The 122,340-nt window shown below is 43.9% G+C and overlaps 3 protein-coding genes across 5 annotated transcripts; all 3 read left to right on the top strand.

Annotated features, from left to right (window-relative positions):
* The first annotated feature begins 44,912 nt into the window (after positions 1 to 44,912).
* Positions 44,913 to 70,686, top strand: CHMP7 (charged multivesicular body protein 7). 2 transcript variants are annotated; one of them, XM_058194620.1, is made up of 10 exons: positions 44,913 to 45,310; positions 48,184 to 48,358; positions 54,954 to 55,139; positions 58,668 to 58,801; positions 59,381 to 59,429; positions 60,270 to 60,389; positions 62,680 to 62,778; positions 64,274 to 64,334; positions 66,362 to 66,538; positions 68,557 to 70,686. In XM_058194620.1, the coding sequence occupies exons 1-10, from the start codon at positions 45,021 to 45,023 to the stop codon at positions 68,619 to 68,621; spliced, it is 1,356 nt and encodes a 451-aa protein (XP_058050603.1). In that variant the 5' UTR covers positions 44,913 to 45,020; the 3' UTR covers positions 68,622 to 70,686. The 2 variants fall into 2 exon arrangements, with proteins under 2 accessions (XP_058050603.1, XP_058050602.1); XM_058194619.1 differs by having other exon boundaries at positions 66,359 to 66,538.
* Positions 70,687 to 85,060: 14,374 nt separating this feature from the next.
* Positions 85,061 to 86,680, top strand: LOC131203915 (D(1) dopamine receptor-like). The gene has a single exon (XM_058194642.1). The coding sequence runs from the start codon at positions 85,217 to 85,219 to the stop codon at positions 86,678 to 86,680; it is 1,464 nt and encodes a 487-aa protein (XP_058050625.1). The 5' UTR covers positions 85,061 to 85,216.
* A 13,001-nt stretch (positions 86,681 to 99,681) lies between these two features.
* Positions 99,682 to 122,086, top strand: R3HCC1 (R3H domain and coiled-coil containing 1). 2 transcript variants are annotated; one of them, XM_058194347.1, is made up of 8 exons: positions 99,682 to 99,797; positions 102,216 to 102,345; positions 103,883 to 104,020; positions 106,513 to 107,842; positions 112,310 to 112,482; positions 116,526 to 116,596; positions 118,741 to 118,836; positions 121,451 to 122,086. In XM_058194347.1, the coding sequence occupies exons 1-8, from the start codon at positions 99,698 to 99,700 to the stop codon at positions 121,597 to 121,599; spliced, it is 2,187 nt and encodes a 728-aa protein (XP_058050330.1). In that variant the 5' UTR covers positions 99,682 to 99,697; the 3' UTR covers positions 121,600 to 122,086. The 2 variants fall into 2 exon arrangements, with proteins under 2 accessions (XP_058050330.1, XP_058050331.1); XM_058194348.1 differs by lacking the exon at positions 99,682 to 99,797 and adding an exon at positions 99,827 to 99,969.
* Positions 122,087 to 122,340: the final 254 nt, after the last annotated feature.

The raw sequence follows: 122,340 nt of genomic DNA, 5'->3' as shown, positions 1-122,340 counted from the left end.
AACATTTGGGTTACTGTGTCATATCTTGAATGACACACGTACAAAGGAAAAAAAATGTTTAGCGGTTACTGCAATATGTCAATAAAGCAATTGATTTTTATTCGGTCGCAGATCATCAAACCAAACAAAAGTCACAAGATGACTATAAATTAAAATATTATTATTATTATTATTAAAAAAATATTATAAATAGGGGAGTGCATAAAAATTCTACAATATTTAAGAAAAGTTGGAGGAGATACTCTGATGTACTCTACAAGCTATAGAGCAGTGCTTGGCTGTGGCCAACAAAATTAAAAAGTGATTTTATTTTGTTGATCACAGCGAAGTACTGTGGTTAGATAGTAACAATTTAGGAAAGAGAGAGTCAGAATGGCAAGAATGTTTAGTGAAAAATGAAGATAATTCCTGCTGGGCACCTGCATAGAGGGAACAAAACAATGTGTTCCATTGTTTCTCCACCACATTGTTATCTTTAGTTATCTCCCTTCAGTAGCATCTGTTGGAAGGGCATTCAATTTAGCCAAGGATAAAATTGTTAACTCGGATTAACAGATTTGGAAGGGACCTTGTAGGTTATCTAATCCAACCCCCTCCCCCTGCCCAAGCAGGAGACCCTACACCATTTCTGACAAATGGCAGTCCAGTCATTCTTGAAAGCTTCCAGGGATGAAGCTCCCACAACTTCCGAAGGCAATTTCTGTTCCATGGGTTGATTGTTCTCACTGTCAGAAAATTCCTCCTTATTTCCAAGTTGAATCTCTCTGTTGTGACCCAGGTTCCTGGACCCGGACTCCTGGACTCGGATGATTCAGAAAGTGAGGGAGAAGACCTGGCCAGCCCTGCTTCTCTTGAGCCCTTTCCCTCCCTGGCACCCACTCAAAGGGATGGGGAGGGGCCGGCACAGCCTGATTCCATGGAGCCTCCTTCTGATTTGGCAACGCCCCAAGAACAGTTTTGGAGCGATGCAAGGTCACGTGAGCGTGATCGCGTGCGCAGCAGCGGAAGAGTTGGGACAAAGCCAAGTCATAATTGTCATGCAGTGACATCTGCAGAGACTATAAATAGGAGGCGGACTTCCTGGTTTTTGTCTTGGACAAAGTAATGAGTTGGCGAGCTAATGAATTGGCGAGCTAACTATTTCAATGGAGGGAAGAATATATTCGTGAGTAATTCTGGCCTTATCTATAATTTCCTCGTTATCTCCAGAAACTTGGCAGGCCCGTGGGTAGACGTGGCCAGGACATGTATCTATGTAAATAAAAGGAAAAAAGAAGGCCTCTGACGGACTCTTTGCTGGGAGTATTAGGGGGAGGGAAACAGAACATTTTGTCCAAGACCTGACTAAAACATCTTCCACCAAAGATGGATCAGCAGCAGGTACAGCAGCAGTTAGAGCAGCTACAAGCGGCTAATCAACAGCTCCAGCAGCAAGTGGCTCACTTGGCAGGCCAACTTGCTGCCAGGAATGTGCCTGCAGCCCCCCCCCATCCTCCCACTCCTCCTCCTCGTCGCAAGTGCCCGATAACCGTGCCGGATAAGTTTTCTGGGCAGCCTGAGATGTTCCCGACCTTCTTGGGACAGTGCCAGCTCTACATGGCTATGAGGCCAGAGGATTTCCCAGACGACCGGGCTAAGGTGGCCTTCGTGATTAACCTTCTTTCCGGCTCGGCTGCTCGATGGGCCACGCCCCTCTTGGTCCAGGACAGGCCCTGCTGGCGGACCAACAGCGTTTTTGGCAGCACCTGCGCACCATGTATGAGGACCCGTTCAATGCTGACGGCAACCAGGCGCCTTAAGGAACTCCGTCAAGGAAACGCCCCTGCAGGAGTACATCGCCGAATTTCGTCTTTTGTGCCAGGACTCTGACTGGAATGATGCAGCGCTGGTGGACGCGTTCCAGGAGGGACTCTCAGAGGAATTGCAAGACGAGCTGGCCCGTGTGGAGGCGCCGCGGACCCTTGACAACTTGGTGCCCCTTTGTCTCCGCCTCGATGCCCGTCTGCAACGGCGACCGTCCGTCGCACCCCGGGACCCTCCGTCGACATCTGCACCCCACTTCCTGCACCACCAGCACCCAGGGTCGCCCCACGTTTTGTAACCGCCATGGAAGAGCCCATGGAGTTGGGAGCGCCAGACCTCGCCTGACAGCCCAGGAGCGGAACCGAGGCGCCAAGGGGATTGTGCCTGTACTGTGGGAGCCCGCCACTTCGCCGCTTCTTGCCCCAGAAAGCGAAGTGGGGCACGACGCCGTCCCGAATCACAGCGTGACCAATCGGAAGCGGAGCAGGCCCGACCGGGAAACCCTAGGTCGGGCACGTACTAAGCCCCCACTGGGCGTTGCGGAAGTAGACTCTGGGCCCCTCGGCATCTGATTCTGGACACACGGATATGGTTGGGGAACCAGTCGGACGGGCTCCAGGCGCATGCGCTGGTGGACTCAGGGCCACAACAAACTTTATGGACCAGGCCTTTGTGACCCAGTTTGCGGTCCCGTGGTTCCGTGGACCTCCGATGCGGTAGAGACAATTGATGGGCGAGAACTGGTGTCCGCCCCATTAAATTTGCCACCCAGCCTTTGCGCCTGGCTATTGGGGACCATGAGGAGGCGATCCAGTTTTATGTCACGGCGGACCTTCATTTTCCTTGGTCCTTGGGATGGCCTGGCCGGACCCACGATCCTCAGGTGGCCTGGTCGCGAACGCCATCTCTTTCCCGAGTCTGCAGTGCGTCGATCACATCCGCCACACCTGTGCCGCCAGAACGCCCCACCGCTGCCATCACCTTGCCTCCTGAGCTGACGGACTTCGCCGACGTGTTCAGCGAGAAGGAGGCGGACCGACTACCCGCATCGGCCCCACGATTGCCCGTGGACCTTCTGCCCAACGCACCACTGCCTGTGGGACGCCTGTATTCCATGTCGGAGCCCGAGTTGGCCGCCTCAGGGACTTCCTGGACAAAAACCTGGCCCGAGGGTTCATCCGCCTTCAAAGTCCCTCTCTCGGCCCCGGTCCTCTTTGTGAAGAAGAAGACAGGGACTTGCGCCTATGCTGTGATTACCGCCGGCTAAACGCCATTACGGTGCGGAATCGCTACCCCTGCCGCTCATCCCGGAGCTACTGGAAAGGTTGCGGAGGCCACGATCTTCACCAAGCTCGATCTCCGGGGCCTACAACCTGGTGCGGATGCGAGAAGGAGAAATGGAAGACGGCATTCGCACCGACACGGACACTACGAATACACTGTCATGCCATTTGGGTTGACCAATGCTCCCGCCGTTTTCAGCACTTCATGAACGACGTGTTCCGAGACATGTTGGATCGGTTCGTGGTTATCTACCTCGGCGACATCCTGATTTACTCCCGGTCCAGGAAAGCCACCTTCGACACGTCGGTCTGGTTCTGCAACGCTATGGAGCAACAACTCAATGCGAAGCTGGAGAAATGCGTCTTCTTCCGGACTTCCATAGAATTCCTCGGGCATATCATCTCGCCCGAGGGCATAGCCATGGACCCATGTAAAGTAGAAGCTTTGTGTAGCTGGGAAGCCCTCGTCGGGTGAAGGATGTTCAGCGCCTACTGGGCTTCGCCAACTACTACCGGACCTTCATCCCGGGCTTCGCCACACTGACAGCTCCACTTACCCAGCTCCTCAGGAAGAAGGTTGCATTCCGTGGGGTCCCCGCAGCAAGAAGCATTCACAGCCCTCAAGAAAGCCTTCGTCACGGAACCCGCCCTGAGGCATCCCGACCCGCCCGCCTTTTGTGGTGGAAACGACGCGTCAATGTGGCTCTGGGAGCGGTGCTGCTACAGGCTCCGACGAATGGTGGCACACTTTTTCCCGCGCTTACTACTCCGGAAACTCAACCCTTCCGAGCGCAACTACACTATCTGGGAAAAGAGTTGCTGGCTATCAAGGCTGCATTCGAGGCTTGGCGACACCATCTGGAGGGCCCGACATCAGGTGGAGGTCCGAACGGACCATCGGAATCTCGAGCACCTCACCACAGCTCGGAAGTTGAACCAGCGGCAGATCCGTGGTCGTTGTTTTTGCCCGGTTCAACTTCCGCGTGACCTACATTCCCAGCGGTCACAACCGGAGGGCGGATGCCCTGTCCCAAGCCAGAGTACCTCTGCGCCAAGGACCCCTTCCTCCACGGACAGTGCTGCCGGCAGAAGCCTTGGCCGCAGCACGGGAGCCAGTGGACTTGCGGGCCCAGGTGCGAGGCGCAGCGCCAGGACGCCTGGTCGCAGCAAAGGAGAGCGGAGGTGGGCCCCACGTCTCCTTGGACCTTGGAGGAGGACTTACTCAAGTTTCGGGCGATTATATGTGCCCACAGGACCACTCCGAGCCCTCGTCATGACCCAGTGCCACGACAACCCTGCAGCAGGACATTTTGGGTTCTTCAAGACCCTCCACCTGGTGACACGGACCTTTTGGTGGCCCAGTGCGGCATGATATACATGCCTACGTGACATCCTGCGTACCGTGCCGGCAAGCCAAGACCGCCACGGGGCCCCTCCCGGCTCCTCCAGCCCTTGCCGACACCCGACAGACCCTGGGGCGATCTCTATGGATTTCCTGACAGACCTGCCGCCGTCCTCTGGGTTCACCACGGTGCTGGTGGTGGTGGACATGCTCACCAAGATGGCACACTTCATCCCATGCCGCGGACTGCCCACAGCCGCAAAACGCCCGCCTCTTTCTGCAGCACATCTTCCGCCTCCATGGTCTACCGGACAGGGTGGTTTCGGACCGCTGGAGTTCAGTTCACAGCCCGCTTCTGGAAGAGCCTGATGGCGCGTTGGAGGTGCAGGTATGTCTGTCGTCATCGCACCATCCGGAGACCGACGGGGTACAGAGAAGGTCATCGGTATACTGGAACAGTATCTCTGTTGCTTCATCAACCAGCAACAGGACAACTGGGCCGACTACCTGTCCCTGGCGGAGTTTGCTTTTAACAACTCTCAGCACACCTCTACTCAGATGACCCCGTTCTTTGCCAATGTGGGTACCATCCGCGCTCTTCCTCTGGCACCACCGACTCTCCTGTTCCCGAACGCAGACCTTCCTGACGGAATTGCATGCGGTCCAACAGTTGGTACGCCAGCAGCTGAATCGGGCAAAGGAGGACTACAAACGGTCCGCCGACCGCTCCCGACGGGCAACGCCCCCGCTGGCAGTTGGAGACCGGGTGTGGCTCTCCACCAAACACCTCCCGTCCGACCGCCCGGTAAAGAAGTTGGACCACCGATTCATCGGCCCGTTCCCTGTCGAGGCAGTCATCAACCCGGTAGCCTACCGACTGACCCTGCCACGATCCATGCGGATCCACCCGTTTTCACGGTCCCTTCTGGTTCCTGAGGCCACACCGAGCCCCCTCCGGTGCCCAACAGCACCCGTCACTGTCGCCGAGGACGGATCGGAGGAATACGAAGTCCACAGCGTACGAGACTCCCGCTGGCTGAAGGGTCGTTTCCAATATTTGATCGCGTGGAAGGGATACGGGACTGATTTCTCCTGGGTAGATGCCTCCGATGTTCATGCCCCTGACCTGGTGCAGGCCTTCCATGAGCAGAACCCAGCCCGACCGCATCCCGATCGTCAGCCCCGGGGGAAGGGCCCTGCGGTGAGGGATAGTGTTGTGACCCAGGTTCCTGGACCCGGACTCCTGGACTCGGATGATTCAGAAAGTGAGGGAGAAGACCTGGCCAGCCCTGCTTCTCTTGAGCCCTTTCCCTCCCTGGCACCCACTGAAAGGGATGGGAGGCCGCACAGCCTGATTCCATGGAGCCTCTTCTGATTTGGCAACGCCCCAAGAACAGTTTTGGAGCGATGCAAGGTCACGAGACGTGTCGCCGTGCGCAGCAGCGGAAGAGTTGGGACAAAGCCAAGTCATAATTGTCATGCAGTGACATCTGCAGAGACTATAAATAGGAGGCGGGACTTCCTGGTTTTTTGTCTTGGACAAAGTAATGAGTTGGCGCGAGCTAATGAATTGGCGCGAGCTAACTATTTCAATGGAGGGAAGAATATATTCGTGAGTAATTCTGGCCTTATCTATAATTTCCTCGTTATCTCCAGAAACTTGGCAGGCCCGTGGGTAGACGTGGCCAGGACATGTATCTATGTAAATAAAAGGGGAAAAAAAAAGGAAGGCCTCTGACGGACTCTTTGCTGGGAGTATTGGGGGAAGGGAAACAGAACACTCTCCTTGTTCAGTTTCCATCCATTATTTCTTGTCTCAGCTGAGTTGCCTGATCGTCAGAGGCTTTTTTTTTTCTTTTTAAAAGCATTTTTTTTCTACAACCTCTTCGGCCGAATAGGGTGTAAAAAAAATGCTTTTAAAAGTTAAAAAAAAGATCGTGCGCCACAGCTGATCACCTCTCCCGCGTGCTGTTCTACTTACCACATGCCTCCTTTTGCTGTGCACTTCGCGCATGCACCTCGTATTTGGTGCGCACTGCGCATGCACGCACAATGCGCAAGTGCAACCAGCAAACCGGTAGTAAACCGATTCAGATTTCACCACTGGTTCGGGGCAGTAGTGGGATTCAAATCCCGGGGCTATCGGGAGCATGCGCAGAGCGTTTTTGATGATGTCTGGGCGGGTGGGCGGAGCCTCCCGCCACTACCAGTTTGCCCGAACCGGGGTGAACCGGTAGCAATCCATCCCTGGTTCAGGGTATAGAAAAGGTTGGGACCTTTTGTTTTAAGTGGTTTACCGAGTCAGCAGATTGTCCCCAACATTCTGGATCCTCGTTTTGCCCACCTCAGAAGGATGGAAGGCTTAATCATGGGCCGAGTGCCCATGTCCACACAACTCACTGCATATGAAAGACTATGTTCTTTGCTCTTGTTTCTGACTTTTTGTGACCCCCGTGGAGTGCAGCATGCCAGGGCCCCCCTGTCCTCCGTTGTCTCCCTGACTTTGCCCAAACTCACGTCTGTTGCCTCAATGACACTATCTATCTCCTCCTCCACTGTCTCCTCCTCCTTTTGCTTCAATCTTTCCCAAAACCAGCGGTCTATCCCAGTGAATTCTCTCTTCTCATTTGGCGGCCAAAGTATTTGAGCTTCAACTTCAGCATCTGCCCATCCAAAGACAAGTCAAGATTGATTTTTTAGCCATAATAATAATAATAATAATAATAATAATAATAATAATAATAATAATAATAATAATAATAATAATAATAATAATTTTATTTACACAAAATGACAGTATACACAGCAAATGAGATAATTTTGCTGGATGTCGTATCACAGATCACTAGTCAAACATTTCCCAAGCGTTTAGGACTGCGTGATGTATCAGCGAATTATGCGAGCAGATCCCAGTAAGGTGGCCTTCTGCAGCTGACCAATGGTGATCTTGTCAGCGCCAATTATTATTATTATTAACAACAACAACAACAGAGTTGGAAAGGACTTTGGAGGCCTTCTAGTCTAACCCCCTGCCGAGGCAGGAAACCCTACACCACTTCAGACAAATGGCTATTCAAAATCTTCTTAAAAATTTCCAGTGTTGGAGCATTCACAACTTCTGCAGGGAAATTGTTCCACTGATTAATTGTTCTAACTGTCAGGAAATTTCTCCTTAGTTCTAAGTTGCTTTTCTCCTTGATTAGTTTCCACCCATTGCTTCTTGTTCTTCTTGTACTTCTTATATCATATCATAATAACACATATCATAGATTATATTATATGCTCTGGGCCTAATTTATTTTAGAGTTCAGGCATCATATTAAGTCACAATGGGTCAGTATGTTTTTCTTTTTTGTAAACAGTTTTTATTTATAATATAGCATACAAAGAAAATACAAAAGTAAATGGCAGGGAAAATAGGGAAGGGGAAAGTGAGGGAAAGAAATGGGGAACAAGAAAGAAAAAAGGCATTGACTCCTGACTCCCTTTGGTGCAGTAGAAATAAGGCATTAACATCAAACCTCAACTTTTTACTTTTACATAATAGTATCAACTAGCCATTTCTATAACAACAATGGGTCCGTCAGCATGTTTCTATCCAAACAATTTACAGGCCAGGGGTAGAAAACCAACCAAGAAAAACATTTTGAAGTGAAGAAACTATTTCTCGGTCTCTAGCCAAATCCCTAGTTTGAGAAATGAAGTTTTCATGATGTTCCACAAACCTCTCCTAAAATAACACAATTGTGTAGTAATAATAATAATACTTGACCCTAACCTCTGTGATGAGAATAAAGAAGTGTACTTTTAAAGCAAAATAGCATATCTATAATCTATGCTTGGGAACAAACAGGTAACAACCAAAAAAAAAAAAAAGTCATAATAAGGATTGGAACGCCGCAATGTAATCCCTGCTCTTTTTTGTGTGTGTGTCACAAAATGTGTAAAAACATAGCTTCGATTCCATGGGTTCAGCAATATTACAAGAGCAATATTACAAGAGCAAAAAATAGATTCAAGCTAAATGTCAACCACTTCAAACTTGATTGCAGAAAATATGACTTAGAATAGAATAGAATAGAATTTTTATTGGCCAAGTGTGATTGGACACACAAGGAATTTGTCTTGGTGCATATGCTCTCAGTGTACATAAAAGAAAAGATACGTTCATCAAGGTACAACATTTACAACACAATTGATGGTCAGTATATCAATATAAATCATAAGGATTGCCAGCAACAAGTTACAGTCATACAGTCATAAATGGAAAGAGATTGGTGATGGGAACTATGAGAAGATTAATAGTAGTGCAGATTCAGTAAATAGTTTGACAGTGTTGAGGGAATTATTTGTTTAGCAGAGTGATGGCCTTCGGGAAAAAACTGTTCTTGTGTCTAGTTGTTCTGGTGTGCAGTGCTCTATAGTGTCGTTTTGAGGGTAGGAGTTGAAACAGTTTATGTCCAGGATGCGAGGGGTCTGTAAATATTTTCACGGCCCTCTTCTTGATTCTTCTGTAACAGAGTTGTTAACGCTTGGAACTCATTACCTGACTCCATAGTCTCTACTCAAAATCCCAAAATCTTCAACCAAAAACTGTCTACTATTGACCTCACCCCATTCCTAAGAGGACTATAAGGGGCGTGCATAAGAGCACAAAAGTGCCCACCATTCCTGTCCTATTGTTTCCCTCATTATATCAAATGATATAATTGATGCATATTTTTTTACATACATACATATATATATATATATATGTTTTCTGAGGTTTTCGCGGGTGTTTGTATGCAGGTCTTTGGTTATTCGGGTTTTCTCCCACGTAAAATTGAAAAAAAATGTCGCCAAGACATTTCCAATTTTATGCGGGAGAAAACCCGAATAACCAAAGACCTACATATATATATATATATATATATATTCTTCAAGATATATTGTTTTATCTATGACAATTGTTTGTGTATACTGTTGTGACAAAAAGAAATAAAAAAACCAACAACCCCCCCCCCCCCCGATGATTGGTTTTTTCCAACGGAGCCTCATGCTTCAAGCAGGCAGCCTTCCCAATGAATTCAGTTTCCACCGATCTCAAAAACACGTCGGTTACTGAATACTGAATGGTTTTACTTTCATTCATTCTGCCCAGCTTTAAGCCGACAACAGCCAGTGGCTCAGGTTTCATTTTATTTTAGCTCAGTGTTTCTCAACCTTGGGAATTTTTAAAAATTTTTTTTAAAGATGGGCGAACTTCAATTCCCAGAATTCCACAGCCAGAAGTCCACCCGTTTTCAAACTGTGGAGATTAAAAAACACAGCTCTAGCTATTTGGTTTGTAAGATTCTCTTTACTCGGTATGTCATGTATTAAAGCATTAATTAAAGCGGGAGTAAAAAACCAAAAACAGAAAACCATCAGATTTAATAGATTAACAGAGTTGGAAGGGTGAAATGTAAAATTTGTTACTACCGGCTCTGTGGGTGTGGCTTGATCGGGGATTGGGGGCTAATGTGACTAGGTGGGCATGGCCAACTTTTTTTTTTTTTTACTTTTAAAAGCATTTTTTTCTACAACCTCCACGAAGAACGGGAAAGCAACTGAGCAACGACAAAGTCTACGCATCATTTGAACCGAGATACTTTGTCCCAACATCAGCAGGATTTTGTTCCAGAATGCCTTTTCTTGTCCCCTTTTCTAGGCATTTTGTGCAAATCTGTTCTTGGAAAAAGAGACGCGATGGCTGAGTGGCTAAGATGCTGAGCTTGTTGATGGAAAGGTCGGCAGTTCGGCGGTTCGAATCCCTAGTGCTGCCGCGTCACGGGGTGAGCTCCCGTGACTTGTTCCCAGCTTCTGCCAACCTAGCAGTTCGAAAGCACGTTAAAAAGGCAAGTAGAAAAACAGGGACCATCTTTGGTGGGAAGGGAACAGCGTTCCGTGAGCCTTTGGCGTTGAGTCATGCCGGCCACATGACCACGGAGACGTCTTAGGACAGCGGCTTTGAAACGGAGATGAGCACCGCCCCCTAGAGTCGGGAACCTTTAGCACATATGTGCGAGGGGAACCTTTACCTTTACCTTATTCTTGGAAAAAGCCTGCTGTGTTCAGACTTACTTCCTTCTAACCGCGAATAGGCTCACCGTCTTCATGAGCTAATATTAAATGTTTTTGCATGTCTTTTAGCACTTTCTTTGAAGGGCCCAGCATATTTTATTTTCCTCGGCTAAACGGAAAAACTCATCGTCCTGTTGGCTTGTGCACAGGAACATACATTTCCTTAAGATAACTTCTGTGTGCCTGGAAAAGGCCTCCCACAATGGGGTTACACCCTGCAGCCCGAAAACACGTGTCATAAAATATATAGCAGTAAACAAGTACCATTCACTAAGTCACTGGCTGTTTATTTTACAAAAATCTTGCTTAAAAAAAAATCGGTTGATTTATCACCCTTTGAATACTTCATGGGGAAAAAGAGTCCTATTGAATGGATTTGGAAGTTTGGAAAGAAATGTGACGCACTGCTCAGAATGCTGTACAGGTGGTCCTCGACTTAACGACAGTTTCATTTAGTGACCATTCAAAGTTACGACAGCACTGAAAAAGCAGTGGAACAACTTGCCTGCAGAAGTTGCAAATGCTCCAACACTGGAAGTTTTTAAGGAAGATGTTGGATACCCATTTGTCTGAAGTGGTGTACGGTTTCCTACCTAAGCAGGGGGTTGGACTAGAAGACCTCCAAGGTCCCTTCCAACTCTGTTATTCTATTCTAAAGCAGGGGTCTCCAACCTGGGCAACTTTAAGACTTGTGGACTTCAACTCCCAGAACTCTGGGAGTTGAAGTCCACAAGTCTTAAAGTTGCCCAGGTTGGAGACCCCTGTTGTAAAGCGGCTTGTGACCGTTTTTCACACCACCGTTGCAGCATGTGATCAAAATTTGGATGCTTGACCACTGGTTCATTTTTATGATGGTTGCAGTGTCCCGGGGTCGCCCGATCCCATTTCTACGACCACCTGACCAGCAAAGTCCCATGGGGAAGCAAATTTAATGGTGGCAGTGGTTTGCTTAACAAATACGGCAAGAAATATGACCAAAATGGGGCCAAGCTCCCTGAACCACTGTCTTACTTAGCAACAAAAAAAAATTGGGGGGCTCCGTTGTGGCCGTAATTTCAGGACTACCTTTATTTTGAGCAAAACCATCTGCTGGGTTTGATTCATCTTTTATGTATGTGTGTGTGTGTGTGTGTGTGTGTATATATAAGAACTGATGATCATCAGTGACTCAGGCGGCATACCAGTGGAAGAATGTCCTTGAAATTCACGAGCAATTAATTCTGGGAGCGGCTTTGACTAACTGCAAGTCCATGAGATGGGGTTACTTCAATGGTGAAATCCACATTTTTTTACCACTGGTTCCCTGGGTGGGCGTGATGTGGCTTGGTGGGCGTGGCAGGGGAAGGATACTGCAAAATCTCCATTCCCACCCCAGTCCAAAGGAAGGATACTGCAAAATCTCCATTCCCTCTGTACTCCTGGGGGAAAGATACTGCAAAATCTCCATTCCCATCCCGCTCTGGGGCCTGCCAGAGGTGGTATTTGCCGGTTCTCCTAACTACTCAAAATTTCTGCTACCGGTTCTCCAGAACCTGTCAGAACCTGCTGGATTTCACCCCCGGGTTACTTGCTCTTTGTGGCAAGTAAACCCAGAACATACGCCTGGGAATGAGTACGCTTACTGTCCAATCCTTCCTTCGGTCAACACAAAACAATGCCATCATAAAAGTAGCTGTCTGAAGATGATGGAATTTGCAGAGGTGAGTAAATTGACATTCGAAATTAGAGAACAAGAAGATAAGCAATATTGTAAAATATGGGATTTATTTTATCATTGGCTAGAAGGAAAGATAGGTTAGAAAAGACAATATAAGATATTTGTACGAAAGAGATGTTTATTTTGAGATTGCACAAGAAGATATGTAAACACCCCTTCAGCACATTGTAACTGTTTGATGTGTTGTTGTTGTTGTTTTTGTTGCGGGGAAGAAAAAAAAACTTCCTTTAAAAAAATAAAAAAATAAAAGTAGCTGTCTAATCAAAGAGAAAAGCCACGTGGAATTAAGGAGAAACTTCCTATCAGTGAGGACAGTTAACTAGTGGAACAGAAGTTGCCTTCAGTAGTTGTGGGCACTCCATCACCTGAGGGTTTTAAGAAGAGTCCAGACCAGTGATAGCTAACCTTTTTGCCGTCGCGTACCAAAAGCAGGGGGGGTCACGCATGTATGCCCACACCCATAATTCAATGCACACTGCCCCCGTGCATGCGTGTGTGACCACCCCCACGCTCCAGAGGTGGGTTTCAGCAGGTTCTGACCAGTTCTGGAGAACCGGTAGCGGAAATTTTGAGTAGTTCGGAGAACCGGTAGTAAAAATTCTGACCGGCCTCACCCCCATTTATTTTCTGCCTCCCAAATTCCCAGCTGATCGGGAGTAAATGGGGATTTCGCAGTAACCTTCCCCTGGATTGGGGAGGGAATGGAGATTTTATAGTATCCTTCCCCTGCTGTGCCCACCTAGCCACACGCATCAAGCTATGCCATGTCCACCAAGCCACATCCACAGAACCGGTAGTAAAAAAAATTGAAACCCACCCCTGGTGTGAGTAAAGTGTGAAAGTTGGTTTTTGAGCGTTTTGTGGCTGTGTGAGGTTCCTCCTTGTTGCAGGGGCCATTTTGGGTGAAGTGCAGCTGCTTTTGCATTGCTTGTGAGTCTGTTGTTGTCAAGGTTCCAGAAAAACCTCTTCTGCATAAAAAAAAAAACTCAGAAGCCATTGTCTTTCAGAGTTCTTTACTAGCATAAGGAAACTGGCACACAAGTGAAATTCCAAAACTGAACTTCCGGATTCTTTTCCCAGTTTATTCGAATATCTTCTCGCCGCTCTTTCTGCAGATGTGAAACACCATCCGACCTTGACCGCTTGAAGAATGTTACCATACCCCTCAACCCCCCCTTCTTCCCCTCAGGGGAAAAATGTGGCAGCGTCTGGAACCCTAAAGTCTAGTATGGTTTCCAGGCCTGACAGTTGTGTTGTGTTGTGTGTGTGTAAAGTGTGAAAGTTGGTTTTTGGTACCTCTTCTTGTTTTGTATACTTTGTTAATTATTTTTATTATTTATTGTTATTGGCCACTCTCGCCCAGTCACATGACCGCCAAGCCACGCCCAGTGTCACATGACCGGCAAGCCACACCCACAAAATAAGCCACGCCCACAGAACCGGTAGTAAAAAAAATTTAGAACCCACCCCTGCCGCGCTCCCCCCACTTTTGGCATGTGATGGCACATTGGGCCTGGTAGGCTCGTTTTCTGCCCTCTTCAACCTCCGGAGGCTTTCTAGGAGCCTGGGGAGGGTGAAAATGGCCTTCCCCACCCCCCTGGAGGCTCTTCAGAGGCCGGAAACAGCTTGTTTCCTGACCTCCAGTAGGCCCAGAAGGCCCGAAAATCAGCTGGCTGATGCGCGCATGTGCGCTGGAGCTGAGCTAGGGTGTTCTGTCCCCCCTCCCCTCCATCCGAGCGATGGCTTATTTAGCCAGCACTATCAGCTCTGGCAGCAAAATAGCGAGTGTCTGCCAAGTGTCTCTGTTATCTCCCTTGACGCCGATGACTCACCCAGGAACAAACATAGTTCAGCTCTTAGTTAAGCAGTTAATTTGCCTGCTACGAAGAGGCACAGCAGCTCTTGCTGCCTATATATCCTGTGGGGTGTGGCTCCATGACTCAGCACTTCCTAGGCCTGCCCCACCCTTGTTTCTGTTGTTCCCACCTCTCCTGCCTACGAAACCTAGGGTCCAGCCAGGCCTGATTGCCATCAGCTGAGTCTGGAGACGTGGCCTGGGGGGGAAGAGTCAGGGGACAGAGGCCTTGTTATCTCCTCCACCTGGCCTGCCTCCGGCTTCTGGAGCTGAGCCAGGGAAGCCGGTGCTCCCGAGGTAAGTCCTGATGGCCCTTCCCCCTCACTTTCCAAATCACTTTCTGGCAGGGGGCCCGGCTCAGGGGGCGCAGACACAACATAGGGCAATGCTCATGTGCCCACAGATATGGCTCCACATACCACCTGTGGCACGTGTGCCATAGGTTCACCATCATGGGTCTAGACAGTTACTTGTCTGAAATGATATAGGGTCTCTTGCTTGAGAAGGGGGCTGGACTAGAAGACCTCTAAGGTTCCATTCCATTGCTATCCTAATCCTAATCCTATCCTAAATATTCTTATCCTGCTTGGTTGTGAATGCCTGCTGAAAACCAAGGCCTAATTTATGCCTGCCCTGGTCATTATAGGCGTGGTCACAGTTTGGATATAGTGGTTGAGCCACCAGGCTAGAAACTAGGAAACTGTGACTTTTAGTCCCACTTTAGGCATGAATGCCAGCTGGGTGACTTTGGGCCAATCACCAGGCGGTTGTGAGTTCTATTTATTTTATTTTATTTTATTTATTTATTATTTATTTATTTATTATTTGCATTTCTATACCGCCCTTCTCCAAAGACTCAGGGCGGTTTACAGCCAAGATAAAACACATATACAAAAGTTAAAACACAATATTTCAATTAAAAATCTAATTCAATTGGCCGAAATATTAAAATAACGAGTAAAACTATAAAACCAAAACCATCAATAAAACCACCCATTAAAATTGCCCTTAGGCCAGCTCTGCTCGGTGAAACAAGAAGGTCTTGAGCTCGCGCTTAAAGGTCCGGAGGTCGGGGAGTAGGCGTAGCCCCAAAGGTAATTCATTCCACAGGGCAGGTGCCCCCACAGAGAAGGCTCTTCCCCTGGGGGCCGCCAGCCAACATTGTTTGGTTGACTGCACCCTGAGGAGGCCCTCTCTGTGAGAGTGCACCGGTCAATGGGAGGCTATTGGTGACAGTAGGTGGTCCCATAAGTAACCTGATCCCATGCCATGGAGTGCTTTAAAGGTGATCACCAACACCTTGAATTGCACCCGGAAGACCACCGGCAGCCAGTGCAGCTGGGTGACTTTGGGCCAATCACCAGGTGGTTGTGAGTTCTAGTTCCGCCTTAGGAATGAAAGCCAACTGGGTGACTTTGGGCCAATCACCAGGTGGTTGTGAGTTCTAGTTCCGCCTTAGGAATGAAAGCCAACTGGGTGACTTTGGGCCAATCACCAGGTGGTTGTGAGTTCTAGTTCCGCCTTAGGAATGAAAACCAACTGGGTGACTTTGGGCCAATCACCAGGCGGTTGTGAGTTCTAGTTCCGCCTTAGGAATGAAAGCCAACTGGGTGACTTTGGCCCAATCACCAGGCGGTTGTGAGTTCTAGTTCCGCCTTAGGAATGAAAGCCAACTGGGTGATTTTGGCCCAATCACCAGGCGGTTGTGAGTTCTAGTTCCGCCTTAGGAATGAAAGCCAACTGGGTGACTTTGGGCCAATCACCAGGCGGTTGTGAGTTCTAGTTCCGCCTTAGGAATGAAAGCCAACTGGGTGACTTTGGGCCAGTCTTCCTCTCTCAGCCCAACCTACCTTATAGGTTGTTGTGGGGAAAATAGGAGGAGGATGAAGTATTAGGCATGTTTGCCACCCCAAGTTACTTAGAACAACAGTAAAGGGGTATTAAAAAGAAATAAAATTAAAAATGCTGCCTCTTTCTCTTTACAACGACACCAAGCAGCCGGAAAATACCCCCCAGTTCAGGCTGAAAGGGCTGAATCAGATGGACCATCTGGCATTCCCAAAGATTTTGCTTTGACTTTCTGTTTGTTGGAACTTCCCAAATATAAAAGAATGCAAAAAGGAAGAAACGCATGAGAAGAAAGCTCCCAGTCGTAAACACGTCTCTGTAGTTATTAAATTATTTTTTGAAATCAATCAAACCGAAGGAAAGGCATTTTGATTCAGTCAGCAGAGTCAGAATACTAAAGAACCAGGGTGGGGCACAGAGAGAATGATTTTGCTATGACCAACAACTACTTTAAGTGGGGAGAACTGAAATGAATTCCTGAGTTAACATCTACTGGCAAATACAGCCAGACCAAAAACGTGATTTCAACACTTCACTGTTTTCCAGAAGCTTCCGAGAAAGAGCAGGACTACTACATCAAAAGTCAAAAGCTCCCTAACATGCCGCTGAGTTGTGTGCAGGGAGGCATAGGTGACACACGGCATTTGTCATGATAACATTGTTTTAAAAAAATTTGCGGTCTGGAGAAGAGGAAGCTAAAATGCTGCATTAGCGAGGGGAAAAACTTCAGTGGGTTAGGATTGTTATGTTTCTATAAACTGTAAATGGAAGTATGGTCTACTTCAGGGGTCTGCCACCTTAAACACTCAAAGAGCCACTTGGACCCATTTCCCACAGAAAAGAAAACACCGGGAGCCACAAAAACCCTTCCCTTGCCTGGCTATTTCTTGAGCGGCCACAAAACTACCATAATTAAACGTATTAATTGTATTATTGTATTATTTTAACTTCTATACCACCCTTCTCCCGAAGGACTCAGGGCAGTTTACAGCAAGATAAAAAAAACAAGAATACAAAAATTAAAACATTATTTAAAAAACTGATTCAAATTTAGCTCAGAATAATTAAAACTCTAATAAAACTCTGATAAAAACCCCATTTAAAATTAATTAGGCCAGCCCTGCGTGGTGGAAATGTCTTGAGCTCGCGTCGAAAGGTCCGGAGGTCAGGGAGTCGACGAATCCCTGGAGGCAGCTCGTTCCAGAGGGCGGGAGCTCCCACAGAGAAGGCCCTCCCCCTGGGGGTCGCCTGTTGACATTGTCTGACCGACGGCACCCCGAGGAGACCCTCCCTATGGGAGTGCACTGGTCAATGGGAGGCACTCGGTGGCAGTAGGCGGTCCCATAAATAACCCGGTCCTAAGCCATAGAGCGCTTTAAAGGTAGTAACCAACACCTTGAATTGCACCCGGAAAGCCACCGGCAACCAGTGCAGCTTACGCAGGAGAGGTGTTACGTGGGAGCCTCGAGTTTATCCCTCTACTACCCGCGCAGCCGCATTCTGGACCAGTTGAATTAAATGTTCTGTTTTCTTTTGAAACTTTTCCTTTCTTGGATTTATCCATGGTTGGCCTACCGGGGGTTGAAAAGCTCAATAAATTGTGTGCCTGCAGGTGTTGCACGTTGGCGGTTGTGATGCATATTTTGAGTGACAGGAAGCCGCAACAGAGGGGTGAAAGAGCCACATGCGGCTCCAGAGCCGCAGGTTACTGACCCCTGGTCTACCTGACCTCAATCAATTGCAGGAGAACCTCTACTAGATCTGCCCACCTCTGTTCTGAGCAGTGTGAGTTTAATTAAGTCTGTATGTTGTTGTAATACATCTTTTAATTCAACCTTTTTATGAGTGATGGCTCCATACATGTTGTGGTTGAGTGAATCATTCTTTAAATTGGGACTTTCCAAACAGGGTGCATCTTCTTGAGAACATCAGTGAAAATATGCCATGTTTTGTCTTAAATTTTATATCTCAAAAGCAGGCTCATTCATTTTTCTTTCTACTTCTATTTGTTGTGGTCCGCCAGCAGCCTGCAGAGCTGGCAACGGACAGCGATGAGGCTGAAGAAGAACATGGGCCAGTCCTGGAGGCTGGGGAAGACCCGTATGAGAGCTCTGCGTCGGAGGCTGAGATGGGGCCAGGGCCATGGGAAAGTGAGGTGCGGACTCCAGAGCCTCCAGAGGCTGATAGTAGTGAGGCAGAGGAACAGGAGGAGCCATTCCTAATGCACGCATGAGAAGAGCTGCCAGAAGGCAAGAGCAGCTCAAGCAAAGAGGACAACTTGGGACTAGGGTCAAGAGAAGATTGGCCCCTCCCATAAGGCTTAAAACAGACCAGCAACGGCGTCTGGGCTTTGCCGGAAAACAACGTTGATAGCTTTGTCTTGTTGCATTTATTTTGTATCGGTGTCTTCTGAACTTTTGCCAAGAAAGGCCTTTGGCAGTTTGCCTAATTGGACCAAGGTTGGTTATAGGACTGAGGAATTTGTGTTGGGAGGAATTTGCTTTAATTTAGTTGAACTACGCTGAGAAGAAAGTAATTCTCAGCTGATCGAATAAAGTTTGTTTGTTTTTACACTGATCGAGTTTCCTACTACCTGTTGTGGCCTGGGTCACAACACTATTTAAAGCTTGGGAATTGCAGAGAAGAACAACAAAGATGGTTAGGAGTCTAGAGACTAAACCATAGGATGAATGGTTGTGGGAACTGGAAACATCTAGTCTAACGAAGAGGACTAGGGGTGACATGATAGCAGTCTTCCAATATCTCAGGGGTTGCCACAAAGAAGAGGGAGTCAACCCATTCTCCAATGCACCTGATGACAGGACAAGAAGCAAAGGGTGGAAACTAATCAAGGAGAGAAGCAACCAAGAACTAAGGAGAAATTTTCTGACAGTGAGAACAGTTAATCAGTGAAGCGGCTTGTCTCCAGAAGTTGTGGGTGCTCCATCAATGGAGATTTTTAAGAAGGGTCTCTCGACAGCCATTTATCTAGAATGGTTTAGAGTCTCCTGCTTAAGCAGGTGGTTGGATTGGAAGGCCCCCCAAATCTCTTTCACATCTGTTATTCTGCAACCTGCAATCTGTTATTCTGTAATTCTGGTTTTCCACAGCTAAGAAGATGATCTTTGCTTGATCAAGGTCAAGCAGAGCCTTTATGAGGAAGTCAAGCAAGGCCCTTATGAGGTCAAGCAAAGCCTTTATGAGGAAGTCAGGTAGTGGTTCTGACCAGGGGTCTCCAACCTTGGCAACTTTAAGACTTGTGGACTTCAACTCCCAGAATTCTGAGGAATTCTGGGAGTTGAAGTCCACAAGTCTTAAAGTTGCCAAGGTTGGAGACCCCTGGTTCTGACCCTCCCCCGTTTTGTGGAGGAATCTAAAATTTGATTCCCTATTTGAAATGATCAGATGGACCCTTGCTCTCTTTCTAAAGGAGTGAAACTAATCACCAGAGTATACCTGCAAGTCCATCACTCTAGGATTTGATTTCCTCATTCTGCTCCAGTTTATGAGCAAAAAGAAAAACAAATCGGGAAAAAAAATATTTTGATCTAGGAGGCAGTAAGAAATTGGAGGGAGGAAAAGGGGAGTCTGAAATTAAGATTTCTGCTGCTAATTCTCTCCAGTTTATGCGTGGCCCTGTTTCAAGCACGACCCCTCCCAGCCTCCCATAAAATAGCATACCTTCACTAGCACAGAAATTAAGATTTCTTTATCTATTGATTACAACTAGCTGGCTCATTCAGAAAAATGAGAGAAAGCAGCAAATACCATGTTATGATTAAGTAGCATACATGACTCATCCATATCCTCCATTCTAATCGTAAACACGTAACATCAGAAGATCTTCTAAAACACTAGACAGCATTGCAGACAAGGAAATAATTAATCCCTAAAGCCATATATCAATTAAGCTGCCTTTGTAGCACTAGTTTTAAAGCAAGACACCAGTTTCCCTTTCTTTAGCTGCTGTACAGAAGCTCCATCAATTAACCTTTGGATATAATGTAATACTTGAACAATGGGATGGAAGATTTAAAATTTCAACTAAATTATAATTTAAAATAGAAAATGCATCATTGGTATTTAAAAACAGATAAATTGTCAAGAATGTATAAAGATATTTCAAATGAAGGTTGGAAATGCAAATGTAAGGATGGGACCTTTTATCATTTATGGTGGATGCGATAAAGCAAAGAAATCGAGTGCACTTTAAGGTGTTGGTTACGACCTTTAAAGCGCTCCATGGCTTAGGGCCCGGGTACTTACGGGACCGCCTGCTGTTACCGCATGCCTCCCACCGACCCGTACGCTCTCACAGAGAGGGACTTCTCAGGGTGCCGTCCGCCAAGCAATGTCGGCTGGCGGCCCCCAGGGGAAGGTCCTTCTCTGTGGGGGCTCCCACACTCTGGAACGAGCTTCCCCCGGGTTTACGCCAAATACCTGACCTTCGGACCTTTCGCCGCGAACTGAAGACACATCTTTTCACTCGCGCGGGGCTGGCTTAAGTTTTATCGATTTTAAATTTCTTATTACTAATGTTAAATGGGGTTTTAGTTTTTTATATTTTTTAAAGTTTTTAGGCTAATTATAATAAGTTTTTTAACTTGCATTTTAAATTGTATATTGTATTGTCTGTTTTTTTTTACTTTTGCCTGTACACCGCCCTGAGTCCTTTGGGAGAAGGGCGGTATAAAAATCAAATAAATAAATAAATAAATAAATAAATAAATAAATAAATAGGATTCACATCTTAATGCAGAAGAGTCTCAAAGTGAATATGAAGATAAATTTTTCTTTCGGGTTCAATGGAAAAAGACTTGGGGAAAAAATTGAAACTTTGATGTTATATATTTACTTCTTCCTATATATATATATATATGCTTATACCTCCTCATATTTACTCATATATATGTTTATATACTATATAACCTTTCTGTATGATACTTACATATATTGTTGTGACTAAATAAATAAATAAATAAATAAATAAATATATCTTGATGGCAGCAAGATTACTTTACGCACAAAAATGGAAGGACATTTTGATCCCCACCGTGGATGAATGGTTGCAAAAGTTGATGAGTGTTAGCAGAGGTGGATAAACTGATTGCTTTAATTAAGGAAAAAAAAACCCCACAATTACTTTTGTTTCTACTTGGAAACCGTTTCTGGACTTTGTGCTTGAAATGGAAAAAAATTAAACTTTGGGTTTTACCAATTAGATAGGTTTGTTGTTATAGAACTGGCTAATTTATATTACTGTGTAAAAGTAAAAAGTTGAGGTTTGATGTTATTAAATTATTCTACTGCAACAAAGGGAGTCAGAAGTCAATGTAACATAACATAATAACAGAGTTGGAAGGGACCTTGGAGGTCTTCTAGTCCAACCCCCTGCCCAGGCAGGAAACCCTACACCATTTCAGACAAATGGCTATCCAACATTTTCTTAAAAATTTCCAGTGTTGGAGCATTCACAACTTCTGGAGGCAAGTTGTTCCACTTATTGATTGTTCAGGAAATTTCTCCTTAGTTCTAAGTTGCTTCTCTCCTTGATTAGTTTCCACCCATTGCTTCTTGTCCTGCCTTCAGGTGCTTTGGAAAATATCTTTTCTTTCTTTTTTTCCCTTTGCCTTACACCTTTCCCTCCCCTTCTCCCTTCCTTATTTTCGTACTATTTTCTTTTGTATTGTTGTATTTTATATTATAAACTAATAAAAACTAGGTAGCTTCTTAAAAAAAAGAAGATCCATCAACTAACCAAATTTAGGGAGGGAGAAATTACAATGAAAAGATAAGTGGAGTACTCCACATGAGAAGGGTAACCTGGAGAGAAATTTGCTATACAATTTAGAAAATCCTTGACCTTGGGACATATAAACTTGGCAGAGAAGGAGGTAAAGATATGAAGCACCACACCTAAAATCAGCTGCTCAGATCCAGAGGCTACACAAAGACGTCTGTTAAGTTTGGGTATTGACGAGGCAGGAGACCAGGTTAGTGACAACAGCTCTTTAATATAGTGTGACCCAGCAAAACTCTGGAGAAAAACCTCTCCTTATATACACTTCAGCCTGAGGCTGCATCCAATCAGAAACGAGATATTTCCCGCCTAAAACTCCCGCCAAAACTTACAGTAATACATTACACTCCTTCCCTCCCAGAAGGCACTTTGCCAATATTTGCATATTACTTCTCTACGTAGTCCTGCAGGTACGTGGGGCGTCTCCTGACTCTCCCGGACCTGCGCAGTTCACTTTCTGGAGTTGAGTCGAGCTTGCCGGAGGGACTTTTCGCCCTCTGAGCTCCTCCTCCCGCCATCCGCCCTGGATTATTCGCCGGCTCGGACCTGCTGTCCTCTAGAGGGACCGGAGGGTGTCGCTGGACCTCGCCTGACTCAGATAAGTCTCTGTTTGGTTCTTGCTTACGCTTTCTGTTTGTTCTTGGCTCCGGTCAGCTGTGGGGTTAATTAAATCATAGTCAGGGCTGTTCTCGCCTAATTCTGCCTTATCGCTCAATCTGTTTCTTAATTGATCTATGTGGCGCCCAGATTCTGCCATCGTCTAGTTCCACTAGATAAGATTTGGGGCCCGTTTGTCTATGACTATCCCCTCTTCCAGTTAGGGCCGTCGCTGTAATTATGTGCCCACACCGAGTCTCCTATGTTTAACTCTCGGATTCTATCTGGTTTTGTTTTGAACCCGTCCTGTACGTAGTTGGTGTAGCCGGTCTAGCGGGCACCGTAGCTTCCGCCCATTAATAGCTCGGCTGGGCTGCGGCGGTGGCCACACAGGGGTCCTGTGTTGACGGTTAGGAATGCGTCGATTTGTGCCTGCCAATCGCCGGGCCGCTTCGTGATAGCGCTTCTTCGCACCGGACAAAACGTTCAGCAAGGCCGCTCGACGCAGGGTGGAACGGCGCTGAGAGGGCATGTCGGATGCCCTCTTCAGCCAGGTACCCTTCAAATAATGCTGCGTGAACTGTGGGCGTTATCGGACACGAGGGTGTCCGGTAGCCCGTGCGTGGCGAAAAGGTGTTTTAGTGCTGAGATGACAGCTCCGCGGTTGTGGATTTCATTAGGATGATCTCCAGCCATTTGGAGAATGCATCCACCACAATTAGAAATGTTTGGCCGTGGAAGGGCCGCAAAATCAATGTGTATGCGGGACCAAGGGCCTTGGGGTTTCTCCCACTCCAAAACTGGGGCCGAGGTGGTAGTGGTCTGATTCCTGACATACTTGGCATCGCCAACCCTGTCACTGATTTCCTGTCCATTAGGGGCCACCAGACATAGCTCCTAGCCAAACCCTTCATCCTCACAATTCCTGGGTGACCTCATGCAGGAGTTCCAGAACTTTTTCTCAGCTTCTCTGGAACTACCACCCTATCCCCCAGAGCAGGCACCCCTTGCACAGACAATTCTTTTTCTTTACAAATTCCTTGAAACGTTCGCCCGCAGCGGGCCATCCCTTTGAACCCAACTGATTACAGTTCTTAAAACAACGTCCCGGTAGGAGGCCCGAGCCACTTCCTGCGATGTGACTGGCCCCAGTCCAAAGAGTCAATTAGTAGAACGGGTGTGCCCGGGTGGGGTCCTCGATTTCCTGGCAATGGGCATCTGCTCAATGCGTCCGCATGCCCCAGCTCCTTTCCAGGCCGATGCTGCAGCTTGTAGGAGTATGCGGTCAAAAATAGTCCATCTGGTCAGTCTAGGTGAGAGTGCTACTGGCGTTGGGCGGTCGCCAGCCAGTAACCCCAATAGCGGTCTGTGATCAGTAACAATTTCAAATCACGCCCAAAACGTATTCGTGAAATTTTTCACCCTGACACTATTAGAGCCTCCTATCTAGCTGGCTGTAATTCCTTTCAGCCGGGACATCGTTCGTGAATAGAACGCTATAGGGCTTCAGTGCCGTTTGGGAGTCTGTGGCTAAGTACCGCTCCTACTCCATAGGGGACGATCACAAACCAATACTAACGGCAGTCTGTTGTTGTATTGTATTAACAGGCTATCGCTTGATAGCAAACTTTTACTGCCTCAAATGCCCTATTCTCTGACTTCCCCACGACCAAGCAGTGTTTTTCCAAGCAATTTATGCAGCGGTTCAGCAACGGTTGCCTTGTCTTTTAAAAACACGGCGTAAAGTTTACCAGACCCAGGAAAGCCTGGAGTTCTGTCTTGTTTTTGGGTGCTGGGGCTCTCTTTATCGCCTTGACTTTGCTCTCAGTGGGTGAATCCTTTTGTCTATTCTATAGCCCAAAATTCAACAGATTCGACCCCTATCTGACACTTGCTTGCTTTGACTTTTAATCCTGCCGACCTAAAATGGCCAAAACTTTCCTTAATCGCTTCCCAGTTCTCTTAAATCTTCCCTGATACCAACACATCATCGAAATAGGGTACGACTCCGGTAACCCTTGTAGGAGCCGCTCCATCAAATTTTGGAATAGCCCGGGCCACACTCACCCGAACTGTAACCGGGTGCACTTAAAGGCACCCGGTGCGTTACAATGGTCTGGGCCTCAGCTGTGCTAGCATCTACGGGTAGCTGTTGGTACGCTTGTGCCAAGTCTAATTTGGCGAAAACTTGTCCGTGCCCTAGTGAGTGCAATAAGTGTTGCACTACTGGAACTGGGTAGGCGCTCTTTGCAATGCTTTGTTCAAGGTAGCCTTGTAATCAGCGCAAATTCTTATGGACCCGTCTGGTTTTATAGGGTGACGATTGGCGTCTCCCATTTGGCATGGTCAACTGGCACTAGTATCCCTGGCTGACTAATTTATCTAACTCTTTGTCGATTTTAGGTTTGAGTGCAAAGGAACCCTCCTTGCCTTTAACCTAATGGGAGCTATTTGGGGTCTAAATTGAAGGAGATAGGGGTCCCTTGTACTTGCCTAAACGGTCCTCGAATACGTCTGCGAATTCCTCCAGTAGGGCGTTTTGCAGGTTGCATCCGCCCGTGGACGCCAGTCACCCCATTCCCAACGCCTGAACCAGTCTAGCCCCAGCAAGCTTGGCAAGGTTCCTCGACTAACGTGATGGGCAGGGTCTTTTCGTATGTCCCAGATTTGACCTCGACGGTCGTTGTCCTCGAACAGGGATGCGGTTGCCCTGGTAATCCTGCACCCGGAGCCGTTGTTTCTGTAGCTTGCGCTTTGCGATGTGCGGCAAGGCTTTCACAAAAGTGTCCCAGGACATGATTGTGATAGCTGATCCTGTGTCTACTTCCAGTCGGCACGGTACGCCTTCAATTGTCGGGTTTGTGAAGATCTTTTCTTCGATGCGGGTAGCTGCGTGGTCTATGGTAACAGTCATTCGGTTTGACTTCGCGCTCTTTCTTTCCTGGCCAATCGCTGGTCGCCTCGCCGATCTCGCGCCTGATTGGCTGGTTTGAAATTTCGCGGAATGTGGGTTTGCATCTCTGACTCAGAGCCGCTCTGATTGGCCGATTTGAATTTTCGGCGGAAGGTTGGGGTGCTCGGCAGACTTGAGCCAGGTGCCCTTCCTGTCACACCGCCGCAAATGGCGCCCTGAACTTACATCTTTGGCGCTGATGTCGCCCGCAACTTCCGCATTCCTCCGGTCTTCCTTGTCGATTTTCCGGTGTAGTGGACTTCTTCCTCCTCTTCGCTGGTTGACTCACGATAGGTTTCTTCGTGGTGGACTGTGCTCGCTTTGCGCCCGCCATCGGCGTGAGTCGCTTTTGTAAGGTGTCTGCTGCATGGTTGGACATCTCATGGGCTCTGGCTTCGTCCAGAGCGTTTGCCAATGTCAGGTTGCTCTTGGCTAGCAACCGTCTCCTCAAACGGATGTCTCTGACCCCCCGTATAAGTTGTTCCAGCAGGTCTTCGTCCAGATCGCGGTACTGCAATGCTTGGAGGCTTGTCTCAGGGCTGCCATGTAGTCGCTGATAGACTCGCCTTCTTGTTGCCTGCGCCCCAAACTCGCATCACGAACGTATTTGGACGGGCTGGTGCGTAGTGATTCTTCAGGAGGGTCTGAAGGGTCTGCCACGATACGGAGTGTAGCGGTGTTGGCTCCGCTAGGGCTTCTGCGACGGCGATGACTGCTGACCCACAGTGGCTTATGAAGTAAGCCCGTTTGCGGTTGTCGGAGACTCCCTGTAGCTCGTTTGCCTCCAGGAAACTTTCGAAACGGGTCATATATATTCCCCAAGTCTCCTGGGCAGGGTCAAACGGAGTGGGTGGCGTGTAGCCGGTCATCGCTGCATTCGCCGTCACCTTGCTGGGTTTGATTCTCGTAGTGAGTTCAGCTCTGTTCTGGTGCTCTGCCTCAATATCCCACCCTCGTCGCCAATGTTAAGTTTGGGTATTGACGAGGCAGGAGACCAGGTTAGTGACAACAGCTCTTTAATATAGTGTGACCCAGCAAAACTCTGGAGAAAAACCTCTCCTTATATACACTTCAGCCTGAGGCTGCATCCAATCAGAAACGAGATATTTCCCGCCTAAAACTCCCGCCAAAACTTACAGTAATACATTACAACGTCCCTTGCCTAATGAATGTGGAATCCTGAAAATGTCCAAATATGGACAAAAAAATAGCATTACCCATCATGGAGGAATGGTTGGGGAAGTTGATAGAATTTGCCGAGATGGCCAAACTGACTTCATTAGAGAAAGGTTGTTATTGACATGTTACATGTGACTTTTTGGGTAAAAAAGTAAAATGATTTTGTGACTTACGGTCACGAGGGTTAGAAAGAATAATTTTATAGACATTTCTTTATGAAAGACAGGAAGAGATAAAGGGGGGGAAAAGAAAAAAAGAAAAGATGAAGATTATGGACCTGAAAAAAAGGTCCACATAAGAAATACATTTTTTAAAGAAAAAAAGCGTATACAAGATAAAGAAAAAAACAAGCGATAAGGAAAAAAGGACATAATACAACAGAAGAGAACAGTGTGTGAAGGTGCAGAACAGGAATGGAAAATGTATTACACACACATACACATTTTGTGTGTTTTTTAATGGGTGGGGTTGTGTGTATACACATTTTCCATTTTTAAAATCTTTTTTAAAACATACTTTATTTTTTTCTTTGAATGAATTTCTTATGATGTACCCAATCTTTTTATAAGAACGAAATCCTTTCATAAAAACTAGAAAAAGGACTACCCTAATGTCACAAGGATAGCTGGGGATAAATTTGCCTCAGAACTTAAAAAAAACAAAACTGGCCTTGAGAAATGACTCATAAACTTTGCAGCCCAGAAGGTAGATATGACCACACCTAAGATTAGTTGCTCAACTCCAGAGGCTTCAGATAACAGAAGTTCCTTTTCTGTTATGTGGAGCCCAGGAAGGAAATTACCTGTAATAGTTAAAATGCTGTGTCTGTTTGTATTGACTCAAAAACAAATCTCACTGCATCCAATTCTATATTTTCAAGGTAAGTCTGCTGGATACCAATAACTTCAGTTTCCAAAGGGGGTAGGAAGTGTTAGTGTTAGCAACACACGTGGTCTTGAAACATATTTCTGTTAGGAGATGGGAGAAGAATCAAGAATTCTTCTGGATACTAAATATTTGTTGTTGTTGTTAGTTGTGAAGTCATGGGAAACCCATGGACAATGTTCCTCCAGGCCTTCCTGTCCTCTACCATCCCCCGGAGTCCATTTAAGCTCACGTCCTTCAATGACTCCATCCAGCCACCTCGTTCTCTGTCATCCCCTTCTTCTTTTGCCCTCAATCTTTCCCAGCATTAGGCTCTTCTCCAGTGAGTCCTTCCTTCTCATTAGGTGGCCAAAGTATTTCAGTTTCATCTTTAGGATCTGGCCTTCTAAAGAGCAGTCAGGGTTGATCTCCTCTAGGACTGACCGGTTGGATCGCCTTGCAGTCCAAGGGACTCGCAGGAGTCTTCTCCAGCACCATAGTTCAAAGGACTCAATTCTTTGGCGCTCAGCCTTCCTTACGGTCCAACTTTCACAGCCATACATTGCAACTGGGAAAACCAGAGCCTTGATTATACGCACTTTTGTTGGCAGGGTGATGTCTCTGCTTTTTAGTACACTGTCTAGATTTGCCATAGCTGCACTACCTTCATTTCTTCCCCATCTATTTGCCAGGAACTGAGAGGGCCCGACGCCCTGATCTTAGTTTTCTTAATGTTGAGTTTCAAGCCAACCTTTGCACTCTAATATATACTTGTATTGTATTGTATTGTATTGTATTGTATTGTATTGTATTGTATTGTATTGTATTGTATTGTATTGTATTGTATTATATTATATTATATTATATTATATTATATTATATTATATTATATTATATTATATTATATTATATTATATTATATTATATTATATTATATTATATTATATTATTATATATACTTATATTTATATACTAAATATAAAGAATAGCAAAAGTACCAAGAATCTTATTTCTAGGGGACTGCCTTTGTCAAATGGTTGCAACTAAAGTGACAGAGTCCTGCAGCACCTCAAAGGCCACCAGTGTAAATTTATTGTCAGTGAATATTGTGGTTTAGCTGCTAAGTTGTGTCTGACTCTTTGCAACCCCATGGACCATACCAATGCTAGGCTCCCCTGTCCTCTAAAATGTCCTGTGTAGAAAGTTAGCACCCACCCCTCTCCTAGAAGAATGAAATGTTCTTGGAAAGCAGCCCCCACCTTTCTTAATAGCTCCAGCAGGACTGGGCCAGCCTATTTACAAGACAAAAGACCTTCAGCTCCAGGGTGATGGGATTAAGACATGACCCCTCCAGGACATTATAGGATTATCTAGCAGCAGCGCTCACTGCATTACAAAATCAGCTGTGGACATTGCATCACCCAGCAAACTTCAACCAAGCCTGGGACTCAGACAGCCTACAACTTTAGCAGTGACCCCTAGAATAGCCTAGCATAGCATAGCCTAGCATAGCATTTTTTATTGGCCAAGTGTGATCGGACACACAAGGAATTTGTCTTTGGTGCATATGGTCTCAGTGTACATAAAAGAAAAGATACGTTCGTCCAGAATCATAAGGTACAACACTTAATGGTGGCTCAACAGGCTAATGCAGTCTGTTATTAACAGCAGCTGCTTGCAATTACTGCAGGTTCAAGTCCCACCAGGCCCAAGGTTGACTCAGCCTTCCATCCTTTATAAGGTAGGTAAAATGAGGACCCAGATTGTTGGGGGCAATAAGTTGACTTTGTATATAATATACAAATGGATGAAGACTATTGCTTGACATAGTGTAAGCCGCCCTGAGTCTTCGGAGAAGGGCGGGATATAAATGCAAATAAAATAAAATAAAATAAAATAAATAAATAGGGTACAAATAAGCAATCAAATCCTACTAGGAAACAGTCAATATAAATCATAAGGCTACAAGCAACAAGGTTACAGTCATACAGTCATAAGTGGGAGGAGATGGGTGATAGGAACTATGAGATTAATAGTAGTGCAGACTTAGTAAATCATTTGACAGTGTTGAGGGAATTATTTGTTTAGCAGAGTGATGGCGTTCGGGAAAAAACTCTTCTTGTGTCTAGTTTTTCTGGTGTGCAGTACCACAACCAATAGAATATATTCCTTGCACAGGAAGCTCAAGGGCAAGGCCCAAGAGTGGGTATAAATAACCCTCACACACAACTCCAGGTGGTCAGCTGCCCAGGACCTCAAACCCTTGTAGTCCTGTAGACCATCAATAAACCATCTTTCCAATCAGCCTCCATGTTTCCATGTCTTTCTCCCCACTTGGAACTGAACCAGATGGATATTACTTCCAACACCTGGAATTTGCCAAACTCATGTCTGTTTTGTCAATGACACTACCTAACCTTCTCCTCCTTTGCTGCCCCCTTCTCCTTTGGCCTTCCATCTTTCCCAACATCAGGGTTTTTCCCAATGTGTCATCTCATTAGGTGGCCAAAGTATTTGAGCTTCAGCTTCGGTATCTGTCCTTCCAAAGAATAGTTAGGGTTGGTACCCTTTAAGAGTGACTGATCTGATCTCCTTGTAGTCCAAGGCAGGGGTCTCCAACCTTGGTCCCTTTAAGACTTGTGGACTTCAACTCCCAGAGCTCTGGGACTTGAAGTCCACAAGTCTTAAAGGGACCAAGGTTGGAGACCCCTGGTCCAAGGGACTCTCAAGAATTTTCTCCAGCACAATTTGAAAGCATCCAACTCTCACACTACTACTGGGCTTCATTCAACATGTTTAAGCAAATAGTTGGTTTTTAGAGAGAAATCCTAAACCAACATCTAGCATGTTTAGTTTTGACTTAGCATGTTTTCAAACCCAGTTTGTAAATCCATGTTACATGGCTACTGTACTGTGTGAATTCTAATTGTGGCTTAGTTTAACAATCATAGTTAAGTAGTAATAGCTTTTAGACTTATATACCTATATAAGGTGGCTCAGGGGCTAGAACATTGAGCTTGTTGATCGAAAGGTCGGCAGCTCAGTGGTTCGAATCCCTAGTGTAACGGGGTGAGCTCCCGTTACTTGTCCCAGCTTCTGCCAACCTAGCAGTTCAAAAGCACGTAAAAATGCAAGTAGAAAAATAGGGACCACCTTTGGTGGGAAGATAACAGCGTTCCTTGCGCCTTTGGCGTTGAGTCATGCTGGCCACATGACCATGGAAATGTCTTCGGACAGCGCTGGCTGTTCGGCTTTGAAACGGAGATGAGCACCGCCCCCTAGAGTTGGGAACGACTAGCACGTATGTGCGAGGGGAACCTTTACCTTTACCTTTACCTTCCACTTAACAATGCTTTACACTTACAGCCCTCTCTAAGCGGTTTAGAGTCAGCCTATGGCCCCCAAACAATCTGGGTCCTCATTTTACCGACCTCGGAAGGATGGAAGGCTGAGTCAACCTTGAGCTGGTCAGGATCGAACTCCTGGCAGTGAGCAGTGAGTTAGTCTGCACTACTGCATTCTAAGCATTGTGCCACCAGGGCTCTAAGCAAAACACAGCTTCAATTTATGTGGTTACTTGCCAGGCCTATTTATAAGCCGAACCGAAATAGGATTAACATATAATGGTAAATCACAGTATCCATGGCTGAGCAAGTTATTTAATTCACGATCCATATACTTTGGGTTTAGCTGATTTAGGAATGTAATCTAGGTTAATGGATGCCTTCCAGCTTTAAATGAGTACAAGGCTGTAAATGTAATGTCTCTGCTTGATATTTTTTATTCAATAAACAATATATGCCTTCACTGCAAATATGCATTTTTATTGCATTTTGTTCCTTTTCTACTCTTTAATATCTCTTGATTTCTCTGGCTAAGTCTATACATCGATGCATGCAATCCAGCTAAAAATTCTCAACAAAAAGTGAGATAGTGACCTTTTTAAACAATAATGTATAGGGTTGTTTTTTTTTAACCTGTACTATTTTTAGAAGAATAAAAGAGACATCCTAAGTTAAACAAGTAGAATTCAAAAAGCCTATCAATTTCGAATATTTTTTTAAAAAATAATTGCATTGATATGCTTTCTTTTCCTTGAACAAAAAGCAACAAAAACTGACCGTAAAGTGGGTATGTGGGGTCTTTAACAACAGTATGAACGGTCACTAAATAAATGGTGATAAGTCGAGGACTTATACTGTACACTGCAAGATTCCTACAGGAAAAATAATACTCAAAACGAATCAGTGGAGAATGAAAAGTCGTGTTGAATCAGGTCAACATAAGTGGTGGGTTTCAATTTTTTTTACTACCGGTTCTATGGGTGTGACTTGATGAGTGTGGCTTGGTGGGCGTGGCAGGAGAAGGATACTGTAAAATCTCCATTCCCTCCCCAATCCAGGGGAAGGTTACTGCAAAATCCCCATTTCAGCTGGAACTCGGGAGGCAGAGAATAGATGGGGGCAGGGCCAGTCAGAGGTGGTATTTACCGGTTTTCTGAACTACACAAAATTTCTGCTACCGGTTCTCCAGAACTGGCCAGAACCTGCTGAAACCCACCTCTGGTCAACATCCCTTTCGTCCCAGTTTAAATGCTGTCTGGAAAACCACTTGAAGAGACTAGAAGCATTTGAAATGTGGATTTACCGACGGCTGTTAAACGTATAAACTGGATTGACAAAATCAGAAATGAGGAGGTGAGAATAGAATAGAATAGAATAGAATAGAATAGAATAGAATTTATTGGCCAAGTGTGATTGGACACACAAGGAATTTGTTTTGGTGCATATGCTCTTAGAATATTTCAGACATGTGATGTAACACCCAGAAAAATACCACATCCTTCACTTAATCCTCTCCAAGGAAAGATTGAAGGCAAACAAGGTCCAGGCAGAAGAAGAACATCAGCGGTTTGGACAAAACTCAAAAGGACTTTTTCGTGCGGCTGCTGATAAAAATAGGATCGCACAAGAAGAAGAAAAGGAAAACCAGCCCTATTTCTGCATCTCAAAATTCAACTTGGCTCAGCAACCAGGGAAATATTTCTGGAATGATCAGCCCACAGAAGAGTTGTTACTACTCACACGATCCTGCCTTTTGTAGCACGTGAGAGACTGGCAAGTAAGACCCTAGGTTAGGAATGAAAGCAGGGATGCTATCCGGAGAAGAAGGAGGGGGTGTTATATATGAAGTTAGGGTGATTCCAGCTTTTTATTCCTCTCTCTTACTTTTGGGCTATGTTGTGACCCAGGTTCCTGGACCCGGACTCCTGGACTCGGATGATTCAGAAAGTGAGGGAGAAGACCTGGCAAGCCCTGCTTCTCTTGAGCCCTCTCCCTCCCTGGCACCCACTCAAAGGGAGGAGGAGGGGCCGGCAAGACCTGATTCTCTGGAGCCTTCTTCTGATTTGGCAACGCCCCAAGAACAGTTTTGGAGTGATGCAAGACTGCGCAGGCGTGACCGGTGCGCGCAGCAGAAGCAGTGTTGGGATAAAGCCAAGTCATAATTGTCATGCAGTGACATCTGCAGAGACTATAAATAGGAGGCGGGACTTCCTGGTTTTTTGTCTTGGACAAAGCAATGAATTTGCGCGGGCAAACTGTTTCAATGGAGGGAAGAATATATTCGTGAGTAATTCTGGCCTTATCTATAATTTCCTCGTTATCTCCAGAAACTTGGCAGGCCCGTGGGTAGACGTGGCCAGGACATATATCTATGTAAATAAAAGGAGAAAAGGAGGCCTCTGACTGACCCTTTGCTGGGAGTATTGGGGGGAGGGAAACAGAACAGGCTAGCAGTGTTGTGACCCAGGCCCAAGTAGGTAGTAATAAACTTAGTCTGTGGAAAAACAAACAAACTTTATTTGAACAGGTGGAATTACTTCATTCCCAGTGTCGTTCAACTCAAAGTAAAACAAATGGCTCCCAACACAAATTCCTCAGTTATCTCACAAATCTTGGTCCAAGTAGGCAAACTGCCAAAAGCCCTTCCTGGCAAATGTCCAGAAGCCACAAAAACAAAGATGTACACGAAGCAGAAGACGAAGCAGAAGATGAAGCTATCAATGTTGTTTTCCGGCAAAGAGCACAAACACCATTGCTGGTCTTTTAAGCCTTATGGGAGGGGCCAATCATCTCTTGGCCCTACTCCCAAGTTGTCCTCTCTGCTTGACAGCTCTTCTTATGTGTGCATTAGGAACAGGCTCCTCCTGTTCCTCTGCCTCACTACTGTCAGTCTCTGGAGGCTCTGGAGTCTGCCCATCACTCCCCGATGGCCCTGGCCTCACCTCAGCCTCATCGCTGTCCGACTCTGTTGCCAGCTCCGCAGGCTGCTGACGGACCACAACAAGCAGCATTTTCATTACAGGTAGTCCTCGTCTTACAACAGTTCATTTAGTGACCGTTCAAAGTTACAACAGCACTCCAAAAAAAAGTGACTTATGACTGTTTTTCACACTTACTGACCACTGAAGCACACCCATGGTCACATGATCCAAATGCTTGGCAACTGGCTGGTATTTATGACGGTTGCAGAGTCCCGTAGGTCACGTGACTTTCTGCCAAGCGAAGTCAATGGGGAAGCCAGATTCACTTAACAACCGTGTTCTTAACAACTGCAGTAATTCGCTTGAAGAGCTGTGGCGAAAAAGGTCGTAAAATGGGACAGGACTCACTTAACAAATGTCTCGCTTTGCAACGGAAATTTTGGGCTCAATTGTGGCCGTAAGTCAAGGATTACCTGTATCATGTTTGGAGTGTTTGGATGATCATGATCTTGGCTTTATTATTAATTTAATATTAATATTAATATTTATTAATTATTTTGGGTGGTGTTGGTGGGGAGTAGTGATGATCTCTTTTTAAATGTTGTTTTAAATTGTATACATCTTTGTTTTTATTCTGGCTGTACACCGCCCTGAGTCCTTTGGGAGAAGGGCGGTATAAAAATTTAATAAATAATAATAAATAATAATAATAAATAGCGGTATTAGGATGATGGTCTTCGTCATTTTCAGTTTTAGCCAATGGACTTCTTTTTTCTCTTTTCAGTTATGGCATAGAATAGATGCTTTCCTTCAGAGTCCCTGCATTATGTTAAGTTGGCAGCCCTCATTCACCTACTATGCTAATTGCTAAGATCACCTCTCCAAACAAAACAAACTATCAACTATCAATCAATTGCCCCAAGGAAGCATTTTAGGACTCACACTCTTCATACTTTACATAAATAGAATAGAAGACTAGAATAGAATAGAATTTTTATTGGCCAAGTGTGATCAGACACACAAGGAATTTATCTTGGTGCATCTCTCTCAGTGTACATAAAAGAAAAGATACCTTCATCAAGGTACAACATTTACCCACACAAATGATAGTCAATATATCAATATAAATCATAAGGATTTATATTTCCTTTACATAAATGACCTTTGAGATCATATTATAAGCAACTGGGTTCTCTTTGCTGATGATGTAAAACTATTCAACACCACCGACAATGCTGCTGCCCTTCAAAAAGACCTGGACTATGTGTCAGGATGGTCAAACAACTGGCAGCTCCAAATCTCAACCAACAAATGCTCTGTTTTATACATTGGCAAAAAAAAAAAAAATCAGAACACTAAATACAAGCTGGACGGATACATCCTAACAGATGACCCTCACTCTGTCAAAGACCTTGGAGTCCTCATCTCAAATGATCTAAGTGCCAGAGCTCACTGTAACAGCATTGCTAAAAAAGCATTAAGAGTTGTTAACCTAATCTTGTGTAGCTTCTTCTCTGGTAATATTGAACTGCAAACTAGGGCATACAAAATTTTTGCTAGACCAATTCTCGAATACAGCTCATCTGTCTGAATCTGAATCTGAAGACCTGTGTTTAACTCATAGAATCATCTATTGCAATGTCCTTCCTGTTAAAGACTACTTCAGCTTCAATCACAACAATACAAGAGCAAACAATAGATTTAAACTTAATGTTAACCGCTTCAATCTTGATTGCAGAAAATATGATTTCTGTAACAGAGTTGTTAACGCTTGGAATTCACTACCTGACTCTGTGGTCTCTTCTCAAAATCCCCAAAGCTTTAACCAAAAACTGTCTACTATTGACCTCACCCCATTCCTAAGAGGTCCATAAGGGGCGTGCATAAGAGCACAAACGTGCCTACCGTTCCTGTCCTATTGTTTTCTTTCATTATAGCCAATTAATATAGTTATCACATACTTATGCTTATATATATATGCTTATATATTATATAGTTACTTTCATGCTTATGCTTATATATACTGTTGTGACAAAATAAATAAATAAAAAATAAAATAAAAATAAATAAAATCTGCATATTCATATTGGACATTAATACAATCGAACGAGTCCAAAGATATTTGACGAGAAGAGTCCTCCACTCCTCTGCTTGCAACAAAATACCTTATGCCACCAGACTTTAAATTTTGGGCTTAGACAATTTAGAACTTCACCATCTTCGGTCCGACCTAAGCACAGTACATAAAATTATCTGCCACAATGACCAACCTGTCAATGAATACTTCAGCTTCAACCACGATAATACACATAACAGATACAAACTTACGGTAAACCGCACCAAATTTGATTGTAGAAAATGCGACTTCAGCAACAGAATGGTCAATGCCTGGAATGTACTACCTGACTCTGTGGTCTCTTCCCCAAATCCCCAAAAGTTTAACCTTAAACTGTCTACTATTGACCTCACCCCATTCCTATGAGGCCTGTAAGGGGTGTGCATAAGAGTACCACCGTGCCTACCATCCCTGTCCTAATGTCCCCTTTTATTTGTATCTATCTCATGTATTCATAATTATGTTTATATTTATATCTGTTATCTATTGCTTGACGAAATAACCAATTTATATTATATTATAACTGAACCAGTTTATATTTTAACCTAATGTGTGAACTCAGTGCTTGAGTGAACGCAGTCATTATAGCATTGTAATACTAGACACAAGAAGGGTTTTTTCCCCAAACGCCATCACTCTGCAAAACAAATAATTCCTTCAACACTCTCAAACTATTTACTAAATCTGCACTATGATTAATCTTCTCATCGTTCCCATCGCCCATCTCCTCCCACTTATGACTGTAACTTTGTTGCTTGTATCCTTATGATTTATACTGATATTGTTTCCTGATTGCTTATTTGTAGCCTCTGACTATTAAGTGTTGTGTCATTAAGTGTTAAATGTGTACCCTATGACTATCATTAAGTGTTGCAAGTGTTTTACCTTGATGAATGTATCTTGTCTTTTTATGTACCCTGAGAGTATATGCACCAAGACAAATTCCTTGTGTGTTCAATCGCACTTGGCCAATAAAAATTCTATTCTATTCTATTTTTTGTTGTTGTTTTGTTTACATTTATACCCCGCCCTTCTCCGAAGACTCAGGGCGGCTTACAATGTATAAGGCAATAGTCTCATTCTATTTGTATATTTTTTACAAAGTCAACTTATTGCCCCCCCAACAATCTGGGTCCTCATTTTACCTACCTTATAAAGGGTGGAAGGCTGAGTCAACCTTGGGCCGGGCTCGAACCTGCAGTAATTGCAGGCTTTGTGTTCTAATAACAGGCTTCTCTATTGCCTGAGCTATCCCGGCCCTATTTTAATAACCCTATTCTATTCTATTCTATTCTATTGAAAAGCAAGCACCTCACATTCAGGATTGGGGAACTAATAGCTCTCCAGATGTGGCAAACAACAGCTTTCCAGCAGCTTTCTGCAACATAGCAAGTGGAGAAATAGAGGTATGTCATATGCATCATTGTTGAATGAGAATAAAATGAACCCTTCTTTTCTGCAAATGGCCCCTTCTTTTCTCCCCCCACACCCTCAAAAAGACCTGTGGAAATTTGTGTGGCATTTGCCCAATCCAGTATAGTATCAGCAAATTAAACTGCAAAGTTAGCAAATCTTTACTTATTATATTCCCCCCAAAAAAACATGCGTTAGAAGCCAGATTTTTCCAAAGTCAGTGCAACTGAGATCTGACAGCCTTACTTAATAAATATTCTTCGGCAAGAAATATTTTTCTTGACTTCAAAATGCTTTAAACGTATTGACAACCTATTGGCGCTCCAGAGGGTTGACACAGTAGTGAAATCTATTTTTTTAAAAAACTACTGGTTTGTGGGCGTGGCTTGGTGGCCACGGTGTGGCTTGGTGGGCGTGGCAGGGGAAGGATGCTGCAAAATCTCCATTCCCACCCCACTCCAGGGGACGGATGCTGCAAAATCTCCATTCCCACCCCAGTCTGGGGCCAACCAGAGGTATATTTGCCGGTTCTCCGAACTACTCAAAATTTCCACTACCGGTTCTCTGAACTGGTCAAAAGTTCCGCTACCGGTTCTTCAGAACCTGTCAGACCTGCTGGATTTCACCCTTGGGTCGACATCATTGCCCAGAGAATCATTGGTTGCCTTCTCCCCTCCTTGGAAGAGCTTTATAGCTCCCGCTGCCTTAAGAAAGTTCAAAACTTTCTTAAAGATCCATCTCATCCTGGACACCGTTTTTTTGAACTATTACCATCGGGCAGACAGTACAGGAAAATTAAAAACAAGGACAAATAGGTTGAAAAACAGCTTCTATCCCAGAGCAGTAAGTATACTGAATTCTACTGTTTAGTGCAATATTAATGCAATATCAGGGGTTTTCAATTCAGTTATATAGAATGTGAGGGATGTGTGTCTGGGTTTTATTTTTATAATTTTCTTATGTATGATATACACTGAAGATGGGATTTAATTCCGTTGTACGAGGTGCAATGACAATAAACTAAACGAGAAACGTTCAATGTTTTTGCAGAAGACAGGGAAAAAAAACAAACTTCAGACATGTACCCAACAATTATTTTTTTCAAACAGCAATGACTCAGCTTATTCCACAAATTGTAGGGGAAATCATAAGACTTCTATTGTTTGAGACATTAGAAAGTATTTCCTGCTAAGTATGTCAGTAATACTCAGTAAGTAAAAATAAGTAATACTTACTTTTATTATTTAAAAAGAGGGCTGTGAAAATATTTACAGACCCCTCGCATCCTGGACATAAACTGTTTCAACTCCTACCCTCAAAACGACGCTATAGAGCACTGCACACCAGAACAACTAGACACAAGAACAGTTTCTTCCCGAACGCCATCACTCTGCTAAACAAATAATTCTCTCAACACTGTCAAACTAAGTCTGCACTACTATTAATCTTCTCATCATTCCCACCACCCATCTCCTTCCACTTATGACTATATGATTGTAACTTTGTTGCTTGTATCCTTATGATTTATATTGATATTGTTTCCTGATTGCTTATTTGTACCCTATGACTATCATCAAGTACTATACCTTAAAATTCTGAATGAACGTATCTTTTGTTTTATGTACACTGAGAGCATATGCACCAAGACAAATTCCTTGTGTGTCCAATCACACTTGCCAATAAAAAAAAATTCTATTCTATTCTATTCTATTCTATTCTATTCTATTCTATTCTATTCTATTCTATTCTATTCTATTAACATTTCTTAATTTTAAGTAATAAAATAAACTTGTAAAAAATGATCTTGAATAAGATTCTTTGCACATGGTAAGAAATATGTCTATAAGCACAATTCGGAACCCTCTCCCCCTCCCTGCCCCAAAGAATCCAGAGCAGCAGTTCTCAACCTGTGCGTCGGGACCCCGTTGGGGGTCGAATGACAATTTGCCAGGGGTCGCCTAAGACCATCGGAAATATGGGAAGTATACTTGCGAGTCAGAGAATCACGCTCCAATGGTTGACTCCACAAGCCAGCTGCAGGCTCTTCAAATCGCTAGCCGAATTCGGCTTCAGGCGCGATGAATTAAAAAAGAGAGAAATCTTTGCTCTGATGTCTCCCTGCAATCACTCCCAATCGCTAGCCTAATCTGGCTTCAGGCGCGATAAACTTAATAGGGAAGGAGTCTCCGCTTTAATGCCTCCGTCCTCAAGGCAATCGCAAGCAGTTCAGATCGCTAGCCAATACGGCTTCAGGCGCGATAAATTCAAAATGAAAATAATTTTACGGTTGGGGTCGCCACATCGTGGGGAATTGTATTAAAGGGGTCGCCACATCGTGGGGAATTGTATTAAAGGGGTCGCAGCACTATAAAGGTTGAGAACCACGGATCCAGGGTCTTTGATCTCCATGGGGAAAAAATAAATGGAGGCCACGGAATTCCTACACAAGCAACCTAAGTCCCTTCATTTGTTTGAATATGTAGGAATTTAGCACCCACTCCCCTCCTAGAAGAATGAAATATTTTAGAAAATATTTAAAAGGCAGAATATATTTCCCTGGATGAGAAATGGAGAAACATGTTTTAAAGACAAAGCAGCTTCCTGACTCCCTCCCCACCTTTGTCAATGGGCCATTAAAGCCTCAGCTAAGCTCACTCATTTCCCCCCACCTTTGTCAACCATCATCTGCATCATAATAGAACCCATCTAGCAACTGAAACTCACCACATGGCACCTGGGAAGATTACATCAGCCAGCAAGGCTAGCTAAGACCCCCACCCCCTGGGAGTCTGACAGCCAATCAGGGTACTCTTCCTGTGCCCCAGAAAGTTCAAAGCTCAGAAAAAGCATAAAGCCAGGGAGCACACAGGATCTCAGCCCCTTTTCTGTTCAGGAACTCAAGCCATGTGATCCTGACCACCATTAAACCATCTTTCCAAGCAGCCTCCATGTTTCCAGTGTCTTTGTCCCCACTTGGAACTGAACCCAAATGGATATTTCTTCCAACAAATACAGAAGCTTTTTTTTGCCCTCTTCTTCTCCCCATTGAAAAAAGTTCTAACTTGCATTGCCCCCAGTGAATCATACAATCTGTCACTAATTTACATCATTTGCATGATGCATTAGGATTGCAGAGCCAGGGCTTGTTTGGTGTTATGGCATTTATTGCAAAGGCCCAGCCAAGCAAAACAAAGCCAGACAGGCCATTGGAAGAGGCAGGGGGGCTGGGGGGGGGGGAAATACATTCAGGAATGGAGGCAATTTGGCGTTCAAACAAGCAACTCTTCTGGGACACCCCCTCCCCCATTAATTTCCCTCCCTGTAAAGATGATTTTTGGAAATCCCCCTGCCTGAGGCATGACAGCCAGTCGGGTGACTTTGGGCCAGCCAGTCACTCCCAACCTCACAAGGCTGCAGTTGCAAGGAAAAATAGGAGGAGAGAGGAATATTAGAGATCTTCACCACCTTGAGTTATTTATTTAAAAAAAATAAAAAATAAACCTGGGATATAACACATCACTTAAAAAACTGGGAACTCCACCCCTCCACCTTCCAGTTTTTATAAAAACTGTTCAGATGCAACGTTTTAATTCATTGTTTTTTAATGCTACCCCTTACTATTTTCCTATTGCTTCTGTTGTCATTTATTAGTTTATCTCAGCAGGTTTTAGCAAAGAAGGGGTTGCAAAAAGATAGATTTTTGAACATATATACAAAAAACAAAACAAAAAAAAACTGCTTTGACAGCCCAGCCCAGGAAAAAAAAAAAGGTTAGGAGATATTCTGAATTAATCAGATCTGTTTGCTTAGGTTCCAAGGAGGGAAAGTGTGAAATTAGGCTGAAGCTACCTTGCCTAAAGTTGAAGCAAGTGGGATAGCCAGGAGTCCTGTCTACTTAGAAGAGAGATAAAGAAGTCTTATTTATTTATTTTATGTATTTATTTTATCAAGCATGTATTAGATCGGAGTTTCCAACCTTGGCAACTTTAAGGCTGGTGGACTTCAACTCCCAGAATTCCCCAGCCAGCTTTGTCAAGGTTGGAGATCCCTGTATTAGATAACAGATATAAGTATAAACATGATTATGAATACATGAAATGGATATAAATAAAAGGGAACATTAGGACAGGGAAGGGAGGCACACCTGGTGGCTTATGCACACCCCTCAGAATAGAATTAGAATTAGAATAGAATAAAAAATTTTATTGGCCAAGTATTGTGACAAAATAAAATAAATAAAATAAATAAATAAATTTTTTTAAAAAACTGTGATTGGCCACACAAGGAATTTGTCTTGTCTTAAAGACCACTTTATGTATTCATTGTTTATTTATTCATTTATTTACTCATTGTTAAAGAAACAATGCAAGAAACCAAACCAAACCAAACAAAAGTAGTTGCCCCCCTCCCTAAATCCCATCAGTGGTGATCAGTCTTATGAATCAACAAAGCTATTTGGGGGATAAAAGGAGTCTTGGAAGCCCACCCACTCTTTTTCACTCCTCTTTGGAGGTGCCTGCCAGCCTGGGTGAGAAAGATGTGAGTTAAGTTATGGATGAATGTGTGGGAAAGGGCAATTGTAACTAGTCAAGTTTTGCTTTTTCAATTAATTATAAGCACCACTGCAGTCGGACCAGCCTTATTTATTTAAAATTTAAAATAAATGTTAATAAATGAAATTGCTGTTATTTAAAATTTTACAGTGTTCGTTTGAAAGTGAACTAGTTGTGGCTGTGAGTGTGTGAGTGACATATGCTGTACCTAGGAGCATGTATGTAACAAAAAGGAACACCCGTAACATGCCCCCCCCACCCCATCCAACATTGTCTATCATTCTTAACTGATTTTCTTCTTCCAATGTTTGGGTCCCAGAGCCAACCGCAAACCGGTGGCTTCTAATCTTTATTCGGGGGAGCCCTAGAGCAGCGGTCACCGACTGGTGGTCCATGAGAAAATTTGGGGGGTCCACAGAAAAATTATTTGCATTTTTTATATTGCAGGGGTCCTCAAACTACGGCCCCTGGGCTGACTACATGCAATGAACGTTTGTGTTGCTGCAGAGAGTCTCCCCCTTCGGGGTCTTGTGTGGGTCAGAGGGGGAAAGAAATCCCGACTTGGAGTCTGCTTCAGCCTCCTGGTGTGGGGCTTTGGGCAAAGGCTGGTGGCGAAGAGCCGGAGGGCCTTGTTCCAGTGGGACTGCATCATGGCCTGGAACTGGCTGACCATCTCATCCTACTGAGCCTCCAGGCGCCTGTACCTGGCCTTGCATTCCTGCAGGTCTTCCCTCTGCTTGGAAAGCCTATGCTCCTAGTCCTCAGTGAGGTGTTTCTGCAGAGCCTCCTTCTCAGTCACATCCAATTTGAACCAAGCTGTTTTGCCAACTCTTTCTCCTGGTGGCTGCTTAGCTCCAACAACTGCTTCCTGTTGGGGCCCTAAAGAGCCCAGGTGGGGAGGCGAGGAGTAGCTGGGTGGGGAGGGGCAATTAGAGGCCATTGAGACATCCCTTGATGTGAGTGACATCGAGTTGGCCACACCCACCCAGTCACATGACCATATAGCCATGCCCACCCAGCCAGTAATTAGGCAGATTATATTAAAGGTCCGCGGGATTTAAAATTGTGAATTTAGTGGTCCCTGAGATCCGAAAGGTTGGTGACCCCTGCCCTAGAGATCACTTTTGAGTGTAACCGATGGTCCCTGGGAGCAGGGACCACCATCCAGAGATGTGAAGTTTCCCCAAATAATTCAAGATCTGATTAACTCACTCAACATCCACAAGGCTGTTGTCTTTTTTAGATGAATATAATTAAAAAGGAACATGTAGGCCACCAAGCCACACACTTTTGGTCAGGCAGGGCAGAAATTTAAAATGGCTTCATTATGCTCAATCATTCATATAAAAACACAGGAATCAGGGATACCGGATCATCTTAATTGATCAAGATCATTTCTGAGGTCACTTATTAACTGCAGAAACTCTGAATTTTGCCCTGGTTAAAAATTCAGCCTTGCAGAGGGCTATAATGAAAGCCTCCATCCACAGAGTTTCCATGGATGTATAAAATTGAAAGATAATTTTCATTACTGATCACAGCTGTTAGTATATAGCACCTAACCGAGTTATTTGGCAAGAAAATAAAAAAACCAGGAAGCTGAATCTTGCCCTCGGTCCCTGTGCTGTACAACAGAGTTCAGAGGAAGCCGAAAAGTTCACTCACCTCAAAGACCTTGCGAAGCCAAGGATAATGGAAAGGAATATTCTCCATGTTACCATGCTGGATTCCTGCTCCCCTTGGCGCTTTTGTGACCTTTTCTAAACCAGTGTCCCTCACCTCGTGCAGTTTGTTCTTAAATGTTTCTTGTTCTTAAACGTTTCTGCTTTCACATTTCACTTTCGCAATGAAAGTTCAGTTAGGGACTGACCCGTCGCAGAAAGTTTGAATTCCATTTTCTCTTTCATTTGGGTTTGGGTTTGGCTTCCTAAGGCTGAAGTGGGAACTTTCCCACTGGGAACTGGGGATAAATGTGAATAGAAAGGATATTCTCCACATTACCATGCTGGATTCCTGCTCCCCTTGGTGCTTTTGTGACCTTGCCTGCATGCACATGGAGAGCAGCAGCTGTCTGTCTCGCAGCCCCAGGCTAATCTATAGGGCTGAGATTCAAAGGCATCCCCTCTGATTCTTAACTGAATAAACCATGGTTAGGTGTGACCAAGAGTCTGGGAAACCCCACTTTTACCTAGCTGTGGGAAGTGGGGAAGGGAAGGGGAGTATCCACTAAAGCAGGGGTCTCCAACCTTGGCAACTCTAAGACTGGAGGACTTCAACTCTCAGAATTCCCCAGCCAGCAAAGCAAAGCTGGGGAATTCCGGGGAGTTGACGTCCACCAGGTTTAAAGTTGCCAAGGTTGGAGAGCCCAGCATTAAAGGCCTCTCATAGAAATTAGAGCAGGGGTCTCCAACCTTGGCAACTTTAAGACTTGTGGACTTCAACTCCTGGAGAACTCTCGGAGTTGAAGTCCACAAACCTTAAAGTTACTAAGGTTGGAGACCCCTGAATTAGAGCAAGCACAGGTCAGAGCTGAAAACGCTTCTTGCATGAGAAGCAAAATGACTCCAAGGAAGAAAAAAAAAAACCCGAAGTCCAGATGTCTTTTGAAAAAAAGCACTTTGGGGATAGACCAGAGATGGTTTGCCACGTTTTAAATTAATTAATTTTTTAATTAATTAATTAATTAACAGCAGCAACCAACACTGCAGGGTTGCTGTTGCCTGGCCATTTTTTCATGGCCACAGCCTGCAATAGAAGTATAATGAAGGTGGCGAAGGTGGTTAACGCTTAACGTTGTTCCTTTCAACAATTCACAGGATTCAGATGAAGCAACAGTATTAACAGAGTTGAAAGGCACCTTTAACAGATTGGAAGGGACCTTGTAGGTCATCTAGTCTAACCCCACCGAAGCAGGAGACCCTACACCATTTCTGACCAATGGCAGTCCAATTTCTTCTTGAAAGCTTCCAGCCATGGAACACCCACAACTTCTTTGCTGTTCAGCGGGAATAAATATTGGTAATCGTTCTCGGCTTTGAAAGCAGAACTACTCGGGTTCACGCTGGGCGAAGAGTAGATGCTTATCTTGACTTCTTCGTAGCTCTATGTAGGCGCCCTTTCTTCAGGCGCCTTCGATCGGGTTTGAAAAAAAACGCGGCCCGCTTTAAAAAAAACACAAAACAAACAAACCCCTCTATCCTTTTTCTATCTCTGCGCTCCCACTGACGTCGGCCGTTTGTTGTCTCCGCGCGCATGCGCTCTTCGCCGCCGGAGAACGCCCGCTCAGGCGAAGCGGTAGCTTAGGCCGAGAGAAGCCGGGGGCTCGCGTAGATGTCTTCGCCGGAGGAGGCGCGGGTCGCGCCGGCCCCGGAAGGGGACCTGCCGCTGGAGTGGGAAACGGACGAAGAACGCATGGCGTTTCTCTTCTCGGCTTTCAAGCAGAGCCGGGAGGTTAACGCCACCGAGTGGGACAGCAAGATGGGCTTTTGGAGCGAGCTGGTGTTGAAATGGGGAAGGCGGAGAGGAGGCATCTGCACCTGCCTGAGGGAGCTCCAGCAGGCTTTCGAGCGCCGGGGCAGCGTCCCCCTCGGCCTGGGCACCGTCCTCCGCGAGCTGCTCAGGTGAGGCCTGAGGGGAAAAAAGCCTCGCTTTCGGGGTGGGGGAGGGGAGGGGGGGCGAGAGTGCCTCTGAGCGCGTACTGACGGCCTCGCAGAGCGTTCACTCGGAAGGCCTGCTTTTTCCAGGAAGGCGGGAAGGGGAGGCCGTATTTAATCTCATATACGTTATAAAATGCATCCATTATTTCTTCAAAATGTGTTTTCAGAGAGGCCTGGGGAGCGGGGGGGGGTGTCGTCCCCCAAGAAATCCAAGGGGATCCCCGAAATCAAAATTTATTTGCCCAATGCTCCGACGCTTGGAAGTTGTTGGAAAGAAAATGCTGGATAACCGTTTGTCTGAAGGGTGGTGTGTAGGGTTTCCCGCCTGGGCAGGAGGGGGTTGGACTGGATGACCTCCAAGGTCCCTTCCCAGCTCTTTGTTCTATTCTAGTCTGTATTGGAAGATGTTTGCGGAAAATATAAACCGTTGTCACTCCTCTCATTGTTTACTTCAGGAATTTTTTTTATGTATGTTAATATCGAATTCTTTTTTTATTTGAATTTATATCCCGCCCTTCTCTGAAGACTCATTAAATGAGTTTAAACTCATTAAATTATATTAATTAAATAATTAAATTAATTATTAAAGTATTATTATTAAATAATAATTAATAATTAAATGGATAATTAAATGGATAATTAAATTATCCATAGTCTCTACTCAAAATCCCAAAATCTTCAACCAAAAACTGTCTACCATTGACCTCACCCCTTTCCTAAGAGGACTGTAAGGGGCGTGCATAAGAGCACAAAAGTGCCTACCTATTGTTCCCTTCATTATATCAAATTAACATAGTTGATGCATATTTTTTTTTACATACATACATACATACATACATACATACATACATACATACATATATATATATATATTCTTCAAGATATGTTGCTTTATTTATGACAGTGTTTGTGTATACTGTTGTGACAAAAAGAAATTAAAAAAAAAAGAGTTTAATGTTGTTTTTAGGTGATCCGTAAAGGGTCTACAAATGCATATCCGTTTTTTAGTTTGGTAAATATCAAGCAATAAAAAAGCCGTTCCAACAAAAACGGTTCTTCTGTAATTTTTAAAAGTGAAAAAAAGTTTTCCGGAACAAAAAGTTTAAGAAATAATGAGATACAAATATATTGTATATATTTTATATATATACATCTACATATATGTTTTTGTAGGCTTTCATGGGTATAGGTATGTAGGTCTTGGCATATTCCAGTTTTTTCCCGTGTAAGGTTGAGAGTATCTTGGCCAAGATACTCTCAACCTTACACGGGAAAAGACCCGAATATGCCAAGACCTACATATACATATACATATACATATACATATACATATACATATACATATACATATACATATACATATACATACATACATACATATATAAATCTGTTATATATAAACATAACTGTACATATGCACAAACACTTGAATCACTCCCTCTCTCAGTCTAAATATCTTAAGTTTCTATTTAAATCTACCTTTATTTGCCCGGTGATTTAAGTGTCTTAGCTGGTGGAATTCCCCGTTTTGTTTATTTATTTATTTTTTTGTTTATTTATCATAATGGTCACCTGCAGTTTTATATGTGCGGTTTGTGCGGTTAAGAATTTATTTCATCAGATAATAAGTAAATTCAGCTTTGTTTGTAAGGGAAGGGAAACAAGTTTGCCTGTCCGATTGTGTATTTAATATTTGAAGAATGTGCCAAACTTTGCTTTTTGCTGGAAGAAATGTTACAAATTGAGTGGCAACATGGTTTCTTTAACACTGGATAGTTGTGTCTCTTTTTCTCTGCTAACTGGGATTATTTACTGTTCTGATAAATATCCTGTACAAATAAGCTGTAATGTAACAATTTTAAACTAATCCAAACTTTGTTATTGTGCTATATTTAAAGTTGTTATTACATTGATGGTCCACCTTTTAGGACAGTTCATCCAAACACATTTATGATATGTTAAGTACTCTTAAAACCACACAGTAAACATATGTAAAAGACAGGCAGTTCAATCATTTAAAAAAATTAAAAAATTGTTTAAAGAAAATGATTTTAAAAAAAGTTTAGAGAAGGAAGGCGAGTGCTTCAAAATAGCTGCAAGAGAATTACTTCCATATGTTGAAGAAGAAAATTAATTAACTCTGAGTCAGCATTCAGAAAAAAATTAATATCCCCAAATCATGTAGTATTTGAATAGAATAGAATAACAGAGTTGGAAGGTCTTTTAGTTCAATCCCCTCCTTAGGCAAGAAACCCTACACCATTTCAGACAAATGGTTATCCAACCTCTTCGTAAAAATTTCCAGTGTTGGAGCATTCACAACTTCTGGAGGCAAGTTGTTCCACTGGTTAATTGTTCTCATTGTCAGGAAAATTTCTCCTTAGTTCTAAGTTGCTTCTCTCCTTGGTTAGTTTCCACCCATTGCTTCTTGTCCTGCCTTCAGGTGCTTTGGAGAATAGCTATCATGTCTCCCCTAGTCCTTCTTTTCATTAAACTAGAGATACCCAGTTCCTGCAACCGTTCTTTTTGTATTTTAGCTTCCAGTCCCCTAATCATCTTTGTTGCTCTTCTCTGCACTCTTTCTAGAGTCTAAACTCCTTTTTTACATCATGGTGACCAAAACAGAATGCAATATTCCAAGTGTGGCCTTACCAAGGCATTATAAAATGGTATTAACACTTCACGTGAAGTTGAAAAGGAAAAATAAAAATCCAGGCAAATTACTGGTATCTTTGATGCTTCACCTAGTAGACCATCCTGGTTTATCTTTTTGCAGATTGTGTGAAGCATTTATTTTGGCTTCTCTGAAACGCACGACTTTTCGTTTATTTCTTTAGACGGGGCAAACTGCAAAGAGAGTCTGACTTCATGGCTAGTGTGGACAGTAGCTGGATCTCCTGGGGTGTGGGAGTCTTCATTTTGAAACCCCTGAAGTGGACTTTGTCTAGCGTATTAGGTGACGGCAAAATGCCGGAGGAAGAGGAGGTCCTGATTTACGTGGAGATTCTTAAGGTAACGTTGATTCATATTTGTGGATCAGGTATTGTGAATAAAGTGAGATGACAGATCTTTTGTCTTGGTGCTTTTGGTGAGATTTCTTTCCTGTTCGAAAAAGACCTCCTTCCTTTTCCATTGCTATACCCTGTTCCTTCCTGGAGGGACTTGCCTGCCATCTAACACCAAGCTGTTTTTGGAGCCAAGTAATTTAAATAAGAAGTTTCCCAACGATTTTTTAAAAAATAGTCCTATTGATAATGTTTTGTATCTCTTTATTGTGATGGTCACGCTGTATTTTTGTATTACTGTGTTTTTGCGACTATGGGTTTTCTCCGTGCTGTATTTTTAGCTGCTTGCATCTTATTTGATATTTTTATACTGTTTGTTCAAACTAGGTTGCAAACAGTTCAGAGAAATTAAGACGGTCTTAAGTGTACAATAGATACATTCACAGTACACATGGCTGACCCACGCAGGCAAGCTATGCTACAAACAGAGCCTCTTTTCATGGATTTGTTTTTTTTATAAAGAGTTGTCTTAAAAATTCATATATTTATTTGGGATTTCCAGTGGCATGTTATTTTATATCTTATGTAAACAGAGGGAAACAAACTTATTTCCTGTTGTCAAGTCTAATGAGATTCTCTCAAGGACTCTTTTTACTCAGTAAAAATAAAAATAGGCAAAGCTAGGCAAAATCACATCAGATACCTGCACAATTAGCATAGGAGCCCCCCCAGGGCTGTGTGCTCTCTCCACTTCTCTTCTCTCTATACACCAATGACTGCATCTCAAAAGATCCCTCTGTTAAAATACTGAAGTTTGCAGATGATACAACAGTGATTGGTCTCATTCAAGATAACAGTGAATCTGCATACAGATGGAAGGTTGAACAACTAGCCTTGTGGTGCAACCAGAACAACCTTGAACTAAATACACTCAAAACCGTAGAAATGGTGGTGGGTTTTAGAAGAAAACCTCCTATACTACCACCTCTTACAATACTAGACAACACAGTATCAACAGTAGAGTCCTTCAAGTTTCTAGATTCTATCCTAGCTCAAGACTTAAAATGGACACCTAATATCAAAAACTCATCAGAAAAGCTCAACAAAGAATGTTCTTTCTGCACAAACTCAGGAAGCTCAAACTGCCCAAAGAGCTGCTGATTCAGTTCTACAGAAGAATTATTGAGTCTGTCATCTGCACCTCCATAACTGTCTGGTTTGGCTCTGCAACCCAACCAGACTTCAACGGATAATTAGAACTGTAGAAAAAACAATTGCAACCAACCTGCCTTCCATTGAGGACCTGTAGACTGCATGAGTCAAAAAGAGGGCTGTGAAAATATCTACAGGCCCCTCATATCCTGGACATAAATTGTTTTAACTTCTACCCTCAAAAAGACGCTATAGGGCACTGCACACCAAAACAACTACACAGAAGGACAGTTTCCCCCCCAAATGCCATCATTCTGCTTAACAACTAATTTCCACAACACTGTCAAATAATTTACTAAGACTGTATTAATATTATTATTCTCTTCCTTACTAGTATCTATCTCTTCCCACTTATTACTATAACCGTGTTGCTTGTATCTTTCAGTTACATTGTTTTTGTTTCCTAGTACGATTGGATAGCTTATTAATAACCTCGACTATTGCTAAGTGTTGTATCTTTTTTTTATTCTTGATGAATGTATTTTATTCTCCTTATGAACACTGAGAGCATATAAACCTAAGACAAATTCCTTGTGTGTCCAATCACACTTGGCCAATAAAGAATTCTATTCTATTCTAAATTATACTTGTAAGATTGGCACAAAGTTGAGATGGACTGTCAGAATAGAATAAAATAGAATAGAATTTTTATTGGCCAAGTGTGATTGGACACACAAGGAATTTGTCTTGGTGCATATGCTCTCAGTGTACATAAAAGAAAAGATACGTTCATCAAGGTACAACATTTACAACACAATTGATGGTCAATATATCAATATAAATCATAAGGATTGCCAGCAACAAAGTTACAGTCATAAGTGGAAAGAGATTGGTGATGGGAACGATGGGAAGATTAATAGTAGTGCAGATTTAGTAAATAGTTTGACAGTGTTGAGGGAATTATTTGTTTAGCAGAGTGATGGCCTTCGGGAAGAAACTGTTCTTGTTTCTAGTTGTTCTGGTGTGCAGTGCTCTATAGCGTCATTTTGAGGGTAGGAGTTGAAACAGTTTATGTCCTGGATGTGAGGGATCTGTAAATATTTACACGGCCCTCTTTTTGACTCATGCAGTATACAGGTCCTCAGTGGAAGGCAGGTTGGTAGCCATTGTTTTTTCTGCTGTTCTAATTATCCTCTGAAGTCTGTGTCTGTCTTGTTGGGTTGCAGAACTGAACCGGACAGTTATAGAGGTGAAAATGACAGACTCAATAATTCCTCTGTAGAATGCTCTCTAATTGAATAGGTTCACATGCCGGAACCATCTCTCTCCAGTTTCATATCGTTTTGCAAAAAAAAAAAAGTTTTTTTTTTCCATATTGCAGTGAGAATGCGTTTCTTTGCTTTCCACTCTACGCAGCTAGGTGTGCCCTCTGAAGACGCTGGGCATTCTGTGTCTATTGAGATGAACGTTCCTCATTCTATTCCTCATTCCACTGTTCTTATCCCATCTGTCCAAACTTGTTACGAAATGTGGGATTCCTTCTTAGTTTCGGCATGAGGGCTGAAGCTGGCAAGGTTGGAAGCAGGGAGCCTGAGACCAGACAGGACAATTATCAAAATATTGTGCCAGAGCCTTCCGCACCTAAGGTTGAGAAATGAATAACAAGTATTGTTTTACTATGTAAGGGCAGAAGAAGAAGATAAGATTCAATAGATCAGGGGTCTCCAACCTTGGCAACTTTAAGACTTGTGGACTTCAACTCCCAGAATTCTCCCAGGATTCTAGGAGTTGAAGTCCACAAGTCTTAAAGTTGCCAAGGTTGGAGACCCCTGCAATAGATGAATTAAAAATTAGTTTAATTCTTAGATCCCGAATTGTTTATTTCCTTTGCAGTTTAAAGCTGCTTCAGTATCTGCAGTAACGCCAACTTTTAACTTGAACTTTGCCCTTGCCTCCTCAGAGCTAGCTCTTGAATAGGGATTTAAATTCCTAGATTCATTTCCATGCACTGACTTAAACCCCGATTTTTTTAAACATTTCTCCCTGTAAGAACCTCCCATTTTGTTAATTCTATATTGACTAGATAAGCATGCAAATTTATAGGACCTGTTTGATATTTACATAAGTTATAAGAGTTGTTCTTCGCCATTGAAGTGCTGTATTTTCAATCCAACTTCTAAAGAATTTCTCACAAAACACTTGCTTGTTTGGATACGTGTTGGTGTTTTTGTTAATCTTGAAGGCACGATATTTCTTGTGAGTCTGACACATAACATGTGCTCATTATATAAGCACAAGCCTACCTAATAAAGTTATCCAGAGTAGGTTTGTTTTAAGTCCCCACAGTTAAACAATGCCACCTACTGGAACTCTGGAGACATCTACCTTCTCTGTCAGGGTAGGCCCCGAGAGATTCATGCCACTTTGATGATATGCTAAAAGGCACTGGAAACTATTGGCTACTCACAGGTCTTGGGGTAGAGTACTGGTGTGTCCCTGTGAGATTTATATTGTTGTTTATAGGTGTTTCTATCTAGAACAGCGGTCACCAATTGGTGGTCCGCAAGAAAATTTTGGTGGTCCACCGAAAAATTATTTGCATTTTTAATATTGCACTAAATCAGGGGTCCTCAAACTACGGCCCCTGGGCCGGATACGTGCAATGAACGTTTGTGTCGCTGCAGAGAGTCTCCCCCTTACAACTTGAGGTCTGCTTTGGCCTCCTGGTGTGGGGCTTTGGGCAAAAGCTGGAGGGAAGCACTGCTGGTGGCGAAGAGCTGGATGGCCTTGTTCCAGGCCATCCGGAACAAGACAGTTCCAGGACTTGGAACTGGCTGACCATCTCAGCCCGCTGAGCCTCCAGGTGCCGGTACCTGGCCTTGCAATCTTGCAGGCCTTCCCTCTGCTTGTAGTCCTCAGTAAGGTGCTTCTGCTGAGCCTCCTTCTTGGTCAGATCCAATTTGAAGTGAGCTATTTGGCCAACTCTTTCTTGTGGTGGCTGCTTAGCTCCAACAACTGCTTCCTGTTGGGGCCCTAAGGAGCCTGGGAGGGGAAACGAGAAGTGGCTAGGCAAGAAGAGGCCAGCGAGGCGCCCCTTGTGAGTGACATCGAGTTGGCCATGCCCATCCACTCACATGACCACCTAGCCACTCCCACCCAGCCGGGCGGGCAGGCGAGGAGTAGCAAGTAAGGGCTGGCAAGGCACCCCATGACATGAGTGACATCGAATTGGCCATGCCCACCCAGTCACATGAAAATTTTGCCACGCCCACCCAACTGGTCATTAGGCAGATCATATTAGTGGTCCGTGGGATTTAAAATTATGAATTTAGTGGTCCCTGAGATCCACAAGGGTAGTGACCCCTGACATAGAAACATGCTGCCTGCTTTGCTCCTCCTGTCTCCTCCTCCTCTTTTCCTGCTACAGATGTTAAGGGAGGTACAAGGTTCTGACTCTTGCTGTTCTGGTGGCTTCAACCCTTGCTAACTGATGTTGCTATAGTGCAGGAGTCTCCAACCTTGGCAACTTTAAGCAAAGCTGGCTGGAGAATTCTGGGAGTTGAAGTCCTCCAGGCTTAAAGTTGCCAAGATTGGAGACCCCTGCTATAGTGTGTCTTTCATTGTTCTGGATTTTTATAACGTAAATTACCCAAGTTTGTTTGGAGACAGATATTTTTTAAAATCTGTATAAATGAATCAGATCTTGGGCTTTATTTATAGTCTGTTGTGGATTCCTGTTGCTATTTCAATCTCTTCTGGTTAGGCTCACATCATATGGTAGGAAATAATGGTTGCTTGGAGTATGTGTTAATTGCTGCAATTTATAAACCACGCCTAGCATTATATGTGAACCCAGTTGGCACGACTTATGTCAGTATGTAGTCTGCATTAATTGGGTTTGTGTAATGACTATAAATAGGAACCAATAGGAAGAGAGCATGTTTAAAAAAACATACTGATGTACTTTTTTATACTATACCCCTAATGAGGTGCTAATGAGGTGCTACAGTACTGCTGCCTCACTTGAAGCCTACCTAGTCAATATACAAAAAATGACCACTGTGGGGAAAAAGTTAACCCCTGGCCTTAGGGTTCAGAATTATTTTACTGTCAAATGAACAAACAAACAAAAACCCCTGTAAACATTTCTGGCTATATACATTTCAGAAACTATTTTAAAACTATGAATAACCTTTGGCTAAAGTACATAAGACATCACCCTGCCAACAAAAGTGCGTATAGTCAAGTCTATGGTTTTCCCAGTTGCAATGTATGGCTGTGAAAGTTGGACCATAAGGAAGGCTGAGCGCCAAAGAATCGAGGCCTTTGAACTCTGGTGCTGGAGAAGACTCCTGGGAGTCCCTTGGACTGCAAGGCGATCAAACAAGTCAGTCCTAGAGATCAACCCTGACTGCTCTTTAGAAGGCCAGATCCTGAAGATGAAACTGAAATACTTTGGCCACCTAATGAGAAGGAAGGACTCACTGGAAAAGAGCCTAATGCTGTGAAAGATTGAGGGCAAAAGAAGAAGGGGATGACAGAGAACGAGGTGGCTGGATGGAGTCACTGAAGCAGTCGGCATGAGTTTAAATGGACTCCAGAGGATGGTAGAGGACAGGAAGGCCTGGAGGAACGTTGTCCATGGGGTCGCGATGGATCGGACACGACTTCGCAACTAACAACAACAAAGTACATAAGGTCTGTAGTCTAGAACAGAATAACAAAATAACAGTTGAAAGGGACCTTGGAGGTCTTCTCGTCCAGCGGTCACCAACTGGTGGTCCGTGGAACACTGAGGTCCGAAAGGTTGGTGACCCCTGTTCTAGTCCAACCCCTGCTCAAGCAGGAAATCCCATTCCATTTCAGAGAAATCATTGTCTGTTCTGTTCTTAAAAGCCTCCAGTGTTAAAGCACCCATAATTTCTAGAGGCAAGCTGTGTTCCCACTGATGAATTGTTCTAATTATCAGGAAATTTCTCCTTAGAAGTTATGACTTAATTTATGATGATTTGTACTCCACAGCCTGGCTTAATATACATTCGAGAGTGCTGATTAGGTAAAAGGAGAGACTATGCACCCAGGGCTTTATCTATCCTACTTCTTGATGGTTTGGTGTTTTTATTTTATTTAGGACAGGGGTCCCCAACCTTAGCGACTTTAACACATGTGGACCTCAATTTCCAGAATTCCTCAGTCAGCAAAGCTTGGTGTTGAAGTCCACAAGTCTTAAAGTCGCCAAGGTCGGAGACCCCTGATTTAGGAGACTGAGGCTCTGATCTTGATCATGCTGTATCACAACCCATCATGCTGGCTCCCTTTTTGACAGAGGTGCCTTTCTTCATAGTCTCAGGGAAATATACTGAGATTTATACTCTATTTTGTATGTTTTCTTTTTTCCTTTTAGCCAGAGTTGGATATTAAGCATTTGTTCGTCTTTGCATTTTTTTCAGGAGAAGGCAGAAGAAGTCTATAACCTCTACCAGAATTCCGCACTTTCATCTCACCCTATTGTTGGTTTGTCTGAGTTGCGTTCCCTGTGCACCAGCATCTGTCCAGATGAACGGACATTTTGTCTGGTGCTGCTCCAGTTGCAGAAGGAAAAGAGGGTCACTGTCCTGGAACAGAATGGTAATAAGGTATGGCACACAACTGGCTGCTTCAGGCGCACAGGGATCCTATCTCTATAAGAAAACACAGAACATCAAAAAAAAAAAACCCATAGGGCTGGAAGGGATCCGGTGGTCCTCAAGTCCAACTCCCTGCTCAAGGCAGGAGATCTTGTACCATCCCAGTCAAATGGTTATCCAGTCTATTTTTTGAAAACTCCAATGATGGAACACCCACAATACTTGGAGGCAAGATATTCCACTGATTAATTGCTCTCACTGTCAGGAACTTTCTCCTTATTTCTAGATTGGATCTCTCTTTAACAAACTTCCACAGAATAGAATAGAATAGAATAGAATAGAATAGAATAGAATAGAATAGAATAGAATAGAATAGAATAGAATAGAATAGAATAGAATAGAATTCTTTATTGGCCAAGTGTGATTGGACACATAAGGAATTTGTCTTTAGTGCATACGCTCTCAGTGTACATAAAAAGACAAGATACGTTCATCAAGAATCATAGGTACAACAGTTAATGATAATCATAGGGTACAAATAAGCAATCATGAAACAATATCAATATAAATCAAAAGGATACAAGCAACAAAGTTACAGTCATACAGTTATAAGTGGAAGGAGATGGGTGATGGGAACGATGAGAAGATTAATAGTAGTGCAGATTTAGTAAATATACTGCTCAAAAAAAATAAAGGGAACACCTAAACAACACAATGTACTGTATTTAATAAGAATATTTCATTCCTTCAGATCTAGGATGTCTTACAGTATTTTTGTGTTCCCTTTATTTTTTGAGCAGTGTGGTTTGACAGTATTGAGGGAATTATTTGTTTTTAGGGAAAAAACTGTTCTTATGTCTAGTTGTTCTACTTATTTCTAGATTGGATCTCTCTTTAACAAACTTCCACTGAATAGAATAGAATAGAATAGAATAGAATAGAATAGAATAGAATAGAATAGAATAGAATAGAATAGAATAGAATTCTTTATTGGCCAAGTGTGATTGGACACACAAAGAATTTGTCTTTGGTGCATAAGCTCTTGGTGTACATAAAAAGACAAGATACATTCATCAAGAATCATTGGTACAGCAGTTAATGATAGGCATAGGGTACAAATAAGCAATCAAATCATACTAGGAAATGTCTTGTCCTACTCTCTGGTGCTCAATCTCCTCTTCTTTGTGACAGCCCCTCAAGTACTTGAAGGCTAACATGTCACAAACACACCCATCTTTCTCTTCAATAGCCCAGACATACCTAGCTCCCTCAATCATTTGTCATGCAAGGTAGACTCTTTATCGTTTGTTGTTTTTTTTTGCTGCTCTCTCTGCACACTTTCAATAAATGAATAAAATCAACCTATCAGTAGCCAATTGATTGCATTTACTCTGCAGAAAGCATTCACATCTAACATTAAAATTGAATGAGGCAATAAACGTTTGTTTGCTTGACTAGGTGCTATGAAGTCAGTGTTGACTCTTGATGTTTTTCTCAAGATGATTTGTCCCCACTGCAGTCCTTCAGGAGTTTGAGTGATTGAATTAATTAATTAATTAATTGAATCTTTTCATCTTGGTGCTGAACATCCTTTTTTTTTTCTTCCTCAATTTGAAGAGCCCAATTAATGCAATTGTGTTATCAGTTTTAGTGTTATTGTAAATACAGAAGTTGAATTTCCTTCCTGAATTTGAAGAGCCAAATTAATGAAATCGTGTCATTAGGCTTAGCGGTATTGTAAATATAGATAGAAGAAGTGACTGTTGGCTGAAGTCATGTTTTGCACCCGTACCTGATTGCAGGAAAACGTGGTTGCAATATATGGAAATTAGAGGCATTTTTTTCCATGATCATGGCATAATATTCTTGAACAAGGTCAGTGTGTTCCAGAATGAAGAAATGCAGCTGAAGTCATATTTTGCTTCTCAGCCCAAAATCTGCCTAGTGTGGTGTATTTCTCCCTTCTGTTATGAAGGACACAGTTCCGGAAATGCAAATTGCCTCTTTGTTGTGCTATTTAATTTGCGCATTGGGGAGGTGAGAAAGAAGACAGAGAATCTTTCTTGCAACATGGAGAAGAGCCTACTGGTAAAGCCATTTTAGTTTTTCATTTGTCTGGATGGATTGTAGGACAATAATAATTTGATTTGGGAGGTTATGAAGAACACAGTTTGAACATACATTAATAGGCACAGTCTTTAGGTGTTGTATTATTAAGTGTTAAATTTGTACCCTATGACTATCATTAAGTGTTGTACCTTATGATTCTGGATGAACGTATTTTTTTCTTTTATGTACACTGAGAGCATATGTACCAAAGACAAATTCCTTGTGTGTCCAATCACACTTGGCCAATAAAAAATTCTATTCTATTCTATTCTATTCTATTCTATTCTATTCTATTCTATTCTATTCTATTCTATTCTATTCCATTCCATTCCATTCCATTCCATTCCATTCCATTCCATTCCATTCCATTAGTTATATAAAAGATAGTTTAACAACTACTTAACTGCAGGGCATTTAATACAACTATCTAAGACAAAGTGCTGTTTTACAATATTTCACAGAAAAATTAGGGACCTAATTTCTAAAAGTTCTGCTTCATATCTATCACCTGTTTCCTACAGGAACTTTTCCTTGTTATCAGTAAAGAGAAGATGTTTGTCTTTGGGCTAAAGATTTATTGCAGAAAAGTGTAATTAGCCTGTAGCTTGTAAGCTACAAGTGCAAAATAGTTCTTGATGCATTTGATAGAACAATTTGAATACTACATGGTCCCTTCAAGTTCGTGTGTGTGTGTGTGTGTCAATGCTTTCATTGAGCTAGTCATTGTCTCTTAGCCCTATGTCATCCAGCTGATCTCAAGCCTAAGGCTTTCCCACTGAAGTGGTACCTACCGTATATACTCGAGTATAAGCCGAGTTTTTCAGCACGTTTTTTGTGCTGAAAAACGTCCCCTCGGCTTATACTCGAGTATATACGGCTTATACTCGAGTTTTTTTTTTTTCTTTTTTTCACATTATACCGGATGGTGCAAACTTGGCGGGCTTTTGCATTAGCGCGGGGAAGCCCTGCCGGTGCAGTGAGAGGGCGGGGCGGGGGAGCTGCCAGCCTTCTCGGCTGAGGGAGGGAGGCTTTCCCTGACCGGTAGCTGCCTCATTTCCCTCCCTCGGCTTATACTCGAGTCCCCAGTTTACCCCAGTTTTTTGGGGTAAAATTGGGGACCTCGGCTTATACTCGGATCGGCTTATATTCGAGTATATACGGTACTTATCTACTCGCATTTGCATGCTTTTGAATTGTTAGGTTGGCCGGAGTTCGGGCAAGTAAACGGGAGCTCATCCTGTCACATGGTGCTTGAGTCTCAAACTTAAGCTGTCAGCTTTCTAGATGAAAAGTTCAGTGTCTTTAACCACGGAGCCATCGTGGGCCCTTTAGGAACAATAATAAATCTTATTAGTCTTAATAAAAGGCCATGCTTGACGGTACCATAAATCTCATAGTTTAATATCAAATACTAACATTGTCTTTCAGATAATGAAATTCGCCCGAGGGCTTCATGCAAAAGTCTCTCCAATGAACGATGTAGACATTGGGGTTTATCAGTTGATGCAGAGTGAACAGCTGTTGTCGCAGAAAGTGGAATCTCTGGCACAGGAAGCAGAGAGGTAATGTGGGGTGTGTGTCATTCATCTTCGTACAAACCTCAGATTATGGCACAAGTGAGAGATTATTCAGCCTCATTTTCTAAGGAGAAAAAAAATCTGATTCTGAAAGAGGGCCAAATTATGGCAGTTCATAGGGTTTATGAAAGCAGTTGAATTGATAATTGAACAATACACACAGGCCAAAAAATGAGAATAAAAGTGTATTTGTAATTGCCTTTTAGCTATAGCGAACGGGGTTGAAGCAGGGGTGCTATTCAGCAGGTTCTGACAGATTCTGGAGAACTGGTAGCGGAAATTTTGAGCAGTTCAGTAGTTTTGGAGAACCGGCAAATACCACCTCTGGCTGGCCTCAGAGTGGGGTGGGAATTGGGGGTTTTGCAGTATCCTTCCCCTGGACTGGAATGGGAATGGAGATTTTGCAGTATCCTTCCCCAGCCACACCCACCAAACCATGGCCACAGAACTGGTAGGAAAGAAAATTGAATTCCATCACTGGGTTGAAGGTACAGAGAGAATAACGGGATTGTAGCTATTCCTCATCTGAAACAGATGGACAAGCTCATCTCTTTTCTTTTTCAGATGTAAAGCGGAAGCTCGGAGTGCCTGCAAAGCTGGGAAGAAGCAACAGGTAGGTACTGATGGAAGTCAGGTACATGGTGCCCCAATCGGTATGGTCATCTCCAAACCGCCCTGTTGCAGATTTCCAAACTTGTAGTCATGATGGTTGTTTTTTTTTTTTTTGAATTTATATCCCGCCCTTCTCCGAAGACTCAGGGCGGCTTACACTATGTTAAGCAATAGTCTTCATCCATTTGTATATTATATACAAAGTCAACTTTTATTGCCCCCAACAATCTGGGTCCTCATTTTACCTACCTTATAGAGGATGGAAGGCTGAGTCAACCTTGGGCCTGGTGGGACTTTAACTTGCAGTAATTGCAAGCAGCTGTGTTAATAACAGACAGACTTAGTCTGCTGAGCCACCAGAGGCTCTTTTAGAGCAGGGGTCTCCAACCTTGGCAACTTTAAGACTTGTGGACTTCAACTCCCAGAATCCCTCAGCCAGCAAAGCTCCTCAGCAAAGCTGGCTAAGGAATTCTGGGAGTTGAAGTCCACAAGTCTTAAAGTTGCCAAGGTTGGAGACCCCTGTTTTAGAGCCTGTTAAGACAGTGGGTGAGTTCGGGTGTTATTTACACAGATGTGCAAAGACCTTGCAGATGTGCAAAGACTATTTGATTGCAAAGCTACATGAACAGAATCTTTGCAAGTGCGAAGTCACATTCCTCTCAATGTCACCTTTACAGCCCGATAACTTAGGGAGGGTTCCCTCTTGAGCTTCTTGCCCTGCCCACAGTGCAGTTGTGGGCTATGCTTTCTCTTATCTGACCAGCCCAGCCCCACTTTGCCCCAGTCTCGTTTTCCTGGTTTTTCCTCTCTTTTGAATAAAGTCTTCTTTTTCTGTCCTTAGGCTCTGAGATCTTTGAAGTCCAGAAAAAGAGTAGAAAGGCGCATTGCAGAGCTTCATTCCAAGTTGGACGTGGTGCAAGGCATCCTAGATCGGATATATGCCTCTCAGACTGATCAAATGGTATTCCTTCGTTGCCTGACATTTATTTTGGGGAGTTTTACGCTTTCGTATTTTTTTTCTTTCCGGAGCGCTGTTAACTTATCCACAGAGGATCTCACTTTAATTGTCCCACAAACAAGGAATAACTCTTCTTTTCTATTTTCCTTTTACAATATATCGTATTTTTCATACTATAAGACGCTCCGGACCATAAGACGCAACTAGCTTTTGGGGAGGAAAACGAGAATAAAAAAAAATCTGCCTCTGCCTCCCAGCAATTTGCCTCCTTGCAGCAAATAGCAAACAGCCTGGTCAGCTTCAGCACAGCCTGATTTTGCACAAGCAGCTGATTGGCAGTTGGATTGGCCTCCCGCTGTTCCAGGCTGCGGGGATCGTCAACTCCCATCGCCATCATTGCCCATCGCCGCCTTTGCACATCCCATTTTTGACCTCTGCACAACCCATTTTCGGCCTTTTCTGGTGACCCTCGCCACCTGGAACTGGCCAAAAATGGGGCGCACGGAGGCCAAAAACGGGATGCACAGAGGGCGAAAATGGGGCACACGGAGGTGGGTGATGGGTGGCAGTGGTAATGTGCAGTGGCGATCCCCGCAGCCTGGAACAGCATGAGCGGTATTCCGAGAAGCAGATCGAACCACCAATCAGCTGCTCGTGCTAAATCAGGCTGTGCTGAAACTGACCAGGTTGTTTGCTGTTTGCTGCAAGGAGTGTTCTGTCCCCTCTCTTCCTCCCCAAAACAATACGCCAGCCGAGGCCGTCTGCCAGCAGTTTATTTACACTTGGCCGGGTTTCTTCTGGAAACGTTCCTTCACGTGCCAGCCAAGTCCTTATCAAGTAGCAGCGTGCTGACAGACCATTGCCAGGGCAACCAGGAGTCTGCAGGAAGATCTAAAGTACTCACAAGAAATCCCAGCCTTGAGTCCAAAGCAGTCAAAGAGCCAGTAGTCTGTAACTTTGTCCGACACAAGGGCCTACGGAGCACTCTCCCTGCTTTTATCTCCTGTGGGGTGTGGCTCCATGACTCAGCACTCCCTGGGCCTGCCCCACCTTTTCCTCTGCTGCGCACGCTTATCTCGGCATCGCTGTTTCGCATCTAGCCAAGATTGATCCTCAGCAGCTGGGTCTTGGGGTGTTGCCAGAGAGGAGGAGGGGTCGGGGGAAAGAGGCCTTGTCAGCTCCTCCTCCTCCTCCTCCTCCTGACCTGCAGCTGGAACCTGGGACGGTGGCAGGGAGGAGGAGGGTCCAGGGAGGGAAGGAGGCCTTGTCAGCTCCTCCTCCTCACTCTCTGAGTCATCCGGCTCCAGGAGGCCAGGCCCGGGGGACGGAGCCACAACAAGGAGGCAAATTGCTGGGTAGCAGAGGCCAAAGGGTGGGGGCCGGTGGGTGGGCAGGGTTTCGGCAACATTCGCTCTATAAGATGCACCGATATTTCTATCCACTTTGGTGGGGGGGGGGGGAAGTGCATCTTATAGACCGAAAAATACGTTATGTATTGGATTTCACATCTCAGCAGCTAATTCATAACCATTTGGTTTTTTCATGGTACAGTGCTGTTTTGTGAGTCATACTACATGGGGCTCCCCTTGAAGGGCACCCGGAAGCTCCAACTGGTCCAGAATGCGGCTGCGCGGGTGATAGAGGGAGCACCTCGTGGCTCCCATGTGACACACTCCTGCGCGGTCTGCACTGGCTTCCGGTGGTCTTTCGGGTGCAATTCAAGGTGTTGGTTACCACCTTTAAAGCGCTCCATGGCTTAGGACCGGGTTACTTACGGGACCGCCTACTGCCACCAGTAGCCTCCCATCGACCTGTGCGCTCTCATAGGGAGGGCCTCCTCAGGGTGCCATCGGTCAAACAATGTCGGCTGGCGACCCCCAGGGGGAGGGCCTTCTCTGTGGGGGCTCCTGCCCTCTGGAATGAGCTGCCTCCGGGGCTCCGTCAACTCCCCGACCTCCGGACCTTTCACCACGAGCTGAAGACTCTTCTGTTCCATCGTGCAGGGCTAGCTTAAATGCAGTTTTTAAACGGGGTTTTAGTTTTTAGGCTATAAATTGAATCAGTTTTTTATATTGTTCTTAACTTGTATTATATGTATTTTTTATTGGCTGTGAACCACCCTGAGTCCTCGGGAGAAGGGCGGTATACAAATCGAATTAATAATAAATAAATAAATACTGTTTAATCTTTAGCTTAACACACCTTGGAATTGTTGTAAAGGGAATCTAAAATCTGCAGTTCATCCGGTCAAGATGCTATAAAAAGTAAGCTTGATTTCTCCCTTGCCCCAAAGGTATTTAATGCTTACCAGGCTGGACTGGGAGCTCTGAAGTTGTCCATGAAAGACGTAACTGTGGAAAAGGCAGAGAGCCTCGTGGATCAGATTCAAGAGGTATGTAAGAAGCAGGTACAGTTAGTCCTCGACTTACAACGATTCACTTAGTGACCATTCAATGTTACAACGGCACTGAAAAAGTGACTTAGGACCATTTTTCAGAGTTGCAGAGTCCCCATGATCGGTTGATCAAAATTCAGATGCTTGGCAAAAGTTCCTATTTATGACGGTTGCTATGTCCCAGAATCATGTGATCCTCTTTTGCGACCTTCTGACAAACAAAGTCATTGGGGACTAACTTATCAATTGCAGTGATTCACTTAACGGTGGCAAGAAAGGATGTAAAATGGGGCAAAACTCACTTAAATGTCCCACTTAACAGAAATTTTGGGCTCGACTGTGGTCGTAAGTCGTGGACTACCTCCACTGTTCACACAAAGGTGACATACACCTTTGTGTATTCACAAAGATGAATTAAAAACTTATTTATTTATCCAAGCGGGACTGGCTTGATTTTTAAATTTCCAAATTTTAAACTTTGTAATTTTATATGGGGTATTTTAGGTTGGGTCAATTGACGGTTTTAATTTGGCCATGATTGAATATGTATTTTAAATTGATATTTTAATTTTGTATATTTAAATTGTTTTAACTTTGGCTGTATACCGCCCTGAGTCCTTCGGGAGAAGGGCGGTATAAAAATTTAAATAAATAATAAATAAATAAATAAATACATGGGTAAAATCAAAACATCATATAGAAACAGAGAAAACTGACAGCAGGAAAAGACCTAGCTGTCCATCAAGCCTGCCCTTTGAGGTTCTTTATTTGTATATTTATTTAATTAGTTTTTCTTGTATGATGGACATACGTTTATCCCAAGTATGTTTAAACTCAGTTTTGATGATTGACCCACCAACTCTGTTGGAAGTTTGTTCCCAGCTTCCACTACTCTTTCTGTGAAGTAATACTTTCTAGAAGGGATGTGGTGGCTCAGTGGCTAAGACGCTGAGCTTGTCAATCGAAAGGTTGGCAGTTCAGCGGTTCGAATCCCTAGTGCCGCGTAACAGGGTGAGCTCCTGTTACTTATCCCAGCTTCTGCCAACCTAGCAGTCTGAAAGCATGTAAAAAATGCAAGTAGAAAAATAGGGATCACCTTTGGTGGGAAGGTAACAGTGTTCCGTGCGCCTTTGACATTTAGTCATCCGGCCACATGTCCATGGAGATGTCTTCGGACAGCACTGGCTCTTTGGCTTTGAAACGGAGATGAGCACCGCTCCCTAGAGACGGGAACAGCTAGCGCATATGTGCGAGGGGAACCTTTACCTTCAATACTTACTAGCATGAAGATATTTTGAACTTTCCTCCTCTCAGTTTGAGGTTATGCCCCTGTGTTCTTGATGTTTGCTTAATATTGAAAATACTGTCGTCTAGAACCTTATTCACACTCTTAATATGTTTAAAGGTTTCATCATGTCCCCCCTTTCCCTTCTGTCCTCCAGGCTGTACATTAATTACATAACTGTAATTAAAATTTCCACTTCTCCCACAGCTCTGCGATACCCAGGATGAAGTAGCCCAGACTTTAGCAGGCGTGGCAATCAATGGCTCGGGTGAGTCAAAGCATGCTTCATGCAGTCTTCCGCTTCATCTTTCTGCGTAACAGCCACACATGGGAAATGTGGTTTTCCTAAAATAAGAATAGCTCTCTATAGTGTTTTTCAAACTTGGCAACTTTGGGGTCTTAAAGTTACAAATTTGAAAAACATTGCTCTACAGCATTTAAAACAGATTCATTAAAGAAAGGAACTGATACAGGCAGTTTCCTGCCTGTGTCCTGTTTCCAGTTGTAATACATATGGACTCTTGTACTCTTGACTGGCCAATCACACTTTTTCCTCTTATCTAATAATTATGTTCTTTACTCTCAAGATTACATACGACTCTCCTGATCTCTGGAGATTCCTTTTCAATATTATTTGTAAATGTCCACATGTGGTGTGGATTAAATTAAAATTATGAATGAAGTGTTATTACCACTTTATAAAACCTTGGTAAGGCCACACTTGGAATACTGCATTCAGTTTTGGTTGCTACGATGTAAAAAAGATGTGGAAACTCTAGAAAGAGCGCGGAGAAGAGCAACAAAGATGATTAGGGGACTGGAGGCTAAAACATACAAAGAACATTTGCAGGAACTGGGTATGTCTAGTTTAATGAAAAGAAGGACTAGGGGAGACATGATAGCAGTCTTCCAATATCTCAGGGGTTGCCCCAAAGAAGAGGGAGTCAAGCTATTCTCCAAAGCACTTGAAAGCAGGAAAGAAGCAATGGGTGGAAACTAATCAAGGAGAGAAGTAACTTAGAACTAAGGAGAAATTTCCTGACAGTGAGAACAATTAACCAGCGGAACGACTTGCCTCCAGAAGATGTGAATGCTCCAACACTGGAAGTTTTTAAGATGATGTTGGATAACCATTTGTCTGAAGTGGTGTAGGGTTTCCTGCCTGAGCAGGGGGTTGGACTAGAAGACCTCCAAGGTCCCTTCCAAATCTGTTATTCTATTCTATTCTATTCTATTCTATTCTATTCTATTCTATTCTATTCTATTCTATTCTATTCTATTCTATGTTCTTAACCTTGTTCTCAGAATATTCATTAAGTTGCAATTAATTATTGGATAAGCAATTTCTTTTGTCAAATGGATTTATTTGAGAACGTGTAGACCCATTTTTACCTCTGTGTGCCTGCTGTGTTAATGTCTATCTCATTTACCCAGATGAGTTGAAATTGTGATTGTGAAGTATTTATCTAGGACATTTATCCTTTAAGGTTGTCTGCAACCTTTGACGTGAATTCTAAAACCTTCCGTAAACAATCAGTTCAAACTTCTAATCAGAATAAACTTCCCTTTTTCTGACAAAATCTGTTGGTAGAGCAAGTAGGAACAATCCTATCCATGGCTGGCAGAGTCCCACTTACTGCTTCCATGCAGAACCCAGCAGTTTATCCATAAAGAAATACCATCTTTATTAGAAAAAAAAATTGGTTCGGCTTAAATAATATTATATTTGCTTTAATGATCGTGATTCCTCTACTTTCGGTGTTTGTACATGACCTAATTTGTAATGGCTTCTGCACATGCATTAATTGTCTATAAGAATGACAGTCGAAAAAAGCTTCCATTAAATATGAATTACATGCTTCAGGATTTTTGCCTTGGATGAGTTTAGATTGTGCGGTCAGATACAGGTTGATTATCTTTGCATGAGGAAGCCACAGAAGACAATTTTGAGTGATTCTTTGTACCCGATCTGCATGTATATTGCAGATTAGATCAGTGGGGATTCCCCCCCCCCACACACAACTATGTGGAAGCTTAAAAATAACCACACCAAGGTTTGCATTAACAGCAAGTGGTACAACTGTAAAAGAATGAGTACGCTTGTTTCAAACTCTTGCTCTCATATAGAACTTAAGATTGTATGCTGGGCGTTTTTGTAATCCGAAGCTCAGCTTCCATACCGAGCTTACCTCTTTTTACATTTTTTCAGTCCCTGCGTTCAAAAAATTGTTAACATTGGGCTGTGAATTGGCCTATGAGACCGAGATCAATTAATTTGTTTTCTCACCTTAGAAGCTGATACAGAGGAACTTGAAAGAGAATTGGACAATCTTCTCCTGGACCCTCCAAAAAGACAGTTGTCCTTGCCTTCTGTTCCACCAAAGCTACCGTTTCCAGCTTCTGTAGCACTTCCCAGCTTCACAGATGCTGAGCTTGAAGCTGAGCTGGAGAAGCTCACGTGTTCAGATGGAGGTGAGCTTTACCTTCTACAGCTTTCCTGCGTCTAACGGAGGCCAGAATTTCCATCCCTAAGCAAGGCAGTTGTTACCTGACTTACTCCCAATTTTACTTCTTTATCGTTAAGCAAATGATGGTGCTAAGCTGGCAGGAATAGCCAAAACCCTAGATGATAGGCTCAAGATTCAGACGGATCTTGACAGACTTGAACACACTGGGCTCTCTCTAACAAAATGAAATTCAATGTAGACAAAAGTAAAGTCCTACACTTAGGCAAGAAAAACCATACATATAGACTGGGTGAAACCAGGCTTAATAACAGTAATTGTGAAAGGGATCTTGGAGTCTTAGTGGACAGACAACCAGCTAAATATGAGCCAGCAGTGTGCAGCGGCAGCCAAAAAAGCCAATGCAATCCTAAATTGCATTGCCAGAGGGATACAATCAAGATCAAGGGAGGTGCTAATACCACTCTATAAAGCCTTAGTAAGACCACACCTAGAGTTCTGCATCCAGTTTTGGTCACCAAAAAAAGACGTTGAGACTCTAAAAAGAGTGCAGAGAAGAGCAACCAAGAGGATTAGGGGACTGGAGGCTAAAACATACAAAGAACAATTGTAGGAACTGGGCAGGGCTAGTCTAGTGAAGAGAAGGACCGGGGAGACATGATAGCAGTCTTCCAATATTTGAAGGCTGCCACAGAGAGGAGGGGGTCAAGCTATTTTCCAAAGCATCTGAAGGCCAGACAAGGAATAATGGATAGAAACTGATCAAGGAGAGATTCAACCTGGAAATAAGTTGAAACTTTCTGACAGAACAATCCAACCAATGGAACAGAAGTTGCCTTCGGAAGTCCTGGGAGCTTCATCACTGGAGTCTTTCAAGAAGAGATTGGACTGCCCTTTGTCAGAAATGGTGTAGGGTCTCCTGCTTAGGCGGGGGGTGGGGGTTGGACTAGATGGCCTACAAGGTCCCTTTCAATTCTGTTCATCTGTAAACCATCGTGGTCATTAAGCGAATCACACGGTGGTTAAGTGAATTGACTTGGCTTGTGGAAAACTGGCTAGGAAAGTTGCAAGTGGCAATCAGGTGATCACCGCAACCCTTGTGCTGGGTGCCAAACCCCTGAATTTTGATCATGGGATTTGGGGGGGGGCTGCTGCTGTGGCATAAATGTGAGGACCAGTGGTAAGTCACCTTTTGCACTGCCATTGTACCTTTGAACAATTGCTAAACAAATGGTCGTAAGTCAAGAACCATCTGTAATTCTGTAAGCAAAGCTCTGCCTTCAGCAACTTCCTATAACGTTACTCAGTTTCTTGAAGAGCATCTTCTCACAGATCTTATGGTTTTCTTCTGGGCTAATGATACCATTATTTGGGTAGATCAGTGTTTCTCAATCTTAGGAACTTTAAGGCGTGTGCCAGGGTTCCAAGGAACACGCCCAGCTTCTCAAGTTGCCAGTGTGTGGGCTTGGATTCCCAGAATTCCCCAGCCAGCGTGTCCACATGTCTTAATGTTGCTAAGGTTAAGAATCAATGGGGTAGATGTTGTGCTGGGGCCAAAATCTCCTTTTGAAAAGGTTTTCTATTGTTACTGATGATTAAACGCAGTGGTGGGATTCTAGCAGTTCGCACCGGTTCGGTAGAACAGGTTGTTAAGTAGTTAGGACAACCGGTTGTTAGAAGAAATCTCCTTTTGTTTTTTTTCCACTTTACAGGGTTAATCCTGTAAGGAATTGCAACATAATCTTTATTGCCCTGCTTACAGAAACTGACTTATTACATTTATACTACGCTTCCAGTTCCAGAGCTTTTCAGAGGGTGGTTGTTGTTGTTTTTTGTTTTTTGGTTGTTGTTTTTTTTGGACTTTCTTAAATCCAATTTTTAATAGATGCTAGAGGCTCTACTAACAAAGAAATGCATCAGATGAGAATTATTTGTTTCTCTGTACTGTTTGAAAGCGTGCCTGACCATATTTCTTTCTTTCTTTCTTTTTTGGGTGTGTACGTGTGCATTTTACATCAATTACAGAATTGCCACAAAAGACTGATCGGAAGACCTCTGACCGCCAAAGAGTTATGGACCTGCATCTTTAATGACTCAACAACCCCCTTTGTGCTGTGAAGTTGTCTTTAACGTTGCTCATCATAATTCCGAAAACAACTTGTTGGAACATGAGTCTGATTAACTCTTTGTTAGACTGCACTTTTCTAACAGGCAGGGAACTCTGCCACGACAATCCAATCCTTTCCACAGAAAATTGCTCTGTTGTCAATTCCCCCCCTTCCCCCCCAGTGCCAAATTACACAGTGTCTCTTCAGTTGATTTGCTCACCTGTATTTGCCACTCACGGTTGTCCTTCTCTGGCAAGTTGACGTCTTGCGGAGCCTGACGTCCGTCGTTCCGCACATCCTGAGGGTTTCTTTGCCACTTCACGGAACTCCACCTTGCGATAACTTGAAAGGCAATAAAGTCACACTCTGCGTGGCATCCCACTGTTTTGGGCAATTGTGCAAAACGTTTAGTGGATGCACTAGATGCTGACTTGGATAGCAGTGCGCTGCGCTTGGCAGCAAGTAGACATATATATATATATTGATGATTTTTTTCTATATTTTCTTCTTTGTATTTGCACGGTTGTGGATAACCTAGGTTGAGGTCTGACAGTTTTAGAGTTTGTTTTGTTAACACAGGTATGAAGCATCCGCCGACACAAAATTCAGCTTACTTCAAGACTGACTTCGCCTTAAAGGAGCTTGCAGAGCTTTTCAACATGAGGCTGTTATTTTTGTTGTCGCTGCTGCTTGAAAATGATGTTTAAAACATGCTCAGTTTGTCTGCAAAGACAGCCATTCACATTGCCTTCTTGTTAGGAAGAACACTTTTTACTAGGAGATTTACTAAGACAGTGATGGCGAAGCTTTTTTGGCACCGAGTGCTGAAAAGGTCACGCGGAAATATGAGTGCGTGTGTGCTCGTCGGGGCCGCGCTCTGGAAAAGCTGAACTTCCAGGTTCTAGCGCGCATGTACGCCTAACGATCAGCTGGCCGGGGTGCATGCGCAGGCCGGTTTTCGGCACTGTCGCATATGTGAAAGGATTGTGCTCCGGAAAAGCCAAACCTCCAGGTTCTGGTGCACATGCGCACCCAACAATCAGCTGGCTGGCACACATGTTCACACCAGTTTTTGGCACTGCCACACACCGAAGAACAGCTGATTGTCGCGTGCGCATGCGCGTCAGAAACCTGGAAGACAAACAGGCAAGGCCGCGCGTGCCGGGCGACCTGGCTTCACATGCTACTTTGGGCACGCGTGCCATAGGTTCGCCCTCACTGTACTAGGAGATTTAAACAACTAGGAGATTTAAGTTATTCTCTTGAATCAGAAATGCACAGAGGGTTGGTTAGCCTAACCTCTTAATGTCTTAAGAGGTTCTTCAGTCACGTGTGCTGGGATAAGGTTTAAACAGTGGCGGAGATTTGGATCAGTGTCTTAGCACCATTAATAATAATGGGGGAGAATGTCACCGTTTCCTGACATCTCGAGACACTAATTTAAGATGATGGAAGAGCTGCTGAATCCAATCACACCTAGACCTGCCAGAGATGGCTTGCAATGTTCTCTCTTTTTTCAGAAAACTTCTTGGAGAAAACCCCTCTGTCTACATCAGGGCAGAGGTTTTATTTTTTGTTGTTTAATGACAACATAGAAACCAGCTCCAGGAACTGACTGAAGAAAAGCTCTGGATTGTCTTGTGTATTGGCACCTGCTGGAATAATTTTTTGGGGGGGGAGGGAAATGGGGTGGGGGAGAAGAGATGAACAAATTTCTGCTGTTCATAAAACTTTTTTTTTTTTGCTTTTGTTCTCTGAAGCCAGCTTTGATTTAGACTGTGTGATGGGAGACATCTGCTAAAATTGAAAACAAAATGGAAAATGTAAATCCGTGTCAGGGCACGTTCCCTAAGTTCACTACAAAACATATTTTCTTTCCCCCCCACCCACGCTGGTGAATCGTCTGCCACATGTTTAAACAAAATTCAAGAATTGTGTTTACTTTAAAGGCATTGTGCTTGATTGGTTTAGAAAGGAGAGGGAGGGAAAATGTCCCTCCCCCCGTTTATTTCCCCCCCCCAAATGATACAATAAAGGAGTGAAAAGACTTCTGGATTTTAGTCCTCTTATCATTCCCTGTAACAATTATTCAATTAACTCATTAGTACTCCCTTCAAATTTTGGTTTTTTGGAGGGAGAATTCCTCAAGCAAAGCCTAAACCAGGGATAGTCAACCTTTTTATACCTACTGCCCACTTTTGTATCTCTGTTAGTAGTAAAATTTTCTAACCGCCCACTGGTTCCACAGTAATGCGCCGTGTATCATCGTCTACGCATGCCTCTCACACATCGTGGATTGGGTTGCGGGGGACACCAGTTACCAGCTCTGCTTGTCTGTTACAGTTGGGTGGTGTGGGGCGAGATGCGCGAGCTATTCTGGGACGAGCCTCTTTTGTTTGCGGTCGCACTATGGCGCCATTTAGCTTCACTTGCATAACATGAACTAAACTTATGCACGGGCGATTCAAATAATATATTTTCAGAAATTTAAATTGTCACAGGGAATTTTATGAAAACCTAATGAAAATGTTTTTAAATAATGCTATGATTTTTTTTTTAAAAAGGAAAGTGTTTCAGTATCGGACAAAACCCCTACTGCCCACCATGAAGGCTGGAACGCCCACTAGTGGGCGGTAGGGACCAGGTTGACTACCACTGGCCTAAACAATGGCTATTTAATAATCTGTATACAGGAATTGTATTCACTTCCAAAGGTTCGCTTGCCTCTTTGTGGCTCTGATTGGAATTCCTTCTTACTACATTTTGTCTTATCTGAGCATCGCATTAGCAGGCCATTTGATCTCCACCGCACCAGAGGGCCCTCATTCCACTGATTTGAGCACAGCAGCTTAATAGGTTTCGTTGCTCATTCGCTATTCAACTAGCAAAATCAATTTTGATTCTTTGCTTTCTCTACTTCACCTGAGATTAACTATGCACACATTCCCCACATAGAATGTGGCATGTAGGAATCAGATTATCCCCATTCTCATCCCACTGCACATTAATCAGCTGCTGGGGTTTTTTTGGGGGGGGGAAATGTAGTATCAGTGCTGGACTATCTATTCTTTGCCATTGGCAAAATAGTTATGCTGCACCCTATTCACATTCTATATTTTGAAAAATAAATGTGGTGGTCTAATGGAAATCGGGGTGGATTCTGCATTTGGAATATGATTTTTGCTGGCCATGGAAAGACTCCAAAGTTCCTTTGGATATTTATTTATTTATTTTATTTTGTATATATAAGCATAAGCATGAAATAATTATACACTATATAAGCATATATATGAGTATGAGTATGTAATAACTATATTAATTGAATATAACGAAAGGAAACAATAGGACAGGAACTATAGGCACACTTGTGCTCTTATGCACCCCCCTTACAGACCTCTTAGGAATGGGGTGAGGTCAATAGTAGATAGTCTTTGGTTAAAGCTTTGGGGATTTTGGGAAGAGACCACAGAGTCAGGTAGTGTATTCCAAGCATTAACAACTCTGTTACTGAAATCATATTTTCTGCAATCAAGATTGGAGCGGTTAACATTAATCTTAACACTATTGTGTGTTCGTGTATTGTTGCAATTGAAGCTGAAGTCGTCTTTGACAGGAAGGACATTGTAATAGATGATTCTATGAGTTAAACTCAGGTCATGTTGGAGGCGGCGTAGATGCTGACATGCTTTTAAACTTTATAGATTCAAGACCCAACTGTTAAAAAACATAACTTTTTAAACTACGAAATGTCAACCTACGAGGAAGCTGAATTTGTGCTGTCTACCCATCAGCTACTTATATAGGCAGTTCTTAACTTACGACCACAGTCGAGCCCAAAATTTCTGTTAAGTGGGACATTTAAGTGAGCTTTGCCCCATTTTACGACCTTTTTTGCCACCGTTGTTAAGCGAATCACTGCAGTTGTTTAAGTTAGTCACACGGTTGTTAAATGAATCTGGCTTCATTGACTTGGCTTGGCAGAAGGTTACAAAAGAGGTTCACACACTGCGACCGTCATAAATACACGCCAGTTGCCAAGCGTCTGAATTTTGGCCATGTGACCATGGGGATGCCGCAATGGTCGTAAGTATGAAAAACGGCCGTAAGTCGCTTTTTTCAGAACCATTTTAACTTAAAAACAAACTGTTGTAAATTGAGGACTGCTGACTCCAGGGATTTATTTATACTCCGAGTTAACGTTTGTAATAAACAGCTACGAAGGGATAATACAAGGCTATTTTCTCTCTACCTTCAAATGGTAGATTTGGGGGGGGGAGACAACAATGTTCAATCTAAGTTGCAGGAAAGGATCCCCCGCTCCCCTTAATCATCTGCATAAGAGAACAGGTTTTTTTATGTCAGTCTCTACTGTGTTTGGAGCTAAAAGATTTGCTACTTCAGAAAGGCATTCAGCGGTTTATACTGAACAATTTGTGCCTTGCTGAAGTGGTCTGTAATTTTCACGTTCTGGCCCTAAATGCGAATGCAATCAAGACCGAATGAAGAAAAAGAAATTATAAAGTCCTAGTTACTAAAAGAGGGCAATTTATCTACAAGAGAGAGCAGAAGAGATTAAAGATTAATTTAAGTTTAAATGTGCCAGTGGAGGTTGGATACCAGGGGAAGAATAAGGGTGTTTATGTTATACATTTATTGCCAGCAGCATTCAAGGGCTTAATGCTTTGTTTAATGCTTCTCCAGAATTCGTACTAACTCGGTGCTTTAAATGAGAGCAAACATTCTTATTTTCCTGGGAATTAACCGGCATGTTTTGGGGAGTTTGGATTTTAAAATATTTGCCTAAAGAAACAATTACGCTGCCAGAATAGAAGATACTAAGGAGATCATTGACGATGCTTGGGAAGCAGGTTGGTTGAAAGGCTGAGCTCCGAGCCTGCAGCATTTTGCCTTCTTTGTACGCTGGAGTTTCCTGAACCATATGAATTAAGAACTTTCATATATCAGCTTAATTTTTCTAATGCCAAAGTGTAAAATATGAAGCTCCACAGTGAACACTTCTCCAAGATATCTTTCTGCTTAGCAGGGAGCAATTCTGGTTAACATATTTGAGGAAGACTTAAAGTATGTTGCAAATCAGCATTATACTAGCATCGGGACTCATCAGTTTTATGCAGGAAAGGTAGTCTGAGGACAGATGAATTTAATTTCCTTCATTTACTTAAGCATCCAGTTCCTTGATTTAGAGTAGATCATTCCTTTTTCTAGTACTGCTTTTGTCCAGGTCACTGGGTCCAAAATAGATAAGGCTACAGCTACTATTATTGGGTTCTTTTACTGCGCCAAAATTCCAGTTCCCTTTGTAAGTTCCACAGCAATTATTCATAGAAGCCAAGTATTTATCCTGCCCCTTTTTCCAAAATATCTCAGGTGGCGTCTGCCTTTTAGAAAACCAAGCCTCCTGAAATTCACAAATCCTGATCTGCTAGGATTTTGGAAATCCTGATGTTCCCTTGGACATTGAATTTGGAAATTAGGTGAGCCTATGGGTGTGGTTCAGTGATGGGATTCAGCCAGTTCGCACCACTTCGGGAGTACCGGTTGTTAAACTGTCTGAGCAGTTTGGCAAACTGGTTGTTGGAAGAAATCATTAGGGCAGAGAACCGGTTGTTAAATTACATGAATCCCACCACTGGTGTGGTTTATATAATGGATGTTGGGTTTGTCTTTAGCTGCCATTAATACCTTTATTACTGTGTTCTCTTGGTTGATTTTAACCCCATGTGTGCCACTGAGAGGCATAATTGTCAGAATGAGTGGTTATACAATTTATACAGATGGACATTTCTGACTAAGCCATTCTCCCACTTCAGTTTTCCTCATCTCCAATATGAAATTAGCACGTAAATAGAATTCTTTATTGGCCAAGTGTGATTGGACACACGAGGAGTTTGTCTTTGGTGCATATGCTCTCACTGTACATAAAGGAAAAATAAAATATATTCGTCAAGAATCATAAGATACAACTTAGTGATAGACATAAGATACTAATAAGCAATCAAATACTAGGAAACAAAACAATATAAGATGTAAAGATACAAGCAACATGGATATAGTCATAAGTGGGAAGAGATAGATACTAGTAAGGATAGGAAGAAGAATAGTAATACAGTCTTAGCAGATAATTTGACAGTGTTGTGGGAATTAGTTGTTTAGCAGAGTGATGGCGTTCGGGAAAAAACTTCTTGTGTCTAGTTGTTCTGGTATGCAGTGCTCTATAGCGTCGTTTTGATTGTGAAAAAATAGAAAATATGCTTGAAGAGGGCAAACCAGTTCCATATTAATGCAAGAAAACTGTATAGGTGTAATGTGTGTAAGAAGTGATGGGAGATTTTGCCGTGTCTCATTTTAACATGCCTCAACCTTAAGAAGCTAAGTTGGGTTCAGAGAGAGTCAATGGCCGAAAGAACATTTGATAGACTACATTTTTTTAAGCAGGAAGTTGGGCCTTTCTTTTTTCCTGTGTCTTAACTTTATCCCCTAGATCCAGCTTCAGTAATAAAGCCATTCATTCAGGTTAAGCCCTTTCGTCCAACGCAATTACAAGTATTGCTTTAGTCATTAATTTTAATCTGGTTATTGATTTAGGCATTTAAACCTCATGCTGATTTCGACAAATGGTTCCCGAGAAGAGTCAATAATTAGGGTTTGAGTGAAAAATAATCTAGGAAGCGGTTGCGGTCTTTTCTTGTTTGTTGTAAAAAGTATATATTTTTGTCCCAGAAGACAGACAAAGCTACAGCGAGAGAAAAATTATAGCTTTCCCCTCATCTTGGCAGCAGTTGGGCAGAGGCATTGTTTCTAAATCCTCGTTGGTTTTGCCAAAGATGCCTTCTTTTAGCAAAGTATCCTGATATTTAAAAAGTACTTAAAAAGAACTGTTTGATTAGAGGCAATCAAGGGGCACACTGTGTGTATACTGTAAGACATTGTGTTTTTTTATTAGCTGGTGATAAGTTACAGTATGCCACTGCCTATAAAGACCGACAACAGCAAATATAATTTGGTTGGGTTTCGCAACAAGTGCAGGAGCCAATTAAATTTGAAAGCTTTTTATCTGAAATGCCAAGTAGAAAAGCAAGGTGAGATGCAGATGGGCAATGGAGGTAGGATACTGGCTAGAAAGTAGAGAGAGGGAGAGAAAATGAGGGAGAGGGAGAGAGAAAAAGAGAGAGAATGAGAGGGAGAGAGAATGAGAGGGGAGAGAAAAAGAATGAGAGGGAGAGAGAAAGAGAAAGAGGGAGAGAGAATGACGGAGAGGGAAAGAAAAGGAGAGAGAATGAGGGAGAGGGAGAGAATGAGAGAGAGAAAGAGAGAATAAAAGAAAGAGAGAGAATGAGGGAGAGGATGAGGGAGAAAGAAAGAAAGAGGGAGTGAGAATGAGGGAGAGGGAAAGAGAAACAGAATGAGGGAGAGAGAATGAGAGGGAGAGAGAAAAAGAGAATGAAGGGAAGAGGGAGAGAGAAAGAAGGGGAGGGAGAGAGAATGAGAGAATGAGAGAGAATGAAAGGAAGAGGGAGAAAGAATGAGGGAGAGAGAATGAGGGAGAGAGAATGAGAGGGAGAGGGAGGGAGGGAGAGAGAAAAAGAGAAGGAGAGGGAGAAAGGAAAAAGAGAGAGAAAGAAAGGGAGAGAGAAAAAGAAAGAGAGAGAATGAAAGGAAGAGGGAGAAAGAATGAGGGAGAGAATGAGAAGGGGAGAGAAAAAGAGAAAGAAAGGAAGAGAGAGAATAAAAGGAAGAGGGAGAAAGAATGAGGGAGAGAGAATGAGAGGGAGAGAGAAAAGAGGAGAGGGAGAGGGAGAAAGGAAAGAGAGAGAGAAAGAATGAGAGGGAGAGAGAATGAGAGGGAGGGAAAGAGAATTAGAGGGAGAGGAAGAGGAAGAGGAAGAGAGGGAGAGAGAGAGAGAGAAAGAGAGAATGAGGGAGACAAAATGAGAGAGACAGAAAGAATGAGAATACATAGAAAAGAAGGGATGAAGGGAGGCAAAGATAGGACTGGGGTTGCTAGAAAGCAGGTAGATTGCCCCCAATCAGGAAGAAGGCTGGGTGATGGGCATGTATTGCGACCTCCTGGAACATGGATCTCCTCACCCCTGAAGGTTACGCTTTTGGCACCCTTCCAATATAAATTCTTAAAAGTCTCTGGATAGTGTAACGTCACCCTTTAACACCCACGGAATTTCTCAATCATCCAGGTCATGCTTGTCCCAAAAGCGCTTTTTCCAAAAGGCAACTGAATTGTCTTGAAAATGTTTTGCTTCTCCTCTGAGAAGCTTCTTCAGAACCGAGACCAAAAACCAAGAAAGCACCTTTGGGACGTTGACCTTTAATCAAAATATTTTACAGTGCTCCACTGAAAGTTTTTAGGACTTTCGTCGTGTTGGCTGCCTGCTAACGTTCTTCTGATGGTTCTGAGTAGGCTCAATATTTATATGAGCTCAGAAAGTGTTTGGTTAAGCTGGGTTTTAAGTGTTTTACAAATAAATCCCTGTGTCGTGTCCCACTCCCACTCCGACGCACGAGTCAAGGAAGTCCGTAACAAACTTGGCGATGAAGCCTCTGCAGCTTGCCAAGTTCCTTCGAGGTTTATCAGGGCAGGCAGGAGTCCAAGTTGTGACTTCAGCGATAGAGTCCGATATCAGCAAACTAGATAAGACTTTGCTTGACTCAAGGTTGGAATGCCAAAAGCAGGTCCTTTATATAGGCTGTGGGGTGTGGCTCCATGACTCAGCATTTATCCAGGCCTGCCCCACCCCTCCTTCTGCTGGCGTCGCCTCTCAGATCTCCGGAAGCGAGGGTCCTCCTACTCTGAATTGTCTTCAGCTGAATCTGCTGTCAGTAATTCCAGCACCTGGCTGCCTTCCTGCTCTGACGGCTGAGCCAAAGGAACACACGCTGTACAAATGAGGTTTATCAGGCTTGTCCTCCCACTCCTGGAATCCTTTCCGGGCATGGGGCCAGGGCTGGGGGCTGGAGGCATGACAGGCCGTTCGGAGTCTGATAAAAGGCCCGGTTGGAGACGGAAGGGGCCCGGCTGAGGAGAGGAGGGAGGACGAGTCACAACACCCTGAAGATCTTGCTTTGAGCTCCATTAAGCCTGGGTCTCCATAAAAGGCAGGAACAAACGCAGGAAGCAAATGTGGGGTCAGCCATCAACTCAGATTGTAAAGCTCAGATGCCTTGCTCAAAGTATGGCAAACAAACAGAACGTACCTGAGGGCAGTTACAATTAAGGAGGTTGGACTAGAAGACCTCCAAGGTCCCTTCTATCCTTATGATTCTATGACATGATCTCAGGGATAAGAATAAACATCATCATCATTTATCATCATCATCTTCATTTAACAACCTAATAATCCCGTGCAGGGTGGAGTCTGGGCAACTGAATGGAACTAGCAGAGTGTTTTAATGGCCGGATGCCCTTCCTGTCGCCAATGCAGAGTTGTTAGCAGATATATTCTCAGTGTGCCCAGAGAGAGAAATATCTGTCTCTACCTAAGATTGAACTCACAGCCCCCTGATTGTGAAGTGAGAGATCCACCTCTAAGCCACCGAACCACTCCGATAAGAATAAATGCTTGGAAATAATTCAGCGTTTCCCAACCTGAAGCAGTTTAAAGGTGTGAGGATTTCAACTCCCAGAATTCCCAGCCAGTATAGAATTGTGGGTGTCCACACTTCTTCGAACTGCCAAGGTTGAGAAACATTGATAGAATAGAATAGAATAGAATAGAATAGAATAGAATAGAATAGAATAGAATAGAATAGAATAGAATAGAATAGAACAACAGAGTTGGAAGGGACCTTGGAGGTCTTCTAGTCTAACCCCCTGCCCAAGCAGGAAACCCTACACCACTTCAGACAAATGGTTATCCAACATCATCTTAAAAATTTCCAGTGTTGGAGCATTCACAACTTCTGGAGGCAAGTCGTTCCACTGATTCATTGTTCTCACTGTCGGGAAATTTCTCTTTAGTTCTAAGTTGCTTCTCTCCTTGATTAGTTTCCACCCATTGCTTCTTATCCTGCTTTCAAGTGCTTTGGAGAATAGCTTGACTCCCTCTTCTTTGGGGCAACCCCTGAGATATTGGAAGACTGCTGTCATGTCTCCCCTGGTCCTTCTTTTTATTAAACTAGACATACCCAGTTCCTGCAACGGGTCTTCATATGTTTTAGCCTCCAGTCCCCTAATCCTCTTTGTTGCTCTTCTCTGCACTCTTTCTACAGTCTCCACATCCTTTTTACATCGTGGCAACCAGAACTGAATGCAGTATTCCAAGTGTGGCCTTACCAAGGCCTTATAAAGTGATATGATGAATAACTGATTCCAAGGTGAAACTGTTCTGTCTCCTTCCCCAATTCAGACTCACGAGCTGGCCTTCAGCCGGTGGATTCACGGCTCTTATCAGTCCTGGCAGAGAAATCGCAGCTGCCTGCCAAAGTTCAAACAAATGACTCACGTAGCAAGACTTTCAGCTCTTTTTGAAATGGATCGGCTAAACTTTGCTTCCCGTGGAGTGAGAGCAGTCCCAAAGCTCCTTATATATCCTGTGGGGTGGGGCTCCTGCCCTACCCTTCCTTTTGATGACGCCGCCTCTCTAATCTTCTGAAGCGTGGGTCAAGCCAGGCTTGATGATTATTATCAGCTGGGTCTGAAGGCGTAGCCTGGGGAAGGGAGGAATCAGGGGATGACAGCCTCATTACATCCTCTGACTGGTCTGGTTCTGGCTCTTGGAGCCGAGCCAAAGGAATCGGTGCTCCCGAGGTAAGCCTTACCAGCCCTTCCCCCTCACTTTCTGAGTCACTTTCGGGCATGGGGCCAGGTTCGGGGGCTGGAGTCACAACAGAAACACTCACTTGCAGCTACAACGCAACTTGTGTTACACTCAGCTTTTTCAGTCTTCCTCGCTTCCACGTGGCTAAGTATCCAAAGAGTGATGATGGATTACGAAGAGCTGAACAGGAATTAGGATTTGGTTTATAGTTTTCCCATTCTTCATTCCTTTATACTTGTGTTTCGAGTCTTTCAGAACAACAACAACGCCCCCCCCCAAAAAAAACCTAGGAGCCAAACTATCGTGCACCAACCGTGTAATGTTTGATTACTCAGTCTCCTTTTTCATCAATCCTGAATAATATAGACTTCATCCCTGTTTCGCTCAGGAGGAAAACAGATTAAGTTAAAATGCCTCATGAGGTTGACATTTGGGCTCTGTCGGGCTGTAAAGAGCATTAAGAGGAACCAATGACTTAAATGTGTCATTCATCAAAAAGGGAAATTTGGGAGGACGCGGCTAAGCCGAGCAACGGAGGGAAAGAGGAAAAAAATGTTTTTAAAAGCTCGCTTTTTTCATCTGCCGTTTCATGCAATTAAAACCCCAGTTAGAGAAGGGCAACGGTGTTAGCCTTGCAGGACCGCTACTGAAATCACTAGCGAATATGGGCCATTAATTTGAAAAGGTACATGCACCTAAATTGAGGTAGATGGGCTGGTTTTAATCATGCGGGCAGACCCGATGCCACAGTACAAAAACAGCGTTTTGTAGCCTGTCGCCAGACCAGTGAAAATGCAATCTTAAATTGCATTTACCAGAGGGATACAATCCAGATCAAGGGAGATACTAATACCACTCTATAAAGCCTTAGTAAGACCACACTTCGAATACTGCATCCAGATTTGGTCACCACACTATAAAAAAGATGTTGAGACTCTAAAAAAAAGTGCAGAGAACAGCAACCAGGATGATTAGGGGACTGGAGACTAAAACATACAATGAATGGTTGCAGGAACTGGGCATGGCTAGTCTAGTGAAGAGAAGGACCAGAGGAGACAGGATAGCCGTCTTCCAATATTTGAGGGGCTGCCACAGAGAGGAAGGGGGTCAAGCTATTTTCCAAAGTACCTGCAGGCCAGACAAGGAATAACAGATGGAAACTGATCCAGGAGAGATTCAACCTAGAAATAAGGACACATTTTCTGACAGTGAGAACAATCAACCAATGGAACAGCAGTTGCCTTCAGAAGTTGTGAAAGCTTCATCACTGGAGTCTTTCAAGAAGAGATTGGACTACCCTTTGTCAGAAATGGTGTAGGAACTCCTGCTTGGGTGGGGGGTTGGGCTAGACCTACAAGGTCCCTTCCAACTCAGTTAATCTGTAAAATCAGTGCAATACCTATCAGGTAGAAAATGCATGATTCCTGCCCAAACAGGGTTATTCTTTTAAACAGTATTTCTCCCTCCTATTTTATCATTGCCTATGTATATGAAATTCCACCCACTTTAAATTGTTAATCTGGTCCCAAAGGATGGTCTGTCTAGAAGAAATAGACCGAGAACAATTTTAGCAAAAATACCAGCTTTGGAATGAACTGGAAGGCATACTTAGTGTCAAATCTCATGTAATGTTTCTTCATAGTATATAGTGGTGGGACCACATTTGGAATATTGCATCCATTTCTGGTCACCACGATACACAAAAAGATGTTGAGACTCTAGAAAGAGTGCAGAGAAGAGCAACGAAGATGATTAGGGGACTGGAAGTTAAAACACAAAGAACAGCTAAGAGAACTAGGTATATTATGACTGTAATTGATCTCAGAATTATGGTCACAGATCACCATATGACCATCCCTGGTTTTACAATGTTTTTTGCAGCAGTCATTAAGTGAATCCATTGTTCCCAATGGCCTATTTTGCTTTTTTCTCAAGAGGCAACTAGACTCTTCTGGTTTTTCTTTGAAGACGTTTCATGTCTCATCCAAGAAGCTTCTTCAGGTCTGAAGCTTCTTGGATGAGAAGTGAAACGTCTTCCAAGAAAAACAGGAAGTCCAGCTGCCTCTTGAAAAAGCACCTTTGGGACAACCATGACCTGGATCAGGGATCTCCAACCTTGGTCCCTTTAAGACTTGTGGACTTCGACTCCCAGAGTCCCTCAGCCAGCAAAGCTGGGAGTCGAAGTCCACAAGTCTTAAAGGGACCAAGGTTGGAGACCCCTGATCTGGATGACTGAGAATCTCCATAGACATAAATGCCAGTTTCCATTAAAAAAATGACATAAATTGTGGCCATGTGACTTAAGGGATACGGCACTGGCCATAAATGTGGACCGGTTATTGAGTGCCTAAATTGCAATCATGTGATCCTATGAGGGGGGCATCAGAACTTTGAATTCGGGTTGCAAATAACCCTGGGGAGGCCCTTCATAGCTTTAAAAAGTTGTGTCGTGTCCCACTCCTCCGCTGACGGCCGGGTCAGGGAAATCCGAATCAGGCTTGCCTCTGCAGCTCTGCCCAAAGTCCTAGCAAAGTCCTCAGAGCAGGCAGGAGACCAGTAAGTGACTTCAGCAAGATAAGTTCGACTTTGCCTGACTCAGAGACTGCCAGAAAGCAGATCCTTTATATAGGCCATGGGGTGTGGCTCCATGACTCAGCACTCATTAAGGCCTGCCCCTCCCTTCCCTCTGTTGCCTCCGCCTATCCAGTCTTCTGATGCGAGGGTCACTCCAATCAGCAGCTGTTGGAAATAAACTTTCCTCAGGCTCACATGCTGTGGAGGAGGGGGAGGGGTCTAGCTGCTCCGTTTGCCTGGGCATGGAGCCAGGGCTGGGGCCGGGAGATGCTCCCTCATCTGCAGCCTGTCTGGGCATGGAGCCAGGGCTGGGGCCGGGAGATGCCCCCTCCTCAGCCTGTCTGGGCATGGAGCCAGGGCTGGGGCCGGGAGGACATTCTTCAGCGTTCAGAAGCAGATAAGCAGACCCCGGCTGCGGTGAGAGCGGGCAAGACACAACAAGTTGCTAACTGACTGATCGTAAGTTGGGGACCCCCTGCACTGATGTCTTTCTCTGATCTCTTTATATGAACAGCGGCGTCAATATAAAGGAAGGGAGGGAAGGTGCTACTATATCAGCGGTTCTCAACCTGTGGGTCGCGACCCCGTTGGAGGTCGAATGACGATTTGCCAGGGGTCACCTAAGACCATCGGAAATATGGGAAGTATACTTGCGAGTCGAAGAATCGCGCTCCAATGGTTGACTCCACAAGCCAGCTGCAGGTTCTTCAAATCGCTAGCCGAATTCGGCTTCAGGCGCGATGAATTAAAAAAGAGAGAAATCTTTGCTCTGATGTCTCCCTCTCAAGCCAGCTGCAATCACTCCCAATCGCTAGCCTAATCTGGCTTCAGGCGTGATAAACTTAATAGGGGAGGAGTCTCCGCTTTAATGCCTCCGTCCTCAAGGCAATTGCAAGCAGTTCAGATCGCTAGCCAATACGGCTTCAGGCACGATAAATTCAAAACGAAAATAATTTTACAGTTGGGGGTCGCCACATCAATGGAGAATTGTATTAAAGGGGTCGCCACATCATGGGGAATTGTATTAAAGGGGTTGCAGCACTATAAAGGTTGAGAACCACTGTACTATATCATAACACATTCCATAGTTGGTGTAAAGACTGTTTTGGCCCAACGGCACATTTGTTACTTTAAGAGTGTGCACACTCACCAAATGGCAGTAATAGGAGGCTTCCCACAGTTGCTTCCAGGGTCATAACCAGACACAAAAGAGACAATAATAAAAACGTGATTAGTTCCACTGCATGCTTTATATAGCCCCAATGGGGACGTGTGTGGAGCATTGAAGGCATCCCTGCAAGTGAAATTGAAGTTATAAATAGATGGGAATTATTACGGACTGTACAGTAATTGAGATTAAATTGATTTTAAATCTAATAACAGCAGCAAGATTATTAATAGGACAATACTGGAAGAAAAAAGAACTACCTACAATAGAAGAATGGCTATTGAAAGTTGCCAATTTGGCTGAGATGGCGAAGATATCAGCCTTTTTGAAAGACAATACGCAAGAAAGATACTTAAAGGAATGGAAAAAATGGATTGACTATATTCAAAGTAGATATCAGACTAAGAGTTATCAGACTGTTTTTGAATGATTATGATGTATTATTTTTGTTTGTTTTCGGGGGAAGTTAGGAATTGATGATTGTAGGGGTATAATTAAGTTGGGACGAAAATTTTTTAGCATATGTTTGTTTTATTTTTAACTATACCTTGTGTTCGTTCCAGGAAGTCGGGGGGGGGAGGGGGGTTGTGAAGGGAGGGGGGATGGGAGGTGGGGGGAAAGGGGGGAAAATTTTTCTGTAAAACTTTTTGAATAAAATAAATAAATAAATGATGTTTTATTTTATAGCTTATTGCATGCCAATTTTACCATAAGAGGTTCAAAAGTTGAGGGACTCTTAATACTTGGTTTGGTTCAATTGCTGCAGAGTATAAAACTTGAACTGCTCAGCTTGCCTTATAAGAAGACGGCGCCTTGGTTAAATGTTAAAATAAAGCTACTTGAGAGCGAAACAGACTGGATTGAAAGGCAAGGAAGATTATTATTATTATTTTTTTAGCGGAGAGTAGATAAATCAGAGGAATTTGATCCCTGATTTTGTCCATAGGCTGGCTGTCAGGATGAGATTTATTTTTTTTTCCCAAGAAAGCAAAAAATATACGTTTCCATTCCTGTCAAAGCAAAGAATTCCTCCTTCAACTCAAAAAGATTTGCTTCTAAAGGAAGTCATCGGAAACGAGCAGGTGCTCAGATTGCAGAGAAATTGGGGGTGGAGTGGAGTGGGGGAGATGATTGATTTCTGCATATCCCCTCCCCCACCCCCAGGCATAACAATGACCATAGTTTGGGTCAAAGCCCTTTCTTACCCCTGCAGTTTCTGACTCTCCCAAATTTGCTCGCTTTTTGCTCTTGCTTCAAAGAGAGGATCTGTTACTGGAAGAATTTCCATCCTGCCGCCTGCCTGAATGTTAAAGATTCAAAAATCCTTGCTTGCTTTTCTACTCCTTTGCTTTTTTTTTTTTAGGAGAGTCCTTGGGTTCTACAGAACATGCCTTACCTCAGGTCCCTGATAATCTTGAAGAAAGAGGTACATTAGAGGTAAGAAAGGGGTTCTCACCTGAACAGAAGTCTTGGCATGTGGTGACCAGCAGAACAGCAACAACAGTTGAGCTCAAATGCAGAAAGAGCTTCGAGCAGCAACAGCAGCAGGAACAGCAGCAAAAAGGAGGAAAAAAAATAATAACCAGTCTCTCTCTCTCTGCGTCTCCAGGTTTTGCTCTACCCCATCCTATCTTTATCAGCAGAAAACGGATTAAGCTCTAGCTAAACTCTTGCCAAGCAAGGAGAGGCAAAAGTGATGAGCTTTGCGGGGAAGGTGGGAAGCGGAGAGTGAAGGAGACAAATTGCACGACGACGGATCCTCTCTGCCAAAAAGTGTAGAAGGTGAAAACTGCCTGGCTGAGAGTGGCAACCCGGGGAAAGCAAAAATCAAAAGGCAGCGGAGGAGGGAATGTCTGGCTGGTTGCTGGAGTCTTGGAAAGGAGCGAAATGTCGAGAACGTCGTCGCTTCTTTTAGCTCAAGTTGCGCCTGCGAGCCTGGAAACTCTGGGAGTGCGGGGTTGATCCGTTTCTGAAATGCGAGTGGAGAAGCTGGGCTTCGTGGTGAGGAGCAAAGATGTAGTTGGTGGCCCACACACTGCATCATGGGCACAGAAGGCTCCCAGGTAGACATGGATGGACTTGGCTTGTCAGGAGGAAGAGATGGAGCGTCCACCACCACGACTAACGACACATTCATGAAGAAGAGCCAAGTGGAGAAGACAACAATGTCCTTGCGTGTGGTGATGGCTGCCTCGTTAGTGCTTCTCATCCTCTTCACCTTATTGGGCAACGCGCTCGTGTGCATGGCGGTGATCAAGTTTAGGCATCTACGCTCCAAGGTGACCAACTTCTTCGTCATCTCCTTGGCTGTTTCGGATCTCTTTGTGGCTGTGCTGGTGATGCCGTGGAAAGCGGTGGCGGAAGTGGCCGGTTTCTGGCCTTTTGGGGGCTTCTGTGACATTTGGGTGGCTTTTGATATCATGTGCTCCACAGCATCAATCCTCAACTTGTGCATCATCAGCATGGACCGTTACTGGGCCATTTCTAGCCCCTTCTGCTATGAACGGAAGATGACCCAACGGGTAGCTTCTGTTATGATTGGGGTGGCTTGGATGCTCTCCGTTCTGATCTCATTCATACCCATCCATCTGAGATGGCATAAAGCCAGGAAGCTCCTTCCTGTTGAGGGACCGGGCCCCAACCTCACCTGGACCCTCGAAGGGAACTGTGACTCCAGCCTCAACAGAACCTATGCCATTTCCTCATCCTTCATCAGCTTCTACATTCCCGTCGCCATCATGATTGTGACGTACACCCGGATTTTCCGCATCGCTCAAAGACAGATACGAAGGATCTCATCTCTAGAGAGGGCTGTGGAACATGCCCAGAGTTGCCAAAGCAGTGAGTGTTCTCACGAGGTCTCCTTGAAGAACTCCTTCAGGAAAGAAACCAAGGTCCTGAAGACTCTGTCGATCATCATGGGCGTTTTTGTCTTCTGCTGGCTCCCTTTCTTTGTGCTCAACTGCATCGTGCCCTTCTGCGATCCCGACCTTCACGAGACGGGGAAGCTACCCTGTATCAGCGATACCGTTTTCGACGTCTTTGTCTGGTTTGGCTGGGCGAACTCCTCTCTCAATCCCGTCATCTACGCATTCAATGCTGACTTCCGGAAGGCTTTTGCAGCCATCTTGGGCTGCGGTCGCTTGTGTCCTAGCAATGCTGTGGAGACGGTAAACTTCAGCAACGAGTTGGTTTCCTACCATCATGACACCACCTGCCAGAAAGATCTCGGGACCTTAAGTTACTCACACTTTCTCCCTCATGTTATAACTCTTCCAGGCGAAGAGGAGGAGGGTCTGGGGTTGGACAAGGCCCCCCGATCATCTCATGGTAACAGTGCGGCTGTTTTGTCGGCCATTATTCATGAGGAGTATGAAACCGATCTCTCACTGGAGAAGATCACTCCCTTCGCCACCAAAGCTGTGATGGATGAAGAGAGAACCAAAGACGATCTTGCTGAGGGAGACGGAAGCAGCGAACACGAACTTTTCCCGTGGGTTGGATGAAATTGGTGGCTGCGTGTGAAGGCCGAATGAAATCATTTTGTATATCTATCTCATCGAAAAAAACAACTATCGATGTATCTTATTAGGAAGTCTTTCTGGCGTGATAATTAGGTTTATCTATTGTAGCAAAATCACAAAAGAAAACAAAAAAAGAATTTCTTGTGGCGTTTTAAAAGCTATTGTGGCATGAGGCTTCATGGACCACAGGGCTACATCATGGATGTGATGAATTATTATTCAGAAACTTTTATGGCAACATAAATAGCTAGCTTTTAAAGTGTCCCAAGAGTTTACTCAGTGGTTTTTTTGTTTTGTTTTTTGTTTTAGTAATTATGCAGCTGACAATCTTTAATCATTAGATAGAACCAAAGAGAAGATTATTCTAAACCAGGAGTCTCCAACCTTGGCAACTTTAAGACTTGTGGCCTTCAACTCCCAGAATTCCTCAGCCAGTTTTGCTTTGCTGAGGAATTCTGGGAGTTGAAGTCCACAAGTCTTAAAGGAACCAAGTTTGGAGACCCCTGTTCCACAGGATTTGCAAGAACTACAGATATGCTCTGTTAGTGGAAAGCAATCCCGGTTTGTTGTCATTGGCTTCATTTTGAAGGCTGTTTTTCCTGCAGTCAGTTGTCGGTTCTAAAATGTTAGGTTGTAGATAAGTTTCATACCTTTTGACATGCCAACACCAAATCAGGTTCTATCTACAGGATAATTTTTAAGATGGTTTGTTGAGGAAAGAAGAGAGGGGAAAGATTTTCCTGTCCCCTGGGAAGAAATTACAACTAACCTGATCCCCGAAATTGACTGAGGGATGGTTTAGTGTGTTGTTTTAATGAAAAATGTATGATTTCCTTATAATGAAAAGGAGTAAATGGTATCTACAACTGAAATATATAAAGTCTGTACTCATGAGACATGTACAGAATATGTTTAAGCAAGGTGTGGTGTCCCATTCCCCCTCTGACGACCGGGTCTAGGAAGTCCGTATCAAGCGTGGCCACGAAGCCTCTGCAGCTTTGCCAAATTCCTTCCAGGTTTCTCAGGGCAGGCTAGAGTCCAAGTTGTGACTTCAGCAAACTAGATGAGACTTTGCTTGACTCAAGGTTGGAATGCCACAAGCAGGTCCTTTATATAGGCTGTGGGGTGTGGCTCCATGACTCAGCATTCATCCAGGCCTGCCCCTCCCTTCCTTCTGCTGGCGTCGCCTCTCAGATCTCCAGAAGCAAGGATCCTCCCACTGTGAAATCTCTTCAGCTGGATCTGCTGTCGGTAATTCCAGCATGTGGCTGGCTCCCTGCTCACACGCTGTAGGAGTGATGTTTGTTTGTTTATTCCTGACATCCTGTCCGGGCATGGGGCCAGGGCTGGGGGCTGGAGGCATGACAGGCCGTTCATCTTCATTATCAGACTCGGAGTCTGATAACAGGCCCGGGTGTAGGCGGGAAGGGCCCGGCTGAGGAGAGGAGGGAGGAAGAGGCACAACACAAGGTTTTGTATCCAAACCTCACCTCCAATTCAGGGGTGAAATTTGAACCAGTTTACTACCGGTTCACTGGCTGTGCATGCACGCTGCCTGCCAAACGCGCAGTGCACACAGGCAGTGCGCACCATGCACCAAATGCGCAGTGCGCAGCGAAAGGAGGCATGGGGTAAGTAGAACAGCGCCTGGGGTGTGTGTGTGAGATCAGCTGTGATCGTCAGAGCCTTTTATTTTACCTTTTAAAAGCATTTTTACAACCTATTCCTACCATCTGGGCGGGAAAAGCGACGGAGACGGAAAGATGCGGGCGACTGGGCAATTGGGTGGGCATGGGCGGGGTGGGTGGGAAGGCAGGGATTTTTGCTACCGGTTCTCCGAACCACCCGCCATCGCTACTGGATCAGTCGATTCGGTCCGAACCGGGCGCATTTCACGCAGTGGTGGGATTCAGCCAGTTCGCACCACTTCGGGAGAACTGGCTGTTAACTTTCTGAGCAGTTTGGCAAACTGGTTGTTGGAATACATCATTAGAGCAGAGAACCAGTTATTAAATTACTTGAATCCCACCACTGATTTCACCCCTGCTCCAACTCCTTATTTTTTAAAGTGGGATTAAAGGAATCAGTTACTGTCCTCTGGATGGGCTGGGAGAGCATCACATAGTTGACATGCGACATGCGATAGTAATACGGAGAAATAATATTGCCGCTTTGTCATACGTCTTGACTGCTGCAGACAAAAAAATAAAAAATGAAATAAGTCTGTAAACTTAATTATCTGGAGAGCACCAGCTAAGAGAAAAGATGTTAGATGAAGAACACAAGCTATGTTAATCTTAACAGAATCACAATGACAGTATGGGAAAGACAGTATTGTGCAGTGGTGTCCTTGTTTCTTGCTTCTCCTTCATATTAGAGTTGGATAAACTTTCTGTGGCTGGTTGCCTCCTTTCTAATTCTTATTTATCCCTTCATTTTTGACTCTTGAGAATCAGGAGAATGTGACTGAAAAAAATCAGGTTTTAAAATTAGAATAGAATAGAATAGAATAGAATAGAATAGAATAGAATAGAATAGAATAGAATAGAATAGAATAGAATTTTTTATTGGCCAAGTATGATTGGACACACAAAGCACCTGAAGCCAGTGTGAAATTCAGCAGGTTATGACAGGTTCTGGAGAACCGGTAGTGGAAATTTTGAGTAGTTCGGAGAACCGGCAAATGCCGGCTCTGGCTGGCCCCAGATTGGGGTGGGAATGGAGATTTTGCAATATTCTTCCCCCAGGAGTGGGGAGGGAATGGGGATTTTGCAGTATCCTTCCCCTGCCACGCCCACCAAGCCACGTCTACCAAGCCATACCACGCCCACCAGGCCATGCCCACAGAACCGGTAGTAAAAAAAAAATTGGATTTCACCACTGACCTGAAGGCAGGACAAGAAGCAATGGGTGGAAACTAATCAAGGAGAGAAGCAACTTAGAACTAAGGAGAAATTTCCTGACAGTTAGGATAATTAACCAGCGGAACAACTTGCCTCCAGAAGTTGTGAATGTTCCAAGACTGGAAGTTTTTAAGAAGAGATTGCATAACCATTTGTCTGAAGTGGTGTAGGGTTTCCTGCCTAGGCAGTGGGTTGGACTAGAAGACCTCCAAGGTCCCTTCCAACTCTGCTATTCTATTCTATTCTATTCTATTCTATTCTATTCTATTCTGTTCTGTTCTGTTCTGTTCTGTTCTGTTCTATTCTATTCTATTCTATTCTATTCTATTCTATATAATTGATCTTAGGAATCTCTCTGTAGGCTTGGAAGTCCAGGAAAGGAAATAGAAAGGGAAGGGAAGGGAAGGGAAACCATGCTTTTATGGCACTAAATGTAGTTTCTTCAAAGTCTGGCTAAAGAAACCAGAGCATGTGATTTTATCAGTCTAACACATGTTTAGTTCAGCCCTGAATTTAATGTTCTTTGATTGAACATTTGATTTGGATTGGCTGTTAATAACACCTCTGTACCTTATTTCAATAACAATGCCTTTTTACTCAGCTTTTCCTATCTGCGACTTTTAATTATTTCCTCTTTATGTATTCTCATCCTGTCTGCTAAATTTAGAGTGGCATGAGGAAAGAAACGGGAAGGAGGAAAGGAGGATAGCTGACTGTTTTCCATATTCAGTGTGCCATCAACTGTGCTACCATTTTTAAGCAGAGTATTTCGAGAGTCGGATTCCTATGCTCAAGGTGAAATTGACAGATCTTCATTTTCTTGACATTCCGCTGTTGCTAAACGTCATTTGCAAGGCCAAATAGATCACTTTTTTCTTCGGGCCATCTTTGACAAAAAGAGACCAAATAATCAGAATAGAATTCTTTATTGGCCAAGTGTGATTGGACACACAAGGAATTTGTCTTTGGTGCATATGCTCTCAGCGTACATAAAAGAAAAGATACCTTCATCAAGAATCATAAGGTACAACACTTAATGATAGTCATAGGGAAACAGCCAATATAAATCCTAGGGATACCATCAACAAGGTTACAGTCATACAGTCATAAGTGGAAGGAGATGGGTGATAGGAACGATGAGAAGATTAATAGTAGTACAGATTTAGTAAATAGTTTGACAGTGTTGAGGGAATTGTTTGTTTAGCAGAGTGATGGCATTCAGGGAAAAACTGTTCTTGTGTCTAGTTGTTCTGGTGTGCAGTGCTCTATAGCAGGGGTCTCCAACCTTGGCAACTTTAAGACTTGTGGAGTTCAACTCCTAGAGTTCCTCAGCCAGCAAAGCCCCAAAATAATAAGACCTCCCCAAAAATAAGGCCAAGCGCTTATTTTGTGGTTCAAAGAAATATAAGACAGGGTCTTATTTTCGGGGAAACACGGGTAGTAGCTTTAAGCCGACCACAGAACTTTTTTCAGCTCAAGAGTTTTTGGGTAGGGTTGGGGTGTGTGTGGAATGCATAATTAACCAAGTTTGACATTTTCCCAACATCCCCAGTTACTAGGAAACGGACTGGAGGAGCTAAGGCTGCTGCTACTGAAGAAGCTGAACCCGATAATATTAGAGACACAAAGGTCAGGCTATGACTCAAGCCACTTGACTGGGGATGAATTGTAAAAGTGATTACGAATGCCCTCCCCACCTTCTCACCGCCCAGAAAGTATAGTGTGGGGCCCAGCATTTGGGGAAGTGAGAATAAACTTTGGAACTTTGGAATAAAACTAAAATGGAAACTGTAGAAAGTTAGCACCCACCCATCTCCTAGAACAGTGGTTCTCAACCTTTATAGTACTGCGACCCCTTTAATACAATTCCCCACGATGTGGCGACCCCTTTAATACAATTCCCCACGATGTGGCGACCCCAACCGTAAAATTATTTTCGTTTTGAATTTATCGCACCTGAAGCCGTATTAGCTAGCGATCTGAACTGCTTGCGATTGCCTTGAGGACGGAGGCATTAAAGCGGAGACTCCTCCCCTATTAAGTTTATCGCGCCTGAAGCCAGATTAGGCTAGCGATTGGGAGTGATTGCAGCTGGCTTGAGAGGGCGACATCAGAGCCAAGATTTCTCTCTTGTTTAATTCATCGCGCCTGAAGCCGAATTCGGCTAGCGATTTGAGGAGCCTGCAGCTGGCTTGTGGAGTCAACCATTGGAGCGCGATTCTTCGACTCGCAAGTATACTTCCCATATTTCTGATGGTCTTAGGTGACCCCTGGCAAATCATCATTCGACCCCCAACGGGGTCCCGACCCACAGGTTGAGAACCGCTGTCCTAGAAGAATGAAATATTCTAGGAAATATTAAAGAGGCAGAATATTATATTTCCCTGGGTGCAAAAAGGAGAAAGATGCTTTTAAAGACAAAGAGCAACTCCCTGAAGCTAGCTATTTGGTGCCCGTTGAGCAGGACTGGGTGATGGGATTACGACAGGACCCTCCAGGACATAATAACGTTAACCTATCTAGCAGCAGGGCTCACTGGATTGCAAAACCTCCTAAGCACATTGCATCAGCCCAGGTTCAAACCAAACTTGATTCAGACAAACCCAATCAGTGTTTATAAAGGGGTTTGAGCATTTGGAAGTCACTTTCCCACTTGGGTAACTTACAGGTATATTGGATAATACTGCCCATAAGCCCCAAGCCAGCACGATTTCATGAGCCAGAGGGCTGGAAAAAACACAAACAATATTGGCCGGCGCTGGAAATCAAGTAGCTCTCCGGAAGCCCACGAGTTTCTCTCGCTAATTTTCTGTTGTTTTCTCACATTTGGGATTATCTCATTTTCCTAGGAGAAGGGTGGGTGCTAACTTCGTACTCATTCGCAGACATTTCCCCCCCAGTTTCCTGTGGCCTTTTCAGAGCTCATCCAGCAAACAGGTGGGCACAGCTGAGCCTTTTTCATGCCACCCTGGTTGCTGCCATCCCTCCCTCTCTGAGGTTCATTGCAGGAGACGCCTTGCCCTCCACAGGTTAAGTGCTCTGACTCCTTTCCTCTCCCTGGGCTGGCGCTGATTGCCCAAAAATTAACATACAAATTGAGAAAGCCAATCTTATGATTGCACAAGAGTCTTCCCTTCAAGCGGTCAAGACCTTCGGCGTCTTCTAGATGGACTTGGCTTGGCTTCTCTGGTTAACAGACCCTCTGCATTAGCATAGTTCCTTCCTTCGTGATGAGAATATTTTAGGAAATATTAAAAGGGCAGAATATTTCCCCTGAAAGGGAGGCAGAAACTCAGCCCTCCTCCCCACCTTTGTCAATGGGCCATTAAGGCCTGGGCCAGTCTAAGTCTACATAACAAAGATCTACCTCCTTCAGGCGGAGCCATAGTAGGAATTGCCCAAAGGCCTTTCATTGCGTTATCACCCAGCAAGGCTCAACCAAGCCTGGGACACAGAAAACCTACAAAGTTACCCCTGCATAGCCCCATGGGAATCTGACAACCAGTCAGAATACAAGCTCAAATTCCAAGCCGAACAGAGGGTATAAATATATCTCTCTCTCTCTCTCTCTCTCTCTCTCCCATGTGCTTTTTGCCCAGGACCTCAAACCATGTGCTCCTGTCCACCATTAAAAACCATCTTTCCAATCAGCCACCATGTTTCCGGTGTCTTTCTCCCCACTTGGAACTGAACCCAGAAAGATATTTCTTCCAACAGACCCATTATATTTAGACCCATTATATTTAGATTTTCCCACAGGTGCTTCAGGGGCTCAAAATATAGAGCAGGGGTGTCAAACTCAAGGCCCGCAGGCCAGATCCGGCCTGCAGGATGCTTAATTCTGGCCCGCGGGGCAGCTCTGGAAATGGCGAAGGACCGGCCCGCGGTGCCTCTGCCAGTGAAAATGGAGAGGGCTGCAGGAGGCCATCGTGGCTGAAAATGGGGCCCGGGGGAGGCCACACATGCCCCCCCACCCTGAGCCGTTTTCCCTGGCAGAAGGCTAGCGAAACAAAACGAAAATGAAACAAAACCAAAGGAGAAATGTTTCCCCTTTTGCATTTGAGCATCAAAGAAGGGACAGGAAAGGAGAAAGGGAAAGAGAAAAGACAAAGAAAAAGAAGGAAAGAGGGGAAGGAAGAAGAAAGGAGAATGAAGAGGGAAGGAGAAAGAAGAAAAGGAAGGAAGGAAGGAATTGTTGGAAGAAATGTCCATCTGGGTTCAGTTCCTAGTGGGGATAAAGACACTGGAAACATGGAGACTGCTTGGAAAGATGGTTTAATGGTGGTCAGGTTCACGTGGCTTGAGTTCCTGAACAGAAAAGAAATGAGCTGCTGTGTGCTCCCTGGCTTTATACTTTCTCTAAGCTTTGAACTTCCCAGGGCACAGGAAGAGTATTTTTTTTTTAATTTCATTTTGTCACAACAGTATACGCAAACATCGACATAAAAAAAAAACACATCATAAAAGAAAAAAATATATATAAGCAAAAGTATGCAACAGCTATGTTAATTTGATATAATGAAGGGAACATTATTTTAATTTATTATTATACATTATTATTATTATTATTATTATTATTATTATTATTATTATTATTATTATTATTATTATTATTATTATACATTATGTTAATTTGATATAATGAAGGGAACAGGTATCTTGATTGGTTGTCAGACTCCCAGGGGATGGGGGTCTTAGCTAGCTTTGCTGGCTGATGTAATCTTCTCAGGTGCCATGTGATGAGTTTCTATTGCTAGATGGGTCCTATTGTGTTGGAGATGATGGTCCCATTGACAAAGGTGGGGGGGAATGAGTTTCTGCCTCTGGCCCATTGACAAAGGTGGGGGGAGGCAGGAAGCTGCAGGGAGCTGCTTTGTCCTTAAAACATGTTTCTCCATTTCTCATCCAGGGAAATATATTCTGCCTTTTTAATATTTCCTAAAATATTTCATTCTTCTAGGAGAGGGGTGGGTGCTAACTTCCTATGGAAGGAAGGAAGGAAGGAAGGAAGGAAGGAAGGAAGGAAGGAAGGAAGGAAGGAAGGAAGGAAGGAAGGAAGGAAAAAAGGAAGAAAGGGAAGGGAAGCCCTGCCTTAGCACTTGGCCACCATCAGATGGTAAGGCTGAGGGTTTGACACTCTCCTTGGTCTTGACTCCCTCCCCTGGAGACAATGGATCACTCACCCACCAGCCATGCCTGGACCACCACAGGTGCCCCTGACGCGAGTGATGTCGAACTGGCTACACCCTTCCCATCATGCCCACCTGGCCACCCGAGGTCAAACACAATCCTGATACGGCCCTCAGTGAAATCAAGTTTGACAGCCCTGATATAGAGCAGGGGTCTCCAACCTTGGCGACTTTCAGACTTGTGAACTTCAACTTCCCAGAGTTCCTCAGCCAGCAAAGCTCAGTTCAGTTCCAGAACTGAAGGGGCTTCTTGGATGAGAAGAGAAATACCTTCAAGGAAAAAAATCAAATTTTTTTTGAAAAAGGCACCTTTGGGACATGAATAATTTCATTTATGGCTATTTTTGCATGAAACACCCATCCTCAAAACAGTTGAGAACATTAATCGGGCACAGGGGTGTCAAAGTGGTGGCCCGTGGACTGGATGCGTCACGTACAGGTCACATCCACTCCAGCTCCACAAAGGGAAAAAAAACGTTACAAAATGTCATGTGACGGCAACGTGATGCCGCAAATTTGACACCCATGATCTAGCACAGGGGTCTCCAACCTTAGTAACTTTAAGGCTTGTGGATTTCAACTCCCAGAGTTCCTCAGCCAGCTTTTGCTGGCTGAGGAACTCTGGGAGTTGAAATCTACAAGCCTTAAAGTTACTAAGGTTGGAGACCCCTGTGCTAGATCATGGGTGCCAAATTCTATTCCATTGAGGACCGCATCAGGGTTGTGTTTGACCTCAGGGTGAGTAGCCAGGGGGCATGGCCAGCTCAACATCACTTATGTCGGGGGCATCCTGTGGTGGCCTGAGCGCTCTGCCAGCCAAAACGGAGCTCGGGAGGGCTGCATGCGGCCCTTCCAAGCCCCGTTTTTACTGCAGAGGGTTGCAGGAGGCCATTGCAGCTAGTGGTGAAATTAATTTTTTTTTTTACTACTGGTTCTGTGGGCGTGGCTTGGTAGGCGTGACAGGGGAAGGATACTGCAAAATCCCCATTCCCACCCCCACTCCAGGGGAAGGATACTGCAAAATCTCCATTCTCACCCTACTCTGGGGCCAGCCAGAGGTGGCATTTGCAGGTTCTCCAAGCTACTCAAAATTTCCGCTACTGGTTCGCTGAACTACTCAAAATTTCCGCTACTGGTTCTCTGAACTACTCAAAATTTCCGCTACTGGTTCTCTGAACTACTCAAAATTTCCACTACTGGTTCTCCAAGCTACTCAAAATTTCCGCTACTGGTTCTCCAAGCTACTCAAAATTTTCGCTACTGGTTCTCTGAACTACTCAAAATTTCCGCTACTGGTTCTCTGAACTACTCAAAATTTCCACTACTGGTTCTCCGAATTATTCAAAATTTCCGCTACTGGTTCTCCGAAATACTCAAAATTTCCGCTACTGGTTCTCTGAACTACTCAAAATTTCCACTACTGGTTCTCCGAACTATTCAAAATTTCCGCTACTGGTTCTCCGAAATACTCAAAATTTTCGCTACCAGTTCTCCGAACTACTCAAAATTTCCACTAGCGGTTCTCCAGAACCTATCAGAAGTTGCCGGGATTCACCCCTGGTTGCAGCCGAAAATGGAGCTCGGGAGAGCTCGGGCAGCCCTCCCGAACTCCATTTTTGCTGGCAGAAGCACCGCGAGCTGCTCCTTCGCTGTTTCCAAGGTGGCCCTCCGGGCCAGATCTAAACATCCCGCAGGCTGGATCCGGCCTATATGGGCCTTGAGTTTGACACCCCTGATCTAGCAGGTCAAGAAAATCCAATGACGCAGTTAGTGCATGATTCAGAAAACTGGATAGAATAATGTACACCAGGGGTGTCCCAACTATGGCTGGCTGGAGAATTCTGGGAGTTGAGGTCTAAAAGCCTTAAAGCTGCCAAGCGTTGGACACCACCCTGATCTACAAGTATGGCTAAATTAAACTCGCTGGCTGGGAAGTTGGCTTCGTGGGAATGAAGCGACGGCCCTTTAAGGGAGACAATGGGGCTTCTAGAACCCGCAAGCAATTCTGAGATCAGTAACTAGAAAGATCAGAACAGCTTAAGGGATGACCCTTCACCAACTGAAGATCGAGTAAGTTTCCTCTTAGAGAGGCGATTGCTACTCAGTGTTGAATGCTCAGACGTGAGAGAGAGCTGGGTGCCATAGTTCATACTATCCCTACCTGATTGATGCAAGAGTGGGTGACTGTGGCCCTACCTACAACCAGTGGTCTATTTTATTTCCTTCCGACTGTTTTCAGAGCCCTTCTGCAGGAGCGCAGGTCTCCGGTGAGCGCCCTCCTTCCCTTCCCCACCCCCTTTAGCTAGAAAAAGGTGGGGTTTCCCTGACAGTTTGCTCGCAACTAACTATGGTTGATTCGGTTAAGAGTTAGAGGTGATCCCTTTGGAGCCGGCCCCGTACATGATCTAGGGCAGGGGTGTCCAAGTCGATTTTATTGAGGGCCGCATCAGGGTTGTGTTTGACCTTGTGGTGGTCAAACACAACCCTGTGTTTGGAGTGGTGGGCGTGGCCAGTGCAATGTCACTCCTGTCGGGAGTGCCTGTGGCCGGAGCGCTCTGCCAGCGAAAACGGGCTCCCGAGCGGTATGTAAGTCTAAGTGCTATTGCTATGGATGTCTTATCTCTCTCAATGTCTATCTTTCTGTCTCTCACTATTTCTGTCTATCATCTATTAATATCCATTTCTCTAATCTATCTCTATTTATCTATCATCTGTCATCTTTCTGTTATATCTCAATCATCTATCTATCTATCTATCTATCTATCTATCTATCTATCTATCTATCTATCTATCTATCTATCTATCTATCTTTATTTATCTGTGTATCATCTGTAATCTCTTTGTTATATCTCAATCTTCTGTCTGTCTGTCTGTCTGTCTGTCTGTCTGTCTGTCTATCTATCTATCTATCTATCTATCTATCTATCTATCTATCTATCTATCTATCTATCTATCTATCATCTATCTTAATCTATCTATTAGAATGCAGTATTGCAGGCTTACCTGACCTTAAGACCTTTCGCCGCGAACTTAAAACTTATTTATTTCGTATGGCTGGACTAGCCTGATTTTTATTTTTATTGGATGGGTTTTTAAAACTGTGTTATTTTAAGGGGGAGTACGTTTTTTAATATTTTGGGCATTTAAATTAGTTTTTTAAGGGATGTTTTTAATTATTGTGTGTATTTATATCTTATCTGCCTGTTCACCGCCCTGAGTCCTTCGGGAGAAGGGCGGTATACAAATTAAAATATTATTATTATTATTATTATTATTATTATTATTATTATTATTATTATTATTATTATTATTATTATTATTATTATTATTATTAATTCAGCTCACTGCCAGAAGTTCGTTTCTGACCAGCTCAAGGTTGACTCAGCCTTCCATCCTTCCCAGATCCGTAAAATGAGGACCCAGATTGTTGGGAGCAATATGACTTACAATAGCACTTAAGATTATACAATATAGTCTTACATATTGTACAATTATATTGTATAATTATACAATAATTATAATTATACAATAAGTCTAAGCGCTATTGCTATTTGCAACCTTTTCAGCCGGCTTCCCACAAGCAAAGTCAGTGGGGGATGGCAGGTAGGGAAGCCGGATCTGCTTAATGACCCCAGGGTTCACTTAACAACGGCAGGGACTCAATTAACCACCCCGGGGCCAAAAGGTTATAAAATTCACGCTACCTTGGTTAAGAAGTGGAATGTTGGGCTCAGTTCTGCAACCCAACAAGACAGACACAGACTTCAGAGGATAATTAGAACTGCAGAAAAAACAATGGCTACCAACCTGCCTTCCATTGAGGACCTGTATACTGCACGACTCAAAAAGAGGGCTGTGAAAATATTTACAGACCTCTCGCATCCTGGACATAAACTGTTTCAACTCCTACCCTCAAAACGATGCTATAGAGCACTGCACACCAGAACAACTAGACACAAGAACAGTTTTTTCCCGAAGGCCATCACTCTGCTAAACAAACAATTCCCTCAACACTGTCAACCTATTCACTAAATCTGCACTATTATTAATCTTCTCATCGTTCCCATCACCCATCTCCTTCCACTTATCGCTGTAGGACTGTAACTCTGTTACTGGTAATCCTTACGATTTATATTGATATTGATTGTTTCCTGATTGCTTATTTGTACCCTATGACTATCATCAAGTGTTGTACCTTAGGATTCTTGATGAAGGTATCTTTTCTTTTATGTACATTGAGAGCATATGCACCAAAGACAAATTCCTTGTGTGTCCAATCACACTTGGCCAATAAAAGAATTCTATTCTATTCTATTCTATTCTATTCTATTCTATTCTATTCTATTCTATTCTATTCTATTTTTGACGAATGTATCTTTTCTTTTATGTACACTGAGAGCATATGCACCAAAGACAAATTCCTTGTGTCCAATCACACTTGGCCTATAAAGAATTCTATTCTATTCTATTCTATTCTATTCTATTCTATTCTATTCTGTTCTGTTCTGTTCTGTTCTTGACGAACGTATCTTTTCTTTTATGTACACTGAGAGCCTATGCACCAAAGACAAATTCCTTGTGTCCAATCACACTTGGCCTATAAAGAATTCTATTCTATTCTATTCTATTCTATTCTATTCTGTTCTGTTCTGTTCTGTTCTGTTCTGTTCTTGACGAACGTATCTTTTCTTTTATGGACACCGAGAGCCTATGCACCAAAGACAAATTCCTTGTGTGTCCAATCACACTTGGCCAATTAAAAAAAATTCTATTCTAACGAAATCCCAGCCCCGCAGAGAGAAAAGCAGCATTTTTTCTCTCCTCCTCCCCACATCGCCGGAGCGGAGGCGCGGCTGCCACGGGGCGCACCGCCCAATCCGAGCCGGCGGCGCTCACGTGGACCCAGGATGGGCGCAGGGGGAGAGGCGGGGAGGAGCCCGGCCAAGGCCAGATGCTTGCCGGGGAAAAGAGGACGGACTTGCTCTCTTAGCCGGGGCCTCGCTCGCGGTACGTGCCAAGGTCCCCCTCCGGGTGGGCTGCCTGGGGGGGGGGGTTGGTGTGTTGGGTTCCCCCTCCTCCCCCCCTCCGCAGAATCGCGGTCCCGGCTCGGGGAAGAAGAAGAAGAGGAAGAGGAAGAAGAAGAAGAAGTCCCGCAGTGGCTTCTGCCTGGAGTCCGTTGGTTGGTTCGCGCGGGGCCGCCTTTGACTTTTCCCAGCCAGCGGTGCGCTCTCCCCGCAGAGCGCACGGATGCTGGAGATGCTGCGCGCGCGATGCCCGGGGAGATGGGAGATGGGGGGTGGGGGGCGCAGGTGGGCAGAGCCCGGCAGGTGATGGTTTCGGGGTAGGACTCCAGCGAGGCCTCCCTATCTCGGGGAAAGGGTGGGTGGGTGGGTGGTGGTAGAGATCCAAGCCAACCTCCCAGCCACCCACCCACACCGCCCGTTCTCCTTTGCGGCTATGTGGCTCCAGTGGCGCCCGCTCGAAGAGGCTGCTTCGTTTGATCGGTCCTCGGGAGAGAACTGGCGGAAGCTGGTTGTAGATGCGCGGTGGCTTTGTGTGTCGTCGCCCCCTCCCCACCCTCCCTCTCTCTCTTTCTCTCTCTCTTACTCTTTTTCTCTCTCTCTCCCCCCCCCCGGCTGCCTCTTGACCCCAGAGACGATTTGGGTCAGTTAGACTATTGCTGAAGGTGGCCAAGGTGGTCCGTTTGGTTAAAATAATAATAATAATAATAATAATAATAATAATAATAATAATAATAATAATAATAATAAGCTCATTAAAACCAACCAACCAACCAATCACCCGCTGCCTTTAAAATAGCCACAATAACCTTGCACCTAGAAAAGGCGGGGGGGTGGGGGTGGGGGTGGGGAGGAAAGGGAAAAGAAAATTTTGTAATTGGTCATTATTTTGTTGTTGGGGTTGAAACTTCCCAGAAATCACTGAGAGTGAGTGGGCAGCCGTATAAATTCAAATAAATAAATACTGGGAGATGTATATGAATTCTGATAGATAGATAGATAGATAGATAGATAGATAGATAGATAGATAGATAGATAGATAGATAGATAGATAGATAGATAGATAGATAATAGGTAGGTAGGTAGGTAGATAGATGATAGGTAGGTAGGTAGGTAGGTAGGTAAATACTAGATAGATAGATAGATAGATAGATAGATAGATAGATAGATAGATAGATAGATAGATAGATAGATAGATACTAGATAGATAGATAGATGGATGGATGGATGGATGGATGGATGGAGATACATAGAATCTTTTAAACTCTCACAAATAAATAAATACTGGGTGATATATATAGAAACCTTGTCATAAATAAATAAAACAAACTAATAAATAAATACTGGGATGTGTGTGTGTGTGTTTTCTGAGGTTTTTGCGGGTGTGTGTATGTAGGTCTTTGGTTATTCCGGTTTTCTCCCACGTAAAATTGGAAGCGTCTTGGCGACGTTTCGACGAAGTCTCATTCGTCATCTTCAGGCTGGTGTTATCAGCTTCGTGCTTCTAGGATATTATATATATATATATAAACCTTTAAATTCAAATACATACATACATACATATATGGACATATATAGAAACCTTTCCCAAACATTCCCTAGACAATTTGCAATATTTTGCAAGTCTATTTAGCAGATATTGTATGTAACCTGTGCATTCATTCATTTTCTTAGCTATGTCAGCTTTTAGAATGCATGAAGCAGTCCCTCTGTATACGCATCTATAGAAGTAATCCTCAATCCACAACCATTCAATTGGCAACCATTCAAAGTTACAAGGGCACTGGGCACTGCAAAAAGTGACTTAAACTTGCACTTAACAACCATTGCAGCATCCCCATGATTGCGTGATCTAAATCCATGCGGTTGGCAACCAGCACGGATTTAAACAATTGCAATGTCCCGGGATTGCATGGTCACCATTTGCCACCTTCCCAGCTAGCAAAGTCGATGGAGGGTGGACGGACGGACGGACTGAGTTCCTTAAAGAACATGTGATTCACAACCACAATGTTTGCTTAACATCCATGGCAAAAAAAAATAAATGTCGTAAAATCAGGCAGGACTCACGTAACAATTGTCTTGCTTAGTAATGAAAATTCTGGTCCCAATTGCGGTCGTACTTACGTATTCTATAGCAGGGGACTTACGTATTCTGTAGCAGGGGTCTCTAACCTTGGCCACTTTACGCCCTGGGGACTTCAATTCCCAAAGCAAAGCTGGCTGGGGAATTCTGGGAGTTGAAGTCCGCCAGGCTTAAAGTGGCCAAGGTTGGAGACCCCTGTTCTATAGGCATATTTAAAAAAAATAAAATAAGCAGTAGCACCAGATTATTCTTGATGATTGGAGCAGACGTTTTTGGCCTGGTTTAATTGCCTGCCCAATTTTGTTGCCCTCTTAACAGGCTACCACCCCACTGCCACCCTGGCGCTGCGTTGTTTGGACGGCGTGTTCCTTTCTCCTATGGAGAATGACTTTGTTGACAAAATCATGGAGGAACTGGACCACTTCCTGCTACAGAACCAGCTGGAAAAGTAAGAAGCGCCTCTCTCATTGCCCCAAACACAACTTGAGTCTTGGTCTGCCTGGCTGGCTGGCTGGCTGGCTGCAGAGCCTTTTCTGCTAGAAAAACCAGGAGCTCATTTAAAAAGGGATTAATCCATGTAAAATCCATGAAATTTAGCTCTGCTTTTCCTTAAGAGATTTTTTAAAAGTGAGGCTACACGTGGAATGTTCCTCTCCTACCAAACTTGGATTTTGCTTCTGATTCGCATACCTTTTATAGTTTTGGTTTTTTTCAAAAAAAAATCTTACTTTGATTTATTTATTCGTATCCCACCTTTATTATTTTTACACAAGGCAGCAGACGTATCCAACTCACCTTCCTCGTCTTTTCCACACAACGACAACCCTGTGAGGTGGGTTGGGCTGAGAGAGAGCGTGACAGGCTCAAAGTCACCCAGCTGGCTTTCATGGCTAAGGCGGGACTTGAACTCATGGTCTCCCACTTTCTAGCCTGGTGCGTTAACCGCTAGATCAAACTGGGTCTGTTTCTCTCTTCCTGTGGCTGCTAAATTGTCCCTTTCTTAAAATAAAAAAATAAAGGACTTCCTGCTGATTTTATTTTGCTAGTTGTTGCCGACGATAGGGGGGGGAGGGGGAGGGGTGCGGTGCTCATGTCTGTTTCAAGGCCATTGAGCCAGCGCCGCTGTCTTGAAGACATTTCTGCGGTCATGTGGCCAGCTGTTAGCTTCCCACCAAAGTGGTACCTATTTATCTATTTGCATTTGCATGCTTTTCTAAAGTGGTACGGTCCTAGAAGTGGAACTCTCGCCTTGCAATTAGGAGACACTAATTTCGATCCTAGGTAGAGGCAGATATTTCTCTCTCTGGGCATGATGAGAATGTATCTGCTGCATATAACTCCTCATTGGTGACAGGATGGGCATCCAGCCAATAAACACTCAGACTCCACCCCGCAAGGGATTATGAGATCTTTAAAGAAAGACACGGGGACGTGGTGGCTAACACGCTGAGCTTGTCGATCAAAAGGTCGGCAGTTCAGCGGTTCGAATCCCTAGTGCCACGTATGAGGGTGAGCTCCCATTGCTTGTCCCAGCTTCTGCCAACCTAGCAGTTCGAAAGCACGTAAAAAATGAAAGTAGAAAAATAGGGGCCATCTTTGGTGGGAAGGTAACAGCGTTCCATGCGCCTTTGGCATTGAGTCATGCCGGCCACATGACGACAGAGACGTCTTTGGACAGCGCTGGCTCTTCAGCTTTGAAACGGAGATGAGTACCACCCCCTAGAGTTAGGAACAACTAGCACATATGTGCAAGGGGAATCTTTACTTTTTAAAAGAAGAAGAAGAAAATGATTTGCATGCTTTTCAGTCTGCTAGATTGGCAGGAACTGGAGCGAGGACGGGAACTCGCTCCATCTCATGGCGCTCAGGTCTCGACATGGGCTATTGGCTTTCCAGCCGACAAGCCCAGCATCTTAACCACTGAGCCACCGCGCCACCCTTTCTTGAGAGCAACTGATTTTATTCTGTGTCTTCCTTTCTTGCAGAGTCCTGTTGTTTCCTCCTCTATCTAGTCGCCTGCGATACTTGATCCACCGAACCGTGGATGACGTTGAGCTCCTGAGCAGCTTTTCTGTTGGAGAAGGATGGAGGAGGAGGACAGTGGTCTGTCATGCGGCAGTCAGGTGGGAGATTCCCTTTTTTAATGGCTGGCTTTCAGCGCTAAGAACTGAATAAGAGGTTTACATAAGTGAATAAAATTTAATTGCTTTTAAAATGTAAATTAAATGTATTAGAATAACAGAGTTGGAAGGGACCTTGGAGGTCTTCTAGTCCAATCCCCTGCTTAGGCAGGAAACCCTACACTACTTCAGACAAATGGTTATCTAATCTTTTCTTAAAAACTTCCAGTGTTGGAGCATTTACAACTTCTGGAGTTGTAAGTTGTTAATCAAGTTGTTCCACTGATTAATTGTTCTAACTGTCAGAAAATTTCTCCTTAGTTCTAAGTTGCTTCTCTCCTTGATTAGTTTCCACCCATTGCTTCTTGTTCTACCCTCAGGTGCTTTGGAGAGTAGCTTGACTCCCTCTTCTTTGTGGCAGCCCCTGAGATATTGGAACACTCCTATCATGTCTCCCCTAGTCCTTCTTTTCATTAAACTAGACATACTCAGTTCCGGCAACCGTTCTTCATATGTTTTAGCCTCCAGTCCCCTAATCATCTTGGTTGCTCTTCTCTGCACTCTTTCTAGAGTCTCAACATCCTTTTTACATCGTGGTGACCAAAACTGAATGCAATATTCCAAGTGTGTCCTTACCAAGGCATTATAAAATGGTATTAACACTTCACGTGACCTTGATGCTATCCTTCAGTTTATGCAGCCTGTATTAAATTAAATGAACAAGAAATTAAGATTTAATTTCAAAAACAATAAATTAAATGGATTACATTAAATGAATAAGAGATTAAGATTTAATTTCGAAAACAATAAATTAAAAATAAATTAAATGAATCACATTAAATGAATAAGAGATTAAGATTTAATTTTAAAAACAATAAATTAAAAGGAAATGTATTAAATTAAACAAATAAGAGATTAAGATTTTTTTCTATTTCTATTTTTATTTTATTATATAAAATAAATAAATAAATAAGAAATTAAGGGCGGGAAAGGGAACGAGGAAAAGGGGTGTGGAATACAAGAGGGAAGAGAAAAAGAAAAAAAAGAGGGAATTGACTTCCAACACTTCCTAGCTCAGTACAAAATAAACACACTCCAGCCTCAATTTTTTGGGGCTAGAGTGTGTTTTTCTTTTACTAAGCTAGAAAGAGTTGGAAAGTTGAAGAGATTAGGATTTTGATTAAGAGCCCATAACTGCCAGAATGAATTTAATTCACATTTTGCAAGCAAGACCTTTCAAGATGAGGATCTGAAACATTTTACTCCCCCTGAGTTTAATGTTTCAGAGCAGTCTGCCATATTCTTTGCATTCAAAATGTTAAAGGTGTGTCAGTTTTTTTCGCAAGTGCGGAATTCTTAAATTTCCCCCAAAGGAGGCAGCATAGAAGCCATTTTGCGTTAGAATTTCTACAGAATCATAGAATAACGGGGCTAGAAAGGTCTTCTCATCCAGCCCCCTGCCCAAGAGTGGAGACCTGGGTATTCCATAACTGATCATCCTTTTCTCACTTTTGCTTGCTTAAGAATACGGACAAGCCAAAGTCTATTCTACTTTCATATTTATTTATTTATTTATTTATTCATTCATTCATTCATTCATTTAATTTGTCGAACATGTACAAGGTAACAGACATAAGTATAAACATGGACAGGAACACTAGGAAATGAGTACAAATAAACAGGGACAGTAGGACAGGGACGGTAGGCACACTGATGTGCTTATGCACGCCCCCTTTACAGACCTCTTAGGAATGAGGTGAGGTCCCCGGTAGACAGTCTAAGGTTGAAGCTGTGGGAGTTTGAGGCTGTAACAACAGAGTCAGGTAGAGCATTCCAGGCGTTGACCACTCGGTTGCTGAAGTCGTATTTTCTGCAGTCGAGTTTGGAGCGGTTTACCTTGAGTTTGTATCGATTGTTTGCCCTTGTATTATTGAGGTTGAAGCTGAATAAGTCGTTGACAGGTAGGATGTTGTAACAGGCAATTTTGTGTACTATGCTTAGGTCAGACCGTAGGCGGCATAGTTCCAGGTTGTCCAGGTCCAAAAATTTCAAGTTGGTGGCATAAGGGATTCTGTTGTATATACCCAATGCAATATACAATATCACATACTATAAAATATATATTGTAATAAAATATATAAAATACATATTTTATTATAAATTAATTGATTATTAATTGATTATATATTATAAAAATATAATATATATATATATTGTAATAAAAATACAATATCACATACCTGATGTAAATTGTATTGATTAAAAAAAGCAGTAATCTGCAGTAACTGGCCATTTTTCTATGACACTCTGGAAGGATTGTGACACCCCCCCAGTCGCCGTTATACAGCTAGCAGATGCCACTGGATTCTTTAATAAGACAAAGTCTTGATTTTGTTTTTGCGTCGGGTAGCCAAAATTGGATGCCTTTGGTCTTGGGAGTTCTAAACACTGACGTGCCTCTTTCTTGGCGTTTCGGATTCTTCTCTTGGATTTAGGTTGCCAGATGAACCAGATTGCCCCAATGGTGCTGTTGAAGCTTCTCACTTCAACCACCCACCCCATGCCAGAAGCAGAGGGAGCCGATCCAGAGGAGGCCCACGGCAGATGGAAGCCTTGGCCAACAGTTCCCAAGCCCGAAGGGGAAATGGCCGGGCTAGAAGGCAGCCCCCCAAAAAGCCAGACAGAGCTCTCTATGTCCCCAGGGCGATGCGGAAGAAGCTGGAGGACACGGGACAAGGTAGCTCCATGGAAGCCTTTGAGAGTGGGTTGCATTGTATGAGCGGCAACAAGGAAGAATGTCAAACGTCTGGCAGTGAAAGGATTCCAGATGGACACAGGTTATCCAAGGCGGAATATGAAAACACAAAGTCTCAACCCCCACTGAAGCAAAGACATGCAGATACGGAGCCTGCCAATCAAAGTCGCAGAGGTGCTCTGGGCTGCCCAGACGTCTCTCTTTGGAAGGACACCCCAAGGGCATCTCACCTGGAGAAGCAAGAGCATGAGCAGGTGGCCACATTGGTGTCCGAAAGTTGTCCAAACCTATCTGAGATAGATCCCCAATGCAAAGATGGCAGAAATGTTTTTGTCCCAGAAAGCGGTGGAAACTCAGGTCTTCCCGAAGAGCTGATGGAGACTTTCGTTGATGCTCTTTCAAAACTGAGTGGATGTTTGACTTCGCCTGAAGGCCAAAAGATCAAAGCTCCAGAGGTCCAAACGTTGAGCACAAAGCCACTCTTTCTTGAAGAATTGGATAAAAGCCGCCAGGATTCCATTCTGTTAGAATGCGATACGTTCCCGTCCCTTCCTGGAAACGGTGGGATAGATGCTTCCAAAGCTTTCCTGTTGAAATCTAGTCAGGACTTACCCCTCTTTGAAAATGACCACCGGACATGCCTATGTGCCGATGGAGGAGAGGAGTGCAAACTTCTCCCAGAACTGGGAGCGAGAACTGTAGAGACCGCCAAGGACTACAGTGAGTTGCCGGCGGAAACCCAACCACAAGATTGCACCGTTGCCCTTCCGTTGGGGTGTGGCCAAACCCAGCCCTCTGGACTCACGAAGGAGGACTTATTGAGGTGGGACGGTTGCAAAACCCCATCTCGCCTAAATCCTCAAGCTGAACCTTACTTCCACGCCACTATCCCCAACTCCAACAAAGCCAAGCTACAGTTTGAAAGCCAGAAGAAAGAGTTGGTAGGCTTGGAGGGGCATCAGTGGCCGGGGCTCGAGCTGTCTGCTGGGGATAGGAGCACGGGAGTTTCTTCCGCAGAAGGGAAGAGCAGCGTATTCGAAGATGATTGCGGGACGGAACTCTTGCAAGAGGTAAGAGCATGACATGATTATCTGTTTCCACGAGACCGGCTTTATTTCACATAACGGTTTTATTTAATTTCCAGGGAATCCTCGAGATACGGCCAAGGTTGAGCCCCAAATTTATGTTGCTAAGTGGAACATTTTGCCCCGTTTTACGACTTTTCTTGCCTCAGTTGCTAAGGGACCCGCTGCGTTTGTTAAGTTAGCAATGCGGTCGTTATGTGAATCTGTCGTCCCCTTTTGATTTTGTTTGTCCGAAGGTCACTAAAGCTGGTCACGTGACCCCAGGACACTGCGGCCGTCATAAATAAGAATCATCTGAATTTTGATCATGTGATACCAGTGGTGGGTTTCAAAAGTTTTTACTACCGGTTCTGTGGCTGTGGCTTGGTGGGCGTGGCTTGGGTGTGGCATGGGAAGGATACTGTAAAATCTCCATTCCCTCCCAATCCAGGGGAAGATACTGCAAAATCCCCATTTCCTCCCAATCAGCCAGGACTCAGGAGGCAGAGAATAGATGGGATAGTTTTGGAATAATGTCAAGCCTGTTATTAAGAACACAGTAGCCTGCAATTACTGCAGGTTCGAGCCCGGCCCAAGGTTGACTCAGCCTTCCATCCTTTATAAGGTAGGTAAAATGAGGACCCAGATTGTTGGGGGGGCAATAAGTTGACTTTGTAAAAATATACAAATAGAATGAGACTATTGCCTTATACACTGTAAGCCGCCCTGAGTCTTCGGAGAAGGGCGGGGTATAAATGTAAACAAAAAAAAAAAAAAGGTTCCAGAAAAACCTCTTCTGCATAAAAAAAAACTCAGAAGCCATTGTCTTTCAGAGTTCTTTACTAGCATGAGGAAACTGGCACACGATGAGTGAAATTCCAAAACTGAACTTCCGGATTCTTTTCCCAGTTATAGAAACCCCAAGAGTCCCACCCCCCTGACCCCTTTGATGGTCACATGGTCCCACGTTCTCCAAGTTCATTCTAATATCTTCTTGCCACTCTTCCTGCAGATGTGAACACCATCCGACCTTGACCGCTTGAAGAATGTTACCATACCCCTCAATCCCCCTTCTTCCCCTCAGGGGAAAAATGTGGCAGCGTCTGGAACCCTAAAGTCTAGTATGGTTTCCAGACCTGACAGGGGGACGGGGCCAGTCAGAATTTTTACTACTGGTTCTCCGAACTACTCAAAATTTCCGCTACCGGTTCTCCAGAACTGGTTAGAACCTGCTGAAACCCACCTCTGGGTCATACATTCACTTTTTTCAGTGCTGTTGTTACTTTGATCGGTCACTAAACGAACTGTTGTAAGTGGAGTACTTATTTGTATCCCGCCCTTATTATTTCCTCCTTCCTTCCTCCTAATTCACCTCTTTTGAAGCATTTCAAAGGGGTCTGGAATAAAAACGCCGGTAAAAAGAGCATGGTAAAACAGTACAAGTTGTACGGTCGCTAAACGAGACAATGGTTAGGTGAGTTTTGCCCCATTTTCACGACTTTGCATGCCACGGTTGTTAAGCGAAATCAGTGCAGTTGTTAAGTTAGTAACGCGGTTGTTAAATGAACCAGGCAGTGGACCCAGCTGTTCCTCCTCTTCCTCATCAGCCACTTCCAGATCTGGGGGGCTGTTGACTCTCCATCTGAGGGTTGACGGACGACCCAGCCTCTGCCTCTGTGTCTCTCTCTCTCTGCCAGCTCCATTCCTTCTTTCCCCTCGCAGCCCTCAGGTTGCCTTGATACTGATCCTGACTCCCACGCTGCCTCGTCAGTGGTGGGATTCAGCCAGTTCGCACCACTTCGGGAGAACCGGTTGTTAACTTTCTGAGCAGTTTGGCAAACTGGTTGTTGAAAGAAATCTGGAACGAGCTCCCTCTGGGGCTTCGTCAACTCCCCGATCTCAGGTCCTTCCGCCGCGAGCTGAAGACGTTGCTGTTTTGAAGAGCAGGACTAGCTTGAACATAGTTTTAAATTGGGGTTTTTAAATCAGGGGTTTAAATGGGGTTTTAAATTTGTATTTAAAAGTTTTAAGGCATCAACTGAATTTAATTGTCTATTCTTTTTGCTGTTTTATATGTATTTTATGTTTTCTGTTGTTTTATTGGCTGTGAACCGCCCTGAGTCCTTCGGGAGATGGGCAGTATACAAATATAATAAATAAATAAATAAATAAATTAGGGCAGAGAACCGGTTGTTAAATTACTTGAATCCCACCACTGTGCCTCGTCCTATGATTCAGCTGCTGGAGGGGCCTGCCCTTTCTGATTTTAGCACATGTGTTTATTTTCTGTCCTTCTCAAGGGGAATTTTGTTCCACAGCATCGTTTGCAGCTATGTTATTTCCTGGCGGAAAATATATATATATATATCAGGTTTTGGCTTAGAATGAGCAGCCAGCCTGCCGTTTCTCAGTGTGCTGCCCATCACTTGGCAGAGATTTTTCCCCCCCGCTCTGATCATTTTCTTGGGAAGTGAAAAAGTAGTGCAAAATACTTAATACGCAAACACGATTCTGTCTTTCTTGATTTGATTCCTTTTTTTTTTTTAATCCATTGCAGTTGAACAGCTTTTGATTGGTAATGAATTAGAGGGTTCAAGTAACGTTAGAGAAAAAACAAAACCCAGATATGATTGTCTTTAAGCGCAGGGAAAGCAGAACTATTTTAAGGAGTATCGTTGCTCTTTTAAATATTTTAAATCAAATCAAATTCTTTTTATTTTTAAATATTTTTTTTAAAAAAACCACAAGACGTAATAAACACTAACCTAAAACATATTCTCCTTCTTTACATCAGCTTTGTTTCGGTATTCTTCTATTATTCACATTTTCTCCCTCTCGTTTCCTTTAATTATACTTATTTATTTTGTCCCATTATCCCTTATTTCTGTATATATTCCATCATACCTATCATTATAACAATTCATTTTCTTTCATGCACTACCCCCTTTTTGTGTGTGTGTCTATGTGTGACCTTTTCCCCTTTTTCATCATTTACCATTTCTAATTATACAATTTATTCCAGACCATAAAATATTCTGTATCTTCCTTTTTCTTTTATCTCCTTTGTAAATTTATCTATCTCAGCACAGTCCAGAATTTTCCTTATCTCTTCCTCCTCCGATGGTATATTCTCATTTTCCCAGTTCTGTGCAGAGGATATTCTTGCGGCTGTTATTATGTGTAAGATTAGATACCTTATTTCTTTACTGTATTTCTTATTGAATATTCCCAGCAAAAAGGTCTCTGATTTCCAGTCTATGTGTTGGTCAGTTATTTCTTCCAGCCATTTTCTGATTTTGGCCCAAATTTTTTTTTTGCAGATGGACATGTCCACCATAAATGGTAATACAGTACGTTCGATATACTTTTTTGCAATATACTTCCAGCATATTGGAGAACTGTTCGGGTACATCTTAGCAAGTCTTGCCGGTGGAAGATGGCATCTGTAAAACATCTTCAACTGGTTTTCCTTGAATGCCGCATAGACAATTTTATATTTGTTTCCCACATTTTTTCCCATTTCTCCAGTTCTATATTATATCCAAAAACATTTGCCCATTTGATCATTGTTTCTTTAACCATTTCACCTTCAAATAGAATTCTTTATTGCCCAAGTGTGATTGGACCCACAAGGGATTTGTCGCCCGGTGCATAAGCTCTCAGTATACATAAAAGCAACAAAACGATAAATCATGATCGTAATCATAAAACATAATCACCATAAAACAAGATGCGACACTCAGTGTTAGTCATAGGATACTACATAAGCAATCAACGGAGATCGTAATAAGATACTAAATAAAAGCAATTGACATAAATCATAAGATACAAACAACAAAGTTATGCATTCTGTGTATTTTATTGTTTAAAAGTTTTTATATTTTCCACTGTGTTATAGAGGCTTTATTGAAATTGCCAGTCTACCTCATCATTAGAATTGTACGCCTGCAAAGCTATTTCTGGGCTTTTATTCTTTTTATGGGATCGGAGAATTGCTCTGTGAACCTTAATTAGCAGGAATTTATTTAGTCAGTAGATGGCCATATGAATTATAATTGTAGACATTGAATTCCAACATGGTATTTCAGCTGTTGCTTAAAATGTTTAAAAGCACACCCAGAATGACGATTGCCTAATTTTGCTGATTGTGGTTTGTGTTAATGATTCTTACTGTATAGAAGTGAAGATGCGATTTCGACGCGAGCTGAAAACATTTCTGTTTCATCGCGCAGGACTGGCCTAATGGTTTTAAACGGGGTTATTTTTATTGGTTTTAATTGGTCCAGCCAACTTTGAACTTTCGCTTTTAAATTGGTTTTAACTTTTATATTGATTGTTTTATTTTTGGCTGTAAACCGCCTTGAGTCCTCTGGGAGAATTTAAATAATAAATTTAAATTTAAATTTAATTTAAATAATAAATAAATAAATAAAGATGTAAAAAGGTGATTATTTTTTTTTTGCTCTTTTTCAGATCACAAATTATTTGACCATAAAAGACATAAGCATTGAGAAGATTCAGTTCGATTATTCCAGCTATGGGGAGGCACAGATCAACGAAGGAGATTTTGGCCACGTGCTTGAGATCTATGATTTTTCCCCATTGCTAAAAACAGAACATCTTATGGAGGCCTTTGCAGATTTCCAGTAAGTGGTGGTGTTTCTTGTTCTGGTGCTAGATGTTTCTGACTCTAGGGGCCGGTGCTCATCTCCGTTTCAAAGCCGAAGAGCCAGCGCTGTCCGAAGACGTCTCCGTGGTCATGTGGCCGGCATGACTCAACACCAAAGGCGCACGGAACGCTGTTTCCTTCCCACCAAAGGTGGTCCCTATTTTTCTACTTGCATTTGTTTACGTGCTTTCGAACTGCTAAGTGGGCAGAAGCTGGGACAAGTAACGTGAGCTTACCCTGTTACGTGGCACTAGGGATTTGAACCGCTGAATTGCCGACCTTTCGATCGACAAGCTCAGCGTCTTAGCCCCTGAGCCACCGCGTCCCACTCAAACAGCCTCCCTTAATTCAAAGCATTCATACAGCTTCCCTTAATAGTCCTTTCCGCATTACGCAATGACGGATTCACAAAGTTAATTAGGCAGCTTATGCAGTCTCTTTTTTCTTTGATGGCATTGGAAAAAAATGGAGATTAAATAGAATACATTCTTCAGGACACCTACTGTTTATCCCTTGATTAGGGCAATTCCTCTCTGAGCTGACAGATAATTGGAGGCCAAACCAAAGAGCTGGGTATGTTGCAGGCATAATATTTTTTAGCCTAATTAATACACATGAAGGGGAGGCTGGTGAGATCTTCTTGGGAAATGCAGCACTGAGAAAAAGAAAGGAAAAAAAAATAATGAGCTTTATTTCCCCCCCAGCAATATCTGAACTAGGATGACCTGACCACTCATCCGTGCCTTGCTAGAATCCTTAGGAAAAATAATTTATTACGTTAGTGATTGGTTTCACTCCATTGCTGTAAGACTGCCCCAGAGTCACTTTGGGTGAAATGGGTGGCTATACAAATTTAATAAACAAATACATAAATTTCACTCCAGACCTTTTTTTTTTCTGAGAGCTGAAGGCAACTTCTACAGAGGTGTTTCCTTCTCTTATTCTCTAAAACAGGGGTCTCCAAACTTGGCCATTTTTAGACTTGTGGACTTCAACTCCCAGAGTTCCTCAGCCAGTCATGCTGTCTGGGGGATTCTGGGAGTTGAAGTCCACAAGTTTTAAAGTTGCCAAGTTCGGAGATCCCTGCCCTAAAGCACTGTAGGATAGATTGGATTGAGAAAGATTGACTGGTCCAAAGTCAGCAAAGGAGTTCCATGGTCCAATGATGACTTGAATCTGATTCTTTCCCACAATTCAATAATAGCAATAGCACTTAGACTTATATACCGCTTCACAGTGCTTTACAGACCCTCTCTGAGCGGGTTACAGAGTCAGCCTATTGCGCCCAACAATCTGGGTCCTCCTTTTACCCACCTTGGAAAGATGGAAGGTTGAGTCAACCTTGAGCTGGTCAGGATCGAACTCTTGGCAGTGGGCAGAGTTAGCCTGCAATACTGTGTTCTGACCACTGCGTCGCCACAGCTCTAATCTAACCATCCAAGACTCAGAAGGGCCTTTTTTAGTCAGATTCAATGCCCTTCCAGCAACATTTAGTGAAGGAAGATACAGAGACTCCTTTTCAAACAGAGACTGCCCATGCGGTGTAGAATGACTGAATTTTTTGCAGCATGTTTTCTGCACGCCAGATGTTATCGTTTCCACGTTTTCTTAAATACCCTGGTCATTCTGATTTGTTTTCTCTTAAAATGCTATTATTATCTCACTCTGACTCCATCTCTCTGTCTACAGTCAAGTATTGCCCACTAGTCTCTTTTAGTCTAGAGCAGTGGTTCTCAACCTTTATAGTGCTGCGACCCCCTTTAATACAATTCACCACGATGTGGTGAACCCCAACCGTAAAATTAATTTCGTTTTGAATTTATCACGCCTGAAGCCCTATTGGCTAGCGATCTGAACTGCTTGCGATTGCCTTAAGGACGGAGGCATTAAAGCGGAGACTCATCCCCTATTAAGTTTACCCCTGGCAAATCGTCATTCGACCCCCAACGGGGTCCCGACCCACAGGTTGAGAACCGCTGGTCTAGAGCAGGGGTGTCAAACTCAAGGCCCTCAGGTCGGATCCGGCCCATAGGGTGCTTAAATCTGGCCCATGGGACTGGCCTGGAAATAGCAAAGGACCGGCCCACGGTGCCTCTGCTAGCAAAAATGGATCACGGGGAGGCTGTGTGCAGCCCCTCGTGCCCCGCTTTGGCTAGCAGGGTGCTGCAGGAGGCCATCCAGGCCAAAAGTAGGGTGGGTGGGCTGCTTGTGTCCCCCCCTGCACTCCTTTTTGGGTGCTGCAGGAGGTGTCTGTCCTGGCTCCTCCCCCCTTCCACAGGCCCGCTTAGGAGAACTTCAATGCTGATCTGGCCGTTGAAGAAATCCAATTTGCCTAGGCAGTGGAGGAGGAGGGTAGAGGTGGGGAAAATACCAGGGGTGAAATCCAGCAGGATCTGACAGGTTCTGGAGAACCGGTAGCGGAAATTTTGAGCTGTTCGAAGAACCGGCAAATGCCGCCTCTGGCTGGTCCCAGAGTGGGGTGGAAATGGAGATTTTGCAATATCCTTCCCCCTGGAGTGGGGAGGGAATGGAGATTTTGCAATATCCTTCCCCTGGAGTTGGGTGGGAATGGAGATTTTGTATTATCCTTCCCCTGGACTGGGTGGAAATTGAGATTTTGCAATAAACTTCCCCTGCCATGCCCATCAAGCCATACCACGCCCACAAAGCCATGCCCACAGAACCAGGAGTAAAAAAAATTGGATTTCACCACTGGAAGATACTCAGATTGAACAGCCAAGAAGCAGATGTAGAAAGAGATAAAGATTTTAGAGACGAAAACGGAAGATAGGTCAAAAACAAAAAAAACACCATAGCAACTAAAGTATTGAAGCGGAGAGGAGATGATGGATAGATGTTTTTTTTTTGTTTTTGGTGTTGTTTTGATTTGCCTTCTTTCTTTCCTTCCCTTTTTTTTATAGGTAGGTGACCTGATTAGAAGTTAAGTAGAATAGAAAGAAAATGTTTTTTTAATAAAGGACGACATGATTAAAAGTTAGAATAAGAGATAGAAATAAGAGAAAAGGAGAATATTAGTGCATACACTTTTATATAATAAAATAAGAGCAATAATAAGAGACAATATGGAATAGTTGAATAATGAAATATTGTAACTTTATATAAATATGTATTACTATTAGAAATATATAAATTGGATTGAAGTAATAACTGCGACTAATGCTAATAATCTTATTTGTATTAGAACATATGACACCCAGGCGCCATACAGTTCACATATTGATATGTTTGTAAAAAAAAATTTAAAAAATAAAAAACTTATAAAAAAAAGAAATCCAGTTTGATAACCCTGGCCTAGAGCTTTGCTTCTAACCCTGCCCTCCAGATATTTTAGATATTCTAGAATATTTATATATATTCATATCCCTTCTTTTGTACTTCATTTTTTAAATGAACTGTGATTTCTGTATTCTCATGCTGGCCTATGACCGAATTAAGAAGAATTTATCCCTGTGTTTCCCAACCTTGGCAACTTTCAAGTGTGTGGACTTCAACTCCCCAAATTCTCATCAATGGCCAAGCTGGCTGTGCAATTGTGGGATCTGAAGTCTACATGCCAGGAAATGGACAAGGCTGGAAATATTAACCTAACCCAGGGATCTGCAAACTTGGCTCTTTTAAGACTTGTGGACTTCAACTCCCAGAGTTCCTCAGCCAACTGGCTAAGGAACTCTGGGAGTTGAAGTCCACAAGTCATAAAAGAGCCAAATTTGTAGACCCCTGGCCTAACCACACCACCAGATGTGTCATGCCTGCTGAAGTTGTACAAACACAGATTCGCATGTGGGTCCCATGCCACCCCATTTTGAAACCCCCATATCATTGAGTTCGGTGCTACTCTCTGTATACAACCAACCCAGTCCCTTCCATTCTTGCTTACTGGGCAGGAATACAGAAAGTGCTTGGAGAGAGATAAAAGCGCCAGATCTGCTTTTGCATGAAATCTTACTCCGATGAAATTGTGACATTTAAAGAATTGTGACTCTGGTCTGTCTCTTTCAGAGAGAGTGGATTTAAGTTGCAGTGGGTTGACGACACTCATGCCCTCGGGATCTTTTCCAGTTTGGCAGCAGGTAATTTTGTCTGTGTGTGTGTGTGTGTGTGTGTGTGTGTGCACAAGTCTTTGTCGTGTCCCACTCCTCCGCAGACTGCCGGGTCAGGGAAATCCGAATCAGGCGTGCCTCTGCAGCTCTGCCAAAGTCCTAGCAAAGTCCTCAGGGCAGGCAGGACACCAGAAAGTGACTTCAGCAAGATATGTTTAGACTTTGCCTGACTCAGAGAATGCCAGAAAGCAGATCCTTTATATAGGCCATGGGGTGTGGCTCCATGACTCAGCACTTATCCAGGCCTGCCCCTCCCTTCCTTCTGTTGCCTCCGCCTATCAAGTCTTCTGACGTGAGGGTCACTCCAGTCGGCAGCTGTTGGTAATTGACCTTCCTCAGGCTCACATGCTGTGGAGGAGGGGGAGGGGTCTAGTTGCTCCGTTTGCCTGGGCATGGAGCCAGAGCTGGGGCCTGGAGATACTTCCTCCTCTTCAGCCTGTCTGGGCATGGAGCCAGGGCTGGGGCCGGGAGGCATACTAGAACATTCCTCCGTGTTCGGAAGCAGATAAGAAGACCCCGGCTGAGGTGAGATTGGACGAGACACAACAATCTTGCTTTTAGTGCGCCAAATAAAGTCTGCCATTGCTTCTTATTTAATGGCTGTTGATGCCTTTGTCTCCCCTCTCCCTCCCTCTGCAAAACTGGGTTGGAAGAATTGGAATACTATGTCCAGTTCTGGTCACCATGATACAAAAAAAAAGATGTCGATACTCTAGAACAGCGGTCACCAACTGGTGGTCCATGGACCACTGGTGGTCCGCGAAAAAACTTTGGTAGTCCGCTGAAAAATTATTTGCCTTTTTTTATATTGCACTAAATTAGAGGTCCTCAAACTATGGCCCCTGGGCCAGATACATGCAATGAACATTTGTGTCACTGCAGAGTGTCTCCCCCTTTGGGTTTTTTTTTGTGGGGGTTGGAGGGGGGCAGAAATTCCGACTTGAGGTCTGCTTCAGCCTCCTGGTGTGGGGCTTTGGGTGAAGGCTGGAGGGAAGTGCTGCTGGTGGTGAAGAGCCAGAGGGCCTCCTTGCAGTGGGACTGCATCATGGCCTGGAACTGGCTGACCATCTCAGCCCGCTGAGCTTCCAGGCACCGGTACCTGGCCTTGCGCTCCCGCAGGTCTTTCCTCTGCTTGGAAAGCCTATACTCCTAGCTCTCAGTGAGGTGCTTCTGCTAAGCCTCCTTCTCAGCCAGCTCCAATTTGAACTGAGCCAGCTGTTTTGTCAACTCTTTCTCATGGTGGCTGCTTAGCTCCAACAACTGCTTCCTGTTGGGGGCCTAAGGAGCCTGGGCAGGCAGGCGAGGAGTAGCTGCAAGGGGAGGGGTGAGTAGAGGCTGGCGAGGCGCCCCTCGACGAGAGTGACATCGAGTTGGCCACGCCCATCCAGTCACATGACCACCTAGCCACGCCCACCCAGCCGGTCATTAGGCAGATCATATTAGTGGTACGTGGGATTTAAAATCGTGAATTTAGTGGTCCCTGAGATCCTTGCTCTAGAACAGACCCTTGCTCTAGAACAGACATGTCAAACAAAAAGGCCCGCTGGCCAGATCCTGGGCATTCTTGGGCTACTGCAGATGAACGCATGGACCATGTCATCAGGTCCCTGGGATAGAAAAAGGCCATGCAATGTTATCGCTCCCCCAAGACAACCTCTAATAACTGCCTTAAAGAAAAAGGTAAAGGTTCCCCTCGCACATATGTGCTAGTTTTTCCCGACTCTAGGGAGTGGTGCCATCTCCATTTCAAAGCTGAAGAGCCAGCGCTGTCCAAAGACGTCTCCATGGTCATGTGGCCGGCATGACTCAACGACAGAGGCGCACGAAACACTGTTCCCTTCCTACCAAAGGTGGTCCCTATTTTTTCTACTTGCATTTTTTACCTGCTTTCGAAACTGCTAGGTTGGCAGAAGCTGGGACAAGTCACGGGAGCTCACCCCGTTATACGGCAGCACTAGGGATTTGAACCGCTGAACTGCCGACCTTTCGATCCACAAGCTCAGCGTCTTAGCCATTAAGCCACCGCCTTACATGAGACCAACGCTGGGAGCATTGAGCTCAAAAGTATCTTCTGCGAATCAGTATCTCAAAGGATTCTCTCTCATTTTTTTCAGCATCTCAAGCCCTGGAACAGAACTATACCTCCGTCAAAATCCGGCCTCTGATCCATGGAACGAGACAGTCGAAAATTAAGGCACTTCAGCGTCCAAGTAAGATATGTAACCGGTTTGGCATGCCTTCTCCTAAAAGCAGCAGGAGACCTGTTTGCCTTCTATGCAAATAGAGGTGCCTTTGTGTCACCTCTTGCTTCTAAATTCTAGCATGGTTTTGCGATGACTTGCCAGCAGCAGGGAAGTTCTTGTGGCCAAATAGACTAGACTGGAATAGAATTATTATTATTATTTTTTTTTATAAAAAGTTTTATTTTTACAATCATATCAAATAATTCATCCAATGTACAGTTATATACAATTAGTCGGGCTTGCCCAGTCACCCCCCCCCCTTTTTAACAGGAGAAGAGGAAGGAAGAGGGGTAGAAGAGGGAGAAGGAAGGTGTAGGGTGGAGGGAGGAGAGGATGTAGATAAGAGAAGGAGAGGAAGGTCTGGAAAGTAGAAGAAGGTAGAAGAGACTGGAATAGAATTCTTTATGGGCCAAGTGTTGATTGGACACACAAGGAACACAAAGCATAGCTGGCCGGAGAATTCTGGGAGTTGAAGTCCACAAGTCTTAAAGCTGCCAAGTTTGAAGTCCTTTGTAATAGATAGATGACTGGTTAATAATTTGCAAACAGAGTGAGAAGTTCAAAAATTTCGGGCCTGTTTGACAAGTGGTGGAAAACTAATCCTGTTGCAGTATATTGATTAGTATTCAACTAGAGAGGATAATACAGGTAGTCCTCAACTGGCAACCACAACTGAGCCCAAAATTCTTGTTGCTAAGTGAGACATTTGTTCAGTGGAATTTTGCCCCCCTTTTACGACCTTTTCGGCCACACTTGCTAAGTGAATCACAGCAATTGTTAAGCTAGTGACACGACTGTTAAGCGACTCGGACTTTCCCGTTGACTTGGCGTGTCCGGAGGTCGCAAAGGAGGATCACGTGACCTCGATAGACATGCGACTATCATAATTACATACCAGTTGCCAAGGGTCTGAATTTGATCATAGGGAGGCTGCAGCGGACCTTAAAGTGTGAAAAACGATCACTTTTTTCAGTGCTCTTGTAATTTTGAACGGTCACTAAATGAACAGTTGTAAGTCGAAGACTACCTGTTTGTGTGTTTGTGTGTGTGTGTGTGTGTGTGTGTGTCTTTGTCTTTTGTCAAAGCACATTTTTAATGTGTTTTTGTATTCTTTGTTTATTTTGGATAAAAAAATCCCTTTTTTGGGGGGGGGGAATTTTGCATTTTAACTGGGGTGTTACTTGGAACCCTGACATTAACATTCTTTGAAAATGTGTACATACGTATGTACCGTGTTTCCCCGAAAATAAGACCCTGTCTTACTATTTTTTTGAACCCCAAAATAAGCGCTTGGCCTTATTTGGGGGGAGGTCTTATTATTTTGGGGCATGTGGAGCAAGATGGGACAAGAAGTTGCCTTCGGAAGTTGTGGGAGCTTCATCACTGGAGGCTTTCAAGAAGAGATTGGACAGCCATTTGTCAGAAATGGTGTAGGGCAGCGGTTCTCAACCTGTGGGTCGCGACCCCATTGGGGGTCGAATGACGATTTGCCAGGGGTCGCCTAAGACCATCGGAAATATGGAAAGTATACTTGCAAGTCGAAGAATCGCGCTCCAATGGTTGACTCCACAAGCCAGCTGTAGGCTGTTCAAATCGCTAGCCAAGTTCGGCTTCAGGCGCGATGATGAATTAAAAAAGAGAGAAATCTTTGCTCTGATGTCTCCCTCTCAAGCCAGCTGCAATCACTCCCAATCGCTAGCCTAATCTGGCTTCAGGCGCCATAAACTTAATAGGGGAGGAGTCTCCGCTTTAATGCCTCCGTCCTCAAGGCAATCGCAAGCAGTTCAGATCGCTAGCCAATACGGCTTCAGGTGCGATAAATTCAAAATGAAAATAATTTTACGGTTGGGGTCGCCACATCGTGGGGAATTGTATTAAAGGGGTCGCAGCACTATAAAGGTTGAGAACCACTGGTGTAGGGTCTCACGCTTGGCCGGTGGGTTGAACTAAATGACCCACAAGGTCCCTTCCAACTCTGTTAATGTGTAAAATTTCCAGCTCTCCATTTAAATATTTTTTGGGGGGAGGCTTATTTTAGCACATGCATTTCAAAGCCCGATTGGGCTTATTATCAGGCGATGTTTTATTTTCGGGGAAACAGGATATGTATGTATGTATGTGTGTGTGTGGGGGGGAGAAATTCTAACATTAAAGTCCTCTGTACATTTAGATTAGATGTGATCTACCCGATGAAATACAATGATTTGTGGCTTCGAGCCAATGGTGGAATTCAAATTTTTTGTTATTACTGGTTCTGTGGGCATGGCTTGATGGGCATGGTGTGGCTTTTGGTGGGCGTGGCAGGGGTAGGATTCTGCAAAATCCCCGTTCCCTCCCCACTCCTGGGGGAAGGATATTGCAAAATCTCTATTCCCACCCCACTCTGGGGCCAGCCAGAGACGGTATTTGCCGGTTCTCCGAACTACTCAAAATTTCCGCTACCGGTTCTGCAGAACCTGCTGAATAGCACTCCTGCTTCGAGCCCATTAGGCCAGGCTTCATAAGGCTCCTTCTCCAATTCTTTCCCAATTCTCCTATTCCTTCTCTGCCATCTTTCTCTCTCTCTTTTTTCCTTCCTCAGAGCTCCTTCAGCTGGCTAAAGAAAGACCCCAGACAGATACAGCAGTAGCCCGACGACTAGTAACCAGAGCCTTAGGATTACAGCGCAAATATCAGCAGAATTCAAGCTGCCAAGGATTGGAATCGGCAACCATCAACCTGCCAGATTAAAACCAGAGTGGTTTGAAGTGACTTTGGGGTGGCATTAAAACAATGTATACAACAGTGTGATGACGGCGGGTGTCATCTGTTCTTTTTTTGGGGGGGGGTTGTGTCGGTGGTGTTGTTGTTGTTGTTGTTTTGAAGTAGCGACAGGCCGGTGGCAATAATCACAACTTGGTTGTGCGTTGGAACTGGAAAATTCCCCAAGTCGCTTGGGAAGTTAATCTGTGGGAATGGATGAATGGGACGGAGGCTGATCCGGGAAGGCCCCACAGGAGGGCGCTGCAGCCTAAAGAGAAGAGCCTCGTCCGCCAAGTTTAAAGGGTTTGCCAGAAACACCTTGATCGAACACCTTTGTTAGCATGAAAGTGATAGGCCCGATTAGTTTTTGGAACCTGTTTTTTTTTTTTAAACCGCTCTGCAAAAAAATTGGTTGGAGCTAGCATCTCATTGCCGTCAAGAGACACAATTAAAATTCTTTCAACTGGTATCAAAACGGTCTCCTTTCCTCCTCGTGGCTTTTGTCTCTCCTCCCAAACCCGCCGTCCCTTTCAAAGCTGGGCTTACTCTCAGGTTACAGGCTGGAGACAGGGGAATTTCTTGGCTGGGAAGAACATACCGTAGCTTTTTGATCTATCGGACAAATCCGTCGCTCTGGCTTCATAACCCACAGACAGAACCCAATTGATATCTTGCCCGGTTTCAGCTTCCAAATACATTTGAGAGATAACCCGTTGGGATGCCAGCGGA

Source organism: Ahaetulla prasina, chromosome 9 (assembly GCF_028640845.1).
Source record: "Ahaetulla prasina isolate Xishuangbanna chromosome 9, ASM2864084v1, whole genome shotgun sequence".
Lineage (NCBI taxonomy): Eukaryota > Metazoa > Chordata > Lepidosauria > Squamata > Colubridae > Ahaetulla > Ahaetulla prasina.
Note: the sequence above shows the minus strand (reverse complement) of the source record. Positions and strands in the feature narration are given on the sequence as shown.

Coding starts and splice junctions, on each gene's coding strand:
- LOC131203915 (XM_058194642.1), top strand. CDS start 85,217: ATGGGCACAGAAGGCTCCCAGGTAGACATGGATGGACTTGGCTTGTCA.
- CHMP7 (XM_058194619.1), top strand. CDS start 45,021: ATGTCTTCGCCGGAGGAGGCGCGGGTCGCGCCGGCCCCGGAAGGGGAC. Junction 58,802..59,380: donor CTGGCACAGGAAGCAGAGAG/GTAATGTGGGGT, acceptor TTTCTTTTTCAG/ATGTAAAGCGGAAGCTCGGA. Junction 60,390..62,679: donor CCTCTCAGACTGATCAAATG/GTATTCCTTCGT, acceptor CTTGCCCCAAAG/GTATTTAATGCTTACCAGGC.
- R3HCC1 (XM_058194347.1), top strand. CDS start 99,698: ATGGGCGCAGGGGGAGAGGCGGGGAGGAGCCCGGCCAAGGCCAGATGC. Junction 99,798..102,215: donor TAGCCGGGGCCTCGCTCGCG/GTACGTGCCAAG, acceptor CCCTCTTAACAG/GCTACCACCCCACTGCCACC. Junction 112,483..116,525: donor GAGGCCTTTGCAGATTTCCA/GTAAGTGGTGGT, acceptor TGTCTCTTTCAG/AGAGAGTGGATTTAAGTTGC.